General features: G+C 39.9%; 12 protein-coding genes across 28 annotated transcripts in view; 8 read left to right on the forward strand and 4 right to left on the reverse strand.

The window, feature by feature from the left end:
* The first annotated feature begins 2,318 nt into the window (after positions 1-2,318).
* On the forward strand, positions 2,319-24,453 carry usp7 (ubiquitin specific peptidase 7 (herpes virus-associated)). 3 transcript variants are annotated; one of them, XM_044050257.1, is made up of 31 exons: positions 2,319-2,694; positions 6,214-6,318; positions 6,542-6,740; positions 7,503-7,641; positions 7,908-7,996; positions 8,107-8,215; positions 8,565-8,695; positions 9,108-9,162; positions 9,257-9,337; positions 9,618-9,708; positions 9,804-9,886; positions 10,090-10,199; positions 10,823-11,000; positions 11,614-11,758; positions 11,935-12,065; positions 13,501-13,635; positions 13,898-13,999; positions 14,476-14,581; positions 14,967-15,059; positions 15,189-15,256; positions 15,512-15,612; positions 16,424-16,577; positions 16,674-16,741; positions 17,505-17,613; positions 17,956-18,033; positions 18,122-18,222; positions 18,974-19,073; positions 20,191-20,310; positions 20,406-20,477; positions 20,758-20,848; positions 22,449-24,453. In XM_044050257.1, exons 1-31 carry the CDS (start codon positions 2,604-2,606, stop codon positions 22,553-22,555), a joined length of 3,342 nt encoding a protein of 1,113 aa, XP_043906192.1. In that variant the 5' UTR covers positions 2,319-2,603; the 3' UTR covers positions 22,556-24,453. The 3 variants fall into 3 exon arrangements, with proteins under 3 accessions (XP_043906192.1, XP_043906188.1, XP_043906189.1); XM_044050253.1 differs by having other exon boundaries at positions 2,537-2,694; positions 17,511-17,613; XM_044050254.1 differs by lacking the exon at positions 2,319-2,694 and adding an exon at positions 3,739-3,836.
* A 1,193-nt stretch (positions 24,454-25,646) lies between these two features.
* On the reverse strand, positions 25,647-34,174 carry si:ch211-157c3.4 (Lipopolysaccharide-induced tumor necrosis factor-alpha factor homolog-like). Of its 2 annotated transcripts, none has more exons than XM_044050259.1 (5): positions 34,088-34,174; positions 30,018-30,061; positions 28,511-28,606; positions 28,199-28,373; positions 25,647-26,959 (listed from the first exon to the last, which is right to left on the reverse strand). In XM_044050259.1, exons 2-5 carry the CDS (start codon positions 30,055-30,057, stop codon positions 26,842-26,844), a joined length of 429 nt encoding a protein of 142 aa, XP_043906194.1. In that variant the 5' UTR covers positions 30,058-30,061; positions 34,088-34,174; the 3' UTR covers positions 25,647-26,841. The 2 variants fall into 2 exon arrangements, with proteins under 2 accessions (XP_043906194.1, XP_043906193.1); XM_044050258.1 differs by having other exon boundaries at positions 28,511-28,609.
* A 4,010-nt stretch (positions 34,175-38,184) lies between these two features.
* On the reverse strand, positions 38,185-46,541 carry slc2a6 (solute carrier family 2 member 6). 2 transcript variants are annotated; one of them, XM_044050071.1, is made up of 8 exons: positions 46,251-46,541; positions 45,703-45,928; positions 43,120-43,216; positions 42,921-43,020; positions 42,544-42,737; positions 41,690-41,865; positions 41,304-41,602; positions 38,185-39,978 (listed from the first exon to the last, which is right to left on the reverse strand). In XM_044050071.1, exons 2-8 carry the CDS (start codon positions 45,903-45,905, stop codon positions 39,644-39,646), a joined length of 1,404 nt encoding a protein of 467 aa, XP_043906006.1. In that variant the 5' UTR covers positions 45,906-45,928; positions 46,251-46,541; the 3' UTR covers positions 38,185-39,643. The 2 variants fall into 2 exon arrangements, with proteins under 2 accessions (XP_043906006.1, XP_043906005.1); XM_044050070.1 differs by having other exon boundaries at positions 45,703-45,974.
* Positions 46,542-47,637: 1,096 nt separating this feature from the next.
* On the forward strand, positions 47,638-51,487 carry LOC122785521 (pentraxin-4). The gene is made up of 4 exons (XM_044051353.1): positions 47,638-47,996; positions 48,511-48,689; positions 49,013-50,022; positions 50,304-51,487. Exons 1-4 carry the CDS (start codon positions 47,799-47,801, stop codon positions 50,987-50,989), a joined length of 2,073 nt encoding a protein of 690 aa, XP_043907288.1. The 5' UTR covers positions 47,638-47,798; the 3' UTR covers positions 50,990-51,487.
* A 734-nt stretch (positions 51,488-52,221) lies between these two features.
* Positions 52,222-67,518, forward strand: clcn7 (chloride channel 7). Of its 2 annotated transcripts, XM_044050585.1 has the most exons (25): positions 52,222-52,449; positions 53,862-53,939; positions 55,667-55,732; positions 56,086-56,151; positions 56,262-56,394; positions 56,607-56,716; positions 57,235-57,315; positions 57,423-57,485; positions 57,664-57,747; positions 57,837-57,930; positions 58,865-58,929; positions 59,118-59,234; positions 59,335-59,389; positions 59,514-59,574; positions 62,467-62,608; positions 62,800-62,893; positions 62,995-63,167; positions 63,554-63,605; positions 63,731-63,858; positions 64,006-64,091; positions 64,183-64,315; positions 64,958-65,017; positions 65,119-65,295; positions 65,443-65,523; positions 66,212-67,518. In XM_044050585.1, the coding sequence occupies exons 1-25, from the start codon at positions 52,336-52,338 to the stop codon at positions 66,296-66,298; spliced, it is 2,400 nt and encodes a 799-aa protein (XP_043906520.1). In that variant the 5' UTR covers positions 52,222-52,335; the 3' UTR covers positions 66,299-67,518. The 2 variants fall into 2 exon arrangements, with proteins under 2 accessions (XP_043906520.1, XP_043906521.1); XM_044050586.1 differs by lacking the exon at positions 53,862-53,939.
* Positions 67,519-73,289: 5,771 nt separating this feature from the next.
* On the forward strand, positions 73,290-99,081 carry arhgdig (Rho GDP dissociation inhibitor (GDI) gamma). Of its 2 annotated transcripts, none has more exons than XM_044050587.1 (6): positions 73,290-73,677; positions 84,923-85,096; positions 86,325-86,408; positions 93,386-93,462; positions 94,832-94,895; positions 95,947-99,081. In XM_044050587.1, exons 1-6 carry the CDS (start codon positions 73,605-73,607, stop codon positions 96,144-96,146), a joined length of 672 nt encoding a protein of 223 aa, XP_043906522.1. In that variant the 5' UTR covers positions 73,290-73,604; the 3' UTR covers positions 96,147-99,081. The 2 variants fall into 2 exon arrangements, with proteins under 2 accessions (XP_043906522.1, XP_043906523.1); XM_044050588.1 differs by lacking the exon at positions 73,290-73,677 and adding an exon at positions 84,126-84,216.
* A 4,434-nt stretch (positions 99,082-103,515) lies between these two features.
* rpusd1 (RNA pseudouridine synthase domain containing 1) lies at positions 103,516-106,732 on the forward strand. Of its 4 annotated transcripts, none has more exons than XM_044050083.1 (6): positions 103,516-103,578; positions 104,201-104,423; positions 104,504-104,627; positions 104,762-104,864; positions 105,225-105,326; positions 105,878-106,732. In XM_044050083.1, the coding sequence occupies exons 2-6, from the start codon at positions 104,236-104,238 to the stop codon at positions 106,279-106,281; spliced, it is 921 nt and encodes a 306-aa protein (XP_043906018.1). In that variant the 5' UTR covers positions 103,516-103,578; positions 104,201-104,235; the 3' UTR covers positions 106,282-106,732. The 4 variants fall into 4 exon arrangements, with proteins under 4 accessions (XP_043906018.1, XP_043906021.1, XP_043906019.1 ...); XM_044050086.1 differs by having other exon boundaries at positions 103,566-103,583; XM_044050084.1 differs by lacking the exon at positions 103,516-103,578 and adding an exon at positions 103,604-103,751.
* Positions 106,733-107,564: 832 nt separating this feature from the next.
* On the forward strand, positions 107,565-112,377 carry slc25a17 (solute carrier family 25 member 17). 2 transcript variants are annotated; one of them, XM_044050081.1, is made up of 9 exons: positions 107,565-107,774; positions 108,150-108,210; positions 108,541-108,607; positions 108,740-108,891; positions 109,094-109,210; positions 109,356-109,504; positions 110,406-110,501; positions 110,602-110,687; positions 111,458-112,377. In XM_044050081.1, the coding sequence occupies exons 1-9, from the start codon at positions 107,718-107,720 to the stop codon at positions 111,609-111,611; spliced, it is 939 nt and encodes a 312-aa protein (XP_043906016.1). In that variant the 5' UTR covers positions 107,565-107,717; the 3' UTR covers positions 111,612-112,377. The 2 variants fall into 2 exon arrangements, with proteins under 2 accessions (XP_043906016.1, XP_043906017.1); XM_044050082.1 differs by having other exon boundaries at positions 107,727-107,774; positions 108,140-108,210.
* A 282-nt stretch (positions 112,378-112,659) lies between these two features.
* znf598 (zinc finger protein 598) lies at positions 112,660-120,426 on the forward strand. Of its 2 annotated transcripts, none has more exons than XM_044050079.1 (12): positions 112,660-113,216; positions 114,151-114,263; positions 114,559-114,688; positions 114,878-115,089; positions 115,187-115,404; positions 115,549-115,648; positions 116,299-116,486; positions 116,575-116,650; positions 116,753-117,615; positions 118,237-118,405; positions 118,514-118,664; positions 118,901-120,426. In XM_044050079.1, the coding sequence occupies exons 1-12, from the start codon at positions 113,043-113,045 to the stop codon at positions 119,273-119,275; spliced, it is 2,769 nt and encodes a 922-aa protein (XP_043906014.1). In that variant the 5' UTR covers positions 112,660-113,042; the 3' UTR covers positions 119,276-120,426. The 2 variants fall into 2 exon arrangements, with proteins under 2 accessions (XP_043906014.1, XP_043906015.1); XM_044050080.1 differs by having other exon boundaries at positions 112,664-113,216; positions 118,517-118,664.
* A 3,810-nt stretch (positions 120,427-124,236) lies between these two features.
* On the reverse strand, positions 124,237-131,347 carry syngr3a (synaptogyrin 3a). The gene is made up of 4 exons (XM_044050087.1): positions 131,095-131,347; positions 127,027-127,261; positions 126,243-126,388; positions 124,237-125,416 (listed from the first exon to the last, which is right to left on the reverse strand). Exons 1-4 carry the CDS (start codon positions 131,194-131,196, stop codon positions 125,207-125,209), a joined length of 693 nt encoding a protein of 230 aa, XP_043906022.1. The 5' UTR covers positions 131,197-131,347; the 3' UTR covers positions 124,237-125,206.
* Positions 131,348-133,528: 2,181 nt separating this feature from the next.
* On the reverse strand, positions 133,529-136,332 carry gfer (growth factor, augmenter of liver regeneration (ERV1 homolog, S. cerevisiae)). The gene is made up of 3 exons (XM_044051388.1): positions 135,944-136,332; positions 134,758-134,951; positions 133,529-134,170 (listed from the first exon to the last, which is right to left on the reverse strand). The coding sequence occupies exons 1-3, from the start codon at positions 136,157-136,159 to the stop codon at positions 134,008-134,010; spliced, it is 573 nt and encodes a 190-aa protein (XP_043907323.1). The 5' UTR covers positions 136,160-136,332; the 3' UTR covers positions 133,529-134,007.
* Positions 136,328-139,839, forward strand: part of drg2 (developmentally regulated GTP binding protein 2) — a 5,315-nt gene continuing 1,803 nt past the window's right edge. The window contains exons 1-11 of one of the 6 annotated variants that reach the window (XM_044051387.1): positions 136,328-136,394; positions 136,648-136,736; positions 137,142-137,302; positions 137,457-137,546; positions 137,645-137,705; positions 138,202-138,292; positions 138,404-138,476; positions 138,630-138,720; positions 139,016-139,113; positions 139,246-139,322; positions 139,435-139,523. In XM_044051387.1, coding sequence (XP_043907322.1) covers positions 136,673-136,736; positions 137,142-137,302; positions 137,457-137,546; positions 137,645-137,705; positions 138,202-138,292; positions 138,404-138,476; positions 138,630-138,720; positions 139,016-139,113; positions 139,246-139,322; positions 139,435-139,523 — 895 coding nt within the window. In that variant the 5' untranslated portion in view covers positions 136,328-136,394; positions 136,648-136,672. Of the gene's footprint in view, positions 136,542-136,642; positions 136,737-137,141; positions 137,303-137,456; positions 137,547-137,644; positions 137,706-138,201; positions 138,293-138,403; positions 138,477-138,629; positions 138,721-139,015; positions 139,114-139,245; positions 139,323-139,434; positions 139,524-139,839 lie in introns of all 6 variants that reach the window. The other 5 variants (XM_044051386.1, XM_044051381.1, XM_044051382.1 and 2 more) reach the window with 5 other exon arrangements.

Consider the following 139,839-nt stretch of genomic DNA (forward strand, 5'->3'; position numbering starts at 1 on the left):
CTCAGACATTGAATGCCCAGTCCAACATGTTGGCAAGAAAATGTCACATGTTAATATATCAGCCTTTTAAGTCATATTGTACTCCTTTGTACAGCCCCAATGTGGTTCTACTTTAAGAAAGCCAGCATGAATTATGTTGTTATGCTGCTGTGTTTTTTTGGTTTCTTTTCTTTTCTTGGGTTTGCTGTTGTTGTTTTGGACCTTGGTCTGGCAAGAAAACTGAACTGTCCATTAGAAATAAATCACCATTTAGTCTCTAAAACGTCCCCCAATTCAGTTTTTCCCAATTAATGAATTCCAGATCTAATGGAATTTGGCAGATTTCTTTTGCTTTTTCAAAGACCAGGCATGCGGCCAGCGATCAACAGAAGGCCGTTTAACATATTTCCACCAGGGAGAGATCAATCGTCTTGCTTGTGTTCAACATTAATCCAATTCTTCTTCTTTTTTTGCTATTTAATAGTCTCCTGGGCACATATTAATACACAGTTCAGGGCATTTCGGGACTGGTTTCAAGTTGATTTGATAAATATTTTTTTATGACTCCATTCCTAAACTGTTGTATCCCAGGACAGATCCACAAGCAGTATCAACGTTGCATTTCACACAGATATCCTGACTGAGAATCCTCAATTTACATTGAATTCATTTGACATGTGTATTAATTGGTGCATTTTGAGCCATGAAGCAAAGTTTAAAATTTTAATATGATGGCATTAACCACTTGCGTTTAAATAAACAGGTGTAGGACATACAAATTCAACTGTGAAGGCATCCGGGTGTAGTTCTAATTGTATCCACTCGGCAGAGACATTAGCACACACAATTCTGAAGGTTTGTCTGAGTCTTGGTTCTGTCTGGATTCAGCAGCACTGCAGATAATGAACCAGCAAATTGGGCCGTCAGTCAAACGCAGGGCACTGGCTGGCTGGTTTAATGAATGAATGAATAAATAAATAAATAAATAAATAAATAAATATTGTCCTACCTAATAAAAATGCTACTTGGTAACATTGTTATTAAATGTCAGTGCAAGAAAAAAAAATCAAGGTTATGTTTGATTCTTGTTTTCTGCCAGCAGCACAGCTTTTTTATTAAAGTGACTTACATTTCTGAAAATAATATCAGTCAGATATGTTTGTTAATACATTGAATTAAAAGGGTTAATAACAGAAACCAGTGAAACTAAATCGAGCACATCAAAACTGACTAAACTTATTGTAATTCAATAATACAATTGGATTAGAAAATAAAGGTTTTAACTTTTCACTTGTGAAGAAAATCTGCACAGATTGAAAATAAGACCATGTACACCACCTGTTAATTGATACATGTATTATTATTTATATACGGTTGGTAGAACAGTAGTGTAAACAATGCCTCATTTTTTCCTCAAACACTTTTTTAATTTGTTGGCATCAGCTGTTGGATGAACTTATTTACTCATTGATGTAGCTCTCTCACTTTCAGACAATATTTCTCTGTTCATTCTAAACCGCTAACCGCAACACACAGTTACATGGCCCTATAATGTATTCCCAAGTTGTTTCCATTTATGTTGTAATAATTCCAAGAATCAAAGGCACACACCTGTGATCTCGATCGTTTCTCATAGATGTGAACCTGGCCGGGGATGGGCCAGTGTTTGGATCTCCATGCGGATGTGACATTTCAGAGAAGAGCGCGACCGCCATTTTGAGATTTACCTCAGACTCAACACATCACAAACCACGGGAAGAGCGGGCTGAGAGCTACGCGGCTCACGCTAACGTTGTATGACCGGGCACATTCCTCTCCACAAACAAGGGGTTATTCGCTGGAAATGCAGTGCGGTACCGCGTTTAGTAGTTTAATGTTTTAGCGGCATTCTAGGGGACACTGGTTCATGTCGGGCCGTGGCAACTCTGTCTCCGCTAACTTCAAAATTAACATTAGTGTTATTCCGCATTGGAAACTGGTTTGAATGGATAGCCTTTTCCTCCACTCTTCCCCAGACGAGGGACAATCGGAGGAGCACACGGACTGGGGATATCGCAGGGGAAGTTATTAAGTGTATGTGTATTGTAAATGAACCTTTGTTTTCATTGTTGTTGCACCTATATAACCAGTTGGCTGCCCCGTGTCAGGTAGCTTAACGCTAGCTATAAACAGGGTATTCGATCGTCAAGGTGCAGGTCGTGCCGAGTTGTCTTGCTGCCCCACATTTCCCGGGGTAAAGCCGGATAGGTTCAGATAATTTCACTGTGCCTCCCTCTTCGGAGAACTGGTCCATCTATCCAGCTCCCCGCCGTCAGCAAGCGTGACTCGCACCCACTTAAAGCGCCGAGATTGGGCGAATAGCGAGCAAATACGTCCGCGTTTCTCTACCCGCTCCCCCGCCGACTTCCCCTCCACACTCCCCGGCGCTGACAGCGGACAAGGCCGAGGTCGCGACAGAGCAGGCCCGGCCTCCGAGGCTCGACCTGTCCACCCAACCACCGCATCCTACCACACCTCACCAGCAGTCCAGAACTCGGTTCTCCACTGAGCCGACCCTGGACAAGGTCGAGGGTGAGAGAGATAGCAGGGAGCACCGCATCACATCCACAACAACAGTTGCCAACATGAACCACCACCATCACCACACGCAGCAGCAGCAGCAACAGAAAGCCGGCGAGCAGCAGCTCAGCGAACCCGAGGACATGGAGATGGAAGGCAAGTAATGGTCCCAAGAAAGTGGAACATTTAGTCCTTTTTGTCCTAGATTGCAGTTGCAGGAGAATAACACTGATGTTTATTTGTGCAGGCGAATCCCACTTCACAGTAAACATTAAGGCCCTAAGCTAGCTCGGATAGCCGGCTGCTTTTTTGCTGATGGTGCGTCCGTTGCAGCATACTTGTTTGTAGCTGACCTCATTTAGTGTTATGAACGAATTTAGCTTGTATTATACTTGCAGTGTTATATAAAATTAGATAAGCCACGATTCGATGTATATCTGCATTGTCAGATGTGCACAACTCGCATCATTCATTCAGGTCTGCATTTTTCCCCCTGTATACATACACACAAGTTGGGTTTGATAACGTTCGTCTGTTATATTAAATTATACATTTGTTTGCCAGATCATCACGGTTTAGTTTCCACATGTAGCAACATAATTCCAGGCCCATGGATTATTGGATGTAGGCTAAATGTTTGTAAACAATGTGTCTTACATGGATCAATCGCAGGGCAAATTATTCTTACTACGTTTGACTTTTCTGTGAGCTTTGGGTTGATTTTATGCAATTATCGACACTAGTATTCCCCACCAACGTTTGCTGTTCAATAACTAAAGAACTGGTGGTTTGGTTGGCCGTATCGGTTAAAACGTCCGCATACGTGTTTTTTTAATACTGTCCGACATGGAAACGTTACAGTCTCTTCAGATAATCCATGTTTGCATCGTGCCCGATGGCTTGTACATTTTAATGCGGCCCTACTAATTTACTGTATGAGCTGACCATGGGACTAAATCTGCCAGTTTGGCTGTGAACGGGTGAAATGAGCAAATACAACAGATTTATAATATTTAGTGGGGACCACAACGTATATATATTGTATTACCATGTGTAGAGTAAAACTTGATGAGTATTGCTAGCGGGGAGCTAATTGAAAGCTAGTCAATTAGCTTCTAGTCCCACTTAGATACTTTGAATGGCTGGGTAGCATGCTAGTTAGCTGGTCGGCTAACGCTCACGGAGGGGGTGTGTGGCGTTCCAAAATGGTGGCTTGTATTTTGCAACGCTCGAATCGTCTACTACTTCAGTTTTGGGCCTCGAATGTTTGCCTCACCTCATCTAGATATTTTCCTCTGGTATGCTGTAGCGATAGAATACTTAATCTCTGGATTATTGTTTACTCTAGCATTAATTCTGACTGGTGAGGTGGTGCCGGTGATTCAAGCTAATGTCGGCTAATGACGGCCTGCAGATGAATCTGTGGCTACATGGCTAATGCTAACGCAAACGCAGATGCGTCAATCCAGATTTGGCAGATTCAGTGCGCTATAACGACTCTAACAATTGAAGTGCAGACTTTGGCCTGATTATACACACTGGGCCCCATGTTTGCGCAGTTATGTGTCTCATATTCTGATGTTTGACGGTGTCCAATCTGAAACGTGTGGCAGTGCTGCCATGTAACGGTAGTCGCTGCTGCGGTAAGCCAGGCCCGTACTGAGGCAGCGCGGGGATTTGCTGCTTCATTGTATGTAAAACCAAACGGCATGGAGCTCGCCATTTTTAATGATCTGTGTTTTTGTTTGTCTGATTTGGAGTCGAGGGCCACTCCTGTTGGCGTTCGGCACTCAGAACACGTAGAACACCCTACCAAATTGCATTTTAGTGGCGTTATTACTGATGTCAACATTGGAGTGAGCAGAGGCTTGGGGGAGCCCTCAGCATCACTGCGTCATTTAGTCCTGGTGATTTTATTATCCATCACACACGCCTTGCTTGTAATTCTGTAACACATGATATAGCTTTGTATATTTACTAGAAATAATTAATTTGAAATATGTCCACATGTCATTTCAATCTTGCCATCATTCATTTTAATACATGTTTTAGAATGAACAGGTGCACACATCAGACTCCCTCACCTATGGCTTGCATGTTCATCCCTTTTGAGTTCTTTCTTACAGAATACTGCAGCCTCATGAGTCCAGTCATAACAAGTCAACACAATAAACTTAATTTCTCTGAATGCATTAGGAGTTTGTGTGTTGTATGTAACTGTCAAAGGTATCACCCTCAATGCCACCAAAAAATAGTAGGGTCGGCTGTGCTGTTACAGCTGTGTATTTTGTTTTAAGTTTCATTTCATTTTTGTTCAGTTAATAGACTGCACGGCAAAGGCAAACTGAAATTGTGCTTTTTATTAACAGTTGGTATTGTTGTGCATCCATAGCAGGCATTCAGATCAATTACGGTGCTGCTTATTTGAATCATTTATGTCACCTGATCTTTTAAAAAACTTGCGATTACCTACCTGCCCCAGAAACCAGCCTACTTTAAGTTACTATAAGTTCTACATTTTGTGGGCTCTACATTATGTATATTTCACTGACTGATGCTTTAGTAGGCCAGTGTAGTGGACGGGAAAACATGTTATCATTGAGTTGACTGACGGGTCCTATTAGCAGGGTGTAATCCACTTGGGGAAACCAGGTCAGTATCTCGGAGGACTCAGTCAGCAACACCTTGAGGCAGTACAGTGTCTGCAAGTATAGTGGAAGACGAGAGACACACATACAATGCATCAAAAGAGACGGGATGATATAGCAATGCACTTGTCTTAAGTGGTCATATCAGTCCCGTTGCGGCACGTTTGTCATCCCAGTGTCCCGGCAGATTACACTCACGTTCAGAACTCTGCTCAAAGCTCCCGTTTCTGTCATCAATGGGTTTTTGATAGGCAACATCGTACATTGAATCATCCCATTATTCTCGCATAATTGTTTCCCTCTGTGCTTTTGTGGATTTGTTTGGGCGATGAATTACTGTGTAATCCTCCATTGTGTCTATAATTACCCAAGCTATTGCAATGTTGCATCGTTTTTTTTTCTACGTACACATGCACAACTTCCCATGTCGTCTCAGTAAAAACACAGGGAGTTTAAGAAATATGGAAAATATAGGTCTTATCTTGATTGATGCATCTTTTTAAAGTATTGTTTTCCTGTTATTATTAATGTTATTTTTTTTCTTGTTGTAACTGTTAATATATCGTTATTTTCCACCGTTTTTTAGGTTGCAATCTTCTATGTTTTTGAGCTGTTTTCTTCAGGAATTGATAGTCTACTGGATGAGATCAGAGCAATACTTTTGTATGCATAAATAATGATCATTGATCAGGTGACAAAAGTGTTACCCACTTATGAGAGTACTTGTTGGTTCCATCAACTTATGGAAAATAAATACATTTAATGATGTATGCACAGCTTTGAGTATAAAAAGATAATTTGTCAATGAATACAAAGTTTATGCTTTTTTTTGTAGCCTTTGGTGCCATATTTTATTGATCTCAAGGAATGTTTTGACAGTTTGACCCCTTGTTTTGTTCCTGTTTAAGACATGCACTTATCAAGTCGGAGGCTTTAGTCACTTTGTTCATTAATCATATACATTCTCTATTCTCTTACCTGTGATAGAACTACACAGTCTTATTATGTTGTCTCTGTCTTCATATAGCTGGGGACACAGATGATCCTCCAAGAATCCCAGCCAACCCGGTGATCAATGGTAACATGGCCATGGCAGATGGACACAACAACACAGAGGAAGACATGGAGGATGGTATGTAAGACGTGTACAAATGTAACACACAAGAGCATCTTTGCTTTTTCAAGTTTCTGTTGTAGATTTGATGTATTTGTGTGAATGGCCCAATTAAAGTATGTGTGGAGTTATTAGCCACACATTAGGCTGCACATGTCATGTCAATTGACTGTGGAGGTTAACTGTTTTGTATTCATATTACTTTATCTGCCATCTTTTCCACCTCATTATCTTTTGACAGACACTAGTTGGCGATCAGAGGCAACTTTTCGGTTTGTGGTGGAGCGTTTCAGCCGCCTGAGTGAGTCGGTGCTCAGCCCATCCTGCTTTGTCAGGAACCTTCCATGGAAGATAATGGTGATGCCACGCTTCTATCCAGACCGACCACACCAGAAGAGTGTGGGCTTCTTCTTACAGTGTAACGCAGAGTCAGACTCCACGTAGGTGTCTTGATTTGTTGGGGGGGTTGTTGGCCATAATATAGCATAAGGCAAACATATGTCTTTGTATTGTCCTACACACTCAAGTCTTTACTACATTAATAGTTTTCAAAATAACAAGAGCACACATAATTGACAGTTTCGTAGAGAAGACAACTATTATGTCTTGTGAGTTTATGATTGCTTACTGATTGAACAGTATTAAATGTCACTCTATGTATACAGTCTGAATACAGTAAAATTTAGTTTAGGTTTAGATTAGGACATATACTTCAGGAGGACAAAGATGCTATGTCATCGTTTGTAATAGTGTTTGGATTATGTCAAACATTGTCTGTAGTATGATTACTAGAGAGCTACACAAATCTCATTAGACCATTAAATCAGTTTTCATTTTGTGTCTATCATGTCTTTTGGTTTAAAAGACTGATTTTTGAATTGATGTTTTGAGTCTTCACTTTGATTAAATCTTTTGACTTGATCTTTTGATCAAGGAAAACTGTTTTTGAAAATAATTTTAAGTTTTAATAAACAAAAATGTTGTACCAAGGAAGTAAAAATGAAAGCCCTGCCATGTGTCATCCTTCATATTCCTTTATGCTTTTTGATAATAAAACCATGAATCATGGCCACAGAAATGTATTAACATTGTGTTGTCGCAGGCATATTGTTCCAAGTATACCATTTTTAATTTTAGGTAGAGTGCTGTTACTCAAAGTTGTCACCACGATGGTAGCAAAAACCTTGTCCCTGGTGTTTCAGGTCATGGTCTTGCCACGCACAGGCCACATTGAAGATCATCAACTATAAGGACGATGAGAAGTCTTTCAGTCGCAGGATCAGTCACCTGTTCTTCCACAAAGAGAACGACTGGGGCTTCTCTAACTTCATGTCATGGACTGTAAGTACGAAATTGGACCTAATTGGTAGGCTGAATACACATTTCAGCGAGGCATATTTATTTGTAAGGATGACCAAAGTTGTGCAGTTTGGTGAAGAAGACAAAAACAAAGATATAAAATTTCAACTTAATCCTCTGATGCACTGCATAAAAGAGGTTGTGCTGACGTGGCTGTTTTATTTTGATGCATCATCATGTAAAGTACCTTGGTCCATAATGTTCAGGCTTTAGCTTATTTTAATGGTTTTGCTGGTGCTGTGTTTTAGGATGTGACCGATCCAGAGAGGGGCTTCGTTGATGATGACAAGGTCACTTTTGAAGTCAATGTCCAGGCAGATGCTCCACACGGAGTGGCGTGCGTAACGTTACATTTTCTCTGGGGTTTTCTTCACTGGTCACAGGATTCATGCTCTCTGTTTGGGTTTTATGAATTATTCTCAAAGCTGATTTTGTCTTTATAAACAGTTGGGACTCTAAGAAACACACAGGCTATGTTGGACTAAAGAACCAGGGAGCGACCTGCTACATGAATAGCCTGCTACAGACACTCTTCTTCACCAACCAGTTACGACGGGTAGGTTGTAATCTTTGTCTTTTGTGTCAGAGTTGAGATTTGGTTTGGTTTATATATTTATATGTATAGATAGATAGATCAAGGCTGTGACATAATGTGTAAAAATGTGAATTGATCTGAATACAATGTCTAATATATATGTACACATACATACTAACATACATACCGAAGTTTTTGCCCTGTTTCTCCTTGACTCGATGCTCTGCATCGCGTTTTAATACCACACTTCAAAAATGTGGATTTTCATTTGAAATGAAGTGAATGTCTTCACAGTGGAAATTGGAAACTTCAGTCCAAGTATAATTTCCTGTGTCTGCTATTTGACAAATGCTGGTGTGAATCCTTGCAGGCGGTGTACATGATGCCCACGGAGGGAGATGACTCTTCCAAGAGTGTACCCCTGGCGCTGCAGAGGGTTTTCTACGAGCTGCAACACAGCGACAAACCTGTTGGCACCAAGAAGCTCACCAAGTCCTTTGGGTAGGTCACACTAAAAATGATAGCTCTGAGCTGGGAGAGCTGCTGTTAAACCAATAATTACTAGTTTTCTGTTTGTATTTACTTGCAATAAACTTAAAATATAGGGGAGGAAGTGTGACCTGGTCAGTTTCAATACCTTCAGAAAGATGTTTTTACCCATTTGTACAATTTTGTGTCCTAAATTGCTAAAAAAAAAATGCACCGTGGGTGCTTCGACTCACTTTATTGAAACCTTTTACCATCACTGTTTTAGGATGGTAACTGATGTAGATAAGAAAGGGGATAGATAGTACATGTATACTACATTGGTTTGTTTGGTGCTTTTATGTAAGCTTGTGACTGGTGACTTATTGATAATATGGTGTGAGACGCATGTTTTACCTGATCCTGCTGTTTTTTATTTCATGTGAAGATGGGAAACACTAGATAGTTTCATGCAACACGATGTACAGGAGCTGTGCAGAGTGGTGAGTTCTTTCACAATTTCCTTGAGTCGAATGGTGTTCTTGTATGTGTGCTGAATAAGTGACATCATGCGAAATGTGTCCATATGTCTTTCAGCTCCTGGACAATGTGGAAAATAAAATGAAAGGCACTTGCGTTGAGGGAACCATACCTAAGCTCTTCAGAGGAAAGATGGTGGTACGTGTAACCTCTTCCCTTCATGTTTTCAGTCACATTTGTACATGTTTCTATAAAATACACAATTGAGTCACTGTTAAGAAGGACAGGTTTATTTGTTGAAGGCAAAGGTTTTGTACACTAATGAATTCAAGTCATCAAACTTGACACAGGATGCAGATTGGTACAAGGAGAGTTTGAGAATAAGTGGTGATTAAGTTGAGAAGTTGTCCTCCCAGAGATAACGTTTTGTCTCAGTCGACGAATCATTGTCTGACCTGTGTGTGTTGTTGCTCCACAGTCGTATATTCAGTGTAAACATGTGGACTACCGGTCAGAGCGGATAGAGGACTACTATGACATCCAGCTTAGCATAAAAGGAAAGAAGAACAGTGAGTAGCGACACTTGCACAGCATGACGGTACCTTGGCACTTCTCCGTCATTTGCACTGCTGTTTCCTCACTCATGTTCTCTGCTTATTTCCAGTTTTCGAGTCATTTAAAGATTATGTTGCAACTGAACAGTTAGATGGAGACAACAAATATGATGCAGGAGAGCATGGCCTGCAGGTGAGGCTTCACACCGACTGTAACCAAATGAATTATATTGTTTGTGGTATTTTATTTTGCTTGCTTTTAACATAGTTATGTGTCTTGGTGAACACCAGGGCCCCGTTTCGGTTTGTCCACAAATGGTTCCAAAATGATGGAAAGTGGTTATTCCAATTTAACTGAGCTGTCCTGACCAGATACTTGATATTTTTGCACTACAGGAAGCAGAAAAAGGAGTGAAGTTCCTTACTTTCCCACCAATTCTTCATCTGCAGCTGATGAGGTTCATGTACGACCCACAGACTGACCAAAACATCAAGATTAATGACAGGTAAGGCACCAGGCCTCACGCTCACATTGTCGTGACCTATTCATCCTCTGTTTTTATTTTGCACCTGTGCCAGCTGTGGATGAAGACGTTGGTCCACCACTTATGGACTTTGAGATTCTACCGTATATTATATACCGCATATTGACATACAGTAAATGACAACCTATTTTTGGAAACGGTTTTCGAGCTGTCTGATAACAGGGCTGATCTTCTGACACCAAGTTTCCTTCAGGCCATACTGTGTTATGTGGAAACTAATGGCGTTTTAACATCCATTATGATAATGACACTTTCAGAACACACACAGCCAAGTAGAATAGATTATCTTCTATGGAGATATCCCACACGACCTGGGTCAGCATTGTGATGCTTTATTTGCATACACACACACTCCTGAGACTGTGGAGATGAAGTGGCAGGTGAAAGTGATCAAGACTTAACCTTCAGTCACACTGTATCTCTTTCATATCTTAGTTGCACATTGTGATAACATTTGTGCGTTCTCTTTCTTCCACTTGTATCTTTGCTTTTCTCCAATCTCATTGATCTACCCCTCAATCACTCCCCACACGTCATTATTCTCATCATCCTCTCTGCTTCCCATTCTGCTTTCTTTTCAATAGGTTTGAGTTTCCAGATCAGTTACCTCTGGATGAGTTTCTTCAAAAGCCAGACTCCAAGGACCCAGCCAACTACATCCTGCACGCAGTGCTGGTCCACAGTGGGGACAACCATGGCGGTCACTATGTCGTCTATCTTAACCCAAAAGGTGACGGCAGAGTGAGTGTCAAGGAACCAATAGTGAGAAAACATTTTTTTACTATACATTTTTCACCAAACATTCTGGGTGGGTGACTTGTGGGTGTTGATGGGATTCATATTGAGGTTGGGGTTTGTGCACATCTAGCTGTCATTTTTTCTATTAATGTCAAGCAACAGCTGAGTGTATTTTTTGTAATATGCTTACATCACAATGCGTAAAAATGTTAGATGCTGAGAAATGATGTTAAAAACCAGCTTTGGTAAATGGAATATAACAGAGTTCTTCTGGTCTTTCTGAACACTAAATGTCATATCTCCAAATCTATAGTTGCACCCACACACCCACTTGCAGACACTCTCATCCACTCCTACACACCCACTAAACTACTGACTCTCTCACAAACATACTATTGCCTTGTAATGTTGTTATTAGTTATTAGAAGATCAACTGGTTGAGCATCCTTGTACTAAAATTTGAATGACTATTATTATGAAGGTTTATTTGGGAAATTTGTCTAATGTATTTGCCTATGGGGCATGTCAAGATGACTCCACATAAATGGTTGTCTTAAGTGCACTCTCGTTTTCTCTTTCTCCTCTTTTCACCTCACCTATCCCCTCCTCTTGTCTGTTGTTGTTCTTCTTTCTGCAGTGGTGTAAGTTTGATGATGATGTGGTGTCGCGGTGCACTAAAGAGGAGGCTATTGAACACAACTACGGTGGGCATGATGATGACCTCTCAGTACGCCACTGTACCAATGCTTACATGTTGGTCTACATCCGCGAGTCCAAGCTCAGTAAGTGACACATTCCCTCTTACTGCCTTCCTCTCCAATACTGACGATGTCAGACCCTCAACCACTCAAGCTAATGTATATTGCTATAAATGAGGCATGCACGAAGCTTGTTGGAAATGTTTAACTTCCGTTTTTCCACACTTGACTCTCACTGGCACTTCCCTGCTGTATCACAGGTGAAGTGCTCCAGCCGATGACTGACGTGGACATCCCCCAGCAGCTGGTGGAGCGTCTGCAGGAGGAGAAACGTGTAGAAGCGCAGAAGAGGAAGGAGCGCCAAGAGGCTCACCTCTACATGCAAGTCCAGGTAAGTTGTATTTTTTAAAACATTTGTGTCCTTGCTCAAAGTAGTCGGCATGAAAATGTACATGAGAAACCTATTTCCTACACTGTGCTTTCCAGTCTGTAAAGCTTCAATACAACCAAATAGACAAATAGGTTGAGGCTATACACACATTATTGCATTGTTGTGCTCTACAGTTAGGAAAGTAAATTAATACATTTTCAGGGTGGCAACTAGGGCTGTGTATTTGCAAGCATCTGGTGATGCGATATGTCCTTATACAAGGGTTATAGCATGATATATATTGAGATGGCACAAGCAAGGTGTTGGTTTTTTTTTTAAGAAAACCCCATAGTAAAAATAACACTGTTTTATATGTATAACCATTGTATAGGTAGAAGGTGTGGAAGGAGAAGAGTCACATGGCTCCATATAACAAAAGAAATCATTAAAACTGAATAATGTTGGTTTGTGGACAGAACAAGTAACATCATCATTTTTGAGGTTTTGGAAATGCTGATCAACATCTTCTGACATTTTATGGAACAATCAATGATTAAAGCCCAAGTCATCTCCTCACTTGACTTCATCTAAGGCTCCCCTGTGACTCTTCTTCTGCTGCGCAAAGCAGTCATATCCAGTTTTTGAATATCGCTGATAACAGGAAAATTAAACTAATCGTTTTTAATGTGTCTGTTAGACAAAAGCCTGTCTTTTAACACCAGCCAATCCTGACTACTGCAGCATCCCTAGTTTGCTCAGCAGCAGGTTTCAGTTCTGAACATAGTGCTCTGTTGTTGGTTAGGAAAAGTGTGTATTTAAGACGCGATCTTAACACTATCTAAGCAAGTGACAGCTATGTTCCTGTTTGAATAATTTGCGTAATGTTGCTAAAATCATCAAGTAACACTTGTATATTAAGATGAGAAGGGCAAACTAGGTAACTGTTATGCTGGGCATAATGTTGACTGTAAAAAGAAATAAAAAACATGTTGCCATCACTCGTCATGTTCTGGGTCTTTGAATGTTGTTAATTTGGCAATAATAAGTGAGATCCATACCTAAAATTGTTATCAAATGTTGATGAAATGGCATGCACTACTGACATTGAAAGGGCACTGCCATGCATTAGTTTTGAAAAATAACTTTCTACACTGGGACAAATAAGCTCATTAATTAGATATATTATTGGAAACATCAACTTTCATTTGTGTTTGTGCAGTAGTGTTAGAGTGGCAGGTTTTCTTTCCCAAACCTTTAGCAGTGGAGAGCAGAGGGCTCAGAAACCTGATGCCATCATTAAATGTGTCACTGTATATAAGCCTGCTCAGTTCGAGGCTGCCCAAGCCCACATGAAACACTGAACTCCATATTTACTCTTTGTACTTTGTTGTTTTGTAGGATTTGTTCACTTTTTACTGACATTTACTAACTCCCTGTGGTCCCCCCCTCATTACAGATGGTTACAGAAGACCAGTTCTGTGGTCATCAGGGCAACGACATGTACGACGAGGAGAAAGTAAAATACACCATCTTCAAGGTCCTGAAGAGCTCCACGCTGCAAGAGTTTGTCCAGAACCTCTCTCAGACAATGGTGAGGGACTCTTTATACCTTGAAAAGATGACGAGTCTTTGAAAAGGGAATTAGATGTGATGAAATGCATCTGTACTCAAACACTGCTAATTTCATACCCATTCATTTAGTCTGTGAGTCTCCTCTATATGTTGATTCTTCCTGTTGTTTTGCAAACCACCCTCCCTTCCATTTGTCAGTAGTTAATCAATCTATAAAAATATACATGTAAGCATAAGAAAGAAAAGAGTTGGGTAGAAACTTACACACTGATGTGCTGCAGGGCTTCCCTCAGGACCAGATGAGGCTGTGGCCCATGCAGGCCCGGAGCAACGGGACCAAGCGTCCCGCTATGCTCGACTACGAGGCCGACTGCAACAAGTCGGTAAGTATCACAAAGGCAGTTTTGGTTTTGTGCACTGTTGACCTTTGTCGATATAAAACCATTGTCATCATACATATAGGTTCTTAAAGGTTAAGGGATTTAAATTGCTTTTGAAATGATTTTTATGCACTGGCAATGGCGGTTGTCCGTCTGATGAAGTTTGAAATCTGTCAGTTTTGTATTTAATAGAGAGGAGTTAAAAAGCATTGCAAGTCTTAAGAAATCCCCTCATACAGTAATGATGCCACTTTTTTTTATTATTATTTGTGATAAAAGCAGAGTTTTGAATCTTTACACTTTCATACTCTTTTGAATTACCTCGGCTGTGAGGAAAATAGTCCATAGAACATTTCATTTTTAAAGCCATTCTTTACTCTGCGTCTAATCACAAGTTCCACATGAGGGGAACAATGTTTTTATCACCTACTCAAATTAGTCAGCATCATTATTAATGTTTTTGGGCGTCTGTGTTTCAGATGATCGACCTGAGTGACAATGAGAACCCCTGGACAATATTTCTGGAGACAGTAGATCCAGAGATGGCCGCCAGCGGAGCCACGTTACCCAAGTTCGACAAAGACCGTAAGTCTGACATCTCAGCCATCACTACCTCGGCTCATATTTCTAATATCTTGGGATTTTGAGAATCAGTGACTTGCTGTTATGACATAAAAGCCTCTCTTCCAGAAATGACCTCCAAATCATTCCTTCTCTGGTGTATTTTTCATGCCCCTTTGCATGTTGCACAGGCACATTGCAACTTGAAATACTAGAAATGTTGCTTCACAGGACATGATCCCGGTCTATGATAATCGTTCGTAATGTGTGTTTGAAATGTGAGTTGCCCTACAGAATGATTCACATTGCTTGCTCTGTCCTCCTGTGGAGAAAGAATGTCTATTTTAAATTTGAATATTCAGACCTGTTGTATCCTCCTAAGTGACATTTTCTGCTTTTTTTTGTCTAGACGATGTCATGTTGTTCTTGAAGATGTATGACCCCAAAACCAGAAGCTTAAATTATTGTGGACATATCTACACACCTATATCCTGCAAAATAAGTGAGTAGTGGCAACATCTAACCCTTTATAACAATAACACATTGTCGTCGTGCTGTCTGACTGCAAAACCAATGTTTTGTACACAAGGATTAAATCGTGTTTCTGTGGCTCCTCTCTCCATGCAACCAGGAGACCTACTGCCAGTCATGTGCGAGAGAGCAGGTTTTCAGCGGGAAACTAGCCTTATCCTCTATGAGGTAATTTATTTAAATATCACTCCTGACGCATTCTTGTCTTTTTCCTCACTTGTTTTATCTCTTCACTCGCTCCTGTACTCTTATTTTCTTTGTACTCTTAGGCTTTTTTTTTGTTTTTAAATCACACACATACACACATTTGTGTGTAAAGCAGCTCTCTTTTTCGTCGCACTTCTGTTTTATAGCTTGTATGTTTACATCACCAGCTGCAGCTGCACACTGACTTTGTTCCCCATGATTCCTTGTGCGTTACAGGAAGTTAAGCCCAATCTAACAGAGCGGATACAGGACTATGATGTCTCTCTGGACAAGGCCCTGGACGAGCTCATGGACGGGGACATCATTGTCTTCCAGAAGTAAGTGTGTGTGTGCTATTGTATGATCACAATTTTTTTTTTTATTTGCATTTTTGTGAGGTCCAATATTTTTGCTTTTTGAGTGAAGGGGATGCTTTTAAGTTTTTAATGGCTGGTTGGGACATTTTCAGTTAAACAGTTCTTCTGTGTGGTTTAACACTGCTTGCATCCATGATTTTGCATTAGTACCATCTTCTGGAATTAGAAAACTGCGACTCCAGTGTGTCATATTTTTTCTCCTCTCCTCAGTCTCATCCTCTCGTCTCAGCAGATTGCATCCACAAGTTTGCGTTACTGTCCTTTGCTTAATTAAACATGGCAGTTTGACTAACACAACATAGCAGGTTGTGTACTATTGTCAAATTCTTTTCTTTTTCTGTCTTACTTTGTATTAATATAAAGACTGAAAAGAAGGAGTTTCAATGTTTCTGGAATTTCCAGTATCTGTGATCAATTGAGACAAAAATTTTTGTTTTTTTTTTAAAAAAATCAGCTTGTAGCCTAGCAACCTGTTCAAGGCAAGAATGTTGCACCTTTATTCCCCCCGTTGAGGTACTGCTACAGAAGTATTCAAAATGTCTGCACATGGTAGAAATGGTGGTCACAGACCAAGAGTGACGTGCTCATTCTCTCTGACAACCTGCCTTATCTTTTGTCCTGTTCTTTCTGCCCTCCTTTCTTCCTCCATCTTTCCTGTTTCACAAATGATGACTGTGAAATGACTGCCTTCGCCAAATCTGTCTGCTCTATCTCCTGCTGTCAACAGTCCCATGTTCTGTACTTTAATTCCTACCTTCCTCTAATCATGCAGGGATGACCCAGAAAATGACAGCAGTGAGCTGCCTACTGCAAAGGATTACTTCCGGGACCTCTACCACCGAGTGGACGTCATTTTCTGTGACAAGACCATCCACAATGACCCGGGCTTCGTGGTCACACTGTCCAACCGCATGAACTACTTTCAGGTACGGTCCATTCAGAGTGTTTTGAGTGGCGGAGGAAATGTGAGAGCACTGTGCCAATTCCTTGTGTGTAATGTTTGGTGTTTTTGTGTTTTTCAGGTGGCCAAGACGGTAGCGCAGAGGTTGAACACAGATCCTATGCTGCTGCAGTTCTTCAAGTCACAGGGGTAGGAGCCTTGTTTCATCAACATGCACAGATATAGAAAATTATCCATGCATCATTATATTGAGTTTCTCAAAAGTCAAATTGCTGCATGTCAGATATTTGCCCAAATAGCTGAGAGCCCTTATTTTTTTTGACAATTTACTTTCTAGAATAGCTTTGTGCTACATTATGTAATAACAATAATTACTGTGATACTGATCCGTTTTTATGCAAAGTCAGGACAAATAAATATGTACAGTTGTAATTTCGCTAGAAACTGTTTTGCACAGATGATGGTTTTTGCTCCTATTTAAAGAGATGGAGATTGATTTACTATGTAAAATGGCTGACTTTATTTATTTTCTAATTCATTCCTGGTGTAATAAATGATGTTTCTTGACACAGCCTTCATTTCATGTTAAAGCGGTTATTTAAATCTCAGGTTCTCTTGAACATTGAAAGAAATGCACTGTAAACATTCAACAACATTGTCACTCATGCCTCTGACTTGATAACACATTTGTCAGTAGAAATGTTGCATAACCTGTCCCCCCCACCTGTCTTTGTTGTTTTCCTTTTATTCCTCCCACTCTGGCTCCTTCCCTGCTTCTCTTCTTCTCCTATATTCCATCCTCACCTCTGATTTTCAACCTCCCTCTTTACGCTTTTTGTCCACTTCATTTTTTGCTTCTCTTCTTTTTTTCCACCTTCTGTCTCTCTTTTTCTGTCATCTTTCTTCCCTCCCCTTCATCGTCCTCCCCCCTGCCTGGTGGTGTGGTGGCCAGGTACAGGGACGGTCCAGGGAATCCTCTCAGACACAACTATGAGGGAACGCTGCGGGATCTCCTGCAATTCTTCAAGCCTAGACAGCCCAAGAAACTCTACTATCAGCAGGTTTGTCGCTGTCTTTCTTGCAAGTATAGTTTGCCCTGAGCACTGTATTGAACCTTGGTTTAAAAATAGGGCATTACATCTTCAATATTATACTTCAGTGTAATACCATATAAAGCGGAAACTCAAAAAACTTATTTTTGAGATTCTGTATTCGGTATCATTTAAGCTGTGTTTTGCACAATGTGCTACAGTGTATTTCATGAATGACAGATCATTTCAGTTTGAATAATGTGAAAACACACTCATTACAACCAACTTCCCATATGATAAGAAATTCAGAATTAAAACTTGATGGCTTTGAAATCACCTCTTGACCATGTTTTCTCGCTCATTTGTCCTCAGTTAAAGATGAAGATAACAGACTTTGAGAACAGAAGGAGTTTTAAATCCATATGGCTCAACAGCCAGTTTAGAGAGGAGGTAAAAAACACAACTTTAATGGGCTTTTGTTTTTTATTCCCAATCTAAGATCAAGTATTGTATTGAAGTGTGCTTGTGTGTTTTGCAGGAGATCACCCTCTACCCTGACAAACATGGCTGTGTGCGGGACCTTTTGGAAGAATGTAAAAAGGCAGTGGAGCTGTCTGAAAAAGGCTCTGAGAAACTCAGGTATTCACTCTGTCTGTCTGTCTGTCTCTGTGTGTGTGTGTCTACACAAGTCACTGAGAAATATAATACTGTAACACAGCGTTTTGGACTATAATAGGTTTCACGATTTCAGCGACCCTTGAGCTTTGGTGGAGATGTTCTTACTTATGGAAACTCAGCATAGTGGTTGTGCTGGTTATAGCAGTGGAAAACAATAATGTTTATCCTCTACGACGCATCATCCAACACGAGTGATCCACCCTGAATGTGTCTGATCGTAGAAACCACATTCAGTGCTCGTATGTTAATTTATCTGCAGTCACAGCCTACAGTGGTGTGTGAATTGCTTTGCTTCACTGAAACTTGAAGTGAAGACAACGGACAGATCTGAACAGTCAGACTTAATTTCGATTTTGCGATGAGGAATGACCTCAGTGTGTATTTGAATAATGGCAAGGAAGCCATCTATACAACAGAATATACATTGTACTTTTAAATACTCGACGTGCAGGATCAGGATTTAAGATTTTACTGAGTGTTGTAATCATGTGCTTTAAACATTTAATATCTGTCTTTGTAGAGCGTCATCTTCTTTTTATAAAGCAGCTATCTTTAGCGACACTGGGATTTTCAGCTCTTCCTTCAGTAATTAGTTTTCTTCTCCAATATATATTTAATCCCATGTTTAATGTGATTCCATGCTCTGCAAATTAGTTTGTATTTAAGTTTAAACCTTCCTCTCTCTCTCTCTCTCTGTGCCCCCTCTCCCCAGGCTGTTAGAGATAGTAAGCTATAAAATCATTGGGGTTCACCAGGAAGATGAGCTGCTAGAATGTTTATCTCCTGCTGCCAGTCGCACCTTCAGAATAGAGGTAAGTGTGTATGTGAGCCGAGTCTATCTTACTCTTTGTTGTCATTTCCTTCACCACTTAACAAACCAGACACTCATGCATGTTTCTGACACTGATATAGTTTTTATTATTTAAAAATTAATTTGATTTGATTTTTTTTTACTCAAGGAATCACTTTGCAGCCGTTGCTTGCTCGAGTTGAGTGACTTTAAAAATATTCAGGTTTAATTATGAAGGATAAACTTAACATGAAGTTGAAGGACTGACTGCAATTCGCTTTTTAAACATAATTACATTTTTTAGCCAACTTGTGCATTGCTGTAGTACAGTAAATAAATGTCGACCACTGTAGACCAGCAAAAACATGGACTTTTGAGCTGAACATTTGCTGAATTTCCAATACCAACTACTGTGACCTGCTGTGAAGCTAGGTCTTGTTTAGAATACCAGAAAGAAAATTGGATTTCTTTTTTTTGCATTTCCAATTTTCACCCGGATTGTGTTCGAATCTATGGAGAGAAAGAGAACATAAAAAACACTAAAATAAAAGTTTCTCAAACCACATTTGAAGTTGGTTTGAAATGTGATGCGTCTCCATCTTAATGCTCTGGCTGATCAAGTTGGAGATGATGCCATGTTTTAAAACCAAGGCACAAATGCGGGTACTACTATGCTGTTACCAAAAGCAACCCATGCAGACACTGCAGGTTGTGTTGTACACGTACTCAATTTAACAAATCACAAGTTCATGCCTGAAAAGATCTAATTTGAGAGAGCATTTGATCCAGTTTGTCATGGGTAATGATATCTAGACTTGTATCAGTTCCTGACCAATATGTTTGGTTAAATCTGTTTTAAATAGCTGATCATCTTGACATAGCTTGATTCATTTGACAAGCACCAGCCTCTCAAAAGGTGAAGCCCCGTCTTCCTCTTCTTTGGGGAATAAGCACTGTTTCCGGTCCTAACTTCCTGCAAACAGACACAAGCACTCTTCTTAGTCATAGATCTTAGTCAAACACCACACTGCATCCTTAGGGGCTGTTTGTCAAAGTATTGAATGACCACACGTTTGATACCCGGCCTTGGTGATTTGACCCTCCGCTCTTTCTTGACTCATTTCACTTTCCCCTTTCAGGAGATTCCGTTGGACCAGGTGGACTTTGACAAGGACAGTGAAATGCTAATCCCAGTCGCTCACTTCCACAAAGAAGTCTTTGGGACCTTTGGGACCCCGTTCTTGCTCAAGATTAGACAGGTATGTGTGTGTGAGTTTGTTTGCATGTATGAATAATTTACTGCTCGGTCTACCTCTTTGATTCCTTACTTACTTCCTTCCTTCTCTCGCCACAGGGCGAGCCCTTTCGGGAGGTGATGAGGAGGATCCAGACCATGCTGGACATCCAGGAGAAAGAATTTGAGAAGGTACAATGAGCCCTTAACATGTTTTCTGTTGAACAACAGCATAATTATAATATATTGTTTGTTTTCTGGTCAATACAAATTTTTATTAACCGTCAGTGAACCATTCTTAGCGGCATTTATGTATTTGATTTCATATAGAACATTTATGCAAATAGCTAATTTGTTTATAAATCTGTAAAAAAAATATTCAGATTGATTTAACACTGTTGTGCATTGTGTAGGTAAACTGTTCACTGGCAGCTTTTGGGTGACACGCATTTGTCTTATTTGTACTTTTCAGTTCAAGTTTGCAATTGTGATGATGGGGCGGCATCAGTACATCACTGAGGACGAGTATGAGGTCAACCTGAAGGACTTTGAACCACAGCCAGGTATTTACTGCAACTGCTGCTCCCTGGAAGGACTGGCAACATAACATAACATAACCACTGCTCTTCTTATGGTTACAACACTTATTATAGTAACTTGTAACTGTGCAAAAGGCATAAACAATGTCTGTAAAGGCAAAGAAAGCATGCAAATGCATCAGTCGAGGCTGTTTTAGGGGATTCCAGTGACTTTAATTGGTTGCTTTTAAACCAATTAATTTAATTCATCCCTGAGTTACCAAGTTATTTTAAATTGTCTTCATAAATTCATGTGAATGTATCCAATGTGAAGGATGACTTTGTCAGCCATTGTAATTTTCAAGGCCTCTGCACTGGCACAACACAGTTCACTGCATCGTCATTGATCATTCAACAGTAGTATACAATCAAATTGATGCAGTTTCTGGTAGATGCTTTAAACATTTATATCGAAACAGATACTTATCACAGTCTTAATGTGGCCTGAAGAGGAAACGGTAACTCTACACTGCTTACAACAACAACATCGTCATAATATTGGGAAGTAAATAATTGATTGTTCATATACTACAAATGCATGCTAATTGGGGAAAACTTTCGTCTGTCGCCTTAATGATGGGTTGTTTTCACACTCAAGAGAAGTGATGTGATGAAAGTCCTAAAAGCAACACTCTGGACATTTCCAGACATGAATTTGGGCAAATGTCTGAAGAACTGCTGGTTTGAACTTTGTTCAGAGTTTGGACAAACACAGTAGGGGATTTACTTGGTCAGATGCATTTACAACAGCAGGAGAATGTCTGCAACATTCAGGCGATCAAGGAACACTTGCTCTTTCAAGTTTTGTTCTCACAAAACAGCTTATGGTACAAACACGCTACAATGATAGATTTTGAACTATTTTAAACTGACTTCAGTTCAGCTTTACTGATGAACTTTCTGGGCCTTGTCCTTTGGAACTATGTGGGCAAGGACAGAGATTCAGGTGCAAGTAAGGATAAAAAGCTTCATTCCCACTATTACTGTTAAGTCAGTGATTATTCAAAAGGACTTACCTGCACACTGCCCAGCCCCCCAAAAAATGTCCACTTGTAGCTTTGATTACAATCTGCATCTGCTGTGGCATGGTTTCAGTAAACCTCTTTTTCATTGTCACATTTATTCCGGTCCACAGTTGCATGCATTTTTCCGCCAAGATCTTAAATTCATGACAGCGTTGAACCACTGTGTGAAGTGTTATCCAGCACATCCCAAAGGTCTGGACTCTGGAGTGGACTGTAGACTAGTGTGAAAAATGATGACTCGTGTTCCCTCAACCACTCTCACAACCTGAGCATAGTCGGCTTAAAATGGGCCTGAAAAACCTGGTCATTTTGTATATTTAGGTCGTCAGCTGACCTGATTTTGGTGGCACGTTGCATTGCTGAATCAACCGAAGTAACCCCAGATCACAACACTGCTCTCATAGCCAAATATTTGAGTATGTGACCGTTTGGGCCCCTGTGTATTCAATTTCTGCCAATAAATGTTTCACACTGGACCTTTTTAATGCATGTTCACTTCTGCATTTCCTGATGTGTCAAAAACACATGGATGTCTTATGACACTTGTTTTTAAATCACAGGTAACATGTCCCACCCGCGCCCCTGGCTAGGGTTGGATCATTTCAACAAAGCTCCAAAGAGAGGTCGCTACACCTACCTGGAGAAAGCAATCAAGATCCACAACTAAAAGCAGCGCGCCCCTTCCTCTTTGTCCTCCTCATCCTCCTCCTCCTCCTGCTCCGCCTTCCTCCCTACCTTCTTTAACACACGATAACCACAGACTGTAACCAACCGTGTGTGAGAGACTTTAGGTGTGTGTATGTGTGCTCATATGTATGTATGCGTGAGTGTGCGCGCGCGCGTGTGTTCATCACTTTTAACACCCTGCCTGGACACCTCTACAGCTCTACACCGGCACTGTCTTCAGCGATATGGATTGCTGCAACTGATGGATTATACTTCAACCACAAAATAAACTGCACCAACCACTTCCTGACTGTTTATTTTGTTATTTTTATTTTCAATTTTTTTTTAAATTGTCCTATGTTTGGTTGGTTTTTCCTCTGGCTTCTCTACCTGTTGACTGCCTGGTTTCTGTTGCTCATCTGGAAGTAGGAGAAATGAAATTGGATTTTAAAAGACAAAAAAGGAAGTGGGGAGAGGAAGTGTGTGTTTGTGTGTGTGTGTATGTGTATATGTGTGTGTGTGTATATATATGTATACAGACATACATACATACATACATACGCCTCTGTAGTTCCTGACAGTGTGTTGTTTTTGTCCCCCACCTCACCCACTGGCTCCCCCCTTCAGATTTGTTCAGGGTTTTTTAATAGTTATTTGAAGAGGTGTCATGCTGCTGCTGTGTGTAGAGTTTGATGGAAGGATGTTTGCAAGGACTAACTGAAAGAAAATAAAAAAAAAAAAAAAACAGCAGGTAGAGTGACCATTGGTCATTCTGCAGAAGAATTTTTGCAAAAGTCAGCCACAGTCTGGACTCCCATCCTGAGGTTCATGAGTTGCGCTGATACGGTTTGTGTATTTTCTGCTCCCTTTCTAGTGCTATTAAAAACAAGTATTTCCTAGTTTACAGTTATTTGCTACTTAGTTTGGTTGGAGGAAGAAGAAAAAGAAAAAAAAACTTGTTTTGTTTTTTTTGTTTCTGCAGATCTTGTATGATAAGTTAAAACTACAGCATCTCTTCAAAAAAAATAAATGGGGAAAATAAGCAGGGACATTTGTCTGTATTTCATCTTGCACGTTGGCACCTAATGTCAGAGGTTTCTCAGGACTGGCAAACGTACATGGTGGTTGTGGATGGTTGTTTAGTGACTTGAATGAGAACACACGCACAGACATTGCTCACTTGGTTTTTCTCTCCTTTCTCTTTTTTGGGAGTTGATGTCTTTCTCAGTCATTCCTCTGCAAACGCAAACTTGCAAGCCTCGTCTCCCGCCCCGCCCCCTTCTTCTCTCTTGTTTGAAACTGTCGCCTCCGTGTGGTTGGGAGCAGTAACTGCGCTGTGCTTGATAGGGAGCTGCAGACACTAGAGCTCACAGGTTTGAGGATCGTTTAGAGACAAAACCAGCATTGTAAAACACTTTAAGCCCTATGAATTTATGTTTCTTGTTTTTTTCTCTTTTCTTTTAAAGCACAGATGGAATGCTCCCCTTATAGCTATAGCTGGCTCTGTAAAGACAACATATAAGAATTGTATATTTAAAAATATGAACATGTAAAATTAAAGAGAAACACGCCTTTGTTGTTGGGTACAGAAGGAGCCAGGTGTTCATATTTCTTGTGTGTAGGTTTTTTCTTTATTTTGTGTTCCTGATGTACCATTGATTATTTTGTTTCTGTTACATTTGGATTCTTTTTTTGTTTTGTTTTTCTTTTCAAAACTAACTGCATTGGTTTTGTCATGTTTAAAAAGTGCAGTACAAAGATGACCTGCAGAATCACACCTTAATTTGATATTTTCCAGTTAAAAATCCTCAGTGTAGCAGCAGTGTACGACAACTATTCCTGTATATTGCCTTTTTGCTGGAAAAATGTATGTTGAATAAAATTTTCTATAAAAACGAAGCCATTAACCTTTGCTGCTTGTCCATACCAGGGAGCTTTTACGTTTTAAGTTTTTTGTTTGTGTGTTTGTCTCTTTTTTGGGGGGGGGAACACGGGTGACGGGCTAAATATCACCATGTCTTGGTTACACTGTGAGCAACCTCTTGTTATTACATTATTGTTCTATTGTAGCATAAAGGCTGCACAAAGGTATATAGCTTGCCTAACTCTGATTAAAGCTGACCAATTAAAGGGTTTACACCTCTGAAACCCACTTCAAACCATACGTATGACAAAATGAATCAAACAAAATGTATTTTCATTTATAGATCACCTACTTTTATTGAAGAAATAGTGACATAAAATAGTTTATATTGGTAGATAATAATAGTCCAAGTATATAGGTGACAGTGTCCATGTGAGATTATTATGTAGGTTTCACATCCTTCACAATGTTTCTGCTGCGTTTCTCTATGTTCTTGCATTGTTACTGTACAATGAAGAAACAATGTATTCAGGAGGATCAACAACATTTTTTTAAAAAAGCAGCCTTAAAGACACTATATGGACGAAAGTGTACGGACACCTGACCAAAAGAGTTGGTCCCCCTTTTGCAGCTATAACAGACTTCATGGAAGACTTTCCTCAAGATTTTTAAGTGTTTCTATGGGAATTTGTGCCCATTCATTCTGTAGAGCATTGATGAGGCACTCGTGTTTCGCGCGAGAAGGCCTCGCTCACCATCTCTTCTTCAAACTCGTCAAACGATGTCTTTATAGTCCTTGCATTGTGCACTGGGCCACAGTCATGTACCACAAAGTTGGAAGTATGGCATTCTCCAAAAATGTACATAACAGGTGTGGCCAAATACTTTTGTCCATATAGTGTACGTAGGCCTGGTTGATTTTGATCATGACTGTATTGCTACAATCCATATTTTACATTCCCTTTAAAGATAGGTCATTTGATTAATTGTTACATTTCTCTGCTCCACAACCCAAAGCATTTGCCAATTTTGATCTAATGTTACCCTTGATGCTACTGTTTCACATGCAGGAAAGATGAGTTATCTGAGATCTAATTAAATTGCGATTCTAGCCTCAGGAAAAACTGTTACTGGAAACTGTAAATGCAGTTTATAACCACAGGTCACATTCAGGCAGTGAAAAACACGACTATCACAGTGGTCCTGTTTCACAATAAAAGTCGCTGTGTGTTTTGTCAAGCTTGTTCTTTTAATTTGAAGTAAAGAATGTAGGAAACGTTGTACATGCTTCATTTTGTCACCACAGCCGCCCAGGTCTTAATACTGCAAGTATATCAAATATTGCAAGAATGTCTCGTGGGCCCTACGCTCAATCACCAACTGATCAGTGACAGATTTAAGAGATTCATTTACAAAGATGTTGAAGATTGCCACGAAACACTCAAACTCAAAAGTGTCTCGATCAGTGGCTCCACCAACACTTGTGTTAACAAACATCACTTCATAGTGTAGTACTGCTTTAATTCTGCGTTGCCTTTGACATTGTAAAAAAGACATGCACAAATCTTGGCTTGGAGGTAAAGCCTCAAATGATCTAAACAAAAGTCAACATTATATATACAGCTAGCTGTTGTTGTTGTTGTTGTTAAAAAGCTTTTCTTTGAACTTCATGCTCGAACAGATTGCCCCTCATCCCTTTATATGTATGAATTAAAAGACTATTTTTAAGGACTGACAAAATATAAATATAACACAAATGAGTCACAATGGTCTCATTTTATTCCAACGCATTTAGTTTTTTTTGGATAAAAGCTTGCGGCAAAAAAAATGTTAACACGATTTGGCTGTGCAATAACTGCAGATTAGGAAATATGCTTCTTGTCGCTCTCTCCTCTTAGTCAACCGTATCGAGCGGACTTGTTTTTACGATGCTGTTGATTATTTGGAAGTTGTGACAATACCTTCAAATGGATGTCTGGACAGTTTTTCTTTTGGGTTTCAAATGCACAGTCCTTTGAATCGCAAAGTATTTGATAAAATCTATTTACAAGCCTTCATTTAAACATTTTTGTGAGTAAACGTTACGCGTAGGAGAATAGAGAAGTTTATTCTGCTGGAAATGGGACGAAAAATATAACTGCTACCAAAAAAAAGTGCATTGGGTGTGGTTGAATTGCACTCGCAAGAGTGTCACGACGTGTGATGTTTCTGCTCTGCTTGGTTGCTTAATAATATGATGTAATGTAAAAATTCATTCATGCTTGATTCTGCCTCGGCTGTTTGATGAGTTATCCCTAGAAATAAGATACATTTGTGACCTTTCTCTATCTTCCTTCTCTTTACCCCATCGCCCAAACACAGACAAAGGTAACAGGATGTTCTTCCTCATTTCCATGGGTCCGTCTCTGCCCTCATGCTCATCATCATTTACAGCACTTCTTCTTGTCCACATGCAGCACTCTGTTGCAGCGGGGGCATGTGTGGTACGCGTCCTTGAAGTTTTTCATGAAAAATGGAATCAGGCAGCAGCACAGGACTAATCTGAAACAAACAAAAAGGACATATTACATCCAGAAGTGACGTCACCTGCGAGAATCTGAGTGCTGTCAAGATTTGTGATTTGACCAGTGCCATGTTCACAGCCGTCACCTGCAACCAGACACTAGTGTCCACTCAGATGTGCAATAACTGTCGAAATGTCTGCGTAGAGTTTGGATGTGTGGTTTTTTTTTTACGGGGTCTCCAGTTTCCTCCAATAGGCAAATTGGACACTCTAAATTTACCAAAGATGTGAGTGTGAGAGTGGATGGTTGTTTGTCTCTCTATGTGGCCCTCAGGGTGTACTCTGCCTATCGCTCTATGTCCTCATGTGGAGGATAAAGCAGTGGAAGATGGATGGACCCAAAACTAGTGATTGAGACCATTAACTCCTTATGCTGGGGACACACCACACAACTTTCACAGCCGATTATGAAAACAGTTCCCACTAACCGACTGGTCTTAGCAGATATTAAACCAACTGAATACATCATACTCTCATTAGTGCGACCATGTCTACAAGAGAGACACTTTACAGGGTAAAAAAACATCGCCATTGTTGTTTAGATATTCCCGCTACTTCCTGTCATCTTCGTCTATGTCCTGCAAAAATTGTATTGGGTCCCCAGCTTTAGGAAAAAAGCTTTGTTGATGTAAATCAAGGGAGAAGTAGGATAATTTCCCCATAGACCTAAATTCAAATGGACTTCTTTTAGCAACCAGCAGAGTCACCCCCTGGTGGCTATTCAGTATATTGTTACTTCCAGGTTGGCCTCATCCAGCAAACTCGAAGACTTTATGTCCATTTCTTTAAAAAATATAAAATCTATGATTAAATCACCATTGATTATGAGGAGCCACATACATAAGTTCATCAATTGTTTTTTTCCAGAGCCAAACCAACCTCAATGACCCTTAATGTCTACTTCCATCCAGCCTAAATAGAATTTGAGAAGTTGCAACCAGTAACTTAGTGACTTTTGTTTCGCTTCAACAGTGTGACACCCTCTATACTTACATCCTCGCTTTATATTAGTAAGTTAACACTTAACTGTGATTATTGATTATTACTGTCTGTCCAAAACAGTGTTACTGTCACAATAAGACATGTTGTATTTTGTACACCATCTTATTTTATGGATGGAAACCGAGAATTGTTTGTTTTATCTGCATTCATAGGAGCTGATGATGAGACATCTAACACTGTATTTTAAACAGACAATGGTCCTGAGGCACACTTACCCACAGCAGATGAAGAGTAAGCACATGAGCCAGGCGTATGTCCCTGCCTTGTAGGTGACATTGGTCAAGACCTGCTGCTGGCAGGAAGTGCAGGTCGTCATGCCGGGGTTCCGTCCGAGGTCTGAGTCGTAGCTCACAAACTTTGATTTCCCATCATCAGTATTCTGGCCTGCTCCTACAGTGTACAGATTGTGGGGGTGGGAGAGTGAGAAAGGGAAAAGGAGGACACAGAAATGGTGATGGACAATGTGTGAGAATAGAGTGTAGTTCATTTGAGGTTTTTTCGTCATAAAAGTAGACGTATGAGTTTACCTGGTGCACCAAGAGAGACAGAGCCTTGATGTGTGGGGGGAGGCGTGAAAGGCGTGTGCAGATGGTAGACCTTCACTCCGTCAGATTGACTCTGTTCTACTGGACCAGAGGAAAAGTTAGTTTCTGGTATGAATAAATGAATGAATGTATTATTTATTAAAAGAATACAGATACAAAAACATGCAAGATGTAAAAGAACAGTTTAACCTGTTCATATTTTACATATTGTAATGTCATAGGGGCATATAAGAAATCATGAACATGATGTGTCACCAAATATAGAGGAAATGTGTTCAAATTAAATACTAGCTTCACTGATAACAATGATGCAGCCAATTCACAAAATAATATTTTCCTGCTGCAAACTCTGTTTATAGTTTGGTTGGGTGTTTTTTTGTGTTGAAAACACTAATGGCGACAAACAGTTCAAGTACAACTTGCTAGTTTGTTTACGTTGTTTTCCAGGATTAGGTTTTAGGGTTGGGGTCCTCAACGTGGGCGTGGTCGTCATAGCATGGCTGCACGAAATTGACGTGACGTCGTTTTATACGCGACACAAACACGCAAACGAGTGACGAGCAAAGTGTGCTGAACCATTACAATTAGTTCATTAAAAAAGATAAGTTCATTACTTCTTGCGTGAACAGAGTGCACTCCGTCCGACACAGTCACTGAGTTAAAATACGGCTGAGCAGGTTGTGATTCGACTCATGACCGCCTGATTTCTGCAGTACTGTCGCTAAATACACCAGACTCCTGCACTATAGCTAATTAAACAACAACAACTAGTAGATTCGAGCCGAGTCATGGTAGAACTAAATGAGGCCGAAAATGAAAGAAAAACGCGCTTCTGCGGTAAAATAGAGACGACTAAAAGCGAACAGACATACGATGTGGACACTTTTTTTCTGGACATGGAAGCCAAGTGGAACTTCAGCTAAGGTAAGCTAATGCTCTCACACACTCACTTTGGTGGATATTTAACACATATGAAGTGTTTATGGTTTGTAATTGTGTCAAAGCAGACACACACGTACAGTAAAACAGATTGTAGCACTGTTGTTTTTGTGCTTGTGCATGAATAGTGTGTAACACTGGGTAAAGGTAATAGGTGTTTTTTTTGGAGAAACTGTCAAACACGCCCTTGAAATTGCGATTTCAATCGGGGTTGCAGTAACCGTTTTGAACGCTGAATGTCGCTGTTGCACACATTTTGCAAACACCTTTAACAGACAGCTGCAGCAGAAACAGTTGTTCCCTGTGCATTACTCTTTTTTGCTAAATCACAAATACATTTTTTACATTTTAACTCCACTATTTTGTCATTTTCAGCATTTTTGTGGTTTTTAAGAGTCTAATACTTTCATGCAATGTATATTTTCTGGGTGGGGTTTTCATATAACATATATTGATATTCATATAATGTGTAAAATAAATATAAATGAAATGAAAATGGAGGAGGATGTTGATGATGAGGCTGATTATGTAGGTGTGGATTTGTGCTCACCTGGTATGATGTAGGGAGGGAGCTCCTGTTTTCCACTCATTGTGCTAAAAAAGAAACAGGAAGATATTGTTATGATGATTGTTGTTTATGAGTGGCATTTGCTCGTATTATGTGCATCCTTCTTGGTATCAGCATCTTACATTCACTGTAATATATGTTGCATTGTGAGGATGTTTCCTGTCATCCACGCCCTGGTGGGACATTCCTGTGTACAACTATGTGTGGGATGTGATATTGACTGACATGTTGAAGATGTCGTCACTCACCAAACTTTGGCTTTTTGCTTTTTTTTGTCACACAGAAAAATACTGTTATTCTGAAACAGTTATTTAAAAGATCTATTTATTTATTTATTTATGTAATATTTGTAACATTGGGTTGATGGCGTCTATAAAACGTCACTCAACTTCATGAACAATCCAGCCATTCTATTTTATAGTAAAAACATTTTTATGCTTGATAAGTAACCACAACACATACTTCTGTGTCAATTATAAGCCTGCTTTGATTTACTGTAAAAGATACTGTCAAAGACGATAACTGGTAACTAACATCAGGAGACTGAACAGTCAACAGTGAGGTTAATGTCGGTGAGATGAATCTAAGGTTTATTAGAATTAAGGTTTATTGATATTCGACGTCAACAGTAAAACTCCAGTAGATTCTCTGTCACTTTGTGGGTTCTTGTGGTGTAAATGTTGCTTTTCTTTACGTCTTTATAAGCCTTATACTCTATTGTTATATGTATATATATATATATACATACATATGTATATATAAATGTATGTATGTATATATGTGTGTATATATTTTTTTTTTTATAGAAATATTGTTTCACAAGTATGTACATTCAGTATTTGTGTTTTTGCTGACATACAGGAGATAAAACACATCTTATGACCACTCATTGAGCCGATTTAATGTGAGAAGCAAGTTAAATGTTTGATTTAATCTCCAGTGATGTTACTGGCATTGTGTCGGGGGAAAAAAAACCCCTGAGTGAGGCTGGATGATGTGACTGTCAAATGATCACTAATGCGTTGTATGTGCTCAGACATGTACAAACAGCAACTGTGTGGTTTTAGTGCCACTGGAAAAATGAAAATGATTTCACTATTGATCCAAAAACAACATGCAACTCTCTATTGTTGTCTCTTTTTGATTGCTCATACAAATTGGCGAACAAACTCAGACATACCTTATCATACACCAATCATTCACATACACACACAAACGTTATTTCTCTTAGGACACTGCATTGACTTCCATTCGTTTGGGCAGCTATGACAAATAATTATCCTAAACTTAATCATAACCAGTTCATGCCTAACCATAAACTTAATCATTGCCACCATTCAAATCTTATCTCTAGGTTTAACCAGATCCTCAGAAATTAGGTTCTGCCTCACCAGGACCAGGTTTTGGTGTCCATGAGGACAACTGGTCCTGACAATGCAAGTGTTTTATGCTTGGGAAAAAAAGAGTTAACCAAAACAAGCACACACACACACACACACACACATTCACCCATGGTTCGGTTCAGGAATGTAACTGGGCTGCATGTTTCTCTCGACGTCACAGACTGAGGGTGTGTCGACTAAACTGAGCGATGATGAACTCACACTAAGATTAATAAACTGCTTCCTTGCACAAACCTGAAAATCTGTCAGGTGAACATTTTTTTTTTTGCATTGTGTGTGTGTGTGTGATGACAAAACACGTTTGTCATCTGCAAATCCAGACTGCACTGACAAGTGCCAAACTATGACCCTTCGATCTCAGTGTGTGCGATGAATGGAGGGAAAAGTGAGTGTGTGTGTGCACGTAAGAAAAGAGAGATAACTTGAGAATGTGTATGTAGCGAGATACAGGATAGTCAAGCTCAGATTAGGGTTGGGTTGCATCAACTCTCCAGGAAATTAATGTCGGTTTATGTCATGTCATGTGTGCCTCTCTCTCTCTCTCCATGTGTACTTGTATTTAAATCTTTGTGAGGTCCAAAAGAAAATGTACTAACCTATCTTTGTGAGGACATTTTGTCTGGGCCCCACAACTTTAAAGGGTGTTTTCAGGGTTAAGAACTGGTTTTAGGGTTAGGGTTAGTTGGTTAAGGTTATGGTAAGGATTGCATTATGTCTATGAGGTGTGTGAAAGAGAGAGTCACTTGTAGACAGTGGTGGCTTGAGAAAATAATTCAGATCTTTGTCTCAGTTTTGGTAAATGAAGTCATGCTTCCGTGTTCTGTGTTGGATAAACACTCAGTCATGAATGGTTAGTCTTTTCCTTGCTGGCTCTGTTCCAGCTGGGCTGTAAACAGCTGGTGTCACTTGAATTGAGCACTTTGGATGTGTTGTTTCAGGTTTGATAGAAAGCTGTTGATTCTGTTGCTAAATTTCAGTAAGGCATGGAGATGCAGTGTAGCTGAAGCAGTCATGGCGCCCTGAGGAAGCCATGAAATCTGCCATTAAAACGAGATGGAAATAATTGAACAGGCAAGAAATGAAGTTAAAAACCCCCAACCTAATTTAGTAAATAACACTAAATGTTTAGATAGAAAGTGCAGTTATTTAACATGCTAATGTCAATCAAATCATTTGGGAGGACGCACGTCTGCAGATGAGGCAGGGACTGGGTGCGGCTTCCTAAACATCCCTCTGCCACATTGCACAGATACTTTAAAGGACAATGGGGAAAGTTTCAGGCTGCTGATCAAACAGAAACGTTTCTGTGAGAGGCGTCTGAGGCATGTGACTCCAGTTCAGCAGTGACAGCTCTCTCTGAAGTCAGGTCACTGAGGTCAGATTCATGGAGAAAAGAGTAACCTGCTCGGTCATTTTAAAGTCAAAAAAGGCTCCGTCATATCAACTGTGATCAAACAATAGATCACACCCCGGTAAAAAAGTAATCTGTTGAGTTGAGTGAAACTCGCTGTCACTAAGAAAACTGATTTGTCATTTTGACATCTACACCCTGAAACACTTATGGGTGTTAGGTGTGGCCTTCCTGTATGCAGCAGCATCTGCACTGGTCAAACCTGACTCTGAGTTTAGAGAGAGGAGGAGGAGGAGGAGGCGGAGGAGGAGGAATTTTCTGCCACCATGTCATCTTTTAATCATCACCTGACAATGACACGTTGTAAAATAAGAAATACCCCATTTTTTACTGTAGTCAGTGTGATGATCTGAGACCCAGCATGTAGAGTAGTGCTGCTTTTTATGATCACATGTTAATGTCACGTTATTAAAACTGTAAATTATATTCAACGACTTTCAAATTTTGAAATAATTGCACAACCTCTGTTTTACTTCTTGTGTAACTTTTTTTTTTACTTGGGAGATATTTGCTGATCTATTGCCTGTATGTTGGAAGAGTGACAACAATATTATTAGTAAGTAAAATGCTTGTTAAACTAAAATAAAATCAAACTAATCTGAGTAACTAAATACATAACTAAAATAAAGTAGAGATTAAAAAGATAATTACAAATAAATGAATGGACAATGTGCAGGAAAAATAAATAGATAAATGAATAAATATGTTAAAGTTGAAGTGTCATAATGTAAAATATTACAACCCATTAACATTCTGAGAAGGGGCCGCCATCAGTTTCTCAACTCTCACTTTTAAAAAACCCCAGGCCTAAGCAATAATAAAAAAAAAAAAAAAAGTTCTATAGGAACACCTTTAAATCTGCAGAAGAACATTAAATTCACTCTTTGATAAAACATGTGCTTTGAGCTTATTTGGAGTAGTTATTTCACCTTAAACCAGAGAAAGTCAGTCACTGAACAAGAACTGGAATTTGATCACAGCTAATGTCAATGATGAGATGCAGGAAACAACCAAAACTGTTGAAATGAAATGTTCATCCAGGTTTAACCGGAGCCTATAAAACAGCATTCAATCTGTCTGTCTCTGTGTCATCAAACTTGTCCCCCTTTTGTCAGTTCAGTTAAAGTGATAGCCGACATCTATTCGACACAAACTAAAAAAAACACCACAGAATCCTAAGAGAATCTCGACCGTTGCAGTGTTTGTGCTGACAGTGTTGTAGATTGTGAGGGTCTTACCTTGGCGAGGTGTTGCAGTCAGTGTGCTGTGATGTGTGCCGGCTGCTGCTGATGTAGTGTCCAAACAGGGTGTAGCTGAGACATCCACCTGTATCAGTACCTGTACCTGTATCTGTACAGACGAGGCCTCTCCCTGAACACACCCCTCGCTGCCCCGCCCTCACGACAAAGACACATATGTAATGAGTCACTCTGTGGTTTAGGTGGAACGTTCAAAGACTGAACTGGTCTTCTTTTTTAACTTGTTCTTTGTTTGTGAGATTACTGAGGGAGTGTGTGTCTTTGTGACCCACAGGTGAACAAAGTTTCTTCTTTTTTTTGTAGAACATATATTTAGGTCATCTATAACATAATTAGAATTACCAGAATAAATGTAAACACACCTTAAAATGTAACCCCACTCACCCTTATGTAAAGTATAGCAAGTATTTGGTGTTGTTCGAAACAATAGTTTTGCTATCCAAGTCATTTTAAAAATGGATCCTCATAGCAGCTCTGAAATCACTTCTTTTAACAGACCAGTACTTCATTATGTGCTTGCTGTTTGGTTAATTACTTGGTGACCGAGCTCCATAGTTCATGGAAGCACATTGTCTGTTATTTACTTGATTTTAGTTATAAGTTTATTATTTAATGTGCTTTTTTTGGGTCCTTGTTGCTGTTATTGATGTTGTTTCAATTATTTGTCCCATGCTTTGTAACTTTTTACAAAGTGTAACGTTTTTAAAGTGCTATTATTAATAATACTACTTAACCCTTTTGCCCTACATTTTTCTATCTAGATTATCTGGCACTACATAAAATACAAATGCAATCAAATCCCAACCTACTTTCATTTTTTACAAAATAAAATAATTAAAATAATTATGCTGACATTTAAAATCCTGAAAATGTTTGAAGCTGTTATATATTTTTATATATATGTATATATGTATATATATATATATATATATATATATATATATATATATATATATATATATATAAAGCTGCAAAAATTATTGATGTATGATGATTTAATAGCAGTTTTTTGTATGTGTACATTTTTGTCATGAAGGTGTTGAGAGGGTTGTACATTTGAGGAGGGCACAAGGGTTAAGCTGGGTCAAATTGTTTCTCCAATATAGGTTTTATGGCCTTTTTATTTATATATTGCACATATATTGAGTCCTTATAAATATCATTACTATTATCATCTACTGTATAAGTAAGTGCTCATAAATAATACAATACCTGTGTAGGGGTTATGCCAAAGAATTTTGATGAACTCTGAAGAAAGCCCAATAAAAGCTTCATAATTAAAGTTAACAATTGGTGGCCCGTGGGCCAAAAGTGGCCCACCAGCATCAGTATCTGGCCTGTCAGATGATTTAACAAATCTGATCCTTCCTTATCTTCACAAAAAAATCTAAATTTCATTTCAAGTTCAGAGCTTTAATTCTGAAAGAAGTATGAACTTATTCAAATAGATTCTGTCGCAAGAATTCACAGTTAATAAATGTTTGGTTTGAAGAATAAAAATTCTGCTGTTGTCATGGAGACGGCCAAGTTTGGGGAGTAAATGTCTGTGAAATAACTTGCATACTTGCATATGTTAGACTCAAAGAAGAAGCAGTGACTGTCTAAAGACAACATCAACATTATTTTTAGTTTAAGGCAGCAAACGTGGACAATCGTCTACATTTACTGTACCTGCCGCTCCCTGGACTACAGTATCCTTTAATATATTTCTTTTATTCATGTATACATCCTAAATAATTAAGGTCATGATAATAACTGCCGTTTGAGTTGCTCTATGAAAAGTACATTTCCTCTTGTTTCTCTCTTAGCACATTATTTGAAGTAAAAACGGCCACAATGCATCACTTCTAAGTTAAGTGACTTGAACAAATCGCTGTTCATGACCCAGAGGTTGTTTTTCAGTCCTTTGTAGATGACAGTAACTGATGTCTGGCTCCAGCTTCATAAGTCAGTGTATAAACAAGAGGGGGGTGTTGGTCTTAGTAGGTCAACTGTCCTGTCATGAGAAAGTGAATGGCTGTTATATGTATGTATATATATATATATATATATATATATATATATATATATATATATATATATATACTGTATATACATATGTATGTATAAATAATGTAATAATGTGTAAATAATTATTACAAACTCAGTAACATATGAGGCTGCGAGGATGGGTGATGTACGGTGTAGGTGACATAGTCGTTGATGCCATATTTGGCTCTTTTATGCCTCATAGTTGTATGTTGCACTCATACAAAGCACGTATTATCCTATGTGGTTTCCCTGTTGTCGTCGTTCGTGTCAGAGTTAAGTTGAAAAGCTGCCTCTAAGGTCTCTGTCACTCAGCTGGGAGCAAGCCAGTCCGACCACATTTTTCTGCCACTGGTCACTGGATCACAGAGCACGACTGCTCACCACCGCACATGGGAAAGATGGAATGTAATGCTGATTTCCATCAGTGACATTTTCAACCTGAAGTGCGGTAGCAGGCCTTTCTTGTCCGTCCTGCTGACTTTATCAGTGTAAATATTGAATTCTGTTCAGCTTTTCAAAGTTTCCAACTTTGAAACAAGTCAGACTGAGCTTGAAGGAAGTTAGAATGAAAGTCTGCATTAATGAAAATGACAAGTGAATAATGTAGAACACACACAGTGTAATAAGGGAGTGTTGTACACTTTAATAGACTAATCCAAGACAACGCCCCTTTATAATATACATCAAATGTTGCTTTCCTGTTGTGTTTGAGATGTTGGGGTGTTTCCTCCACACATGATGCCAGCTAGATGAGGTGGTGTGTGTGTGAGAGAGTGTGTCCATTCTGTCTGTCTGTCTGTCTGTTGGTGTGTGTCTGTGTGTGTGAGTGTGTGTTTCGGTGGGCCTGATGAGCAGCATTCCAGAGAATAGACAGATCTACATCCTGTAAAAAGCTGAGGTTACTAATGACTGTGTGTGTGTGTGTGTGTGTGTGTGTGTGTGTGTGAGAGAGAGAGAGAGAGAGAGTTTGAGTGAATGTGTATGAGTGAGTGTGCCACAGGCAGATGAACAGTTTATAATTTTGGTTTATTAGTTTGAGGTTGGGATGAGTTATGGGGTTTATCCTTCAGCTCAAAGCTAGGGTGTACATTATGTGTGTGTGTGTTCTTGTATTTGTATCTCTGTGAGGACCAAAAATTGTATAATACGAAATACTCTGTATGGAGTTGGCAAAGTGAGGACCTCACTTCTTTCTCGGGGTTAAGACCTGGTTTTAGGGTTAGAGTTAGAATTTACTATAGGTTAGGTTTAGGTATTTAGTTGTGATGGTTAGGGTAAGGGTAAGGGAATGCAATATGTCTATGAGTGTCCTCACTATGAATGAAGCGCAAACATGCAGTATGTGTGTGTGTGAATGCATGCATGGTCTTTATCTATTATGGTGTCATCATTCCACACTATGATAATCTTAAGTTTGTAGTGTTTATAATGTCACAATAAGGGTAGGGTTAGCCTACCCTTACAATAACTATCAAGTAAAGACATGTTTTAAGCATTTAGCATTGGTTAGCAACCATGTTTATCATTTTATGTTCATCTGGAGTTGTTGTTTTTGCCTTTTGGATATTTATTCAAATGTTGTCTGGGTGTTGAAGATTTGATATTTGTCCTACATAATTAAGGCATTTTAAATCACTGCAAATTATTCTGGCTTATACCTAATTTTCTTATTGAAAGATAAAAAGAGGATTTCCCCCAAAATAACAGGCTGTGATCATAAAAAATAACAAGTAAATTATACATAATTGACCAATATTTCAATGTGAAACAAAATATACGTTGCATGTAAGCACGTGCACTCTCTGACCGTTCATCTTTCCAGATGCATAGCTGCCATAAGAGCATGTTTCAATTTCAATTATGTGTCTGTGGTTTATTGTCACTTTTCAATAACCTTGTAACTAAATATGTAAGGAACGTGTAACGTCTAACTGATGAATTCCAGATGTGAAGCACACCTTCAGCAGTGTTGAATTCTTGTCAAAACACTACATTAAGACATGTATGATTTCTACTACTGGTATTTAAAATGATCACAGAAAACCTGACGCATCTTTCGTTTTAATGTCATCGAACATATTGTGTCACTATTTCTTTCTGTCTGGCATCAATTAATATCCATTAAGGTGTGACACACACGCACATACAAACACATGTATCGAAACCCAGAGTGTATCTCTCCTTTCTTCATTGTCAGTCAGTCAGAGAACATGCTACAGAGACACGCCCAAGACAAGTAGGCACATTTGGTATGTCAGTGTATACAAAGCACAAAACGCATCATAGGCTCAGCCGAGTCAGACTCAAATTTACGGACAGTACAGTGCAGCATGTAACCTGATACTAACATCCCTTCCTCATTCGATGATGGTGTTATTTCACTTTTCAGGCATATTGAATCTCTGCATGTTTTTATTTGCGTTATTTACTTGATGCATTGCTCTCTGTTGCCAAAGAAACCACATCTCTGTTTTTTAAATTTCGAATCTAATTCTTTCACACAATCATGTTTTTCTATGCCTCATAAGAGACAACTGCAGCAGAACACATTAATGATGCAGCCTGTAACAAGCTCAGCACCACCTATACGGAAACTCCATGTCATGAATTGTTAACTGCTCATTACCGTGCACCACACCTGTAGAGATCATCCATCAGTCAACAGAGTGGCACTTAAGTCATCTTCCTTTTAATATTTTCGGTAACTGTTAGTTTATCCAGGTTTACTGGATCCTGCTTCGTTATTTGCACAATTATGTCCAACGTTTGCACATGCAAGCAATCACAGTAGGAATAGAAAATGTTGCAGACATTTTTTTGTAAATTATGTTTTTTTTTTTACATTGTTAAATGTGAAACCCAATGCATTTTCATACTGAATACATTTTACATAGAGTATAACACAGTGTTTCTGATGCATTACAGTAAAAAGAATCATCATGGTGCATTTACTCTATTGTTCAGCAGACATATTGAAGTGACTTTTCACTTTATAAGGGAGACAGTGATAACACACTTATGTTAGTAAGTTAGGTTTGCAGAGAATGGTTTCTGAAATATCCAGTGAGCTGCAGTTCTCTGGGAGAAAATCCCTTGTTCATGCCAGAGATGAGACTGGTTCAAAATGATAGAAAGTGGGTACTACCACAAAAGTGTGCAGGAGACCCGCTCTCAATGCACAACACATCGAACTTTAAAGCAGATGAGCTACAGACCACACTGAGTGCTACCCCTGACACTTTATTATGTGTCCTGTTTGCCTTAGAAAGTGGCCAGTGGGTGTATTTATTACATAAAACATTATTTCAACAATTGTTATTAGATATAAAGCAGTGGCATTATTCTACACCTACACGTAACTTTTTTAATCTTCTGAACACTGTGCTTTGACTTCTGTGCTCAGTCATTATGATACTAGTCCTATTCTCACACTCACTCACATAGAGATCCTGACTAATGATCGTTGATGTTGAAATATCCCATTACAGTAGTTTTGCTTTAGAGCTACTGTACTGGGGGCTGTGCAGTGGAATGACTGCGCCTGATGGTGAACGTACGTCCCGTTCTGAAGTAGTTCTCTATTTCCTCCAGCGAGCGACTGCGAGTCTCTGGGATGCATACTGCGTTGAACAGCAGGCAGATGACACACACCACAGTGAAGCACAGGTAAGGCACATACAGGCCATACCTGTCCACCAGGTGTGTGAATGAGTGTGTGAGCACGAAGGCCGTCAACCAGCTGACAGTCACACACAGGCCCGAGGCCACGCCCCTGGCAACCAGCGGCAACACCTCTGACATCAGCAGCCATGTTATTGGGCCCCAGCCCATGGCGTATCCTAGAGGACATCCAATAATGTGGTGACAAAGCAGACGGGTCACATCATTAGTATGATGATGATGTCATGACACAATAAAAACAACATGAACGACATAAGTGCTGCATCAGTGTAGGCTTAAACTAACTAAAATAAAACAAATGTCATTAGTGGAAAATGTAGCAACCACCACATAACACTGTGCTCTCTTAATTGAGAAGGATGTGGTCCAATTTAACCAGTTATGAGAGTTATGGCCTGAGGAAGTAACAGGTCTTAAATTACTGGAACAAGACAGCAAGGGAATGACAGCAAAAAAAAGTCACATACTTTGTTGAAGACGGGGACACATTATTAACAGGCCTTCAAATCTCCACCCAGTGAACAAGCTGTTACTCTGCATTTGTTTATTTATTGCGTATTGTGTAATTTTTTCTGTTTGGGGTGAACTTGGATAAATAAACAAATTGTTTTTTGAATACCAGAATAAATGAATTAATGATAAAGCTGCTCAGTTTCCCCAAAGTGTCAATACACATTACATAGACTGTTACCCTTGTGAGATAGGTTGAATGTGTCATTTCAATTCACGTATTATTTATATTTCTAGCAATTTTTACTTTTTACTCCACTACATTTCCTCTTACTATCTCATAGTTACTCATTACTAACAAATAAAATCATCAGGAGAAGAGTTGGTAATGGTCTGTATTTACATTTAGCTTATCTAGTCTTGATGAGCTGTTTTATACTACAGTTTTCACCCATTCACATGGGCACATATAGCCATGAATTTAACCCTTACTCCTCACTTTTTTTTCAATTCAATTCAATTCAATTCAATTCAATTCAATGTTTTTAATACTTTTACTTCTGAAACGCAAGCACATTTTATATCAGAAAATTACTTTTGATACTTAAGTACAGTAAATGTCATATACTTTTAGACTTTTACTTAAGTAGTATTATAAAAAAGTGACTTCACCGTCTGCCAAAGTCATTTTCTGGTACTTTATATATAGATCATCACCAAAATTGAATAATTTCTTCCTGTGGGATGTGACCTACTTCCCCAGCAAATTTCATGAAACAGAGTTCTGCTGCTCACAAACAGACCAACACTGGCAAAAACATGACTTCCTAAGCAGAGGTAAAAAAATGAAAAACCTGAAATAAGCCTGATCAAGCTTATTTCTACCATTATTTCTACCCTAAGACCACCCTATTTTAGTGCATCATACTGTATATAGAGCTGGCCATCAAACTTCAATACATTTGTGGTATGGAATATCAAAAAATGTCATCAGATTTCAGTTTTTATCTCAGTTTTGGTTTTCATTACTCACCAAAAATAAACACCATGGTGCTGATGAGAGGAATGATGCTTGCTGAACCATGCTGGCTTGCCTCTAAAGCATTTCCGATGCTGTCATTGAGGCTGTGGTCCGAACCCATAGTGAGGTTTAGAGGATTGGGGCCTGGAGGGCATGGAGTTGTGTGGGAGATCATGGTCAGAGTCAGAGTGGATAGAAACATCAACATGCTTGATGTGTACAGCAGGGCTTTGCGTCCTGCCTTGTCCATCAAACTGGCTGCTACTATAACAGATAAGAGGCGGATTGCACCAACAATGGCTGCATCATACCTGATGGATAGAAAGTGAGCATGAATTAATTATTAGATAGATTAAAATAGGCTAAATACAGATAAGAAAAAGTATATATTTTCTTACTGGGCTGGCAGAGAGACTTTACTTTCAGCAAAGATGGACTCCAGGTACATCAAAATGGGTGTGATGCCTGTCATCTGCTGCAGGAAACGCATCACTACAGCGATCAAGATCGGCCGATAGAAGACAGGTGTGCCGAGCTGGGACAGTGTGACTGTAGTCTGTGTGTCGATGCTGTGCTGAGTTTGCAGAAACATAACACACAAGCATAGATTTTGATACATTTGTTTGACAACCTTTCCAGAAAAGACTGTACCACTGAAGTTTAATGCATGAGAACAGGATGGTGTGATTATTAAGAAACCTCTAAAGGTCCATTGTATTGTTAAAGTCCAAGGTCCAGGGTGTATTATTTAGGAGGGTTTATCAGTAGAAACCAAATACCCTACTCAACATTAGTTTAATCCTAGTTTTTGTAAGGTTCCCCATCACCTGGGTTTCACTCAATTAAACTAAGTGGGCTGAAGGTGTGGTAAGAACACAGGGTGAGGAGGACAGCGCAGTACTTTAATGTCCAACTCCAAAGTGTAGAAAGTGTATAGACCGTGCTTTATGAAGGTTGCTAGAGTGCACTGTCATTTTTCTACTCTGCAAACAAAGAAGAATGTCTCCACCTATATAATCCTGGAGCATAAATCAATCAATAAAACAAAAGAAATGACAGAAAGAGTGGAAGATTGTAATAGTGGAGAACTATGACAGAATGTTAACCTCCTTTCTGGTATAGACTGAATTCCCTGACATCAAAGACAGGTGGCGAACATTGTTTGTAATCTATAGTCCCACTATTAGATGTCACTAATTCTTCCACACAGGACCTTTTCAAAGCACAAACACCACACACCCCAGTCCCTTACTTGTATGGCTCTGAGCTCAATGCTGGTGTCGTAGTTACTTCCCCTGAGCCAGCGGAGAGCTATTTTAGCCTTCTCCTCTCGGCCCAAGGAAAGCAGCCTCCTGGGAGACGAGGGCATGAACACAAGCAACACGACCATCAGCACAGGAGGAACCCCCCCAATTACTGCCAGGTATCGCCACGGCACCACCAGACCTGCACATCATACATAATGTTGAGGTTATTGTACCATAAGCAGGAGAGCAGAAAATGATGATTGTTGCCACTAAAGATCATCAATGTATAACCAGTAAACCTCTGTGCAGGACTCTGAGTATATAAATGTGTAAAGAGTGAATGTATCTTTCAGTAAATGCAGCAGTGTTGGGATATTCTTACTCAGAGCATAGAGCGCAAGGGACCCAGACACGGAAGTGATCTGAGGACAGGAGCCAAGCGCCCCTCTAACTCCTTTATGGGAAACCTCTGAGATGTAAACCTGTCATATGAACACACGTACAATAAGAATTCTGGCTGGAACAATACATGCATATACAGTACAGTACAGTACATTGCTTCTACATCTATGGTCACTTACAGGAATGGATGCTGCGGTCATCCCACCAGCTACACCAGTGAGAAAACGTCCCACCTGGAGCATCCACAGGTTCATTGCTCCTCCCATCAGCATATACCTACAATAACATATATACAGTTATGCTTTAAAAAACACGCACGCACACACACACACACACACACACGTTTGTGCTCCATTCACAGTAAGAACTCTCATAGACATAATGCATTCTTTAGCCCCTTACCCTAACCTTAACCCTTCATGGGTTAAGGCATGGATCTGTGCCACAGGCGCACCCTTGGTAAATTGCCGTGGGAATAATGCACAACTCCTTATATGGACATCCTGGGGTGTGTGTTTATAGGTCATATCTTCAGGATTCACAACATTTTCTGTCTTCTTATGATTCATTTCACATCACATATTTTTTAAGAACAAAACGTGAGTAGTGTTTATTGTGCAGAAGTCACAAAATTGACCACCAATCAAACTTTGAACTGTGACATATTTCCAAATTTCACACACACAATCTGATTTTAAAAATGTTGAGGACTTTCTTTTGTTTAGGTGTGTTTATATACATATATAAAAATGAAAGATTGCCTGTCAGTTTTGCTGAAAAAAAGGATACAAGACACTCAATATTGAACATACATTTTAACATAGTAATGGGGAAAAAGCAGCCTAAATGCTCTGTGTTCAAAGGGTTAACCATCACAACTAAATGCTTAACTCTTACCTTTACCCTAAAACCATGTCTTAACCCCCAATAAGCCTTTTAAATATGTGAGGACCAGCCAAAATGTCCTCACAAATACAAGAACACGCACATATATTTATGATTGAATGAATCAAAGCAACTATATCACCAAAGCTATTCTTGGTTGTCCTTGAATATATGTTTTTTAAAATACAAATTAACAATGATTATAAAATGCTATTTAATATAATAGAATGGGGAAAAAAAGATGAGGGGTACGACCAGATCTGTGAATCTTGCCATGCACCCAAGCGAAATTAAACAAAAAGTTTTTTTCTTTTATTGTGTCTGTGTATTTAAAACGTCTGTCTCTTTCTTTATGTCTCTATTCTGTTGGTCTTTCCCTTTTGTTGTGGCACAGTGTGACATGTGTATCAGTAAAAGAGTGCCGATTACATCGTCTAACCAGTAATGTGACTTTTTTTCCACAGCTCAGTGACTCACTTGGCACAGTAGTGAAGCATTTAAGTCTTTTTTGTTCTTCTAAGAGACATTCTGACCCTACTCTGCCAAAGGTCAATCATCTTTAGATTGTGTTCCTGGTGCCTGATGAAATACAGTTAGCAATAAAATGACAAGTCAATTGAATTGAAAATTATTGTGTACATTTTAGTGAATCAATAACACTCAGTAACGTCTGTTTGTTTACAATAGATTCCATATGATAGAAGAGTAGAGGCCATGTGCTTTACCGTCTACTATCTGCTGCCACCCACAGGAATGATGCAGTTACAGTAAGTTTGCTGGTTTACCCCATATAACAAGCCCCTATGTGTCTTTATTTTTCAGTGGATAATATACCAACAATCCACTTCACACATTTAAACACACAATAATATGTGTACATTTATCATTAAGAATAATAAAAATGTTTAGTCTAAACAATAAATAACTATGTACAGTACTGTGCAGATGAGTGCTACCCCCTGCCCCTGCACCCAGTTGGTATGTGTAAATTATACATTTTAAAATTCAAAATAGTTTTCATGTCTGTCAAATTCTGTGATCATTGGCATTGGGATTGGAATGATGTGACTGAAAGTTGGTGTAATATATTAAGAAGCTCATACAACATGTGTTCGTAAAGCTCAAGCACGCCTTGATCATTGTTACGGTCTATTACTCCGGGTTTATTCAAGCATGTCTTGAATAATCTCTTAAACTGAGGGTTTAAAGAGAGCTAGGGTTCTACTATACATGACACTTTAACCTGTAGAAAAATGTTTCCCGTAGTGTCAGGATGTGTACAATTACTCTGTATGGTCATTATAGCATTAAAACAACAAATCTAATGGTGGTGCACGACTTTTGCGCTGTACACTGTATGTATGTATGTAATGCTTGTGGTGTAATCTCAGCATATTGTGAGTGTGTGTAATTAGACCTCGTTTTAAGACTGAACAAATGTCACTTGACTGACATCTCCCTTACCCTGCTGTTGATTTGTTGTACCTGTTTGGGCAGGTTCACTTCACTTCTCTTTGGTGACAGGTCACTCCCTCAACAGTTTTCACTTGACTATGGGTCTCTATGGTTATCAATAAACACCTTTGTGGGATTCCTGGAAACAGTACCAATATCACATGTTTGAACTAGAGAGGGCAATTTCTGAAGAAACTGAAGTCAATCTGGCATGCGGCGTTGAATTTCTAACAATGAGAAGTTGAAATCATGAGTTAAAGCTTCTATAGTGAGTGTCTTCCGGTAAATTCCCTTTATTGCTTTTAAGCATGCTAACCAGTCTAACCGACACCACTAGCCCCAAACATGGATGACACATCCCACAATGCAAAGTGGTTGCCAAGCCCACAGCCTGGCAGCTGAATGCTGTTCCTGACACTCACCCAATAGCTGACGGTACTGCTGACATCATGATGCTCAGTTTCCGTCCAATCAAGTCGTTGAGCAGCATGGCCCCCAGTCCACCAGCGGCTGCACCCAGTGCGTAGATGGAGCCAAACCAGGCGGCCTGCTCAGTGTTCATCCTGAGCCCTGGATCTGCACTGGGGCTCTTGAGTTTTGGGAGGACGGGCGATGAGAAAACCATAGAGTAACCAAAGCTGAAGTTCCCTATTACAGCCGAGAAAACCGCCAGGAATAGTTTTGAGTTATTGATCTAGGAAAAAAAATGATACAATGGAGGTTTTACATAGATAAAACATTTTTGTACCATATGCAGTATAGGACATATAGATTCTTAATTCTAAGTTCTATGTCAGCCTGATTCACTTTTTAAGCCTCTAACATGCAATTCAGTAATCTGAAACTTACACTGCAGACCAGACTCCTCGCAACGCCATAACATTTAAACACTTAAATTTTGTTTTTCATACTGCATTGATTCAAACAATCACAGACTGTGACAAAATATAGCAAGTGAATTGTTTCCAACCTGGGATTCAGAGGATGTCAGTCTTCTCTTCAGTAGAGGAGTCTCTTCTTTCATATCTGTTGACATGATGATGGCAGTTGTCCGTAACAAAGCACCGTGATTAATGCCAGGTAAAAAAAAGTAACCTAATCCTGTTACAATCAAGCTTGAAGTGTCCAGTAAGCGCAGTCTGCAGTCCAGCGTCCACCGTCCAAATTTGGATAAGATAAAGCAAAATGTTTGAATTTTGCAGAAGTCATATCCACACTGGGTATGTGCTCAACTTCATCTTCCTGTGAGCTGTTCAGTGTTTTCCAGCCTGACAAAAAAAACTGAGAAATGCTGGCTGTGCAACAAGTGTTCATAGTGAAAATGAAACTATAAACTGTGTTTAAACTGGACAAATCAAGTTGAATTAGAATTAAATGTGTAATGTAACTACTGAACAATTTAAATAATTGCTCTTGCAATGGTTTTTCTTTTATCACTAAACTGATTGGTTGTGCTCGGTACAACTGTTGGTAAAGTGGCATTTCTCAAGAAAATAATTTTTACCTATTTATATTCTGCGTTTGCCATCTTTTAAAAGTCGTCACAATGTTTTATTGTATGATTTATTCACTTCATTTGCCGTTGTGACGCAGCTTGAAGCACCATGTGCGCTCAGTGAACTTTCAATGTGTAGACGTAGCCACAGTGTTGCAACGCAGGCATGAGCAGAAAACTGAAGAGATAATTCCTGGATTGGGCCACTGAATGGGAAAGCAGAAGAAGAAGTCACAGAAGAGGAACAGTGCCAGAACCCCTGCCAAGTTCAGTCTGGGGAGGTTAAGAGAAAAGTACAGGCTGCCCCTCCCTCAGCCCACACATCATGGGATTATACTGCTACATTACAACACTCACAATCTGGTTGATATGAAACATATATCTGACAGAGACAGAACAGACAGAAAAAAGACGGAACCCATAGATAAGTTTAGAGCAACAGACAAAACATTGACACCACAAGAACACAACTTTCAGATACTTTTTCACTTCTGCACTTCTGCAGACAGAAACTGCTCTCATCCTTCTACATTTTAATAATTGTTGATGGAGCATGTAAGATTTGGACCAGGTGTTACCTCTTTAGGACATTTTTCTGGGATAAACACTGCCCTTATCAAGACCAGTAGTTCTCATGGAGACCAAAACCTGGTCCAAATGAGGCAGGACCTCATTTTCGAGGAACTTATTTAGTTTAGAGCTAAGATTTGAATTGTAGTTAGGTAAAGGTTAGGGTTAGACATTAACTAGTCATGGTTATAACTAGGGATAAGGCTTTGGTTAGGCTGACCAAATGAATGGAAGTCAATGTAGAGTCCTTAAAGGGATAGCTGTGCAAACCTGTGTTTGTGTGTGTGTTTGTTTAAAAAAGAGAGTAATAGGGAGAGAGAAGTTGAATACCTGTTATAACCATTTGCATTTCCTCTCATCTCCCCAGTGATGTTGTGGATAATGGAAAGTGTATTCTCATCCCAGTCCGTGGGTGTTCAAACTTTATGATGTGCATGTGTTTCTCTCTCCAATATGTGCTTCACCCCCACACATCCAGACGGGGACCCAGGCTCCCAGCAGCATTTATCCCAGCTCTGCTGCACCATGAGCAGCCTCAAGCCCAGCGACTGGCCCCTGATCCTGGTTCACATGCTTCTGCTCCATCTTCATCCTGTAGATGCGCAGGGAATTGACTCTGTGTCGCAGAAACTACGACGGCTCAATGAACAGGTTGGCTTAAATCAGACCAAGTATCTTTACTTTAACTGTAGTCAACTTTTATACAAGTTAAGGCATTGTTTTACATTATATGTATTGATGTGATTTTATAATTATATATGGTGCATTTTTCATAGTGCTATATCAACCAGAACGAGTGTACGTTTACAACTGGTTATCTGAAGACTCCTGCACAAATATGTCACTGCAGTTGATGGATTTACTTTTGTATGAATCTATATACCTTAAATATCTTTTTTTAATGTGCAAGAAGAAAACAAAGGCAAAGAGAAACAACAGTGACCTTTAAAATGCTGAAAATAACAGGCATGAAATTAAGGTTTTAGTAATGTTTCTGTCACACATCCAAACTGAAATGATGGCAAAAATGTGCGACAGTGATGATGTTGATAGACAGAGAATGTTATTATGATGATTTTTCACATCTCTCTGACTTTCAAAACCATTTACCAAACAGCTGTTGAGATGCTTTTGTGAAAACCTATTTCCTGCCTATGTCTCTTAGTTCCAGCAGTTCCAGGCACTGACCCAGGCCCGTTTGGACATGTTGGCAATGAACCAGAACAGGAACTCCTCATGGGAGCTGGAGAGCCGTGTTCACACTTTACAAGAGCATTTCCACCACATGTCACAAGACCTGGAGCAAATAAAGCAGAGCACAACACAGGAGATAGAGGGTCTCAGGTTAGAGCTGGCTTTATTTTGATGTTAAGTATTTTAGCCACATAAACAGTGAGGGTGATATTTTTGTTACAAACGAAAATTTCAACAACTCCTGATTTGTGTTAAAATAAAAGTTTGAACAGGTATTCATGTTCCTCAGAGGATAACTCCCACTGACTTTGATATCCTGGTGGTTTGTGACAGAGAAAGTCTTCCACATGTTCATGTGACTTGAAAGCTGTATGTTCTAAATGTGTATACACATAAATAAAGATTTGACAACACATGGTATATGGACAATGTAAAGGTTGCTGACAAAGATTCCCATGTTGTTTATCATCCAGGGAGTGGAGTAGGAAGCTTGAGAAGAAGAGTAAGCGCATAGAAGGTCGTATGTCTTTGATGGAGAGGAACCTTAGGGAGAGCCACCGCCATGTCCAGGAAGAAAAGCCTGATCTTGGTCAGGATTTCTCCAACCTTAGCCAGGAGCTTCAGAACCAAGAGGAAAGGCTCGCTGCTCTCCAAGCCCAACGAGATGAACTGTTGGTGGGGCTAAATGGGTTGCAGGACTCCCTGAAAAAACAGGTGCTACGTGTGAATCGAGTGGAAGGACAGCTTGGCGAGGTCCTGCATTTAAATGGAGGTGGAAACATCAGGAGTTCAGCAAGGGAGGGAGGAGCTCTACAGCCCAACGTCACCTCACAAGAATACTACGAACCACACAGAAGAGGGAAAACCCACAGAGGAGGAAGGCCTGGAAAGATTCTGGGTGGATATCACCAACCCTCCACAGAAGAAATCAGTGCAACGAGTCAACCAGAGGCTAAACCATATCAACACCATGCATCAAACCAACCACAACATTTAAAAGCACAAAAACCAGGACCTCAGCCATACTCTCTTCCACAGACACAAGAACAGTATACAAACCCTAAGCCCCAGTCCGTAGACTACCTGCCCCTGCCTGACCCTCACCACCCACAGTCACAGATTCAGCTGCAGGCCCAGACACGACCTTATCCAGTGAAGCAGGAGCAGCTGCCATTTCATCACTCTGTACCTTATCATCATGTCCAGACTCAGATCAAGCAACCTCTGCAGCCTCAGAGACACCCTCATTTGCATAACCCAAATCATTCCTCCAAACCTCAGCCCATGTCCCGCGTTCAAACCCAACCTGGCAAAAATGGGCAAAGCAGGACTAGACTGGAGCCTCAGTCTGAGCCATATCAGCCCAGGAGCAGCAGGTGGAAAGATGAAAAGGAGGAAGAAAGTTCAGTGATCCATGACATCCTCCAACTTCCTCTGAGGCACAAGATCCCGCAACGACCAATTCCTAAAAAGGATGCAAGCAGTAAGTAAAGTCTGGACAGACATCTGGACAGACTGCTCTGAACAAACTCTGGTCAAAGGTGTTAAAATTGAAATGTAAACAGGAAAGGATGTTATTGAACATTTATTTTTGGGAACTATTAATTGCGGGCAGACTGCAGCACATAAACCCACATAAAATATAGTGATAGTCTTTCAATGCACAGATCAGTACTATGAATCAGTGCACCATTGTTTGCAGGGTTTGATTGTGTTCCCTGTAATTTATAATATAATTTCTCTCTCTGTCTCCTGTGTCATTAGTCTGCAACGTGGACTCCATGCTGGTTTTCCCGTCTGCTTCAGCAGAGAACTACGTCACCTTCTCCTCGACTCTGCCTGTCCTTCCTGAGCTTTCTTTGTGTCTGTGGCTGCGTGTGGAGAACTCACACATTGGCACACTGTTTTCCTATGCCACAAATGAAAATGACAACCAGTTAGTACTGTATGGACGCAACTCTTCTTCCTCATCTACCTACTCTTCTCCATTCTCACCTTCTTTCCACTACTCTTCTTCACCCTCCCTGGACTTTGTCATTGGAGACCCTGCCTATCGCCGTCTTTCCATATCATCGTTCCTTGATGCTCGCTGGCACCACCTTTGCATTGTCTGGTCCTCCATCCAGGGTCGTTTCTGGCACTACAGCGATCGCCGTCTCACCTCTTCGGGCTCCAAATTCAGGAAGGGCTGGGAGATTCCTGGAGGTGGATCAGTGGTATTGGGGCAGGAACAGGACACTGTAGGTGGGGGGTTTGACCCTGCAGAGGGATATGCAGGTCAGATTGCTGGGTTCAGGGTATGGAATCGGGTGCTGAGCCCATTTGAGGTGGAAGGGGTGGCAGAAGGGAGAGGAGTGCCCAGAGGTGTGGTGCTCGACATGGAAGATATAAAGGAGGTCCATGGGGAGGTACAGCAGGTGGCATGTGAATGTTTAGAACACTGTGTCTGATACAGATATGGGGGAGGTTTCAAATGAAGAGTCATTGAGCAAAGTTTTCTTTGTGTCACACTCATTTGTCCCGGTTGTTGGAGGCCAAATGTTCTAATATTTGAGTAATCCAAATGCTTGGATGTGCACATACCAGTCAATTTATGTCAGACTTGGAGAGAGAAGAGAAATATCTTTACTCACACAGACAAAAGCACCAATATACAGTCAATTTGTATTCATACAACCACACTAATTAACAGAGCAGTGTCTCGCTCAGTGAGACTTAAGCGAGGTGGAACTGGGATTACATCAGCAAGACAAATACACATTAACTATGTGATAATAACCTGAGTTTAATTCACAAAGGATACTTGTATGATGGTTGAGTTTATTTCTGCATGCTGTGTGACAGCATGCAAACAGCATACAAATACAACGCTTGTAGGTTCGTCTTTGGGATTTGTGGTAAATATATGTAATATTAGGTTTTTCATACAAATAAACTCATCATGCCTTTGTATTGTGTTTTAGTGCATATAGGCACAACAATCCTGTATCAGTATCATGAGGAGTTTAGAGATAGGCAACTAGACTTGCTTGGGGTTTCTTGAATATGTTTCACCAACAAAAAGCACGTAAGGTCATAATAAGTGTTAGTTTTTCCTATATGGCTCTGGTGGCTCTGGCTCTCAATTCTAGAGATAATTAAAATAAAGACACAATATGGTCTACAATGGAGAAAAACTGTACAGCCAAAAATAGCACCAAAAACAAATTAGATATTGCCAAATTAGTTCACACAATTTTCATTATTTTTAATGTTAAGACAGACAATAGCAGACAACACAGACGGTCAAAAGGCAATAGCGTCATTAGTCAAGTAAACTTAGAAGAAAATTATAAAAATGCTCCCTCAGTCAGTTTTGATAGTTTTCTTTGACAAAGCTTGTTTTCATATGATATCTCAACCTTTGTGTTTTGTCACAGGCAGAATAATAACATCATAAACAACAAAAAAATAATCAAACGTTACACACTGCAGCTTTAAAGTGTGTATATACAGTACATACTTTAATGTGTTTAAAGTATGTGGTCCTATATTCAACAATGTTTATAGTTTAAGATGGGAGTTTATGAAGATTAGTGCATTTGTTTTTGGTCCATAAACAATAGAACCACAACTCCCAGAATCCAGTGGGCCAAATACTTATTTTTGTCCCTGCACGCGATCCTTACAAAGCGTCACGCGATACGGGGATGACTATGGGTAGCTGCTCGAGAATAACAACAGTTAGCCAGCGACAACTGCCATTAATGAAATAATTCAGCTAAAGTTGTTGCGGGGACAGCAACCGGTGGCCACCATGGCCAACATCACCAAGAAGGTGTCGTGGTCCAGTCGTGCCGACGAGACCGGGATATTAGGCGAGGGGACACCGCTGCTCAACGGCTCCGAGCAGCTCACACACTCCAGACAGGTACAGCTAGCATGTTGGTTAACAATTGAGCTAACTTATGACCTAAAATGTTATGCATTGTATTCTATTAATGATGTAAGGCTGTTTAAGACGTGTTTTTTTTTATTCTGCATGGCTCAGGATTTGCTTGTGATAAATTATGATGCATTTATAAATGACAGTGTTTGTAGTCGGGAAGTAGATGCAAGAGCAAAGCTTTGTTTTTGGGGTATGTGAGTGAAAGTAATAAAACAAAAGTGCGAACAGAATAGAATTACGTGATACATGTAATTTTATTCTGTTTTCTTGAAAGTTTGAGAATCTGGAACCTAGTCCTTCTCATATCTGTCACTGGATGAATGTATGTCAGTGTGTATAGGACGCAGCACAATTTAAATAGCACATTTTAATGTGAAAAAAAGAAAAAACTATGGAAAATCCAAGTTCCTTTCTTGCTGTGATGCAGCCCTCGTGATTATTATCATGACTCCTGCACCATCGACCAAAGGTGGAAGTAAATTAAACCTCACTTGTATTTATAAGTTCAGTAGTTACTATACACCATACTATATTATAGTGTAGTAATACTATACTCTTTTTTCGGCCTACTTACATCACTGATTTTTTTTAACATTGGTGCTAAATGGTGTTAATTCGATATTTTAAAAAGTTTGAGAACCACTGCTTTAAGTGATTTTTGTCATATTTAAAATTACAGTACAGATCTCAGATGTTTGTGCTCATAAGAAGAATCTGAATAAGGAGCTGATTGTTTCATAAGCAAAGATGAGAAGATTATATGAATGCACAATGTGATTTAAAAAAATGAAACTCTCACAATGAGTTGATTGTGGTGAATTTTAGTTAAATTCAAATTGAGTTTAGTTATTAGTGAAATATGTGAATGGGTAAAATTGTTATTTTGAGTGCCCCAAGTGGAGCCTGCATCTTTGTCAAGGACCTCACGTTCTTAATGTTCTAGGTTTTTTTCCCCCACTTTTATGCATCCTTAGTAACATGTTTTTGTAACATTTCAACATTTCGTCATTTTTTTTGCTTTTGTTAGTAATGTTGTAACGTTAGTATCATTACCTCATTTGTTTCCTCCATATTGAAATGTCCGTATTTGTTTCAACATTTAAAATTGAAACAAACTAAGGTATGGAAAGAAGGCTTACCAATCATCAAGTTTAAGAAAAAAAAAGGTAGTTCAAAGCATAGTTTTACATTAATGATAATAGTGATATTGTGACACAATTATTTTGGTCAGGATAATGGTGAAATTAAGTTTTCATATCCTTTTTGTCCCATGCTAAAATGCTGCAGTTGCTTTGACTCCATTGTTTTTATATGTATTTATGTGTGTGGTGGGGCTCCACAAGACTTAGATTATACATGTACCGACACATTCTGTTGGTGTCTTTGATATCTAGCCGTCTGAAGGACGCAGTGTATTTCAGATAGGCAGACTCAGCACAGTGGATTTGGAAGAGGAGATAACGTCAGATGAGGTAAAGTCCAAGCTTGAAATGTCATCCCACTCGCGTGTCTCCCTTTCTATCACTCCTGTTGGTCCTCCGTCCATCTAGACCTTTAGCAGCATTTCGCTTTGACTTCTCAAATGTAGTTGTTTCATCTACTGTGATCGTAAAACCTTACCTTTACCTCGACAACCAATTTGCTTATGTCTTAAAACTATAAAGGAGTGCAATCGTAAATGGTTATTCATTTAGTCTCATGCTCATATTTTTCACTGCACATTTGGTGCAGGAAACCTAGTCCGACTTTGTCGGCTCATGGAGCTTTAAGTCTGATTTAGGAGGCACAAAATAATGTACACGCTTAGAATTTAAACCATTGTGTGTCTAGATTGAGGGAAGTATTTAATTTAATCCCAGTTGCTTCCTTATGAAGACAGCTAAAGCCTAATTTTGGAAAGATGATGCAGGCCAAACTGACACAGTGACAGCTGACTCATCTGTCTGTTGTTTTCTACTTTGCTGCTGATTTGATGCAGACCCACAATTCAGTTTATAGAAACAGATCCTTAACATTGATGAGTTATTGTTCAGAGCGATACATCATCAGAATCCTCAGAACTGTGCTGTATATGTAAAGACAATGATGTCTATATACTGTATGCTGTTTACATTAGCTTATATGCTACGTAGTGTTTCAGAAGTGCTTTTTCACAAAAATAAACAGATAGAAAATCAGTGTTTCAGGCTACAAAATCACTGACCTGCAATTACAGGACCATATGACTAATGGCTGAGGCGATTTGGTTGTCACTTTGTCTAGAACGACTTTGCATTCATTTCTCACCATGGCGTTAACCATCAGATTCAGTTTTTGCAGTCTGATGAGGAATGCCATGACATGCATGTGATCTGCTGCTTGATTGTTGTTTGTTGCTGTTGCTGTAAACACAAGTGTATTATGCTCTTATGTGTGTGTCACTAACAGATGTTAAGTTGCTGCCAATTTAGTGACTATATATGCCTGCTTAACACTTTATGAAGATGAAGCTGCCTTGTCAGCATGTCTGTATGGTTGTATTTGCATAAGGGATGCACAGTATTATTGTCACGATATTGGTATCAGCAGATATTAGCATTAAGATGTATTATCAGATATCAGCAAACACACAGGTCTGCCGATATGACTAATGACTGCAACAGTAGGCTAAATAAGCTGCTACCTCCTTGACTTCAATGCTGGCGCCCCTACAACAATTTTTTTTGTTTCGTTTATTTATTTAATAAAATGTATATCTACATCTGCTGCAACATGAGTAGGCGAAATATTATGTTATTACACTAAGAAGAGACTTAACAACCTCTGCAGTTTGGTGCAGTGAAAACCGTGTATACATATCGGCATCAGTTATCGGCCCAAGCACTCCCAATATATCAGCATATCAGATATCAGCAAAAAGTCCAATGTCGTGCATCCCTAATGTGTACCAGTATCTCTTTTTACACCAAATACTAACCTGCAACATTTCATCCTGGAGAAACCACAGCTACAAGTTCAAATCTGTCAAATCTGCCCTCTCTTTTTCTATTGACTTTAATAGAAGTTACTTAATTAGTTGACAGTGCTTTTGATTTGCTGCTGTGTTCTCTCAATCCTCCCACTCACTTCTCTGCTCCTTGGCATTCCTCTCAGTTGAGCAAGTCAGACTCAATTGTTTATGTAGAGACATCTGTGTTTTTGTGTGTTATCCCCCCCGTAGGACTCACAAAGAGGACGGCCCAATGAGATCCCTCACAATGAGAAGCTGCTGTCTCTTAAATTTGAGGTAATGGGCCCACTCGCATAAACAAAGATTTAATGATTAATTAATTGTGCAGGATTCAGTCCTTCTTTGATGACGAACTCCATCAACATACCAGGCGTCAATTAATCTAATCTGTTTTGTATTATCATATTCTTCATTTGCAATTAAGTTGGTTACGTTCAGTGCAAGATAGGTTAAGTTGACAAATTCACATGCACAAGCAGTTATTTTAGTTTGTCACATGTTCAAGATCTAGGTTGATTGTGAAGCATTCACTCACTCATCTACCGCTTTTTGATAAACATTAATGAACACATTTTTCATTTTCTTTATTTTACTGATTTACTGTATTTATTTTATGTGTGTTCTTCCAGAGTCTTGACTATGATAACATTGAAAACCAGCTCTTTCTGGAGGAGGAGCGGAGGATGAGTCACATGGTGAAAATATGTTCTACTATGTTGATTTTACAGGTTTCATCATTTTTCATCTGCTGAAGTCTTATCAATTTTGCTCCTGGTGTTTGTTCCACTTGCTCTTGTGTCTTCAGAATTTCCGGTGTCTGGAGATTAGTCGCTGGGTGGTCTGCGGTCTGATTGGCTTCCTGACCGGCCTCATTGCCTGTTTCATAGATATTGCAGTGGAGGAGCTGGCTGGGATCAAATACCAAGTTGTCAAAAAGAGTATCCTGAAAACTCTACTGTGCTGTACAGGTCACCCTATGCTATATTTTGTTAGAATAAAGAACCGTCTGTTCTTGTGGATGATGCTTATTCATCCTCACATATCATTTAATTAGTTTTATATTTGGCAGTGAGACAGTTTGACCATTTTTTGCTAATGTCAGCCAAATGCTGTCAGGAACTAGACCTTCCCTTGACCTTTGATCACACAGACATAGAGAACTTTACGGAGGTGGGTGGCCTGTCCATCTCCCTCCTCCTTTGGGCTGTCCTCAACTCTGCCATTGTCATGGTGGGGGGCATTATAGTTGCATTTTTTGAGGTAAGACCGAAAGGAGAAATGATCTGACTTTTTGGTGTTATGGTGACACTTTTTTATTCCCCTTTTGTGTGATGTACCATATTCCTTGAGTGTGAGAGTGGATTTAACAGAAGTAGCTCATTAAAAAAGAAAAAGAAAAATGTTCAACCAGTTACATGTCTCAGTTTCTAACCATTAAAACTGTGGAAGTGAAAACTATGTGGACAATAACACATGCAGTAAGTAAAAATGAAACCTTGTAAAAAAAAAAATGCAACTCAACTAAACCAGTGCACATTAGCTTGTGATCAGCTTGTGTCCGGCTTTTATCAGGTAGCAGTTTCTGCAAAAAAGATTGATGTAAGAAGAGGTTCAGACTAAGTTATATTTTCAGTTTTATTGTCTGCTTTAAATAAGAGGTGGGCATTGCAAGCACAATTAGCCCAGAATACACATCTTTTCTTGTGTATTCTACTAACTAGTAACTTTACTCTTTTACTCTCATCACACCTCATCCTCTTCTTCTTTCTCTGTGGCAGCCCATAGCTGCAGGAAGTGGTATTCCTCAGATAAAATGTTACTTGAATGGTGTCAAGATTCCCAGGGTGGTACGACTAAAGGTACGCACACACTATAAAGAAATGATGTTTGAAGGCCACTGTTTTTTTGTTTTTTTTAACAAGCGCAACCTTCATATTCTCATATTTATTTTGTTTGTCCGCTGCAGACACTGGTGGTGAAAGTGGCTGGCGTTATCTGTTCAGTAGTTGGCGGTCTTGCTGTCGGAAAGGTAAAAAACTTGATGAGAGAAAAATGTGCATAACTTAGATGTTAGATTTGTATTCTTCAAATGAAAGATTAAATAATGCAATGCGCACTGTGTTTTGGACTTAAAGAATTTGTTGTTTTAAATCCTGCCAAAAATGTCTTATACCACTTGTTCTTTTGTTTACCCACAATCCCTTTAGGAAGGGCCCATGATTCACTCTGGTGCTGTGGTAGCTGCAGGCGTCTCTCAGGGAAGGAGCACTTCTTTAAAGAGAGACTTCAAGGTCAGTGAGTTTCGAGATTTTTTCGTGTTGATAGCTTACGGTCACTCATTTTTCATTTCTTTTATTTGATTTTGTTTGTTTGTTTGCAGATCTTTGAATACTTCCGGAGAGACACAGAGAAAAGGGACTTTGTCTCTGCTGGTGCTGCTGCTGGAGTTTCCGCTGCTTTTGGAGCACCAGTCGGTAAAAACCCAACTGCAACATGTTTATTGTTATTAATCTTCTTAAGTTGTCTGAGAATGTTAGCTTTGTTATAAAGCCAAGCGTGAATGCCAAGAGAGAAACCTGTTTAGAAACTCCCTCCACAGTGTTTGTTCGTCATATTAAAACAAATCGTCTTTGGAAAGTCACAGAGTCTCTCTGTAATTTATATTCATTCTACTCTTAGTATAATGATATAATAAGTGTGTATGTCTGATTGTAGCATCATTCAAAATTATTGTTACTGCTCGCAAGTAAAAAGTTGGTCAGTTTAACAGAAAAGCTGTTTTCTGTTAAACTGTTAAACCTCTGCATTTTACACCAAGTGAAGAAATGCTTGTCAAATCATGTCACAGATTGTCATCTGTTACCATCATGTGAAAAGACGGGATGTTTACTCGGGTCAATCCAATTTGCGGCTCATTCTTCACAAGGATGTCATGTGACAGCACAAGTTAACTTAACCTTTTGCCAACTTGTCATTGTGTCAAAATCAGCATATCTGAGAATGGATACGGCTTAAGTGGATCTGATGGATTATTTTGGCCATGTGCATGGGATATAGTGGCATCTAATGGTGAAGAGTGCCCTTCTCTTCTAAGCAAGGGAAGGACACTTCAATGGAATCCACAGTTGTCTTCAGGCCAAATCAGACTGTGAAAGTAGCCAGTGTTTGGTTTGTCCACTCTGGGCTAATGTTGATGGATAGAAGAGAATCATCTGATATGAGGGATTAATTATAAGAAAACAAAAACACAACTTTCATTAGTTTCAGGCCATTATACATTATATTTTGAATATAATATGGAATTTCTGCCAATAGAGCCACCCAAGTCCAACACAAGTACTGTTCTATAATACTTAAAAGGTATCTGCATTTTTGTTATAATGGTGATTTTGTTTCTTGGGTCAACAGGTGGTGTTCTGTTCGCTCTCGAAGAGGGAGCATCCTTCTGGAACCAGATGCTAACATGGAGGATAGTAAGTCACTTTTGTCTGTGTGCACCTGCATTACAAAACCATGATTAATTATAGCTTAGTTAATCAGCGCAAGCTGTGATTTGATTTGAAATTTTAAGTAGAGCATTTGCATTCCCTTCGTTTGTATTTAATTGTTGTTCCTTTCTTTTTTTGTTTCCCTTCATCCCGTCACCCTTTTCCCTCTGCAGTTCTTTGCTTCCATGATCTCCACCTTCACTCTGAACATCTTCCTCAGTGTCTATAACAAAAACCCTGGAGACCTTTCCAACCCAGGTCTCATCAACTTTGGCCGCTTTCCGGTTGATGTAAGAAACTAAAATTAAACATTGCTTGTTTTTTCAAGCTTTGATTTTTTTAGTGACTGTTAAAGATGACATTGTATTGTATGTATTTGTTCCTTTTCAGGGTGTGGCCTATAATTTCTATGAGATCCCGTTGTTTATCGCTATGGGAGCTATAGGTAAAGGCCTCTTTTGGTTTCTGCACCTATGTTAATTCTGTTTCCAACTATTTTTTTTTCATGTTGGAAAATCTTGGGATCTTGTGTGTTTGTTCTGCTTTTTTTATATCTCTTTCATGTGCAGGTGGATTGCTGGGAGCTCTGTTCAACATTCTCAACTACTGGCTGACCATCTTTAGGATCAGGTAAGATTTAGAAAACACCTGAATTGGCATGACACCAAAAACAACTGGCAGGGTGAGGTGAAACACAAGGAAGTTTTAAAGTTGGCACTTGTCCATTGCTCAGGGTATCAACATCTTGTGATTTAAAACGTTTAAAAATAGTCCCGATGTAAGAACAGGTTCGTGCGAGATGATAATGACTCATCTGGGAAGAAATTTGTGCTTTGATAGTTCCTGCTTCCTTATCTTGAGAAAAGTATGATTATGGGAAATGTCAGTAAAATTGATGCCAGTGGATATATTTGTTCTTCAAATGTGAGTTCATATTCATGAGTTCAAGTTCATACGTTTATTCCTCTGTTCATGTTGTGTCACTGCTGTGACAATCATATTAACAATTACTACCAGAGGAATTTGAAGCACATTCCTGACCACAATGAATTAGTCACCCAAATTGTCAGTCAGTCAGTCATCATCTACCGCTTTATCCTCAACCAGAGGGTCGCGGGGGGTGCCATGCCAATCTCAGCTACATCGGGCGATAGGCGGGGTACACCCTGGACAGTTCGCCAGTCCATCGCAGGGCCACACAGATAGAGACAAACAACCATTCACTCTCACACTCACTCCTATGGTCAATTTAGAGTGTCCAATTTACCTATCCCCACATTGCATGTTTTTGGACTGTGGGAGGAAGCCGGAGAACCCGGAGAGAACCCACGCACACACGGGGAGAACATGCAAACTCCATGCAGAAAGGCCCTTGTTCCAACCGGGGCTCGAACCCGGGTCTTCTCGCTGCAAGGCGAGAGTGCTAACCACTACACCACCGTGTGGCCCGTCACCCAAATTGTTTCGTTGAAATTCTACATTGTAGGCAATCATTATCAGAATAGATACTAACATGTTTATGTGTGTTATGAATGAGTTTCAGACAGATATCGTGGTAAAGAATCTGGGACACACCAATGCACAAATAAAGATCATTGTACATCAAAACAATTTTAGAAAAGAGATAAAGACCAGCGGATGAACATAAACACATTTGCCGGACACACTGGGCTTTTTGACTCTTGGACTCCCCTCCCCGCCTGGACTCCCCTCAGCAAGCTGTCGTGCGTAAACAGCACGAAGACTGGCTCGCGTTTAAAGTGATAATACAGGCTTCGCCACAAGATCGCAATATTCCTCTGGCCAGAATTTAACCAGGTGAGAATGTTGTCACACTCAGACAGGAATGGCGTACGTGCTCATGACTGCACTCCTCTGCAAGCCATGGCTGCAGGTGCATCAGATGTGGAGAGTTGAGACCCAGAGCTCTCCGGAGTCTAACCCACTCTTCCTCCTAGGCCTATTTGGAGTGCTGAGATGATACGATGTTAACAGAGGACTTATTTTGTTGTTTGTTTTTCCAAGTGGCCTATGTAAATGTATAAATTACTCATTCTTGACAAAAGGCAAAAGAGCCGTGTGTGTGCTGTCAATCAAAATGTACTTGTTGGGCTCGAGCCTAACTTTTAAGGCCCGATTACAGCTCTAATCTATAGTGTTTAAAGTTTGGTTGGAGAGATTACCTGGATTCTGCTATGCATATAACGAAAAACAAGTATGATCTTGATGTATTACCTTTATTGCCTGTATGGGCTTTCCTACAACTCAACTAGTATGCCACTTGACATTGATGGCTCTTTCCCAATATACAGTTCTAGCATGACAGCTCAGCTCAGCACGACTCTACTCAGTTTGGTATCAGACACGTCGTTTTCCATTACTGTGGTACCTCCTCAGCGTGGGCAGGGTTATCTTAGCACAGCTGCACAAAACGGCCATGATGTCATTTTAAATGTGACACAGAAATAAATCAACAAAAAATGGATCAACTGAAGCACAAGGGAGGTGCACAGAAAAAAAAACAGAAGCAATTACTTTTGTGGTGAACACCCAAAAGTGCTCCAAAATAACAGACATGTTTACTGCAGGTGCCAGCAGCACCTGATGTTGTGCAGTAACATCAGGAGGAAGGAGGAGACGTTGCTGGCGATAGAAAGGAGCAAGAAAAAGACAGACAGGAAACCGAAGCAGAGAGACAGGGAGAACATGACAGGGACAAGAGGGACAGAGTGAGAATAAGATGGAGGAGAGTGGAGGTGACGACAGACATGGTGGTAAGGAGTTATGGTAGCAAATTAACAGGGACACTCAGGGATGGAGGTAAGCTGTGTGTGTGTGCCTGGTATTCTTTATGTTGTGGACATGTTTACATAGTCACATTAAGGGGACTTGTCTGCCTTATGGGGACAAAAATCAAGTCCCTGTGTTGAGAAAGGCTTTATCATTTGGCTATTTATTGTGTGTATTGAAATTTTTTGAAATGATCAGATCCCAGTGTGCATACACATCACTTGGCAGACAAAGTCAAATTCCCAAGCTGCAAGTACATATTAATATCTAAATATTAATGTCTCACCAATGACAGTGGGCTGCCTTGGCAAAAGAAAACGCCAGGGCTGATTTTTCGTGCCAATCTTGCCCTGAGCAAAGCAGTTCTCGTTTATTAAAGGTTCAGTACTCCCTACGTGACTGGAGCACAGACTCCATCTGACTAAAATACCGTAGAACGGGTTGTGATTTGGCTCACGATTGCCGGCTTTTTGCAGTGCTGTTGCTAAATACACCAGACTCCTCTTTTTAAATATTGAGATTTTAGAAATTTCCTTGCTAAATGTTGATGATTAATGTGTGGCCAGCAGTCTGTGGACCTCGCATGTTGGTATCGGTGTGGGAAAAACACCGTTATTGACACCTTGTCAAATTGCCCAAAATAAAATATTTGGCAGAGAAACAGTTTTCATAGCACAAAGTTGTTTCTGATATTACATCACCATTATTTGAATTTTTTTGTTTGTGTATTAGGTACGTCCATCGCCCATGTTTGCAAGTAATGGAGGCCATGTTGGTGGCTGCCGTGACTGCAACTGTGTCATTCACCATGATCTACTTCTCCAATGACTGTCAGCCTTTGGGGCCAGAAGACAAAAAGGAATACCCACTGCAGGTAAACACACACACACACACACATAATCAAGTTCACATTGGAGAAGTATTAACTACATGGTGTCAAAATTATTTGCAAGTTGCATGTGGAAACCACAGTTGATTTATTTATTTATTTTTAACCAGACAGTGCTTTTGCAATTCATCTAGCCTCATTGGCAGTTAATGTTGAGTCACTGTTGCTTTTCTTAGTTGTTCTGTGCAGATGGAGAGTACAACTCCATGGCAACGACCTTTTTCAACACTCCTGAGAGAAGTGTCCACAGTCTCTTCCACAACCAGCCAGGTAAAGCAAATGTTCAAGGAATCTTTAGTGGATTGTTTAAAGTCTGAAACAACATACAATCACCAGTTCATGTCTTATGCCACCCTTTTATTTTAATAAAGGAACCTACAATCCCTTGACCCTGGGCTTGTTCACTCTGACGTATTTCTTCTTGGCGTGTTGGACGTATGGCCTAGCGGTGTCTGCCGGAGTTTTCATCCCCTCTCTTTTAATTGGTGCAGCCTGGGGGAGATTGTGTGGATTCCTGCTGGCAGCCATCACCACTCCTGCCCCAGTTAGTATACTATATATTTTACTTTGTTGGATGAGGATGAGTTTGATTTTGTCTTCTGTGGTTTCAATGTTTTTATCTTTGCTACCTGTTTGTAACATCAGTTTAGAAAACTTCAGTAAAACCTCTCTTCTGTAAGGATGTGTTATGTCTCTACCATTTTGTAATGATCCTATGCGTACATTTAAGATCAACTCCTGAATTACTTAAAAATAACTAATTAAACTCAATTAAACTAATATTTAATTAAATAAGGAATTTAGTGTTTTACAAAGTACACAAACTGTATTACAATTTCTCAGTATTCATAATGCAAACATTACTGGAAAACCATAGTTTAATACTTTTGGATAAGAATTGGTTTTTTGTATTGCTGTGTTTTTTATTAGCTCTGGGCTGACCCTGGTAAATATGCTTTGATTGGAGCTGCAGCTCAGTTAGGTGAGTAACTGTATCCCGTATCTTGTTAATGTGTTTTTTTTTCATTACATGCATATGAACAATTTTGAAAAAAAAAACAAGGATAAAGTAAAACGTTATCAGTACTAATGCTCTGGTTTCTTCAGGCGGCATCGTCAGAATGACTCTCAGTTTGACCGTCATCATGGTGGAGGCTACGGGAAACGTCACATACGGCCTTCCCATCATGCTCGTCCTCATGACTTCCAAGATAGTAGGAGACTACTTTGTAGAGGTGAGTGACACACATACTTATCCCTGCCTCCATCTCATTTATCAAGTGCTGAATTTGTTCTGGTTCCAGCTTCTAAAAATATAAGTGACATCTAAAACTATGTGCAGTATGAGTCGGTGTCTGTAATGGTGTCTCTTCCTGCCTCAGGGTCTGTATGACATCCACATTAAGTTGCAGAGCATTCCCTTCCTTCACTGGGAGGCTCCTGCTACCTCACACTGGCTGACTGCCAGGTAAGATCCTGTCTGGATTGTAGATGTTCATGTGAGACTCTGATTGGATCGTTTGTGTCTTCATCTTCTGCCCCCATCTCCCGCTCTCCAGAGAGGTGATGAGTTCTCCAGTCACCTGTTTGAACAGGATAGAGAAGGTGGGAACCATTGTGGACACCCTGAGCAACACATCCACCAATCACAATGGCTTTCCTGTGGTTGTGCAAGTTTCTGGCAGTGATGAGGTACTTTTTTTAATTGTGTTGTATTTATTAGCAATAACAAGAAACAAATGTTTAATGATTAATCTGACGATTATTTTCTTGATAAATGTTTGGTCCAGACTTCATCCTCATATAATTGCCGTGTATTTTGATTTAGGTATTGAATTATGTCATGTTCTAGTTTAGATGATTTTGTGACGATTATGCAGGTTTTGAGAAATCCCTTTAAAAACTCCTCCATCTTTCATCTGCCCGCCAACTCAAGAATACTCTCCAGTGAAAGGAAACATATCGATGGCAACATATTTTCTACTCCGTGTTAAAAATGCTTGACATAAAGTGCATCTATCAGTCCTTTTTTATTTTTGATATAGTGGTGACGGTGATACCTGCAGCAGAAAATGACAGATCAATGTCACTGCAATGAAGACGTGTTTGAGGAAGTTATACTGTCTGCTACTAGTCACTTCCCCCCTAATACTGGGAACAATGACACTTTATATTCTGTGCTAAAATATTATATTTAAATCAACATAACATGCAACACATAATCACATCACCTCAAAGACTACTTATACGGTGCCACCAAGCTTTAGTTCAGTGAAAACCGAGACTGCTGTTCTTTTATGAATCACATCGTCTTCCTTCTGTTCTCCTCCTCAGCCGGAGAAGCTCTGCGGCCTCATCCTCCGCTCTCAGCTCATTGTTCTTCTCAAGCACAAGGTAACATCATCAACATTGTCGTGGTATTTATTTATTTTATTAGTTTGATATTTAAAGGTAGGTCCACACACACTGTGTGCTCTGCTGCTCTGTCCTTGCAGGTGTTTGTGGAGTTGGCTCGGTCACGGCTCACACACAGGAAGCTCCAGTTGAAGGACTTCAGAGACGCCTACCCTCGCTTCCCTCCCATCCAGAGCATCCACGTCTCCCAGGATGAGAGAGAGTGTATGATGGACCTGACTGAATTCATGAACGCAACGCCTTACACCGTACCACAGGTTACACACACACACACAAAAATATTAGAATTGTACCTCCTTGTTTCTTGTTCTCTGTTTCCCCTCTTTAAACAAATCTGAGGTTTGTTTGTAGTGAAGGTTTGTGTCAGTGGAGGAAGTTGAACTTAAACGTCTGTCTCTTTGCAGGAAACATCTCTTCCTCGTGTGTTTAAGCTGTTCAGAGCACTGGGACTCAGGCACCTGGTGGTAGTGGATGATGAAAACAGGGTAAGAGAGTGTTGGTGCTTTTCCACGACACAGTCCCGGCACAGCACAGCTTAAGTCTATGTGGTTTGGTTTATTGTGGTTTGGTACAATATAGTATATCCTCAACTTGGGAAACTGCCGTGAGTTTGTTTGAATCAGTAGTGAATCATTACCATCAGTTAATAAAGATTTGTTCACAGAATCATTCAGTACTTTCCTGCATAACCGGAGCACAGACTCCATCTGACACAAGTCACTGAATTGAAATATAGTAGACGGAGTTGTGATGTGGCTCGACTCCTCTGTTCAATGTTAGGATTTTCGACATTTCCTGAATACATGTGCAAGGTTAACGCATTTCTTCCGGATTTCTAAGTCTTTGTAACTGATATAGAGTTCGGCATTTTTCAGTTTGATTCTCGTCTCGGACACAGCTCTGACCAATCAGTGGCCGGCAGTCTGTTGACGTCACATATAGCATCGGCTCAGCTCGCTTGGAACCTTGTTAGAGCAGGTACAAAAGAAGTACTATCGCTAATGGAAAAGCAAAAAAAAATAGCGCAGAGTCGAGGCTTGCGGGTACTGGATAGTGGAAAAGCGCCATGTGTTTAATGTTCTTCACCTCTTTATGTTAAATGGTCACATTGTTGTTTCTGAATTCTGTGGAGACGAGAGCAGCAGTTGTTCTGATGTTGTTATACTCCTGCAGGTGGTTGGACTGGTGACCAGGAAAGACTTGGCCAGATATCACATTGGAAAACACGGACTAGAGGAACTTCAGCTGGCCCAGACATAGTACACACACACACACACACACACAAAATCCCATGAACTTTGACCACCTGATGCCTCACCAGCTATGCAGCCCCAACAGACACCATTAAGAGCAAAGACTTCCATTCCATTATGATAGTGGTTCCCATGACAACATAAACCATACCCATTTACAGACCTGAATTATTGACAAAAAGTTTACACTGAAATATATTAACTGCCCACGGAGTAAATAATGAATAGATATGTAAAAGATAATTAATCATAATATTTTATAGTTGAATCTCTATTCATTATGTGTTCTTACTCCTCAAAATCCCAAACAACTGTACTATTGTGATAATGCAGTGGTATGTTAGTAATCAGAAATGCTTCTGAATAATTATATATTTTTAAATAATCCAGATGAGCTGGAATCCTCAAAGAATAAGCTGTGTAGCAAAAAATAAAAATGGGTTTGCCGTAAAAACCTGGTTTTGAGTGAGTATCCAGTTTAACAATTTAGAAATTCAATATTCATCAAGTTTTTTTTTGTTTTTTTTTAAATTGTTTGTAAATGTAGTATTTTCCAATGTTTGTGTAGTTTTGCACTGAAAGAATGTTATTTATTGTTGATGTTGTTTGGAAGAAAGTTTGGGTTTCACGTCACATTTATCGAGATGAAGCCGAGTTGTTAACTGATTGACTTTTGAATGATTTCGCCACAAGGTGCAGGTTTCACAACAGACGGATCCCAGTTTTCCTGCGTCGTCCTCCGTCTGTCAGCTTTACTGAGCTGTGTGCACTCGTCTTATAATATTTATACTTTTGTCAGTCAGTCTTGATTGGATATTGGGTTGGTATTCAATGGTACAAACACATTTTGCTTTGTCAGCACCAAATGTTTGCACTACCTCCTGCGGTAAAAAATATAATATATATATATACTAGCAAATGTCTCTCTTGTAGCTCTCTTGTCTCTAAATGAATGTAAAACTATAGTTTACCACACAGCTGTTTAAATAATAATTAGATTCTTTTTACCCAGTATGGTGCTCAAAGCAGTATTCAGATTTATAATTTATTTTCCATCGATCACCAGTGTTTTGTTTTTCTGCTTCCGCACTGATTCTGGCTCCTTCGTGGTCTTTTTGTTGCACAACGTGAGATGTTAAAAATACTGACTGATGTTTTATTTTAGAACCACTGGCTACACCTTTTGTGCATTAAAAATAAAACTGGGATGGATCTGTTGTTATATGATTTCACGGCGATTGAATTGAAAGACATTTGTGAGTGATTTTAACATAATTCATGTTGTGACTTAGCTTTTGCAGAGCACTGATCCTGGATCAGAACACATTTAACCACATGTTATTTTACAGCAGGGCTGATTCTGGAAGTGGAGTCAAGAAGATACAGTGAGATCTTGAAAGTACCTGCAGCCAACAGCAAATCAATTGTATCCGTTATATGGAGAAATTCCTAACTGGCTAGAAAACGTATAATTGCCGGAGTTGGGTGATTAAGCAGCGGAAGCAGTTGTTAATTACTGTAAATGATTCCCCCGTGAACAAATGAATGTTCTTGTGCATGTATGAGCATGACCACACAATCATTTAGAGTAAAATCAATAATTAGTCCCTATAGCTCTTCTCTCTGTCTCCATTAGATGTCAGTAAATGTCAGTGTTGCTGGGAGAGTCACAGTATAAATACCATATTACTCCACTGCCCTCTTTGCTTTAACAGTAGAATGTGGACCATTGTGTTGAATGTTGCAAAGTCACGAATCACGCGTTAAAGTTTAGCAAATGATGATTTTACCTTTTTTTTTTTAAAGTGGTATTTTAATTAGTAGAAAGCAGTTAAATAATGAATTGCTCATTTTCCACCCATTAGTGAAACTGTTCACTTATTTGAGCAAGCACTTACTTACTTACTGCAAGCCTCCTTAATTCAGGCGATTTCTGTGGCAGCAATTATTAAAAATAAGTGACCCCCTGGGATTTTCACACATCACAAAGTTGTAAAGAACAAATAGTATCCAGTCGTTGATGAGCGAGGTCACAGGAGAAGACAGAAACTGACAGTATGTCTTCAGTTTTTCCAGAAAAACATGTTTTTTTTTACTACAACGGTGGAAGCAGAAAAGCATCATAGAATAAACAAGGTGTTGAACCAAGTGTCACTGATGAGATGCAGTAGCAGAAAACCCCGTCAGTTTCCTCCTGTCAGCCAAGACCTGAAAGACTGGAGAAATATTTAGTCTGGTGAGTTGTTGGGACTTAAGTTTAACTTACTGTTTTTAAAGCGTTTACTTCAATTTATCAAAGGTATGCTGGCATTCCCTGATGTTAAACTGATGCATGACATGTACTGGAGCTTTGTTAACAAAAGAGAATGTAGAATAAAAAAAAAATAAAAATCCTTTCTTTATTTTCCAGGGGGGAAGTCGAGTGTGATGTGACGACTGAACTGAAAGGTAAATCTGAAGTTGGAAATGGTTTTTAAAATGTTTGTAGGAGTAAACAAATCATTTGATAAACCTTTTGTATGTAGAGTACGTAAGCTACCGTGCTTGTACAGCTGCACAGACAAGCCAGACTGTGTGTGTTTTGTGTTCTGAAGCAGAAGCTTACGACACAAACAAAGAAAAAAAGACATCCTTCTGGTTTGTGAAGGCCACTGTAGTTCCCTGATGCATTTCGGGAAAGAGAGGGGTGAGTGGAGGAGTGTAGTTACCACTAGATGTCACTAATTCATACACACTGGACCTTAAAATTAGACAATTGTCTGCTTTTTCTGATTCACATTGAATACATTTTTTAACTGAATGTTATAACGTGCAATTGATGAAAGGAGATGAATAAATGGTTCTAGATGAACCTAGAAGTAAATGAAAAGAAAAGATAATGTAGTTACATAAGAATGAAACACAGCTTCATCTATGTGATGAATCACTGTGTAGAGTTACATGATCCTTCATTATGATACAGTATATTGTGTCTTTCCTCCCTTTGATAAATTGAAGTAAATGCTTTTGCATTAAGCTCAATCATCACCTGACAAATGGAGTGTTCCTTCACACCACTCCTGATTTTTTTATTCATTTATCACTCGACAAACATCTTTGTATTCATTTGCGCATCATTGCCCTCATTGGATTATGATTCCCCTGCTCGGAGAGTTGGCGTCCGGCTTTATTCGGAGACTCTCCGTCTGTTTAAATCAGGTGGTTATGGATGAATGGCCTCCACACCAGGCAGGTTATTCTTTCCACACTTGGCAGCAATAAATGCTCCCCACACAGCGAGCTGTCGGAAAACCATTAGACACCGCTTATACACACATCCCAAGTGTATAGTTTACATACTGTATCTGCGTGTGTGAGTGTGTGTGTATGTGCGTAAGAAGGCAATTACCACAGCTCATGTCCCCACAGCTTAATAGAATAACTTTCCACACCAGTGCAGATTACATTTGCAAGTCCATGTGATATCAGTCCATGAAGTTAATTTGAGGCGTGGTGCTGTAAGACAATTGTTTTCCATTGAGAAACAATGTAACAACCCATGAATGCTGCGTCCTTCATCTGAAAACACACCCTGTCAAACAATACTATCAGCCCCGAGTGAGGAAGCACTTGTGTGTATAGAGTGTCAGCGCAGGGGTAGATAATACATTACAGTAAAATAGTACATATAGTTCATATATGTATGTATGTATGTATACATACATATATATATATACATATATATGTATGTATATATGTATATATACATACATATATTTGTATGTATATATGTATATGTATACATATATGTGCGTATATATATATATACACACATATATGTATATATATATATAAATATACATACACATATATATGTACATATATGTAGTACTGTGTGTGTGGGTTTATCCTCTCCATCTGCTAAATGACAAGGTTTTTTTGAGCAGTAGAATTCACTTTTCTCTGCATCTTCAGTCACACTCCAACCTGTTTGCAGCCATCTCGCTTTATTCGATGCCGTAGCCTCCGTTTGTCTTGGTGTAAAATCAATCACTTCCTGTGTGCAGCGTGGGAATGACGCTGGGCGACACAAGATCTATACGGAGGAACGCCGAGAGAGTCGTGTGGAGCAGCGCTGTGCGAAGTAAACAATGGTTCGAATGTAAACGGCTACATTTTTAAATGGGCCAGAGCATTTGAGACATTATTTGTCATTGTCAACCTACCTTCAATTCAATTCAGTTGTAATTGCCAAATCACAACATACATTATCTCAAGACACTGTACATAGGAAGGCAAAAACCTTACCTACAATATTATAAAGAGAAGAGAAACCCAACAGTTCACACAATGAGCAAACACGAGGCAAAAAACAGGAAGAAATCTCTTACAGAACCACATAATAAGTGGCCACAAAGTAATTGAATTAAATTAATAACACGACTGCTCAGTGAACATTTTGACAAAAAGTAGTCTTTGCTTTATTGCCTAGATTTCGATCAGGGCTCTTCAATCCTCAATGTTAGGCATTTCCCTGCTCCAACACACCTGATTCAGATAAACGGGTCGTTACCATGGATCAGCTTTTGCAGAGCTTGTTAACGAGCTGACATTGGAGTCAGGTGTGATGGAGCAGAGAAACATCTAAAACATGCAGAGCTGGGGGTTTTCTCCAGGCTCTCCTGTTTCCTCCCACAGTCTAAAAACATGCAAATTGGGTATTAGGTTAGTAAAACTCACCCTTTAAATTGACCGGAAGTGTGAGAGTGATGGTTGTTTGTCTCTGTATGTGGCCTTGTGATGGACTAGCGTCCTGTCGAGGGTGTACGCTGCCTTTTGCCCTATATCAGCTGAGATTCGTAAGAGATTCGTAAGAGTCGTACCACCCTCAGTAAATATGCAAAGGCTTTGTTTCTGAGGGAACACAAACCAACTTGTTTGTGTGCTAGTATCAATTTTATTATTCTACTTCTCAGTCAGAATGTATACATAATGGTGGCCATTTAAACTATGTTACACTTTTTTTTGTGAAAGTAGCACAGTACAGTCCACAGCTTCTGTCCCTGTTGTGCATTTGATCAGGGGAGGGGGGGGCGAAGATGTGGTTATGCATGGCTAAACCCTGGGGGCTCCTTTACAGTGACACACGTTTTATGACACCATTCATGGCTGCCTTGTTCAAGCACACATTTTATAGATGGCACCCGTCCCACTGGGGACCACCTCTGCTGATGATTTATACTTCCATAAAGCAGTATGAATATAATGGGTTTATGGCTCTGCTTTAGGACAGACGTGAGGCAGACTCACTGCTGACAGAGGTCACTGGTTTAGGGAAAGGGAATCGTATAAAATCTTTTAAAAAAAAATAGTTGATAACATTTTCGATTTACACCAAAAAGCTTAAGACTTTTGTGAGTTTGAGGTTTTTTTTGTAATGAATGAAACCACCTCAACATCATGTGATCTTCAGAGAATAAAAAACACCAACCGTATAAGCAAATTATACTTTTTTGGCATATTTGTGCACAGTGCAACGTAATGGCAGGTCCTCACTATGCAAATTAAACCCATGTAAAGGTGCAATCTGTAAGAATTAGTGATTCCAATGGTGAGAGTCCAGATTGTAACAAAGAGATGACTCCTACCCAAGTATGACTGGTAACTACTGGGGCCTTTACATCGCAGAGAGGTTGTTGTTCTGTATCAAAACACATGCTCTGACTGGTTTGTCCATTTTGTCTGCTGTAAAAAACATGGGCAATACTACAAAAAAATACATGGGTAGTACAATCAATATCTGCCAGTAAACCCTCCCTAATGTTACACGCTGGACATTTAAATGTTCTTTTTTCCATCTGTCTTGAGTTCAAACATGAACAAAACCATTGTGGGTCAGCCTACTCCCACCAAACCACAGTCTGATTCGTCTTTCTGTGAAGATGAAAGTGAGTCTATATATAATACACAGTATGTAGGCGTAGAATAGTATCAGTACAAACGTTTGCTGGAGTCTAAGGAGAGTGAGACAGGTGATGGAGAGACATGTTGTCTCCTATACCATGCGACATGACAGCTCAACAACCTCTGACGGACAGATTCACACGTGTGCCGGTGTGTGTGTACGTGTGTGCAGACGTGTTTTGTATTCTACGCTTCGACAGCCTTCCTTGTTTTCTTGTTGTATCAGTGATATCAGACGAGAAGCATCAGAAGAAAGAGATTGAGAATAGTTGGTGGAAAAGACAAAAAAGACTGAAAGGAAAAATGATGAGAGAGAGAGAGTCACATTTGAAGCACTGTGCCGACAGGGTGTGGTCACTATAAGACAGAGAAATAAAGAAGAAGATGAAGAGGTGGGAGGAGGCAAATAAGATAAACAGAGAGAGAAAGAGAGATGGTGTGACACAGTGATGAATTGGTGCTGGGAGAGAGTGGACGCTGCACGGGAATTCATGAAAGTGATGAAAAATGAAGAGGGGAAATGTATAGAAAGCATGAAAGAGTTGGAGGCAGAATGCGTGAGGAAGGAATGAGGTGTGGAGCGTGAGAGGTGGGGAGGCAAGAAAGAGTGAATGAGGGAGAGCGAGGGAGGGAGGGAGGGGGCTAAAGGATGAGCTCATTGCAGTCTCTGGGCTGATGACATGAGGAGGAGGAGGAGGGAGGGATGCAGGGTGGAGGGAGGGAGGGGAGGGGGCTGCTCGTCTAGGTCGATACCCAGCATCAGTACCCCACACACACACACACACACACACACTCACACACACACTGATGCAGCTCTGCCGGCTCCACCTGCCTCTGTCTGCCACCGTCAGCTGTAAAATCCCTGCAGAATCCACAAACAAACTGTTCACATTTAAGCATTTACTGTCTTATTTCTCTTTTTTATCACTGAGCTGTACTTAACAGAAAGAGAAAGAAGTCCAGGAAGCCGGCTGCCTCTACTGTCTGCTGCTTCCTCCTCAGCCTCCCTCCCTTTTCTCTCTCCTCCCTCCCTCTCCCTCTCTCTCCTTCTCTCTCAGACTAGCTCTCACACATTACACACATCACCTCCACACCCACACCCAAGGATACCCTCCCTGTCTCTCCACCTCTGTCCCTCAACCCTTCCAGCCACATTTTTTTCCTGCCTCTGGGGTGGAGATGCTTGCCTGACCCCGTTTCTTTCACACTCCCAAGACTTTTGTGGATGCTCCTCTCTTTCAATTACCCCAGCTCTGCTACTTTGTTGCTGCCGCTGCTGCTGCTGCTGCTGCTACCTGTGGAGGTTCCCTGGTTCTGTGGTCCACAGACTGCCTGCTGTCGCACAGAGTGCTGCCCCACAGAGAGGCACCATGCTGGGACTGGATGTGTGTGAGTTTGGGGGTCAGGTACTGGAGCTGCTGTGGCTAACTATGTGCTACAGAGGTGAGGTCATATGACATTTTTATGTGTGTGTGTGTGCGCGTGTGTTCTTGTACATCCATCTTTGTGGGGACCATTAGGCCTTATAAAGTGAGGGTGTTGTGGTGAAAGTGCATCAAGGTTAGAGTTTTACAGTGAGATTAGGGTGTGGGTTACAGGATACATTATATCAATGTGTGTCCTCACTAACACTGAAGTACAGGATTTGTGTGTGTGTGTGCATGCGTGCCAAATATGTCTCCATCCTGGTGGGTGTGGACATTTTTATGCCTGACATGAAGCACTGGCAAGGCACATCAAAGGTGGCAGATCAATAGCTATTGATTACATGCTAAGCTGTAGTGTGTGTGTGTGTGTGTTAAAGTGCATCTTTGTGTGTTTGAATTTTAGCTTTTGAAATTGGGTTTCTACTCATATAAATACACACAGACACGAGTGTGTGTGTGTATTTGTATGTCTTTATTAGGCTGCGAGGACAAATTTTCAAACCCTTCGTTGTGAGGAGATTTTATCAGGTCTTCACAACTTTAAAGGGCTTTTTGAAGATTAAGATTTGGGGTTTGGGTTAGATTACAAGCATATGAGGTGGTTGAGGTGAAAGTAAGGGATTGCCTTATGTCTTCACAGGTCGAGAGAGACAAGTGTGTGTGTTACGGAATCTGTTGCCTCTTTAGGACATTTTTCTGATATGAACACTGATCTTGTCAGGACCAATTAAGACTAAAACCTGGTCCCAATGAGGCAGAGCCTCATTTGCGAGGCAATGGTTCAGTTTTGTGCTTAGATTTAAGGTTAGGTTTAGGCATGAACTGGTCATGGTTAAGGTTCGGGGTAAGGCTTTGTTTAAGTTTTCCAAAAGAATGGAGGTCAGTGCTGTGTCCCACAAAGAAAAGCTGTGCAAACGTGTGTGTTTCTGAGTGTGCACATGCATGTGTGTGTGTGTGCGTGTGCGATGACACGGCGTATGTGGGAGTTCAAAGATGTCACCGATGCCTACTGTTACTACAAACTGCTTTTTTTGTCTCTTGCTATGTAATGTGATTCAAGACCAGTCATCTCCCTCCTGCCTCCTGCACTTGTCTGTGTGTGCGTGTGTGTGCGCACTACACTGCAGTATAATTGCTGAATAGTTACAGATGGTGGAACAGTCCTGGGGTTTCCCCTCACGTGTGTGTGTGTGTGTGTGTGTGTACAGGAGTGTGTGTTCTGTGAGATGTTGGGGGGAGAAAACGCTAACGAGAGAGTGAAGCAAAAAGAGAAAATCTGCAAAGTCGCACCACACTGACGGTAACAACGAGAGATCCACTACGAGTGTCTGTGTCCTGAAAGTGGAAGTGAAATGTGAGATCCAAGAAATGCATGAATATTCTATTGCATTAACTCAATGAGTTTCAAGCTGCAGGTTGAATTAATCGCTCCGCTCCGCTCCTCTCAGGATCAAAGCAGGTCATGAAACCCAGATCTCTGTGTTGGTGCTCCTGCTGCACATTTATTACTTCAGTGTTTCAGTCCCAGATCCCCAAAGTTCAACATGCCTTTGTTTCCAACGAACGCTCCTCTGCATTTATACTCTTGCATTATTTTCTTGTATGAATCTGTGGTGGTCGGGCCACACAGGTTCACGACCCGGTCGGAACAAGGGCCTTTCTGCATGGAGTTTGCAGTTTTCTCCGGGTTCTCCAGTTTCCTTCCACAGTCCAAAAACATACAATATGGGGATTAGGTAAATTGACCATAGGTGTGAGAGTGGTGGTTTGTACCCCACTTTTCACCCTATGTCAGCTGGGATTGGCACCAGCGACCCTCATGTGGAGGATAGAGAGGTGGAAGATGGATGGAATCTGTGCAGGTCGTATCTGTGAATATGACTCCTCAAATCTGGTCAAAAACGCTCAACTGGGACTGAATATTAAATAAAAAGAGGGCAGAGATTTGATAGGATCATGGGAGGCGACGAGAAAAGAAAAAAAATGCAACAACAGTGAGCAAAGGAGAGAAAGAGGGAGGAGAGGAGGCTTGGAGAAAGCGGAGGTTGAGGAGGTGAACTCGAAGATGTACAGAGAGGAGGAGGAAGAACGGAAATGGATGGTGAAAGGAGTTGGAGAGAGAGAAAGAGAGGTTGAGATCGGCATGTTGTGTTCCTGAATGTGTGTGTGTGAGGCAGAGAGCGGGTGAGTGGGTGAGGCCCGTGTGGCAGAACACTCTTCATGAGCTGTCAATCAGCGAGCACCAGCACAGGCGGCGAGCAGCAAGCGTTCAAACAGGCTCATGTTGCTCTCTTCTCTCCTCTTTTTACTCTGTATTTTCTCCCCCCTCTTTACCTTCTCTCTCCATCTCCCATGAATTTGCCTGCCTCCTCCTTATCTAGTTCCCCTGCCTCCCTGTGACCCCTCTCCCACTGTCAGATTGAATAGCATGACTGCCATTTGTCAAGTTTGTCAAATGAAAGTGTTTAAGAACACGACTGTATCTGCCTCTCACACCTCCACCACCTCCTCCTCCTCCATCTCCTCCTCCTCCGTTCTTTCTGTTCCACTGATGATAAGTGACGCTGAGCAGACAAATACAACCCATCAAGTCAGTCAATTAGACAAGCTGCTGTCTCTACCAGGCTGATGGAGCACCTGAGGACATATGGCAGTGTGTGTGTGTGTGTGTATGTGTGAAATTTCTCTGCAATCATTTTTTTCATTTGTTTTCATTTATCTCGTACATCTGCAGCAGATTTATTGGTTGCAAACTGAAAATCAATTTATAACACAATGATTTTCTCACTTGCTGTTTATGACTGAGGCAGATCTTACTCACTAAACTGTAATGTACCCTGGGAAGCAGTGTCACCTTCAACTGTTGCTGAAACACTGGCCTTTTACTGTTTCAGATATCAGACGGTTATAGGATCTTTTTGTGTATAATGAAGGCCATTAATCAATGTAAGGTTCAGGCATTGTGCAAAGAGTAGTACAGTAATACAGATATAAGTATGTTGAATTGTTTAACCTTAGTGTCATTTAAATTCACAATTGTATATATACAGTGTGTAATATGTTGTGCACTGAAATATTGAAACGACCAAAAACATCATATTCTATTCAAGGATAGTCTTTTAATGACTTATCTGTTTTTACATGTCTGTTAGGACATTTCTGCGGCAAACCGTCTATGAAACATCAGCGTGAGGAAGCAAATATTCAGTACGACTTGTTAGCCAGTGTGTTTTCACTTTACTGTGTGTATGGATCATGACTACTCCTTGTTGTTGGCCATCAAAGTTCTCCCTGTAAAGAGCAAACACACAGGGGAACCAAACGACACAACATTTCCCATGATTCCCATGATCCCATGTTGCTTCTTGATGTCATCAGACTAGGTCTTTTGTTATTGATTTTATTAACTGATGTTATTAACCCAAACTTTTAACTGATTTCTTCAACTTTTGAGGTGTTTCCACTAGCTCTACTCGACACGGCACGACGCGGTTATGCGTTTCCACTAGCGATAGTACCTGGTGCTATTTTTAGTACCTGCCCTGGCAAGGTTTCTATGTGTGACGGAAGAAGCGTGAGCAAATGTCCGACACAAGAATCAAGCCGAACAATACCAAACTATAGATCAGTTTAAAAGGACTTAACAATCCTAAAAATGTGGGTCAATCTGCACGGGTAGTTTCATGCAGCCGTGCAGTGATGACTCCGCCCATGTTGAGGAGGTACTATTTTGTCATTGAAAACCAACCTAAACTGCGTGGAGTTGAGCTGGGACCATAGGTGGAAAAGGGTCATTTATCATGATTCTTTTTCTTTGAGTAATTTTATTCTGCATATTAGTATTTATTTTATATGTGCACAGTGGCTGGATACCCAACAACATATCTGCATTTATTGAAGGGGCCGATCGATCTTCTGGTTCAGCGACACACACTCAGTCACTGATCGCAGCCCCTATCTGACGTCTAGCATGATCATTATCACTGTCAACTGATTCAAAACAGATTTTTCACACATATCACGCAGCAGCCCCACAGAGCATTTTGAATGCTGTCCGTGTGCAGAGGCTGCAGTGTCGTCCTGAGCCTTTCCTCTGTGAGGAATCAGAAATAATAAGGTTATAACAACTTGTTGGGTGGGAAAGTGTACAGAGAGTCTCCAGTAATGATGGGATTTCTGCAGGTGACACAGTGATTGTGGTCACATTGTGCCACAAGAGGTGACACGTTGGCAGCAAACATGGAAGAATGAGGTGTAAGCGGTCGTTACGGCCCTTCATTTGCTGCCTTTACCTTTGTATAAAAGCTTTGGCTTCACAGAACTTCACAAATATGCACATGCATGTGTGTTTCACTGTCCCACAGGTCTTGTTATAGGATTAAAGCACACGGCAGTGACAGCAGGACGATAAAAATGTGCAAATCAACGCTTAAATCTCACTATCTCTCTTTCCCACACATGTAAACATGTAGTGACACAGAAGTGGGTTTCTGGGTTAGCAAATGAGGAGGTAGACATGAAGTGGTGATGAGGAAGCAAAAAGCTGTTTTTGATTAAGTTAGTGAAATTAATAGAACAATTCCATGAAATGAAGGTTATTTGTTTTGTCCAAATTCACCGTTTGCAGGTAGCCTCACTGTAACGTTAAATCCTCTGGGTAGAGAACAACTCCCCGACATACGACAGCGTAGAGGCCAAACAACAATTAAAAGTATCGAGTCTTTCGAGAATAAAGTCGTAATATTACATGATTTTGTATCATTATTTCATTTCATTTTAAAATTGACGAGCTATTTCCTCCTCCAGTCCACTAAAGAGATGTTTTCCTCCAGGTTTGTGTGATTTTTTCTTTCTCCGAAACAAACTGCGGATGTGACAAAAGATTACGTTTTTCCTTATTTGTGAAGCCTTAACTAAAATATAACTTCACAAAATGCTCCGCATTTCTCATCTTGTCGTAGGTTGCAGCTGGTCTTTGCTTGATTGATAATGACTTTTTTGTCGTAATATTACTACTTTTTTCCTCATAATATTACGACTTTATTCTTGTAATATTATGACTTAATTCTCATATTACAACTTAATTCTCGTAATTTACGACTTCTCATAATATTACGACTTAATTCTCATATTACTTTATTCTCGGAATTTATGACTTCTTGTAACGTGACGACTTTTTTAATATTGGGAGTTTATTCTCGAAAGATTAAATATTTTTTTCTTTTCAGTTTGGCCCTAATACGTACTAACAATCCCAATTTACAGATCAGCAAAAGAAATATCCACAGTTATGATGATGTGATGATGTTTTTTTTTAGTACACATACAATTATAATTGCTGTACTGGAAGTATGGTTTGTCATCGTGGTATTGGTAAATTAGTTTCCCACAAAGTAACATGCCAGTGTGTCCTCGGCAAAACATTCTACACCAAATTGCTCTTCGCGGCTCTTCCAGCGGCGTTTCACTGGCTATGGTGGTGCCCGGAAATGCTCTGGATGAAAGTGTGAATGAACGGGTGTGAGTGTGTGAGTGTAAAGCAGCAGTGAGCGGTCACCAAGACCACAAAAGTGCTATATAAATACAGACCATTTACCATTTCATCAACATCAATGAATAATTGAATCATGACATGATAATATTGTGTACAAAAATTGAAATATGCCATAAAAGGAATAGTACAACAATGATTTGGGGAAAATTGCTTATTTCCTTTTTTGTGTAGGATAAGATCAGATCTTAAACCAAAATATGCTGTAGCCAGTAAATGCTTTGCTTATCTCAGCATAAAGACTGAAAACAGACTCTGTCATAGGGGACAACAAAATCCACTAACCGGCCGCACGCCATATCTCATTTGTTTGTGTGAAAATGTAATTTCATGGGGATATTTCTTGGCCCTGAGCAGTTGCCAGGTAACAGCAGAGACTGTGGCAAGTTGAGTTTTAGCTAAGCAAACTGACTGCTAGCTGGAGCCTCATGTTTGCTGCATGATGTGAGAGTGGGATCAATTTTGTCTCATCTAACTCAGAAAGAACGCTCACCATCAATTTAGTGTTTTTCTATGTAGGTACAGACGTGTGTGTGTGTGAAGACAGGTGTCGACAAAGAACCGTGTGTTTGTGCTTGTGTGTGTGTGTGTGTGTGTGTATCATATCCCTCTTATACTTCCTGCACTGAAGCCACAGTTCTTCTGCCAAACAGACTGTTGTGTTGATTTTCACTGAACCTGTTGGTTTAGCTGTAAATCTAAGCAGATGAACACTGTGGTTGCACACACAGTTCAGGTGCATGCATACTGACTGCAGATCCACACACTGTTTGGTTTGCTAATGGGGTACAAATCTCAGCAGATGATAGGTGAACGTCTGATGCTCTCTAAAATAGTAATTAATCATTTAAGAGAAATCATTTTGCATCAAGATAAGTGAATCAAAATGTTGTACAGCTGTATTGCAGTATTACGGCCACATGTATACAATTATTTTTAAGAAAGAGGGGAAAAAAAGGGTGATGGCATGATTTCTCAGAATTCTGAGGGAAAAAAATTGGAATTCGGAGGAAGATTTCAAATTCTATTCTCAGAATTCCGACTTTATGACAATAATCTCAGAATGTATTATGTTTTTTACATGTGACCATAATATTCTTCCATAGTGAGGCCTCTAAACCCACATAAATAATAAATATTATTAAATAATACTTTTTTTAAATACTTGTTACGCGTTTTGTGTGAGGCCACACGGTTGGTGTAGTGGTTAGCACTCGAGGCTTTACAGCAAGAAGACTGGGGTTTGTGACCCAGTTGGACCAAAGGCCTTTCTGCATGGAGTTTGCATGTTCTCCCTGTGTGTGTGTGTGTGTGCGTGCGTGTGTGTGTGGGTTTTATCCAGGTTCTCCGGTTTCCTTTAGCCACATGCCCTGTGTGTAGGAATTATTGACATGGCAGGACTCGTGCACTCACCCCCTACTCTCCCATTCACATCAGGGAATGATGTAGCCTTCACATACTATAGAGGATTTAGTATGGGTTCTTTCAGCGTTGTTTAAACCAAAGGCAACGTTTCATTCTGGTTGGTTTGTCAGTGGTTGCTGTAGAAACATGGCAGCACAAGATGGTAGCCTCTGTAAAGCAAGGCTCGTGCCTAAAGTGAATTTAAAGGTGTTATTCTAAGGCTACAAAACCTAATGATTTTAATTTCAAAGCAATTATACACATATACAAACATTATTATGGGTGGTATATTAAATTTGTGCCAATAAACCCTCCCACAGTAAATGTCACCAGCTGGACCTTTACAGCGTTTTGGATTCATGCACCATAACACACGTTCTATAGGTCTATACTTTAATGCACATCCTGGCACGGACATAATAATTGCATTTTTGAAATATGTTGCAAAAAGGACCATTAAAGTTGTTAATGCCTCAGTGCAGATTTACACTTTTAAAGCACAGTTTAAAGCAGGCGTGTGTCTAATGACAGAGAAGATCTGCTGTGGTAATGAGGCAGTTTTATGGTCATCAAAGAAAATCCACCACCAGTTAATATCACATCACAGATGGAGGCAGAAACACACACACACACACGCACATGAACAGACACACTCATGCACTTGCACTTACTGGCAGAAAATATGCGTGTTAAGATGTAATTAGGGCCCGAGCGCTCACACAGTGATAAGAGGACCTGGCCACAATCACATTTTTAAGATACTAAAAGTTGGTGGAAACGAACAAACATTGGCACACTATACAGAACTGGTGCAAAATTATTCTTATAAAATAAGGGAAATGAGTGGAAACAGTGGTATTACAATTTGGCTCAGTAGTGCCCCCTAAGGCGAAACCTGGTAGACTCAACTGAAACTAAGTTGTACCAAATTTCATGAAACTTGGTGGAAACACATTACAGCCCAAGACGAAGAATAAACTCAATTGGGACCATGACCTCAACCAGTGTTGTAATGTAAAGAAGTACAAATACTTCATTACTGTACTTGAGTACAAAATTGCAACCATCGGGATTTTTTTGAAACCAGAAGTGTCCTGTAACTTTGCCACACATTGACCGATCGGCTCGAAACTTCATACGTGTCACATGCGATGGACCCTGAACAAGAACGTGACCCAACAGGAAGTCTGCCATTTTCAATTTGACTAGAGACTCGGCCAGAAAACATCAGCGCATGAAAACATGAAGGGCGTAGTGCCACCTGCTGGCAGGCCGGCAGCTGCAAGTACCCGCACAGTGACACAATCTTAAACTAACAAATATTACAAAGAGAGAACAATGTTTACTGCTTTTTCTGAGCAGTAAGAAAATAATTAGTCACCAACCAGAGCAGTTTCAATGTTAGTGGATCACTGTTACACTTCATCTGTTGGACAAGATACTGACTCTGCCTTTTAAGATAACTGTTAATTGATGATGTTACAGTGACGGGTCAGCAGTCTGGTGATCAAAGACAAGAGGAATCCAGATTTAATAGCTGCTTAGTAATGTGTGAAAGCTGCTCGATGCATACGCTTGTGCCGGGGTGAAGTGCAGAGTTTGATATGTAAATATGGTATGGTGAATAATTTATGAAGTCATGTGCCATCCATATTTGACATTCTACAAAGTTAAATGTTTCTGTGTTAAGAGAGAGAGCGATTGGAAACAGACCTTCATGTTGATGTGACAAATCTGACATTTGCTGCTGTTCTCTGCTTGAAAACTGTTTTGAAGATCCATGCACTTTAAGTATCAACCTGAAATATATAAGATCCTCAACTTCCTCTACATGACTGAACATATTTTACATTCTCTCCGTGAACGAGCTTAAACCAGCATGAACGGCATAAATATTACTAAACTAAACTGCTATAATGCATGGATTTAAATAGGTTTGGACAGTTAAAGTCAAGTTTGAAGCACATCTGCTGAGGCAAGTTCATACATCATCCATACATAAGCATGAATGAGTGAGTTTAAATCCGGTCTGGACAGGACTAGACTTTTTGTTTTTTGTTTTTTTAATTGCGATGATGTGACAGCTGATTCAGAAATGTGAGCCTCTTAAGACACCAATGTTTTGGTCTTTTATGTTTATTGATCTGGAGTCTGTACAGGTTGAGTAATAGAGATCCAAGAATTGAACCTTGGGGTATTCGATATGTAACGACGATCCATTCAGATTCATGACCTGCCAGACACTGGCATCAATATCACACGTCTGCACTGGTCTCCACATTTTTATTTTATCACCATTAAAGGTCCAGTGTGTTATTTTCATTTAACAGAAATTAAACATAGGGCCACACCGTTGATGTGTAGTGGTTAGGACCGAAGACCCGGGGTTTGTCACTCAGTCAGAACAAAGGCAGTAACACAAACACATGATATACATAAGGTGCAGTGGGTTAAAAAAAAATGCTTTCTTTATGTTTTTTATGATTTTGTGATGTGACGTAAAGCCTGACGTGAATCTCGGTTTCATGAATCTTGGGAGGATTTTGAGGTGGATCACAGTAATCAGTGATATGTGTGATGTCTCCTGTATCCCGGCTCTCTCTTATTGCAAGTGAAAATTAAATGCCCCACTGTGTATATCCATTCATATTAAACAGATCCAGAACAGAGGTGATGTCACTGTAAGGGGAGTTGAAAGGGTTGCCATGGTGACAGGCAAAGGCAGTCGTGTGTTAGCCCTGACTGGGTGGGGTGCTGCTTTTAGCACAGAAGAAGAATGCGTGTGTGTGTGTGTGTGTGTGTGTGTGTGTGTGTGTAGAGAGAGACTTGTATTAGGCCATCATTTGATTTACACTTATGTTCACAGACACTAATGCACCGTGACTGTGTACACTGTTATACACTTGTTGTTTATGTTTGTTACTAAATTTGAGAGTGTTTGTGTTCTGTGTGTGTGTGTGTGTGTGTGTGAACCAGAGGCTTTTAGAAAAGGATGTTACGGCACAGTAAATACACAGCTGTAGTATGGGGGGTGTGTGTGTGTGTGTGCCTGTATTTGTTACCTCTTAAGGACCTTTTCTGGCATAAACCCAAACCTTGTCAGGACCAGTTTTTGTCATGGTGACCAAAAACAGGTCTTAATAAGGCAGAACCTCATTTGTGAGGAAATAGTAAAGCATAGGGCTAACATTTGAATTGTGGTTAGATTAGGGTTAGGATAAGTCATGCTTTGTTTATGCTGTCAAAAGTATTCAACGTTACATTGCTGCTATGTGACATGAGGTCATATGAGGTCATAGTGCATTATCCTCACCAATACAACTTTATTGAAAATGAATCATAGATTATTAGTATGTAATATGTCACCAAAATCCTCTCTCATTTACTTGAGCTCTATTGTGCATATTAATTATTCAGGATGGTCGCTGACATGCTGTTTCACCCTGTAAATCCAGTCAGGGTTACCGGGCTGCCTGGAAAACCAGGAAGTGATTATTTTGAACAGGCTTCATCTTAAACATTTTTTAAACACGCCCCTTTGAAACTTGATGAAACCACAAACAGGTTAAATGGCATCTGAAGCAGCAGAAACTCTAAAATGTAAGTTACTTTAAATGATTAAATGTGTTACTATGGACTGTGGTTGTTTCCGTTGTTGTGGTATTTAAGCTATACTCCGTCTTCCCCGCTTGTTTTTATCAGTTGACTGATGTTAAATGAGTTGTTTGGCTCAGTTGTGAGATGTTGATGAACTCGCTTGCTTGTTTTTTGCCTGAGAGTGATTTAAGGAGTCGTAGTTTCTAGAGTCTGTGAGGCATTACTGAGAGATCTGGGGAATAAGTGATGAGCGCTGGGGTCAAAAACAATTACCCCATTTACACCTGACATTAAAATGAGTGTTTAGGTGATTGTTAGTGCTTTTCCTGCATTAAAGTACAGGTGTAAACATGTTGCCAGACGTTGAGAACCTGTCTTTCAGGTCCTGTCTCTGAATTTAAGCCCAACTCTAAACGAGTTAGCGTGTTTTTAAATGGTAGACTAGTGTTAGTAGTTGTCGTACATTTATTTCAGCTGCATACACAATGCACAGAGGAGTAAAGAAGTGTCACTGACACCAAGTTATTAAATATTGTATTAATACATTGTCAGTGTCGATTAAATGGTTGAAAATCCTGTTTTTTGCATCCCCAGGTGTTGATGTAATATGAGTGTTGTGAGTGAAACGAGGGGATTGAGATCATCTGTCATGACGTGTAAACCTTTAACCACATATTAAATGATATTCTTTCTTCTTTTTTTTTGGAAGGTCTGATGGCCGACAAGAAGGAGTCGCCCATTGAGGAGGAAGAGGACGAGAGAAACCTCAACTACAATCCTCCAGCCCAGAAGTCTTTACTGGAAATTCAGGAGCTGGACAAAGATGATGAGAGTCTGGTCAAGTACAAACAGACCCTGCTGGGGAGGGGACCAGTCACAGCAGGTATGTGTGTGTGTGTGTGTGTGTGTGTTGGGGGGGAGGAGGTGGTGGTTATTGATCACCTGACGGAAGAACTGGTGGATTCACACAAGTACCCAGTGTTACTGCAGCTCTAATAACACCACCCACTCAATAGAGTCACTTGGTGCACGCTTCTTTTAGAGTCATCAACTTGTGACACACACACACACACACATGCAGGAGCTCACCTGCTTGCCTCAGCATCTTCAGTCCCGCAGCCAGGCCATGACAGCCTCATAGCAGTAGAAAAGCTCCTGCTCCCGCTGCTGTAGCTCAGCATCACCTCACTTACAGCTTCAACATGGAACGAAATGAGAAAAGCCGTTAGAAAAGCAAAGAGGAGGTGCTTTAAATTAATCAGTCGAAGCCATTAATCTTTTATTTTGTACATCTGGACTCCTGATACCAGAGACTGTGCCAGTAGTTTAGATCCAGACTGCCATAACTCATCAATCTCTTACACCTACTGTATCAGGATGAGCTCATGATGATTCAGATATTTCATCCAGTGCATCCACCTGATACTTTGATTTATGACCAAATACCTGTGAAATGAGCACCATTCACACCTACCTCAGCTGCAATTTGTATGTTAAGCATTTTTAAAGGTTCAATATGTTAGATCGAGGAGGCTTTATGAGCAGAAATTAAATAAACGAACTATCATTATCTAAGTGTCATTTTAAGATAAAGGTTTTTTTTTTTATTTTAGCTGCCTTATGGCCCTATTCCACGATACAGTTCTCTTTTAGCACCTTCTCTGCTGAGGATCAAAGAAAGAAAGAAAAGAAAACGAGCAAATGAACTGATTCTAATGATTCAGTACACCAAAAAGAACTGCTTTGACGACTCCGCCCACGTTGAGGAGTTTCTTTAGTAATGGAAAACAACGTGACTGATACTCGGTAGAGTCGAGCTGAGGCAAGTTGTGCTGGAACGAATCAACTGCAACAACTAATCAATTATTGATTGATTACTAAATTAATCTGCAATGGATTTTAGGTGAAAACATTTCTTGTTTCTTTGCTCCTCTATTACCGTGTGGACCAAACAACAATGTTGAAGCACGTTATTGTTTTGAAGTTTGGGGGTCAATAATTGGCATTTTATACCATTTTCTTCTTTTATGGATGAAACAACTCATTTAAAAAAATAAGAAGATAGAAAAACAATACATTTGTGAAATCTGAGTGTTTTTTTCCCTCTCCAGACTTGTCTGGACCCAACGTCAGTGTGACCAGGATGAGCCTGTTATGTGACCAGGCTCCTGGACCAGTCACCATGGACCTGACAGGTACGACACACTTCCGTCACTTTATGAGTGATTGGGTTGGTGGTTATTTGTCTGCCTGTATGTGTTTGTAACATTACATTAAGTAAAACAATTTGGAAATGGAGGTTTTTGTGTGTAATGTTTGAAAGATGCTTTTGGAACATTAATAATATTACTTTATCATCGAGACCCTCATGTGGAGGATGAAGCGGTAGAAGATGGATGGATGTTATATGCACAGATATTGACCAATGTTAGTATTTGTGCTCATTTACATTTAAGAATCTAATATTTAAGCATAGGATTTACAATAATGATGATATCGTGAATTGCAATTGTGTCAATCATTGCAGGAAATTTTCACATGGTCTCACTCATGGGTTTCAATCAGGAATCAGCTGGTGTGATCGCACCATGATGACATGGTCTCTAGTTTATTCTTTGTTCAGCTTCATCTTTACAGAGTGGGTGTGGGTGTGGATGTGGTTTGACTGACATGCTCCGGAGCAAGGCATCGTCCTCCTCCACCATCCACCACACATGCACGCACGCTGCATCTGGTGTGCAGAAAGACTGCAGTGGGTGTGTCCACACTTGAGAAAGGAGAGACAGCTAAATGTTTGCTTACTGGGCAGTATTGACATTTTCCCCTGGGTGCAGGCGAACACACCAGGCAGTGAAGGTGTGTGTGTGTGTGTGTGTGTGTGTCTGCAGTGCATAATAATCAGGTTTTCTACCTTATAATCAGGTTGAATCCCCACAAAGGACAGAGTTGAGGAACAGATGAAACTCTGTCTTGATACATTCACACAAGACTAAATAAATAAAAGGCTTTGATGGTCACATTTCATTGTGTAAAGGGTGATTACGTGAATTAGGGAGGCGGTACGTCTTCAGAAGTGGTGTCTGCTCTAAAAGATGGAGGAAATGAAAGGCTGATGATGGAAATGTTTTTAACATATTCCAACCGTGAGTCATAGAATCATTAAAAAAAATCCCCCTGATGATGTTATAGTGTTGTCATCAGGGTTATGTCGGGGTTAAGAATGTACAGAGATTTAAGATGAAATGTTTTTGTTCATTCTCTCTGAAGCAAGCCTTCATTTAAATGCCAGTTTTTTAAGAATAAATTCAATGAGAGCTTCAGTGTTACAGTGTCATTCAAGTGATTTAGTAAACAAGCTAAACTGACCCTCCAAGTAAAACATACAAGAAGGAGGATATTTTCTAATAAAAATGCACTCTTTTACATCAGTAGGCAGAAAAAACTTCATATAAATTACTTATGTTGAACATTTAATTTGTTCATGATAATTCTATAAATATATTGTAACACTGTAATTATACTTTACCAGATTCTACCAGAACAAGTAGTGCAGTTATTCTAATTCTGTCGTGATATATAAATACATAAATGTATAATCTTATAATCTAAGACTACTGAATAATAGCAGCAAATTGAGTTTAAGATTTAAACATACACAATGTCAGCGTGTGCATTTAAATCTATGTATTTTGCTACTTTTGATAAGTCTATTGCTACTAAATGTTTTGGGAGCTTTACCTTTGCATTTGATTATTATATTGTTAAGACTTCATTCTGCACATTAAAGTAAATGCTCTTCAGCAATGGAGGGTGATGAGAATAACAGTGTTATTGTCTAACACATTCTCCAGTGTATTAGGGGAAAAAAACTCCAAAAAGTGTCAAATAATTATGGAATATTTTCGTACTTTATGCTGCAGAATGCACAAGAATCATTTTATGCTGTGTGAGAGAAAATAAAAAAGACAATTCCCCTCCATAAATCTATACAATAAGGAGCAGGGCACTAATCGGTCCTCCTGCTGGATCTTGTTACAGTCAGGTTGCCCAGCCGGCACCAGACTGGACGCGAAATGGACTTTCCATCACTGGCTGAAAACATTATAGAGCTCTTTATACACTATGTGCTGTTACCACGGCAGCATGGTGCCCTAAATGATGAGGCATTTTCTGCTCTAAATGTGTGTGTGTGTGTGTGAGAAGATGAGGCAAACACACAGTGTGAGATGTACCCCATAGTTAACCCGATTGTTCTGCACTCAGTGTAAGTGAACAATGAAAAAAGATGCAAACTCTACTGCACGCTTCACCAAGAGAGCTTTCACTGCTGAGACTTTCTCACTGCATATTATTGCCTGGGCCTGTTCTGGGATGTAAAACTGCAGAGAGTGTCTGGTTACAGCTTATACTGTAAACTGCATTATTTTTCTGCTGAGGCATTCATTTATTTCTTTTTTACTTATAAGCATTTACACATTACGATAATCACATTCAAGATCTCTTGTGGATCTTTGTCGACATAAGCTGGTGAGAGTCTTAAATCCATGAGCTTTAAGTACGATTTTTGGTTTATTCCAGGCAGTTTGGAGCATCATCATCAGGCAATGGACAACTGTTATGTCCCCTGTTATTCTCTTCATTGTTTAGGATACAGAATAATGTATTTTCTGTGTCGTACATCAAGTCGTCAAGAAATACGATAACAGCATGGCTCACAGGGGATCAATATAAATAGGGAAGCTGTTGTTTTTCTATTGCCATTACACTCACGCTTAAAAGTTGAACGTCTGAACAGGGAATATGCAAGTCTTGAAAAGTCTTGAAAAGCTTTGAAATGAAGTCCTTAAAAAAAGAGCATAAGGCCTGACAAAAACATCTCATATGAAACCGTTTCATGGATTGGCCTGGGTATCAAACGTCACTATGTTTGTGGCAATGGATATCAAAAAATGTGGTCATCGTTTAACAGAGATGGAAGTAAGTGACACACATGCAAGTCTCAAGTCTTAACCTTCAAGTCTCAAGCAAGTCCAAAGTCATTCTTGCAGGAATCAAGCAAGTCGAGTCGGTTCCCTGCTTTAAATCAAGCAACTTGCAAATGCATTTCAAATATTAGGCTAAAAAAAACTTTTCATAGCCAACTTTTGACATTTGGCGAGACGTTAGCTACTGTTTAGCTTAGAATGACGCAATACCGCAGAAGCAGACAAAAAATTGTAACGACAACTCATCAATATTTGAGAGAATGTACATATTCCATAAGTCATGAGTCATTTTACTCAATCAAAGTCTAAGTTGAGTCTGAAGTCATTAGTGTCGAGTCTAAGTCAAGATGAGTCTGTTACCAACGCTAGTCAAGTAAGTCTCCAGTCCTCAGGTCACATGACTCGAGTCCCCCACTTCTGTCATTTAATATCAGCAAGCAGAACGTTCATCTGGCCATAATCCCAGCCATATTAACTGTATGTATCTAACAGACCTGTAGCAAACACTCTCACCACTGCTTGTACATTACATTCACCATAACAACATAAACCACAAAACTGAAGCCAGTCTGCACTTTCTGCTGCATTTCTCTCTTGTTCTGTTTTGCCTCTTGCATTCTCATCTTATTTATTTGTTCTGTAAAAAATACTCCATGTACTAATCATGCTGTTTCCTGTTTTCATTTTACATCTTTGCCTGTAGCACACAGACACTCAGACAATGCTCCCTCTGTGCAGATGATTCATCATAAATTGTCCACTGATCAAAGAGAATATTGACATCAAATATCTTGATGAAATTCAATCAGTTTAGTCATTTTGTAGGACACTCAATTTCTACTTTAGATGTCGTTCAGCACGTCCCAGTCTTCTTACCGCCACCGTCTGTGTGTGTGTGTCATTAAATGAAAGCTCCAGACCTGGTGGACTTTCATCTTGTTTTCGCTGTGTATTAATCCTCGACAAGAACTGACAGTCATTTCAGCTCCCACTGTTGCTTCTTGTTTAGATCAATAACCTGAATGTTTATGCACTGGAACATGAAAAATGATTTTCATCGGACTGAGCCGGCAGCAGAAAAACAACAACTAATGGATTCTTGTCTCCTGGTGGATACAGCAATAAGACTAGCCGAGATAGAAACTCACTGCCCAATGTGGCCACCCATGCAAGAACTGTGACCTAGTTAGGGTTAAAGGGTATGTTACACATCAAATTTCAAGAGGATTGTAACATTTTACTGCAAAACATGTGCTGTCAAGCTTTATTTCTTTGCGGGGCAGTTTCACTTCAATAGTACTTTTACGACTGGAGTCCAGCACCACTGGAAACCTCCTCTGTCCTATTTCACTTCTGAAATTGCCACAATATCCAGACTTGATCTCGTTCTCCACATATTATTTTCTAAATCAATGCCTGGGTTAAATAATAACACCCTAGACAACCTTATTTGGAAGTTACAACATGTTACAGAGTGTGCTGAGTCCTTAACGATGACTTTTCTCTGCTCCAGTGCCAGAAATGTTGTGTTCCCGGGCTTTTTATTTTTGCTGAGAATGCTACACATTTACTCACTGACACGCATTAACACACCAAACAACCCTCACTATGTCAGTCACTAATCTCTATCAATCTCTATCTCAATCCCATGCTGTGCGTCTAGATTTATGTCGGCAACGCGGGGCCTCTTAAAGGATCTCTTTGTTAATAAATAGAGAGTTAATGGATGTTTGTCGGAATTTGCTCTGCCGTCTCTTTTTATTCGAGCGGCACAGGATGAAACTATCCATGTGCAAAACACGGAGGAGATAGAAATGATGAAGGTTTGCATCGCTGGATAACATCTGTTCTTGCTCTCATGGCTGAGTTTAAAGATATGATATGAGAAAAAAATGTGGAGGATAAAGCGATAGAAGATTGGATGGATGGATGATGTACAAAATGGTTTCCAATCCACAGATAGCTGTACTTCTTTCTTAAATCGGTTCTATTATACCTTTTAATGACGTCATCCGCTTTAACCATCTCTGCTATAAGTGAGAAAGGAAATATTGTGTACTCGTCGGTGTGTTCATTTCTTGTGTATTTGTCACTAAACAATCCAAACTACTCAGCAACTATATATGTATATATATATACATATATATATACATATATGTGTATATATATATACATATATATATACATATATGTGTATATATATATACATATATGTTCATATATATATATATATATATATATATATATATATATATATATATATATATATATATATATATATATATATATATATATATATACATATATTCTAAATATTATTATATTTTAGCATTAAAAATATCATTCTGCAGCCTCTACGTACTGGTGTATGAACCATTACAAAAACATAAAAGATGATTTTGATAATTACCAATGCTGTTAATTTAGGGCAGCTGTGGCATAAACCTTACATTGGGTGGTGGTCTAGTGCATTTGTGAAGCACTGTGTGTGTGTGTGTGTGTGTGTGTGTGTGTGTGTGTGTGTATAACAGGTAGAAGGTTCACCACACTGACCTATTTTCTCAGTCAGACGCTCCCCGGAGAGGCGAGCAGCCTTTCCATCTCCTCAAAGAAAATGGAGGGAGGGGTGGTGAGGGTTTGTAGAAGAGAGGTGGATCAGATGAAACAAGACACAGACGGAGCAATGAATAATTCCCATAAGGTATAATATGTAATAATGAAAGTGGATTAGGATTAGTACACCGACAGGAATGAATTAACTGACGGCAAACTGTGCATTTGTGTCACTTGTTATTATCTATACTATTTTAATCCATTGTTCACTTACTTTTTTTCCCTCGTCATCTCCCTCGCTTTCATCCTCCTCTCCTCACTGTTTTTATTCACTCCATCCCCTCTATCTCTTCCTCATCGTTTCCTTCATCTGTTTCTCTGTGTCCATTAGAAAGCACTCAGGACTTTAAATTGAGATATAAAGTGATTAGGTGGTGGATATGGTTCTGATTGCCATGTGCTTTTAAAAAAGAACCTGTTTCTTGTTCTCCTCCATATGAACCCGTTCATTCCCACAGGACAGCAGCAGCAGCAGCAGCAGCACTCTCATAGTACAAAGAAACCATTCTAGGCTTTTATCAGTGACACAAATTCACCACCTCATGTACTTGTATGTCAGAGTTGTACTGGAGGCACCAGACCTTCAAGTTTGACATCAATGTGTTTATTTAGCTGAAAACATGAGAGGAAAATCTTCCAAATTTAAATATGTGTAAGAGAGAAAGAGAGAGAGCGAGAGAGAGGGAGACATTAACCATATAGTGCATCATTAATTAAACATGTAGCGTAGCTGTTACTGCATTAAACCTGACTGACATGTTCTACATTTACCAATAAGGCTGCAACTAATGGTTATTTTCATAACTGATGATTCCGGACGATTATTTTGGTCTGTAAAATGTCAGGAACTGTTGGAAAATGTTGATTAGTGTTTGTCAAACCTGGAAATTATGATGAAAATGATTCACTTTTAATGTTTTTTTGTTAAATGGAGCAAAGAAACCAGAAAATATTCACATTTCAGAAGCTGACAAATCAGAAAACTTGTTTTAATTAAAAAAAAAACACTCATTGATTATCAAAATTAAGTAATTGAATAATTATCACTTAATAATCTTTACAGCCCAATTTACAAATGCTGCCTTTTAATTTCCCATGTGGTGTCAAAGTGTATTTTAATGTATATTTTTCTGCCATTTCAGTTTATAAATTGGACGTGAGGTTGCTTGTTATAACCTGTGTATTTGAAGAGGCAATAAATAAAAATACTAAATCAATGTTTTGGAGAAGAAAAACTGCTAAGTCCTTGAAATGTCAAGTCAAATATTTGAAGATGAATATGACCAATTTCTCCAGAAGCACTTGTTTTTTTTTTTTTATTGGTAATCATATTGCAATCTGCTTTTTTTTTTAAAAAAACAACAAAAAACAACAAATTGAACTTTATTACAGCAGCTGCTGAAAGCCATGTTTCTCTGTGTGACTAAGTCAGCAGCAGTGTGATCGTATAATGACTCATGTTCCACGTTGTCATCGTCCTGTTCTGTGCACATGTGCATGACATCATCTGTAAAAGATGATGTCACGTTGACCATGAGTGATGTTATATTGTTTTTGTTTTTGTGTGTACACAGGCGACCTGAACGCTCTGAAGGAGAAGAGTGTCTCCTTACAGGAGGGAGCGCAGTACAGAATAAAATTGTACTTCAAGGTAAGACAGATGGATGCAGTCACAGAACTTTATTAATAACATCAAGAATCATTGTGCGTGGTTACATGAAGGGACTGTTGTGTGCGTTTGTTCTGATGTGAATCAACAAAGAGGGGATCAGCTTTTTATTGTAAGTAAGGAGACATAAGAGGAGACATGAACATGCTGAGCCAGCGACAGAGTTGACGATATAATCAAACCACAACATCATCGAGACCATTATCATATTTAATGAGACTATTCTGTTTCATTAAGAGCAGCAGTGAGGATCAATGCAGGAGGAACGGCCTGTCAGTAAATGTCAGGAAGTTACTTCAGTGTAAACAACTAAACTTTTTAATTTTTTTAATACTAAAATTAGAAAATCATTACTTTTATATTGAATTGATTCTCCCACTGCCCAAAAACATGTAATATGTGGATTAGGTAACTTTGTTTGTCTCTATATGTCCCTGTGATGGACTGGTGACCTGTACATGATTGGCTCCCCAAGTGCTTAGGCACTTAGGTTAGGTTAAAGGTTAGGCTTAGGCACTTAGTATTCTTGTATTCTTGTAGTTTTGTATAAGTACCTAAAAGGGATACTTGAGTAAAAGTACAAATATCTTCACAGAAAATGACTTTGGTAGACGTTGAAGTCACTTTTTATAATATTGCTTGAGTAAAAGCCATGGTGGTTCAGTGGTAGGGTGAGTTGTCTTTCAACTGGAATGTTGTGGGTTAAATTCCTGGCTCTGCTAGTCTGTGTGTGTCCTTGAGCAAGACACTTAATCCCATCTATCTATAAATACAGACCATTACCAATTATTCTTCTTCTGATTTTATTTGGTATTAATGAGTAACAAAGATAGTTAGAGGAAATGTAGTGGAGTAAAAGTAAAAGTTGCTGGAATTATAAATAACAAAGTAAAGTGCAGATGTGTGAATTTTGTACTTAAGTACTGTAACAAAGTATTTGTACTTTGTTACATAACAACAATGCTTAGTTGTGACGTTATGGTTATGGTAAGGGGCTAGGGAACGCAAAAGTCTATGAAGCGAAAGTGTGTGTTTGTGTGTGTGTGTGTGCGCATCCAAGGACCCCTACTGGACAAACATCTTCACTGTTGTCTTGTTTTCGTACATCATCAATATTGAAAGTCTCCTTTGTTTTCTTTATATTATATGTTTTTAATGTAAATAGACTTGGTTTATTTGTTTTATTGGGTTTGTATAAAATGTACATAAATCCTTAAGACATAAAGAAATAACATTACAACATATTACTGTGCACAGTGAAGTTCAACACATTGTTGGGAACAAAGTGATTTAACACTAAAACATCACAGAAACACAATCTGACTTGTCTGAGGCTTGTGTGTGTCTGCAGGTGAACAGAGACATCGTTGCTGGCTTGAAGTATCATCATGTGGTTTTCAGAAAAGGAATAAAAGGTAAGTTCACTACAGTCAACGTTCGCCAGAAGGCAATTTATCTGAAGGAGGGAAATACAGAGAGACAAGAGCAGGAGTTTGGGCACATAACTAAGGTATGTGCAGGAAACAGAAGAAAGAGGCAGTAAGTCAACCTTATAGTACATGCCAACAGTAAAGAAGAGATACAAGACCACACCTACGCTGATTCTATCTATCTATCTATCTATCTATCTATCTATCTATCTATCTATCTATCTATCTATCTATCTATCTATCTATCTATCTATCATAAAATAAGTCTGTATCTTATGACAGATTGCTTAATATAAGTCAACATGACTAATGATTTTTTAAAAAACATTAACATTTGTAATATGATGTCCCATACGGCATGTTCCCACTCCTTTTTTTCTGTGCACTGATCTCATTACACATAATATACAAGCGCTCTTTCTCTCTCTCAGGTGCTCCCAAAGATGAGTAGTGCATTTTAGTAGGAGGAGAGATGTTTAAATTTTACTTTTAGCACTATAATAAATTCATACCATATTCATGAGATATCGTGGAGCCAAAAGTAGTTCCTAACGGACTGAGCCTGGGAGGAATTAATAATAAATAAGACATAAAGACGGTAGAACTAGCTGCTGTAATTGAAGGAGGCCGTTCCAGTCGATGTGTGATTCGTCCATCTGTGCTTCTATAAATACTGTTGCAAGGATCCACGTGTGATCTTGTACTTCTGACACAGTCATGATTGTGATCTTTGGTGACAGAGTTATCAATAGCTACTCGTATACAAATAAAACATGTTTCTGAATTGAAAAAATGTATAGCAACATCACTGGAGAAGATGGTTAGTGGTTAATTATATAATCACCAGACAAGTAAAGATGATTCACTGGATTAACCACTAATCTTAGTTATTTGTAGAATATTTCACAGACTGATGGGAGATTTGCTCTGTCTCTGTGAAACTGTAAAAATAAATATTATAATATCAAAGTACAGATGGGTGAACATGGTAAGGCTGACGAGTGTCCATCATTGTCTGTCTTGTGTCCTCCTGCAGTGGACAAGGTGTCGTTCATGGTGGGAAGTTATGGCCCGAGGGCAGAGGAGCACGACTTTTTGAGCCCGAGCATTGATGCACCGAAGGGCATCATGTTACGCGGCAACTATCAGATCAAGTCCAGCCTCACTGATGACGACAAGAATGTCTATTTGGCCTGGGAGTGGAGCCTGGACATCAAGAAGGACTGGAACGAATAAAGGAAAGAGAGAAAGAGATGTGATGCTACTCTCTTTCCTTCTTTTACTCCCAGTCTTCGCCTTTCTGTCTTCTTCCCCCTGTTTAACCCTCCTCTACATTGTCCTGTGAGAGCAGCCGTCACAAAGGCCAAAAGAGGAGGCTCTGCTTCTCCTGTTTTTCCCTCATTCTCCTCGTCCATATGGTTTAATCCTTGTCTGCTCATGAGGCGCTCCTGAAACCTGTCACCTGCTGGGACTTTTAGAGGACAGAATCCTCACTTTCTCTCCCCTTTATCCTGCATTGTATCTTCATCTATAAGTTCTCCACATGATGGAATCTGCCTTTTTATTTACTATCAGTCTCTTCCTCCTCATCCTGTCATTCGGCCATACATTAACACAACAGCAGGGGACCTAAAGCTGTAGTGCGTAACTTTTAAATAGGAACATTCATTCAAACCTTTGTCACATGAGCTCAAACAATGCTGGGTAGGGTTATCAGCTCCATGTGACTCTCTCTGTGCTTCTCAATATAGCTGTTTAGATCTGCTTTGTTTATTTCGGGACATTTCCATGCTGCACACAGGAAGTGAGCTGTTCTATGCTGACAGACAGAGGTAACAGCAACTTGACTGAAAACACAAAGAAGTTTCAGTAATGTGCTGTTACTGTTTAAGAAAACTGACCACAGGCAGAAGAATAATGTCAACAACAACAACAACAACAACAAAAGAAATCACTGGAAGTTACGCACTGCAGCCTTAATGGGAAGTCAGCTCAGGCACAAAGGGAAGTGTACTATACATACGTGCTTACATACAATGACACATTTTCCACCTGCTCAAGTGTGACGCACGGGTCTTTGTTAGTATCATACACAGTGATTTTCCCATTCAGTCTGCACATTGCTTGCATTCCAAAAGCACTTGCACCCATATGAGCACCCATGGGTGTGTGTTGGTCTTAAAATGAGCAGGTGTGTTTAAGAAAAGCGGTTGGTGGCACTGTCGCACTGTGATGTTACAACCAAAACACACCCATTATCATTATTCTTCTTATTATTTTTATTATTATTATTATTATTATTATTATTATTAATGATAATGTTGAGACTCAAAAGAGACTTTTGACTCATGCAAATGACTCAGTGACCTTTTGTTCTGCGTTTAAAATAATACTTAGATTTCGATGTGTGCACGAAGCATCAGGAGTTTGACAATATGGTTCGCTTTAGTACAATGTACTGCCGCGTGTCGCACACTTGTGTCAAACAGTCTTTACTTGACAAAAGAGCTGATTGAGTTCACTGTGATGCTCAGCAGGGTTTCTGGAAAAGGAGACGTTGACTCGTACAGAGTTGAACGGGGGTCAGAGGGAGACACATCTGAAAACTAACAATGATAGATGATTTTTCTGACTCATTGCCGTTTGGATGTATCAGAGGCTGCAACATGGAGGCTTTTCAGGGTTGTTGGAGTCAGGTGGTGGTAAAACTCAGTCAAATATAGACTCAGGCGTGATAGAAATTACTTTCTAGTTTCTTCAGTAGTTAGCTGTGGGCGACTGGACTTGCTTGAGTTGAGTTGAACACGTTTCACCTCTCGTCCAAGAGGCTTCTTCAGTTCTGACTAACTAGTGGAAAGGACCAGGTACCGCAGCTCACTCCTAAAGAAAGAATGAAACTTCTGCTTCCCAGTATAAATGTCAGTGTGTCTATTTCAAAACAATGGGGTAAAAGCTCAGAGAATGATAATCTCCAAACTAAATTCAGCATCTTAATTCAATTAAAATGCATTTTTATTCAAATGCTGGAGTTGGAGCTTGTGGTGTCACAAACTGTTACTATACAAATTATAAGGAGGAAAATAATATAAAAGATGTGTACATGAACATAAGATCACATATTTTAACTCTTTGTGTTCCTATATATGTTTTGTTTTCCATGCTATTTAAAGATTGATTAGAGGATGAGGTTAAGTTTATTATATGTCATATTTTTCTTATTTTCATATCATGATATTAACATATTAAAAAAAAAATCACTTTTTACATTAGTTACATCATCAGTGTACAGTTTTGATGCAACAAAAAGAATAATGTTTTAGAGCATTTCAACAAAATGCCACAATAGACAATAAAATTCTGTCTTTGAACACCTTTAATATACAGTACTATTAGGAAAGAAAATAAAGACTTTCGGTTGACCTCTTCTCCCTCTGTACATTACATGCATTTAATCATGAACTTCCATTTTTATTCACTTTGCTTTCAAGCACCAGTTTTCTCCAAGTCTTTGTGGAGGTTTCTCAAAGAGCAGCCCAGAGAAAGACTGTAACTGAACTGTGTATATTGTAGAAAGAGATGCATGTACATGTCCTGTAGGATTTTATACTGTTCTCATAGTCAGCGGAAACTAAATTAGCCCTTTCTAAGCATCTCTCCTGTACCAAGGACATAAAAATGGGATTTCAAATTATGCTTTGAATCTTTTAATTAAACATTTACGATGGTAGATGGAGAACAGTGACGTGTATAGGGAGGAATCTATTTCCCCCTCAAAAGTAAGAAAACTATATCATTATTGTGTCAAGTCTTTGGATATGATATTATCATTGTTGAACATAATGAACATTGAACTACCATTTGAAATTGTTGTGATCTAACTGTAAATGTTTGTTGGGTGTTGCATGGTTTAACGAGACTCTCTTCCCCTTTTTTTACAACTTTATTGTTACAAATTTAATGTGATAAAAAAAAAGAATGCAATATACAGATGTCAATTGTTGCCAGATATTGCAGATGCTGCAGTATTTCCAGGGATGTTTTTAACGGCACTGGTAGCAGCGGTGTCACATGCCCCCCAGTCTGTAACAATCAAGTGCCGCACTTTCAAGTATTGGTGTCTAATCTACAGTAGCATCCTGTATCTCTGAATAAAGGCAAATTCAAACAATCAGTCATTTGTCTCCTTTGGTTCACTTGTGCAGCAAGAAGACCAGGGTTTGTGACCCGGTTAGAACAAGGGCCTTTCTGCATGGAGTTTGCATGTTCTCCCGTGTGTGTGTGGGGGTTTTCTCTGAGCTCTCCTTTTTTTCCGTTTTTCCTCCCAAAATCCAAAAACATGCAGATTTGGGGATTAGGTGAATTGGACACTCTAATAGGTGTGAGAGTGAATGGTTGTTTGTCTCTATGTGTCCCTGTGATGGATTGGCAATCTGTCTAGGGTGTACCCCGCCTATCGCTCGATGTCATCTGAGATTGTCACAGCGCCCCCTGTGACAGAAGATGGATGGATGATTCATTTGTTCTTGATTTAATGAGGGACTTTTAATTGTTTACATTATGAACACGTGTGTAAAACACCAACAGCTACGTATTCAACTGCACTGTGTGCTGTGAACGTGCTTAATGTGCCTTATACCATTCTGTCCGTCTGGCAATGAATGTTGATCATGTACATGGAAAAGATCAATTTGCAGCATATGTTTGTAGCCAAGCATCCCATAATTTGTGAGTCGTTATTGAATGAAACATGTCGTGCTTTGGTTCTTCAGTATGTGATACATAGATTCACTGTGATTCCTCCCTGGGGCCTCTTATAAGCACCTCTGCGTCACAATTGATGAAAGCCTTTCTTTTAAACCCCAGGTTGAAATTGAAACGTTCAGAAACAAACCTGCTGTTTTTCTTTTAATGCTAGGAAACGACTTGCCGCTGCCACCTTCTTGCCTCTTCTTGTTATGGAGATATTGTTTACATGAATGCCTCTGCTCAATCTCTTCTCCTGTTGGATGCCGTCTGTCATGGCTGTAGGCTCCACACACCATCGCACTTTGTACTCTCTGGTCATCATCATCCATGGGCAGACTCTTGCATTGGTACAATTTCATTTACAAATCCATTCTAGGCTTTCTCCTCCTACATGTTTCATACTTACTTTCCCACGAGAGTTTACTGTCCCCGCTGTCCACACAGAGCTTGGCAGAAAGACATTTTCCTACGCTTCAGCAGAGTCAAATTCTTTTAGTGTCACTGGAGAAGGCATCTTTGTGAATGTGCTCCTGCTCCTAGTATTTTAATTTGTTCATTCACTTGGCACTTTGCACAGTTCCTTTATTGTTGTGTGGTCTGTATCACAATGAATGCAATGAAGTGCATTATACACCGATATTATTTTACTCCAACATAAACAGATAAAACCCTGGACAAACCAAGTCCTGATAGTGTTGTAACTGACAGAGTGTTGTTCAAAACTTTTGACTGAGGCTGGAATCATTCATCTGTTTTATACCAATTTAGCAAATTGTCGCCTATTTACATGACGGAGGTTGGACAATGTTATGAATTTCAGCAATATTTTTTTTCGTATCAGGGCCATGTTTATGTATCATCACCTCATCACATTACCTTTAAGGCTTAAAAAAAGCAATCTTTTGGAAAATACACAGCATTCTTGCTGGTGTGATATATATTTGTGTGTTTTTCATTAAATATGCAGTCTAACATATTGTTATTTATCTGTGATGATGTTCACAATGATTATTAAGTATTTTTTTGTGTGTTTTTGTTGTAATCAGCAACAGCAACTTAACTGTAAAACTTTGGATACGAAATATCTGTTTGACTTTTCCCATATTTCCCATTAAGAGCAGTTGAATATTGACAGTCAGGGAAGCATTTGTTTTTGCTGGTGCAGTTTAAAATAATACAGCCCATTCAATCATTCATTCATGGGTTACAACAGCCTGCTTTAGGATACAGGATGACAATTGAACCAACCAAATAAACAAACAACAACCACATCATCATCAACAACAACAACAACAATAACAAAACATAATTTACGCCATGACAGTCTGCCACTGTCGCATATCTGCTTTTGTCTCCATCATTTTTACAATATCAGTTTAAAAATGAAAGGGTTGCAGAACAACATTTTGTTCAACAACAAGGTGTGATGCATACTTGTGTGTCAAACCTTTACATTCAATGGATATATTAATATATGCATATTTGTACGTGTTATTCACTGTTATTTGTGGTATTATGTTCACTTAAAGAGTTATCAAGGGACTTTCAGTGTACTCATACATATATATATACATATATATACATATATATATATATATATATATACATATATATGTATATATATATATATTATCTACTCTCCATAGTTCTCAGAGCAGTAGAGTATGAACTGTCAGGGGTGGATTTAGTTTTGTTGCAGTTTTAAATAGCGCTCACACATGCATTAGTTACAACAGCACAGTGAGCCAAACCATCTGCTCCAGGATCCAGGTGAAGTAAATAAAAAACTAATCTTTAGAGAAAGTAAATCCACATTATCTCGTCAAGGTCAGCCTGTCACTGTCACATGTCTGTCTGTCTGTCTGTCCAGTGCTGTGGGTCAGTCCTCCTCGGCGGCTGTGGGCAGTGCTGTGGTGGTGTTGTTGCTGCGGAGCGCCTGCTCCAGCAGAGCTCGCTGTGCTGTAGCCGGCAGATAGAGGAAGGTGTAGAGCAGAGCCAGCAGCAGCAGAGCCAGCAGCAGAGGGACACCCCAGTTTGATGTCATTATGGGCTCTTCACAACGAGCCTGCAGAAAAGACTTGTTCTGCATCGTAAGTAGAAAGTTAACAGCACCGATGTTGTGCTGCACTGCAGGTAGAAAGCAGCAAATTACATTTACAAAACATTTTTGGTTTCATTCAAATTAAAAGACGGTGTCTTTGTTAGAATACTTATCCTTATAGAGTCCATGTCCTTCATATTTTGTATGTGGCTTGATTTTCCTCATCATTTACTGTGCTGTGAATGATCTCATCTGGATCCAGACGTAGTGTTTTAATTCCTGAAAAAATCCATAGAACATAAAGGTACAAGTCCAAACTGAAAACATCACAGTAGAGTCATTTAAATTCAAAGTAAGATAGCATCCCAGTCATTCTTTTAAAACTCATCCAGTCCAAAAACTTTCTTCACATGCAAATAATGCAACCCCGGTAATATTTTCTTTTGTGGTTGATTTTATACGTAATAAAAAAAAAAATCATGAGCATAATAGAACATCATGACGATCTGTGATATCCATCAGCTGTATCTTGTTCCTCTTCAGCTTCTGCTTTCTGACTGAAACGTTTGGGATGAGACTGCTTATTGCCACGTGTGTGTGTGTGTGTGTGTGTGTTTGTGTGTGACACACACACAAATACAGAGAGAGGGAAAGAGAGAGAGAGAGAAGATTGGAAATTCTTGATCTGCTTATCTGATTCATACCTGACTGTGTTTGTGGATTTACAGGAAGAGCCTGCTCTGCAGAGTTGGAATAATACAGTCACCACCAATGGTTAAGATATTCTATTGTGAATAATTGTGATACTTATCTGACATTTGTAAAGAGCCATAGCAACATGCTTTGCTTTAAATGTTCTTGTTCATGTTTGTTTTATTTGCTGTGGTGTTTGGTTTTGCTGTAGAAATGGAAAACAACATCAGTACAGTGAACATCAGACTCCAGTGGCTGTAACAGGCTGCAGGGCGAAACCACAGCCTTTTTCTTGTTATTTTTCATGTTCCTCCATTCAATATGTCACCAGCCTGAAAGGTTAAAAAATATATACAAAGGAAATACAACCTAGATTTAAAGCGTCTATGCTGTCTCTCAAAATTGTCGGGAAGCCTGGTATGTTATAACTTTAATTTTCTATATGGGTTCATACAGCACCACTACTTCTAAACTGCACTATCAGTATAAGGAGTAAATGGTTTGGCCCCGAGGAGCAAAGCAGCACAACAGTTGTCACATGTTCACAATACTGGATGAGGTGAGGGATTTATAGACGTCACACTGAGCTGGAACAATAACAACTGACACAATCACTTGTGTCAAGACAAAGAAGTAGAAGGGGACACAAATTAAATCTGAACATTAGATAATAAATATCTAAAAGCCTCTAATTTATCTTTCTCTTTTTAAAGGTTTATCTATTTTTTTTCTTTTTAACCACTTTGCAGACACATAAGACAACAGAAAAAACTAACAAAACAAGGGATGCAATTTAAAGATTCAAGATGTCTATGTGCACAAACACAATCCAGGCACATATGTGTGCAGAGTTCTCAGAGTCCAATAGAAATGTCTTATTAATGCCTTGCCTTACTATGCAGCTTTTATATTAAACATAAACAAATGTACATGATGGTTCTCGCAAATAATTCACTTTTATTTTTTATTATCTGTTTTTATTTAGTTAATTTATCTTGAGAAAAGTGTTATTTTCTTGGTTAAACCACAGCGAAATGTATTCATGTAACTCACAAAAAGCTATGTTGTTGCACATGCGATAGTGGGCGCTGTTCACCTCTCACATCAGTTTGTCATCATCAGCCGGGACAACGAAGAAGACGAAGCAGCTGCGCAGTCACAGTCGAGCTCAGGGAACCACTCACTGTGGTAAGGTTTGTTTATGTTTGTGTTAGCATGTATTTGACGTAAATGTGAACTTTCTGCACGTGAAAAATATACCGTACATTAGTCATGTCTGCTGTTAGCGTACAGCAGCTGGCAAAGACGTGATGATGCTAACAGGCTAGCGTTAGCCTGGTTGGCTCAGACCTACAGGGCAAGTACGAATTGTTATTATGATAATGTGTTTAAACTCTGCTTACAACGTCTTTGAGTACTGAGGTTTTTCTACAGCTCTGCTTATCCCTGATAGATTTAGATATAAACATTTCTTGTTCCTCCTACCGGTTACGATTTCAATTCCTTTTTTTCCTCTTGGCCATGGGCTGCCTGAATGTAAAGAAGAAGAAATATATAGACAGACACACACTCGAAAGTATTCAGCATTCCCGAATGCATTTTCTCTGGAAATATTTTAATTATTAGGTCTGATTCTTTAGTTCAAAATCTAATTAAAATTTTGCTTGTGGTATTTACACTTTCATGCAGGAATCAAATATTTCCCCATCACTGTCTGGTTCAGTCAGGTTACGTTTTATGAGGGAAACTTTGTGTTTAGTCTGTCAATGGATTATATATGAATACATATGTCTCCTCATTCTCTCTACAGCGCTGCAGGGGTTGTGTAGTCCAACACAGCACACAATGACCACAGAGCCTGCTGACGTGGAGAGCCTGCATGTGCTGTACCAGAGCGATGACTACATTGTGGTGGACAAGCACTGGGACATCCGCATTGACAGCAAAATGTTCTACGAGAAACAGACCGTGCAGGCTCAACTTCGACACCGCTTCCCTCAGTTGGCAGACCCTAGCACTTACTATGGATTTAGGTCAGAATTATTTCTACTCACAAACTACATCAGCTTACAGACTGATGCTCATAGAGAGTAAACACTTCTCTTTCCTCCAGGTTCTGTCATCAGTTGGATTTCTCCACCAGTGGGGCTCTTTGTGTGGCTCTCAATAAGGCAGCTGCCGGCCGGGCCTACCGTTGTTTCAAGGACCGCACTGTCACCAAACTTTACCTCGCCCTGGTATGAAACACGGACACTGTGACACACACAAACCTTACATACAAATGCTACCATGTATCGGTTCATATATCACCCTTGTGTGGTAATATATAAGATCTGCAGATAAAATTAGTTTCACATTTTTGCTTCTTTAGATCCGTGGCTGGGTGGAAAACCAGACACAAACTCTGGACTTCTCGATCGGCAAGAACTCCTCAGAAGGAAAAACACATATGATGTGTGTTAAAGGAACAGAAGGTACACAAAACAGCAGATCTTAGTACATTTGACATAAGTCAGACTCCCATTATGCCATTCTTTGAAAATTTTGATGATTTGTTTTACATTTAATTGTGACTACTGAACTCAGTATTTTGTTCACCACATTTTAGTTTATTCTGTTACCCCACAGTTAACTAAATGTAGTTTGAAATGAATCATTGAAATGTGGATAATTGGAAGGAGTCTTGGAATGTTTGACTGCACTGTCTGCCTATTTATCTCACACAACCAGGCTGTCACAGACTCCCCTAATCTACATCTGTGTGTGTCAGTGAAATGGAAATTTGCATTTAATTTTTCTTGCTTATTCGCATCCATTGTTTTTCCTCTCGCCAGGCTGTGAAAACCCTAAGTCTTGTCAAACTGAGCTGACGGTGTTGGAGTATGGGCTTTATGATGGAGATCTTGTCACCAAGGTGCTACTGCAGCCACACACAGGTAATTCTTTTCCTGTCACATCATGGACATTCAGGATTTCTCAGCTGTGTGGCCTGTTGATTCATTTAGAAGCAAACCGTGCTCAATATAGTGCTGGATAATAAATCACACATAACTGTCACATAAATGTTTCATTGTTTCCACAAATAAGTTCAAAATCACATTTAACTGTTTTATTAAACTTATGTTACTTTATTTATTATTTTATTGAGATTATTGTCATCTAATGTGAATTAGTTTTTTATCGTGATTTGACCATATTGTTCAGCCTCACTTACACAGTTTTAAGTTATTTCAGTTTGATAATTTAAAACCAATGGAATATTAAAACTTGAATGACAAGTGAAATGTAAATATTTTCTGTACCGGGCTCCTTTTATTGTGTTTTGGGTCCCACCAGTGAACCTTCTCTCTCCTTACACTACTAGATATATTGTATACTGGAGATTAAGTACTCATATTTTCCCATGTGTGTGTCAAGACAGTGGTCCATCACATTTTTGAAAACTGTTCCTCCCTCCTTGACTCTGCACCTGTACTTTTTCCCTCAGGTCGAACTCATCAGTTAAGGGTCCACTGCAGTGCAATCGGCCATACCATTGTTGGAGACTTCACTTACAGCTCAGGAACGGACGACTCCCCGTACCGCATGATGCTGCATGCCCACCTCCTCCACATTCCCTTGGATCCTCAGCCCTTGCTTGTCTCAGCTGGAGACCCCTTTCTCCCCACAGTGGATCCCAAGTGGATCCCGCAGCGCTCATTACGAACTGTGACAGCCACTGTGGAGGCCCTGCTGGAGCGCAGGGTGGAGGAAGACAGGAAGATTAAAGAGGAGGCAAAAGAGAGAAGCAGAAGAGTGGAGGAGGAAAGGATGAAACTAAGGACTGAGGAGGAAAGCGACGAGCACATGAGGCTGTGTCAAGAGTGGCTGAATGAACGGGCTGGAGACTGATGGAATCATTTTATATCTTAATTTATTTTAGCTGTTTACTTATGGGCCACACGGCAGCTAGCATTGTTGCCTCACAGCAAGAAGGTCACCGGTTTGAATCCCAGTTTGACTGAGGGCCTTTCTGTCTTTCTTTGCGTGTTCTGCAGACTGCAAATATGTTTGCATGCAGACAGTACAATGCTGACACTTAGTGAATTGTAGACTACAATGCAAGTCATTAGGTGTGATGCAATTTGGCAACGCTGTTATTCCGTGCCGTGTCACACGATAATCATTCGGTTTGTGTGTAGAGAAAAATCCAAAGAAGAGGAATCAGATCCCACACATTCATTATACCTCCACATGCTGGCATTGTGTTTATGTTTTGACTACATTGTATTTGACTGTCGAACTAATGTATGTCTTTTCAAAACGGTGGTCAGATAATTTTACATTAAAAGATCTAAGTTCATGCCTTTTCTAAAGTCTACGTACATACCGTTTATATTTGAAAATCTTCAGTATCCAGACAGGAGAAGCTGTCTAACTGTGGGGAAAAGCAGCAGACGTGTTAAGATATTATAGACTTTTGCAGCTGTAGATTTCATTAGTTGGGCCTTTTGTTAAGAGGCTAGCACCAATGTTTAACTTCTGCCCCGTCTGGCAGCCATGTTATCAGTGACAGTGTCCCGGTCTGGTCCGTGAAAATGGCAGTACACATTTCCGTGTTGTTATTCTGTGTTGATAATGTGTCAGTGCCTCATGCCTCCACGCTTCAAAAACATTGAACTAACTGATATCTTTCTCTGTAATACAGAGTGACGCATTGAGCATTGTTACCTCCTGTACTGCTCAACACAGTTTTTCCTGTTTTAAGCCTCACCCATAGACCAATCATCACTATGTACAGTATCAAAAAACTCCTCCAACCATAATCGGCACACACTCGACACCCCTACAAATGCTCTCAATAATCTTTGGGTTGTCTGTCTTTGAGATTCGAAGTATTTAGGACAATGTTAGTCAGTCGCAGCAAGTTTATTCCCATACAAAGTCAGCTTGGATTGACTGCTTCATGTGTAGTGTTAGTAGTGTAGTAAAGTGTTGTTTCCAACAATGAAAATTTCGTTCACATTAATGATATATGATCATTTAGAAACACAACATGAGGCTTCTCAGTTAGAGTTAATTGCATTTACTTTTGGGTGAATTTTTGAGATTATAATTTTGTATTATTTATTGGTCATTTTTTTAAATGTCTGTTACCTCACTGTTGTTCACCATTTTTGAGTGAGTGAGTGAAAATAACTACATTACCCACAATCCCTTCCTCGGCTAACCTACTCTGCTGTGCTGCGACAGTGGTTTAGCGAAGTGAAGGCTAAACCACAGAAACCGGTAACGGAGTTGAGCTACATGCAGTTGGACTGGTGAACGTAGAGCAAAATCTGGTGAAAATGGGCTCCGAGGTGTTCTCGTATGAGAGTTTGGTTCATGCTGTGTCTGGAGCTGTGGTAAGCTAACGTTCACTTTCACTTCTCGTTAGACTTAGGTGTTGCACTTAGAACTCAATTCAAAATGTGTCGTTTGCTAATGATTAACACCTTGTAGAGCGAGTTACCTCTCAGATTAGCGCAACAGCTGTGAAACTTCGATTCGGCAATAGCAGGGATTATATAAGAGCTGCTCGATATTATGAAAACAATGTTGTTAAACACTTCTGGCTATATGACCAAAGATAAATCAGCAGATCACTGTTAGTATGTATAACGTATTTTGTGCTACATGTACTTGAATCACTTTAAATCATTACATTTTGTCATGACATTTGACCATAATGGAAGAAAGAACATGTACACATTTCTACTACTGACTGCAGTTTGTTTTAGGGGAGTGTGACTGCAATGACAGTGTTCTTCCCCCTTGATTCTGCCAGACTACGGCTTCAAGGTAAGCAGTTGCAGAAATGTGGTCATATTTTCAAAAATGATGGTTATCAACATCCTTCCTTCCATCCTCTACCACGTTATCCTCCACATGAGGGCCCCAGGGGCTGTGCTCTGCCAATCTCAGCTGACATAGGGTGAAAGGTGGGGTATAGACTGGACCAATCACCAGTCCATCACAGGGTCACATATAGAGACAAACAACCATCCACTCTCACACTCACACCTACAATTTAGAGTGACCAATTTACCATATCCCCATAATACATGTTTTTGGACTGTGTGAGGAAATCGGCATTATCAACATATTTGCCTGTCTTCTGTTTTGGTTTAGTGGATGAAAATCGGAAGGCCAGGTCAACTCCAGCCATTCTGGCAGAAATTATCGAGGAAGAAGGACTGTGAGTGAAAGTAATAGTTGTACACTTCCAACATTTACACCTGAACTGAGAAAGAGACAAATAAATGATGTTCAGGATGCACAACGTAAAGTTGTATTCTTTTGTTTCCTGCCCACCTTTCTCCCTCCGTAGTCTAGCTCCTTACAGAGGTTGGTTCCCCGTCATCTGTAGCCTGTGCTGCTCCAACTTTGTCTACTTCTACTGCTTCCACAGCCTAAAGGCGAGTTGGCTGAAGGGAAAACAGTCAGTACCCAGTACTGACTTAATCATAGGCATCGCTGCAGGTGAGCTGGTCATTGCAGGTACAAGAAAAACAACAATCAAAACAGGAATCAGATCAAATTGCAGTCAAAGCCACTCCTGCACATTTCAATGTCAAGACAAAAGACTATTGTTCGATAACATTGCCAGGCTCCAAGAGATGATATTACAGGTTTTATGAATGTAAACTAACCACAGATATTTTTTGGGTTTGTCGCTCTCTAGGTATTGTGAATGTTCTAGTTACCACACCGTTGTGGGTGGTGAACACCAGACTGAAGCTTCAGGGTTCCAAGTTTCGCAATGCAGCGATCGAGAGAACCAACTACTCTGGCATTCGGGGTAAATGGCCATTGTTTGATTATGCTCATACCTGTTTAATAGTCCTTTCTTCTAAATACTGTACAGGGGATTCAGTACTGTATTTGGATTTTCTCAACTTGTGTCTTCTCCTGTGTCCTCCTAATATACTCCTGCGGACATGCAGATGCTTTTGTGCAGATACTACGTGATGAGGGTGTGGGAGCTCTGTGGAATGGGACCGTCCCGTCCCTGCTGCTGGTGCTGAACCCTGCCATCCAGTTCATGATTTATGAGGGTCTGAAGAGGCAGCTGAGAAGAGGAGTTCCCAGGGAGGTGAGTGCGAAACAGGGGAGGCAGGGGGATACAGATTGTAAAAGGAAAAAAACAGTATATTAATATTATAATTATGAATGATATTTAATTAATATTAAAGTCCTGTTTCATTACTGAAAAATATCCTGATTCATTACTGAAAAATATCCTGATTCATTACTAAACCCTTTACTGTACGACTAGTATTTAAACCCCTCATGATTTTGACAATAAGTAGAATCTTAAACATTGTAAAGTTGACTTGTATAATTGTGATTGTTAATGCAGTTTATGTTCTAAATAATGGCCATGTCTGTGGAAAACAAAAGGAGAGAACTTATCTCAGGTTATCCTATTATATGGATGAGTAAACACTCGATATGCATTGATGTGGTAATTCTGTTCACATGATTGTCTGTTTGGCTTAAACGGAAAGGAACTGACATCTTGCACTCGGAACCAAAACAGTGCCATTTTAGTGGCACGCCACACTGTTCAAAACCATTTGACATTTAAACTGTAGCATAAATACCAGGCAATATGTCAGGTAACGCAATCCTTTGTTGGCTATATTCATAAAAAGTAAAGATTGTGGAAGATTGCCCAAACAGTCAGGGACAAGCAAAGGAAACTGGATCACCAAAGATCAGTATGATCACCATGCCATAAAACTCTTTTGTAGCGAGCATAGTAGATGGGAATCAGCAGGCAACAGATTCTGCTTATGTAGTGATTGCTTGATATCAGGTACAGAATCCACCACTAACTAACTTATGGGTAAATGTATTAGCTCAGGACAGTCTGGCCATTGTCTGACCATGTACTCCTCAGACATTGAAGGTAACACTGGTCATCTTTCTGCATTAGCTTTAGATTTGTGACAAACAAAAATGCATAAATTAATATTTCTTTTCCTCCCAAGCTGTCATCTGCTGAAGTCTTCATCATTGGTGCTGTGGCTAAAGCGGTGGCAACCACTGTAACATATCCATTGCAGACCATACAGTCAATTCTCAGGGTATGTTTTATGTGAATTACTGTATATGCCTGTGTACAAATGTATGCTGTATATACTGTAGTATGATATAATATATATTTTTCTTTTTTAATTACCGAAGTTTGGACAGTCCAACATACCAAGAGACGAGTCAAAATTTCTGTCGAGTCTAAAGACTATCAGGTGTCTACTTGCCAGTAAACTGAGGTGGGTACACACACACAGGCACACACACACATTCTCACACAAATTTTTATTAAACAAGTTCAGGAGATCATATGAAACGTCAGATTTACAAAGAGTGGAATCATATAAATCACGGAAATGTAAAATGTAGAAAATAGTGGGAATTGTACCTGAAGCTAATAGAAGAGAGGCAGATGATCACAATAACAGTAAAAAATCAATGAGTATTAATATTAATATCAATATTGGATGGCATGAACACAAACCTGCCGTGGTTCCCAGTTACACATCCATCCCTGGGAAATGGAAACACAATGGTGCTGGTATTGCCAAATTGTGGACTCATTTGAAGAATTTTGCAACCAAAGACTACTTTAGTAGAGTTGCAGAACATTATATAATCATAAGTCGATTGAAGATGGGAGGGGCCCTCTGTCTGAACAGAGCTTATATGATCTGTATGTAGTCTATAATGCAGTGCTGAAGCACACAGTTGACTTGGACCACATGTTACAGTTGAAAAAGAAGATATTTGTTACCAGCAGCCCAATTCTGATTTTCACTTATCCACAGGGGAATTGTTTTGCTTATCTGTAACCTTGGCAAGAAAAATACAACCCTTCATTTATAGACATTTATCCATAGCTGTAAAACTGATGGGTTGCTAAGATCAGGTTTCTCTTAATGTCAATTACACATATTCTTATCTACATCATTGCTATCTCCGTCATGTGGAATACATCTTGTTGTTACAGTGAGCCTGTCTTTTGATGCCTGATATTCTTTTGCAGGATGTATGGCGTACTGGGTCTGTTTAAAGGGCTAGAGGCCAAGCTGCTGCAGACGATACTGACTGCAGCCCTCATGTTTCTTCTTTACGAGAAGATTGTCAGCTGTACCTTCAGTGTCATGGGACTGGGCAACAACTACAACAAGAAACGCTAGCAAGGAACTTTACAGCCATGGACACTATGGACTGTATTTAAGCACTGACGAACTGCATAAGTCATTGCTTATACACTGTACGTCATGAAACGTACATCCTGGAAATGAACACTGGTCATTGTTATCGTAATAGGATATACTAAACACACTGTTCCGGTTCAGTGTTCCAGTATTCACATTTGTCTTCCTGGGACCTGGGTCTTTTTTCACATTCAGCTATGTTTAGGTGTGTTTTTATTCACGTCACATTGTGGGTATGAATGCGGTCTTTCTGGTCACCATTCCTTTTGTCCACTCTAAATTATAATCTAATCAGACATAGTAGTGCAGACAATTAAAGTTAATGATTTTATGATAGTGGTGAGTGGATCACATCAGAAGCTGTGACCTAACCTGTTACTCAGAGAAAGCACTAATAATACTTGTATTACTGTAGAAATGCTGTATACATCAAACCATCTTCAGAATTACTAAACTTTAGGTGTAATCCAAATTTATGGCTGCAGCATTTAATAAAAAAATGCTGGCTTTTGATCAATATTTAGTAAATATTAGTAATATTGAACAATGTGGCTGGTTATATAAACTATGTAAATATATTACCAGCCACATTGTGTAAATCCAATTGTGTCTTGAATCGGAACATGTCTGTTCTCATGTGTCACAGGTGTACAAAACCTTTTTCCACTTGTTAATGGGCTGGGAGATAAGTACGGAAAAATGTACCTTTTATTGATTGAATAAATTCAGGGATGGAGCTATCATAGAGAATCTATGAGTGAGATTTATCTCTAGGACAAAAAATAATGAAAAAAACATTTATATTTATTTAATTTTTTTAAATCACAATGTTGTAATGCAGTAACTCAAGGCTACTTTGCTTAGTAATATTAGTACTGGTTTATAAATTGTAATCACTTCCACTAGTCTTGCACTAAGCTACTGCCACTGAATGAGACATGGCAATAAAGTTTCTCAAGATAAAGTATTAATATAATAAAAGCAAAATTCTAGTCAAACAGACAACTTGGCACATTAAACTACTACTACAACTACAATGAAGGTTTAGAAGAAAATGTGGCCAGTTTACCTCAAACTTGATATTATGTTGTAAAAACGCACCACATTTTCCCACGAACCTTGCAGCAAATACGCACACACGTATGTATTCCTGAACAGTTTCTCATTTCCTCCACGTTACATAGTACCAGCGCGCACACGTGGAGCAACGACATCCTGTGGCCCTGCACAAACAAACACAAGTGTGTCAGTCAGGTTCTCGGCCCATCCCTATGCTTTACGGATCGTGGAGCTACTTTACGTGACGCGCCGGCGCTTCTGACTTTGATTATACGTAAGCGTCCGAACGGTGGTGTCTCTTCCCCGTAATAATACACGGTCAGAGGTCCATTTGTGCTTTTATTCGCCAACATGAATTCTACACACACTAAGGAGACCGAGAAGCACTGCGTCCTGTGCTGCCAAGACGTCGACATCTTCGCCTTTGGGAAATGCGACCACCCGGTTTGTTACCGCTGCTCCACGAAGATGCGGGTGCTGTGCGAGCAGAAGTACTGCGCCGTCTGCCGGGTGGAGCTCGACAAGGTACGGGCGGCTAAGCTACTGGAACTTGGGGATAGCTCCCAGTTTTGCTAACTAGGCCCTACCACTTATGTCGCTCGATCATAGAGGAACAATCTGCGAGACTGAAATCATACTGTCTAACCTGGTGTCTAAATAAATTATATTATTGATGAAAAGCAGCAATCAGTGTCTGTCGGTTGTTCAACACCACTGTTCCCTCGCTGTCATTAGCTTAGCTAATACAGCTAACGCGAACATAGTAAGTCAGGTGTGTGGTAGGTTAGCTTGTTAGCCATATCTGAGAGCAGGTCGCCCTCTTACAATGTGGCCTCTGTGACCAGTTGTCAGTCTGGTAGTTAGACCACTCACCACTCTGTTGATTGTGTTTTTAATTAACGAGTCAAGTTGTTCAGTAATTAATATATATAACAGCTATTTTGTGTGTGGTTCAGTGTTCTGTGGCCACAAATGCTGCTTCTTTTTAAAACAAGATGAGGCTTAAAAGTCAATGTGTAATAAAGGCGTGCTGTCATTTTCCTTTAGCTAAATTGACTTTTAGTCAATTTGTCAAATCTCTTGGATAGCGTCACAGCCGGCTAGTCGAGCGGTACCACTCCCTTTTGAAAGTGAATGAAGCTGTTTTCGGTTTGTGAAAATAGAAACTGAGCTTCGTTGTTTTACATGTTAAAGTGCTTTATTAAGCAGAGTGTACTCGAAAGTGTTGATAACAGTTCTCCCAGGCTAGGTGTTATGTAGTGACCGCTTTCCCATAATTCCACTGGGGTATCTACCACATTATGTAATGCTGTTGAGACAGCTCACCAGTCCAACCCTAACCCTATGACATACGTTGGCTCGGAAGTCACTGTGTCATCAGTGCACTGCAGTCATTTATTTACTGTTCCTTCAAGATGTTTCGTGCTTATGTTTTCACTGACTGTTCTGTTGTTCTCAGGTGGTGTTTGTGAAAAAAGTGGAGGCCTTCTCATCTCTGCCCTACCAACACTTTGCATGTGAGAAGAAGCACAACATTTATTTCGGTGATGAGAGGATTTACGCTCAGTACAGGTACATCCATTGATCCAGTGAATATGTTGCCCATAGATTGGAAATAAGTACGATTCTCAGACTAATTTCTCACTCAGCTGAAGTTATCAGTTAAAGGCCAGTGGCATGTGACTGTTAGTTCTTAATATGGCTGTATCACTATTAAAAAAAATTAATCTAATTTCATTTTCATCATATTTCAGGTCTGATACTTTCCTGCTTCGTTAAGATAAAAATGTTGTTAGTCTCACAATGTCAATGATTGACACTTTATTTGGTTTGATTTATCTGCTGATCACATGTTGTGTTTCAACAGGCATCTGCTGTTGGCAGAGTGTGTCCGCTGCCCAGAACCAAAGGTCTTCTCCAGGTTCGAGGAGCTGGAGCAGCACATGAGGAAGCAGCATGAGCTCTTCTGTTGCAAGCTCTGCTCAAAGCATCTCAAAGTAAATAACATTCCACGTTCTCCATAAATTTGAATACACATGGTGGGAACTACTAATTAACAAAGAAAAACAAATTATGTCTCTAAAGCTTTGAAACATTTCTATCTTCAACTACTCTGAATTGCAGTGTTTTGAGGATTGATTAAAAATGTATTTTTTTCTTGTTTTAAAATGTTCTTCTCCTGCCAGATCTTCACCCATGAAAGAAAGTGGTACAATCGTAAGGAATTGGCACGTCACAGAGCACATGGAGACCCGGACGACACAAGTCACAGAGGACACCCGCTCTGCAAGTTCTGCGATGACCGATACCTTGATAATGATGAGCTGCTGAAACACTTGCGCAGGGACCACTACTTCTGCCACTTCTGTGACGCAGATGGTTCTCAGGAATATTACAGGTGTGTGTCATAACCCAATTTGGTCATGAGCCATTCAATGAAAGGAGGAATAATGAAGCTGGTTGTTAATCTGGTATTTCGACCCTGCTGTCAACAGTGACTATCAGTACTTAAGTGAGCACTTCAGAGAGAGTCACTACCTATGTGAGGAAGGCCGCTGTGCCACAGAACAGTTCACCCATGCATTCCGCACTGAGATCGACTACAAGGCCCACAAAGCTGGAGCGCACAGCAAGAACCGGGCAGAGGCTCGGCAGAACCGCCACATTGACCTGCAGTTCACCTATGCCCCAAGGCAACAGAGGAGAAATGAAGGTCAGTGAGGATGTTGTTTGATTTTATGAGACTTGGCTATTCACAATACTTTACATACTTGGTGTTCCCTTAGGTTTACTGTGAATACAACTGTAGTATGGAAGCAGTGAATGTGAATACAACCAAGATGCACATGTCCTTTAGGTATGGTAACTGGTGAGGATTATGAAGAGACACGTCACAATCGAGGAGGAAGAGGACGGCCTCATGGTGGAGGGGGGCAGAAAAGCTGGAGATATTCACGGTGAGTCCAAAATCTGGTGTCATGTTTGACATTGGCCCCCTTTACACCCAGCTTTAAAATGCATTTTCTGTGATAGGATAGCACCTGATCACTTGTAAGTACAGGTGTAAATACACCCGATTGTTATTTGATCCAAACCACTTTGAGAGGAGGTCGGAGAACAGACGTGTAAATGCAATAAGTCTTTGATTTGTTTTCGATCCACCCACAACAACTACGTGAGCAGAAATAAGTTTGTGTCTCTGAGGACAGCTAACATGAAAGCAGTGTCAGTGACAAAACTGCACAGTGTCCTCTGTTTTCGTCAGTTTTCCGTTCATCAAAGACAACGTCTTCCCCTGCTTCGCAAAGCAAAGAGAAAGGTGTGGATGACCGTGATCTGATGGCAATTGGATCTTGATTTGGACACCGGAGATGCATGTTAATACCAGCTGCAAATGCATGTGGTGAAGCGCGATCCAATCCCAATCTGATTACAGGAAACACATTCTAATGTTACTTAGGGGTGTGTGTCACTTTCATGAATGAGCAGATACTGCTTTGGAGAGTGATTTGTCATTTCATCCTTAAACATACCAGAAGCTGCTGCAATCTATTATCATCCATGGTGTAGTTTATGACTTAATATGAGTGTGTGCTTGTCAATGCAGAGAGGAAGAAGACAGACAAATGGAAGCTGCTATGAGGGCGTCAATGGCAGTGCGCAGACAGGAGGAGAGAGGAGCGGTGCAGGAGAGGAACACTCCCAAACACTGCAATGAGGAGAGGATGGAGAGAACAGAACTAGAGGAGTCCAGACACAGGACCGCACATATCAAACCAACAAACAAACCGCCAGGTATAATATGTTTTAAATGCACAATGGGTGTAAACATCCATGGTAGTGTTTCTGACGTCTCTCACAGACACCCATTGTCTTTTGACAGTTCGAACAATGAAAAGTGCTAATCCAGGAGAAGAAGATGAATTCCCAGTTTTGGGAGCCACAGCTGCAACATCAGGGTAATGTTTTTTTCACAAAATAGAAAGTGTAAATTTCATTGAAAATTTCACTGTGTTGATGAAATGTTAAATTTCTCCTGTTCGTCTTTTGTCTCCCTCTAGTGTAAAGTTAGCTCCTGCAGTAGCTCCAGTAACCCGTGCAGCTTTGAAGGAGGATGACTTCCCCAGCCTGTCAACTGTCGCTGTTTCATCCCCCATGACCCCAGCTTACTCTGCCCAACCAAAAAAGACTTCCTCTTTCCAAGAGGAGGATTTCCCTGCTCTTGTGTCTAAAGTCCGTCCCCCAAAACATGCAGCTGGCACCAAATCTGCTTGGTCAAACAATACTGCTAAACCCATCAATCATCCTCCTCCTTCCTCCAGACCTCCTCCTCCCCTTTCATCTTTGTCATCTGGCCCGCAGCTCCTCTCTTCCTCTTCCTCTTCCGTCTCACGTAAGAAAAAGAAAGTAGGGGAGAATGGGAAGGCAGCGGCTACCAGGTCTCCTCCTTCCTCAGATGACGACAGCAGAGGGATAACGCGTCCGGTGCCCACCATGTTGGATATCTCGTCTCTGCTCACAGTGAAAGGAGGCAACAGCAAACCCTCCGTCATGACCTCAAGCTCATCAAACCCAACTCCCAACACAGATGTCTCTACCTCCAAAGCCAGCAAGAAGAAAAAACAGCAAAAGAACACGTTGCCTCCATCTGCGTCTGTGTCTTCAACCATGACGACACCTGTAAATACAGTCTCAGTGGTGAAAACTGCACAGAAGGAGAACGTCCCCGAGAAAAACTGCAACAAACCTCTCTCCAGTACTGCGGCGGCGGCGGCACTGACAATGGGATTAGCTAATGGACACCCTGAGAAATCACCAACCATCGGCAAGAAGGCAGCTGCAGTCACTTCTCGTCCTAACACAGCCCCGCACCTGGAACAAGAGGAAGAGTTTCCTGCTCTCACAACCAAGAAACCACCACCAGGTAATTCAAGATTCAAGAAGTTTTTATTGTCATTATGAGGTAATATCCTGTTTGATGCAAGTGTGCTGTTCGTCTTAGAATTAAAGGTACGGTGTGTACAATTTAGCAACATTTATTGGTGAAGTTGCGTGTTGCACCTCACCCTTCCCTTTCCTTCCAAGTGTGTTGGAGAACCTTTGAAGCCTTCAGTTAATAAAAAAATCAATATTTAAAAAAATAAATAAATAAAAAAAGTGCTTTACAAAAAACTTGCTCAAATGTCTTGTTTGCTGTAAATGTAGCTCTTTGTCCAGGCATGATCTTGGCATGACTTTGTTTATTTGTGTACCATCTCTTCTTTTTGATGGACCTCATCAGTATTCCGTTTTTATGCATTATGTATCTTATGTATTTATTTTTCTTAGTGGAGTTCAGCACATTAGAATATGTCAGATTTTACAATTTCGTGGTATGACATTGAATGTCTGGTGTTAATCACAAAACTGTCAGTTCCGGTTGAAATACCTGACATTTTATTTGCCAAAGTCTGGCACTTATTTAGTTGTGTCTTGGTGTGCAACAATTGATTTTTACCACTAGGAGGTGATGGAAGCTGAAGCTCACACTGTGTTTATCTGTCAGGCTTCAAGACCTCCTTCCCATTGAAGGCTTCAGCTCCTGCCTCATCCTCCTCAGCACCCCCTCCTCCACCTGGTCTTGGACTCTCAGCCCCTAAGCCTCCCCCTGGCTTCACTGGGATCCCCCTCAACAGCAACAGCAAAGTGGTTGAGCCTGCTCCTTCAGTCAACCCGTAAATGGCTGCCTTGTTTGCCAAGTTTTTGTTAAAAGCCCCCTGTTGGCCCTCATTGGTATGAGTTATTTTTTTAATCAAAGTTTTGTTTTTTTTTCTTCTCCCCAGTAGGCCTCCCAAAATATCAAGTGGTGGTTACTTGGTACCAGAGAACTTCCACCAGAGAAACCTGGACCTGATCCAGTCCATTAAAAATTATCTCCACAATGATGAGTCAAAGTTCAACCAGTTCAAAAACTATTCTGCTCAGTTCAGACAAGTAAGTTATGATACTTTTTTTACTCACTGTGCTTTTAATTGCTCATTTTCCTCTTGGAACTGTGTACTGTCTTAGTCGTGCATTAAAAAAACATGATTTCTTGGGAATTTTAGAGATGGACTGATGGTTATCCACTGCAGTTGACTTGTATCAATAAAACTATCAGTTATTAAATGTTTTATTCAAAGTGAATAACTAGATGAATGGCTTTATTAAACTCCTGCTTTTGTTCCCAGGGCGTAATATCAGCAGCTCAGTATCACCGCAGCTGTAAGGACCTGCTCGGCGAGGACTTTAACCGCATCTTCAACGAACTGCTCGTGCTGTTGCCGGACACTGGTAAGCAGCAGGAGCTGCTGACGGCCCACGGAGACTGCAAGGCCCTGGAGAAACAGTCGGGCGCCGGAGGAGGGAAGAAAAACAAGAACAAGAAGAGTGCGTGGCAGACGCCCACCACTGTCGCCAACGCCGCCGCAGAGCTGGAATGTCAGGTTTGCCCCACTTGCAGACAGGTGCTGGCTCCCAAAGACTTCAACTCCCACAAGACCCTGCACATTGGGGAGAGGGAGGAGTTCCCTTCCTTGCAGTCAATTAGCCGAATCATTAGCTAGCCCCTCCTCTGCTCTCTACAGCTGCTATTTTGGGGGCATAGTTTCAGTTTCTCCTGCAGCTCTGTCAAAGCCCTGCAAAAACCCAGTATGGAACACAACCTGTTTACTGTGTGACCATGTTTCGGAGAAGTTTAGAACCTATATCTCATATTGAAGGTGAAATTAAAATGGTTCATGGTTTTTTTTTTTTTTGTAGTTTTAGGTAAGGACATCGATAGTTCTGTGTGAATGGTTTCACAGGTTAGAATTACAGGGTTGCGCCAGCTCCAGTTTTCTGTCAAATCACGCGGATTGTGGACGTATCCAGCTGGCACTGGCACTGTCTAATCTAGAACTATTGATTTATTTAATGAAAGCAGAGGGACAAGTTGAAACTTTACTTGAAGAACGTCTTGCTCTGTAATTCAGAATTACAATGACTTACATTTTGTACTAAGCTTTGTGCTTTCACAACAAGAAGAATACTGATGTTCTGTCGACATCAGACTTGATAAGTAATGTATAATTCCCTAGACGGGCTGCTTAAATAACAAAATAAACACAAGTTCAGTTCAACATTTTAGCTCCTTATTTATTTTAAGTGCAGCTGTTTTAAACTTTTTTCAAATGTCTGTTGCTTCATAATGAATGACAAACTTCGATCAATTAGGACAACGTTAAAGTTCTTTCTGCCTACTCTTCATTTGTTCACTCACCAGTAGATCTGGTTGATCGTTTGACTGAACTGTTGAATTAAGGAAGTGGTCTTGCACAAGTTTTGAAATGGAAACTACAGTCCTCAACAAACTTGCCTACTTTCCCTCATATTTTTCATATACTGTGGTGTACCTACCTTAAAGCAGTGATTGATAGAATGGGATGGTGACCATTGTAGTGAGATATAGCAGACTTCAAGGCTCCCACTTTGCTGGATTTCCTTTCCTTTTTTCCCCCCAAACAATTTTTTGGTTCATGGCAAGTTATGGATGTGACATAAACAAAGTCTTCAAAACCGGTTTTGAATTAGGGCTGTCAAATTATTATTTTCTTGTGATTTAATTGCCGAAGTTCAATGGTTAATTGCATACTTGTCACATTTTAAGACTGTATTCATTTGCTACTCACACGGTTTTAAGTTCATGTAACAATTAAAAGCAATCTGTGCATCTCGACTGTGAATCCAATGAATGTGAAGAAAGTTCCTTTATGAATTTGACTCTCAGATTTTATTTTTAGATTATTCAAATCAAAATATGTGCATGATTGCGGTAACACAATGTCTACTTTCAGAGATGTTGACAGCATTTGCAGTGTGCAGAATGTCCTGTTTAATTGCCTTCTCTAATTCACACAGGCTGAGTATGAATCGGATGGATGAATCGACCGAGCCGCAGTGTTTTTTGAAAGTGGTGCAACAGAAACGGGCAGTCCCAAGCATGTTTTGATTTTTATTTTGAGTGACGTTTCAGACTGCAGTCCAGAGACATTCAGGTAATAGACAGTGACACACATCTCTGTACACAGCATTTTTACACTGAAGAGATCAAACACCTTCAGAACAAGAAGAAACAACTCAGAAGAAACATGTTCCAGGGATAGCACACTCCAAAGTCAGTGTATACGTGTTACCTTGTTGATGGGCGGTTAAGTTTTCATCATCAGTTATATTTGTGGGGTAAGATATTCTAACATTCATGACAAGTGTTATACTAGAAAGCATTACTATATATCGTAACCCTTTCTCAGTCTTAACAGAAATCAAATGTTAATTTTGGTGCTGAGGCCCCTTCAAGAGTGTTCAAAGTATTTCCAACAGAGATTGCATTCTAGATTACTAAATTAATTTTATTATTATCATACTTTTTTTTTTCATTAATACAGGGCAAAGCAGACCCTGGACATCATCACACACAGGTTCCATTTACTTCAGTAACACTGTATTTTACAATCAACCAATACCACAGTAGTGTACATGGTCCAGAGCACAAAACACAGAATGTTTGTAGTATTTTATTTTTTATTTTTTTAAATCTAACACACTGACTGAAGCACTGAGAACAATAATACACCCTGACCTGACAGTACCCCAAACTACCCAACTTAGAAGCCCAACATTTAAAGGACTCTTTCAGTATGTTGTACATACATAATACTTTAAATGGATTCCTTTCTATGTGAAACTCACAATGACTCCGTAACTATTTAATTACAAATCATTAAATAGAGGAAATGTGGGAGTGATAATATATTAAATAGATAGATTATATAGATTTTATAAAAATCTTCACCACAACCTAATTTAATTGTATGGTAAATCTTACGTTTTGCATTTTTGAGTGTGTTCAGATTTTAAAGCCAAACCTATTTGTCAATTTGGGCAATTCAACTCAACTCACAAATGTGAAATTCAAGGAACAGCTTTTGAGCAGTGAATGATGAATCAATGCCAGACAAATAAAGAGAATAAATCTAAAAACATATGATAAGAAAAAAACATGAAAATAAAGCACAAGTGCAGACGTTTGTACAGATTTAACACTAACCCGTCCATACACTTGAAAAGCACCTGAAAGTATTAGGAAAACAACCCGACTGCTACTAGTCCAGGACCCAACATTGTACTCTTCCAGAAATTAACACCTCAGTTAAAACTAGCCACTCTGGTCCGATGAAGAAACTCCTCTTGCCCTAATGTGAATCCTGTGCCAGAATTCCCTGGTGATAAATTATATTAACAGAGTCTTGTGTTTTGTGTGACTAATAGCTTTCATTAGAGGTAAAGTAAAGACACCAACGTGCTGAGGTTTTACACATTCAAGACTCGACCACAGCTGATTTTCCTCCCATTAATGCACCTGCAGCTCCAGGCCCTGGATTCTGCCGTCTCATTTTGATGGAGTTTGGCTCCTGTCAGGTTCTTTAAGGGCAATTTTTTATGTATTTATTTATTTATTTTTTTTTTTTTAAGAAAAATGTACACACTCCCGCAATCAATATTATGACAATGAGGTCAAGATGACGTCACTCAGGAAACAAAGTAGTTTTGGGCACATGAAGTGTGATTAATATAACACGTGAAGGAATCCTGTCAGCTGGCCAATCTCGCTCTGTGACACATTTTGGACTCAACTTAAGCGTTACATAGTATTCGATATATATATATATATATATATAATGATTTCGATACAAACAATTCCATGCATTATTTTCATAATTACTTTTGAAAACGGAGAGCTTTGGCTGTCTCAGTCTTGTAGAACCATCTCTGGTCAGCAGAGCACGCTGTTTACTTGGATTTAGATAAAACGGGCAAAGCGTTTTACAATTAAATCACTCCAACATAAAAGTATTTGGCTCTGTTCATCAAAGATTAAAAAGAAAAAAAAGTTTCTTAATTAAATGTTGATAGTGACACTAATATATATATTTTGCAGAAAGAGTTGATAGATGGTGGAAATTATTCAACATTAAAACAGACGCACGTACGATTTCCTCCTCTGCACTAAAACTCTAACAAACGCACGTTCAAGAAAATAACTTTTATGCTCCACTGAACTGAATTGACGGCACACAGTCACACGTGTTCACGCACAAACAAACACGCAGGTGAACACGTCGCTCGTGCATGCTGAAACACGCGCACACACACACTCATTGACACACACATCCCACACACCAAAACTACATATTCACTGATGGTGAGTGTATGTGAACCACGACACAGAGACACTGCTACACACTGACATAGTTGGCATGGTTACTATCTACATCATGAGTGCCCCGCATCCACCCAACTCCTATCCCTGTCACCATGGCAACAAATTCTGACCCATCTCTTCAATGGCAGATTTACAGGATGATCCCACACTTCGTTTGTTTTTTTCTTGTTTGTTTTTTTGCCTGAGACTGAACCGAATCATCCATCCACTCCCCTTCCTGTGATCACATAAAACCCCATTGACATTAACTAACATAGTAGTAACGTGGTATTTTGAAAGACAGCAATAAGAACAAAGGGCAGTTTGGCAGCTTCTAAAACGTAAACGTAAACAGACCTGGCTTCACCCAGAAACTCATTCCATTTTTAAAACACGACTGTCAACATACGGCACTGTCTCAAAGAACACACTACATACATTGGCACCATGCATGGATTATGAGACAGTGAGCCCATGGGCGCAGAGGAGTAAAAGCCGACCCCTCCAACCCCCTCCTGCGCAGGAGTAAGACCCCACACTGTAAGTCATGTTCACTTAAAGTCTCTTTGTCGTCATTGCCTCCCCCCATGAGGGTTATGTTTTTGGCTGCGTCCGTCCGTCTGTGTCTGTTTGTGTAGCCCTTTGACTGCACAGATTTAACATACACTTGAAAAAACCTGAAAGAATTGGGAAATCAGCCCAACATTGCACCCTTTCCCAAACCCAAAATCCTGAAAGAAAGTTAACACCTCAGTTTTTAAACAAAGTACCCACTCAACCACCAGCTCAGGTCAGATATTTAGGAGAGAATGAAATGCACAAACTGCTAAATCCTGAATCCTGAACTTAATACATACAAACTGTGTGTCTGTGAGCAGTAAAGTAAAGGCAGTAAAGTTCTCATAAAGTAAAGGACAGATTTCTTGGGATGTAGGTTATGGAGGAAAAAGATAATGATATTTAATTCTGGTGTTTAGATTGATTCGAATGCAGGATTTTGAGAAACCAAGACTTGTCAGAGGTTTGCACTCTCTCGGCGGTCCGTCTAGTCTCGTTTTGGTCATTGCACATTTACTTGTCTTTAGATCTTTCTTGAATTCATATTTTAAGTTTTTTCTAAAATTGGCACGTGCAGAAGTAATGCTACCGGTCCCTAAGAGTCGAAGCACCAGCAGCACAACATGAAGTGATTGTGTCAAAGCGCTTAAAATAATTTTTTTGCATTGTGACTGTTTTTTGGGTTTTTTTTTTTTTTGGAGAACATGACACAGGAGATTTCAAAAATATTAAGGAAGACTAAAATGTATTGAAAGGATGATACAACAGCATTTATACCAATAAATATAGATATATAAATTGGGGAGCTTTATAGATGAACACCTCTCCTCGTTACACACCACATCACGGCCACGTCTTGCAACCCCCTCCTGGGGAAGCTCAACAATTTAGATGGACATTTCCAGTGCGTCACATTTGCCAGACGTTAGTGAGTACTATTCAAAGACGAGTAAGTAATTTGAGACAGCGCTTTATAAGACTGATCTAGGTAACTTCCTACTGTATCCTACAGCACATAACCTACCTACATAAGAATGTGAGATATTGCACTTAGTCACAAAACATTGTCATCATTTTTTTCTCCTTTTTTTTTTTTACAGCATGTGAGAATCTACTAAATTAAGTCACAGTCACTGTCTGAGACACACACAGTACAGTATGGCACTTTGTTGATCCTGTGTGCGGAAACATGCAGATTCCATACACGTCATGAAAGACGGAGGAACAACCCCGAATCTACTGTAGCAAACAAAACGCTCCCTGAATGACGTTTGAATGAATGACGAGAGCGAGATGAATGCGTGCCGCATGTGATTACCCTCTGCAGTGTGTTTGTGGTGGACTCACTCAAATGTTAATTCTAGGTTTCTGGCAAAATAGTTTTTGAATGCTGCAAAGTCGCCTGGGCTTCTGTGTCTCCTCCTCTCGTGTTCTGTTTCTTTTTCTGATCAGAGGACACTGCTTTTTGCTTTTAGGTAAGAAAATTAAGTCAAACATTGTTACAGGTCTAGAAAAGTACTGACAAAAGCTGGAATGTTCAGGAGGGAACGGAAACAAGAGGAGGAAACAAAGAAGGAGGGGCCATTTTTTTAACAGTTGCTCAGATCAACATATTAACAACTGCACACGTTACATCACGGAAAGCAATTTTTCTTATAACTTTCCGGATCTTCCTCTTCTACCATCAGGTCTATCTTTAGTAAATGGGAACCTGGTACGTGGGTGCTGCGTTGTTCTCAGTGAATGGCGGACTCTGGTAGGTCTCTGTGGTCTCAGTGTTGCCGCCTCCTGGTGAATTGGAGGGGTATGGCTGGGTGGGTGCGCCGCCGTCCATGTGCTCCGTGGTGAAGAGGGTCATGTCTGTGCCAAGCAGATACTTCTGGACCGCACGCACTGTTAGACCAGCCTACAGAGGCAGCAGAGTGTAGGGGAATAGATGGAAAAAGAAAATCAAACAACCATTCTCCATAAAGCACCAGAAAAGTGACATTTTCTATACCCAGATCTTTTCAAACAATAGAACTTTTAAACAGACAATTGTCCTTTTTATCCAAACCACTGTCACATGATCGGCTGCACATTCATCTCTGCATTTCTCAGTGGAGCAGTGTTTAGTTCTTGTGTTGCCCTGGGACAGTCCCATGCTGCACAAAGGACGTGCTTCGTTTTAAGTCAAGTGCAACATTGCGCTAGTAAAGCGACGCAGCTGCAAACAGTATGACTGAAAGCACACACAAAAAAGCATCCATGGAAAGATTCAAGAGCAAATATTAGTGCTCATAATTTGAGTTCCTACAGTTACAGAATAAACACAAATGCTCCTTTATTCAATCTGATAATTTTGCAGAGCCTGTTTTCAGATGAAGGACGCAGCATAAATAATGTTACATTGTCGTTTATAAACTGTATACATACTTTTCCAGAAATAAAGTTAAAAAATGAGAAGCTCAATTCCACGTTTGTACTTATAATATGAAGTATACAACAAGAAGCCAGTTGCTTTAGCTTTGAATTAAACGCTAATCCTGTTAATTGTATCTTAAAAGGCCATTTAACACCATGTATATACTGTATGTATTGGGGATCATTTAATGCCACCTTTTTGTCTCTGACACTGATGCCAATATCAGAATTTCGAGGATAGAATAGTGTATCAGCTCATCCCTGATATGTGTATTATATCGCAATATTGCGTGTGCCTTCAGTAACTATATGCCTCTGTACTTTCTTACCCAGGTGAGAATGGAGAAGAAGGAGAAGGCGATGGCTGCCCGAGCTGCATCTGCGCCCTGGTTGAGTGGCAGCTCCTCGGCCGAGGTCCGAGACCACTGATTGGCCAGGAAACAGAAACTTACAAAGTACAGGAAGGCCCATACACCTGAAAACACAAGCAGAAAAGGTGAGGTGTTGTTTTTCTTTTTTTTTTAGTACCTGTGAAATAACCTACGGTGGTTCTTTGTTCCCTTCAGAAACTAAAAGCACTTTTTTCACATTTTCTCAAACACCTCTTATGTAATTTTACAGGTTTCATTTCTCTTGTCTTAAGTGCAGTCACCTGAAACAAAGAAGTGGTATTTTAAGGGGAATATTTTTTAAATAGCATTTCAACCTGACCAAGCACGAGCCAGCACACTATTTGTGGCTCATGTGACTCTTCAGTTAACCAGAGGTGGAAAGAGTACTGAAATATAGTACTCAAGTAAAAGTACCACTATTTTGGTACTCTTGGAATAAAATGTACTCAAGTTAAAGTGAAAAAAGTAGCTTGTTTAAAATGTATTCAGAGTAAAAGTTACTTTTTTAACAAGGTTGGGGTTCTTGCTTGTGTCTTGCTAAAAGGACAAGGGGTCACAAATCTTATGTTAATTGTTTTTAATTAAAGGCAAACCTTCACAAATTGAAGTGATAATAAAAGAAAATGTAGCGAAGCACAGTACTTACATTACTTGAATGAGTTAATGTCAAAAAAGTAAACAACACTATCTCAACCTGTGTCTGTAAATACTGCCTCCTCACCAGAGAATCCGATCTCCAGCATCACGGCCTTCTTCCTGTCTTTGACAGAGCTGATGGACGAGAACTTGTAGTCGACGAGGAAGAAGAAGGAGCAGGCGAGCAGGCCCACGAGGCCGACAAACACGCCGTAGTTACACGCGTCCCCGTTCTTGTTGAAGACACAGTGGAGACGCTCGCTGCCCATGTTGACGTAGCCCTCGTTCACGATGGAGGCGAAGACCACCAGGGAAAATATCTGTGGACAGGGATGGAAGGAGACAGGAAAAAAGGTAAAAGACGGAGGGGTTTATTTTATTTTTTTTAATCTTTTGCCTTTTTGCTAATTTAACTTATTAATTATTTATTAACGACTTTTCATTTTTCACACTTTTTTTTACATCTCTGACACAAACATAGTTTCAGGCTCACTGGAAACAGGAATGTGGCAGCAGCAAGCGAGCGTCTCTTTGATCGCGCTCGGATCAAAAGCATTAACCTAATTCCCTCTCGTTCTCTGTGACTGGCTGAAGAAGACGTGGATGCTTCACTTCCCTTTAAGGATCCCACAGTCCTGAGGCAGACTATGAACCAAAAGAGGAAATGTGATGAAGGCTGCCATAGCTGGTACGGTAACACCTTTTTTTTTTTTTTTAAACCAGTAGTAAATCCTATTTTTATCAACAAAACTATTCTTTGTATTTGATCACTCCCTAGTTAAGTCTCTGCCTTTCTCTCTTCCTCCCTGTGTTCTGGACTCACACAGACACTGGTCAGCTGACTGAAACACTCCACGGCAGAATAGAGCCATGTGACCCACACGCACACACACACATGCATAGAAAAGCACACACACTTCAGGGTTTGGGTCATATGATGATAGAGGTGCACACAATGGGATAATGTCAGGTCCACATTTTTAACTAATCACATGTGGGGGGTATAAACAGGGCAAATACAAACAGCCGCTTTTAATGAAACTGCCTCGATGATGCGACAAATGTAAGGTTTTATAGAAAGAATTATAACGTTGAGCTCAGTTTTTGTTATTAACTGTTTTCACGTTGTCATACTTGCTCCGTCTCGTCTGTAATCTACTTCTTCTGGGGTTCACTGTGTGTCTACTGCCCTCATTTGCTTAATAGTTTGATTTTCTTCATACATGACATACAGTAAACAAAGTGGTAGTGAATTGGATGTGTATCTTTGACTCCTGGTTGTTCTCTGAGCTTGCTGGACCGTATAAATGTGTATTTATTGGTATAACAAAGCTCTAACTTGCTGTAACCAGCTGCAACAGTTATTGCATAGATCTTATATGCTCTGATACATCAGTATTAATCATATGACAAGCGTGGCATCATAAAGCGGTCTGTGCAGTCGATCATGGTGCAATCACTCAGGAGCCTCGTGATCACATTTTCTTTATGTGTTGTTTCATTTTAATATCTATCTAATATCAAACTGTATAACTGTTCCATTTAACTGCATTTACTACACATAGAAATATTTTAAAGACTGTTTAACTGCTACCCATGTTCTTATTTGTTATATTGATCACGTTTTTATCTGTTTTCATTTTGCCTACTTTTTATTTATTAACTGTTATTATATATATATATATATATGTGTGTGCGTGTGTACATATATATATATATATATATATATATATATATATATATATATATATATATATATATATATATATATATGTGTATATATATATATATATATATGTGTATATATATATATATATGTATATATATATATGTGTGTATATATATATATAAACACACATATATACATATAATTACTGATTCTGATTCTGATTCTCACAGTTTTTTTGGGGGGGATTAGTAATCAATAATTCCATGATAACCTTTCAGCAAAAAAATCACGTGATCTGAGAAAGAACAACACTGTGCACCTCATCTAGGCTGTGTTTACAGCTTCACAACTACATCTGAGGCGTCACAGCAGTATTTGACCAATCACAGGGCAGTTCAGAGAGAGATAGAGAGAGCCTCCTATTGTTCGGCTGTTCCACTAGACCTATACTGTTCTCCGCATAACTGTGGAATTATTAGAGATGCCACTTTTTCTGCGTGTGAAACTGATACTGATATGACAACCTTCAATTTCTGCTGATTCATATATCAGTCCATTACAGTCTCTGTTAAACAACTCCGCTGTTAATAAATGCCTCAGACGATGACAATGCATTTGCCACCCGGCTATAACCACCCATTTAAAATGTCATGCTCAAACTGCAAGGAAAACTTTTGCACAAATTGACCACGTTATTTGTTCTATGCAGGGACGACTAAAGCTTTCTATTCTATTTGCAGTCCTCACGCACACCCTGGTCACATGACACAGCTCTCTGCCTGTGCATATTGAGGCACTTACTTTACATTTGTTTATGGATTGTATTCGATATTCATTTTTTCCAGTATCGGCTCCAGTGGTTTTAGCCAGTATTGGACGGATAATGAAACTGGGTTAATGTATATCGCAATATAATTGTACTCAATAGCAATGTCATAAAGATTCAGTGTACTGTGTATTGATATGATGTTGAAGTATTTAATATTTTTTTCAGATTTTTGAAAAGTTCCTCAATTTAACCATCATCCATGAAGATTAAAAAAAACAATAACCTCCAATCAGGGGCACAAATCTGTCCTTTAATCTATTATCTTTAATAGAAATATTACGTACACTACTCATTACTTTCAGTTATTTTCACAGGGAAATTTGCAGCGTCAAAGTCAGTCACTTTAACACCAGATTATCCTATATAGGATTAGGATTAGGACCACAATTGACTAGTGTTGAATTTAACACTTTTAGTATTCACGTAACACTGAAAGTGTTAAATACACTTTGTAATAGTTTTGTACTATAGCTAGCGTGTGTGTGTGTGTGTGTGTGTGTGTGTGTGTGTGTGTGTGTGTAGTTCAGGTATTAATATTCTAATGTTGTGGGAACGCAAATCTATTTAAACAGCCGGATTTTTTACACAGAAAGCATGTCCCACAAGGTAAAAACATGTTTTACGGTCAGGATGAGGTCAGGGTTAGGGCAAGGGTTAGAAATGATGGCTAAGGTCGGAGTAAGTCTCCAGGAAATTAATTTAAGTCAATGTAATGTCCTCTGAAGTCATGAAAACCAGACTCTCTGTGTGTACTCTGACAGCTATCAGCAGTTTTTTTCCTTTAAGTGGTTGTACTAGGGCCACCAAAACACCAGGACCGGCCCTGCTGCTGAGGACCCGGTCATAAACCAGTGTCTCACCTTCACCTGCACCACACAAACTCACCGGGATTGTATGGATTCACACTGATTTCTCGCGCGCGCGTGCGTGTGTACACAGTATGTTAGACGTTTCTGCGCCGCTACACAGGACCTTCTCCGTGTCACACAGAGGTGACGCGCTACATCAAACGTCATGGCACGACGCGTCTCCGTGGCCCCGCGTGCGTAACGATGTCCACGGACCAATCTCTGAGGCTGAGATGACGGACGACGACCGTTTGGCGAAAAGCAAAAGCAAAATTACTAAATGACAACACAATCGAGTGTGTGTGTATATTCAAAAACACAATTACACACGGACACATACGTGCGTGTATATTTATATATATAAAAAAATACAATAAACAGTCACGAGCAGCGGGAACGAGCAGGCTGACGAATGCATTTTTCTCGTTTTCCACAGATCCATGCACACCTAACACTGTGTGTATTAACGACTGACAGACGGATTTTAATACACTGCGGACAGTTTGAGTGTTTTAAAACATCTGTTTTGACGCTCGTGGACACAGAGAAGCAGCAGCAGGCCTGGCTGGGTTTCGGGTTACACCCTGCACTGCGTTTATCTGTGGACATACGTCCTTAAATACTCATTTACGGAGCCTTTCTATTTACACACATGCTCATTAATTCATCTGTGATGATTTCTGGTCTCTACTATATTTGCAGCGAGAGCACGTCACGAGTCTCGCGCCGCAACAACAGAGAGAACCCCCCCACTTCTCACGCACACTCACTCGCTCACTCAGCAGCCGCGTAAAAAGCAGCGCTCACCCAGGATAGAACTCTGAGGATGGTCTGTGGCTGTTTGGCGAAGGTGATAGGGTCAATGGTGGACCCAGTCCGGCCCGCTCCGAACGATCCCACTCCGTCCATCTTCTCTTTCTCTCTCTCTCTCTCTCTCTCCGTGTCTCCGTGTGTGTGTGTGTGTGCGCTCCTCGCGGCTCCACGCTCCCGGCTCCAGGCAGGATGGATGCGCTGCTGCTCCGCTGCTGTAGGGACGGGTCCTGCGCGCACCCAGAGTCGCGCGGCCACAGCGGCGAGTGAAGGTAGGGAGCGAGCGTGCCGGGGCGAGCGTGCCCGCGCGCTACAGGATTGATATGGAAATTTAAAATGACAGGAGGCACCATATAAGATGCTGGGCCACTGCTGAATGTCCCAGTAAACAAGGATGTTGTGGTTGTCTTTATGTGTTTGTTTATTACGTCCACTAAGAAGGTTTTGATAGTGTGTGTTTGGATGGCACAAGGAAGAACTTATCAGATTTTGCTGCTGACGTGGATGTGAGTGTACTGACGCTGTGGCCTGTGGGAAATTGATCAACCTTGTAGAGGTTTGTGCTCTCTGAGTGCTTTCACCGCTTTATTTATTCATTTATTTCCACCAATTAGAGAAAGTACTCTGCACAAACCTGTGCCAAAGCCTCTCCGGATCATCACCAAACTCTGTTATGTTATTCATTAAGCCTTAACCTATGTCCCTAGAAAATGTGATCGATATCCGGTGTTTACTTTTTGAGTTATGCTGCTCACAGACAGACAGGCTAAAACCTAACCTCTTTGGCTGAGGTGAAAAAGAAAGTTAAAACCAAAGCAGACGCCTCAGTATCCACCATTTTTAATCCCAGCTGTGCATCAAAAATACTGGATCCTCCTACATTTCCCACAGTGCAATGTGGTGGGATTGTTACGCTGCAATGGTGCAATGTCATGCAACTCTGTCAGGACAAGGTCCTTTCTGCACGTAGTTTGCATGTTCTCCCCGTGTGTGCATGGGTTTTTTCCGGGTTCTCTAGTTTCCTCCCACAGTCCAAAAGACACAGATTTGGGGATTAGGTAAATTGGACACTCTAAATTGGCCGTGAGTGTGAGAGTGGATGGTTGTTTGTCTCTATGTGGCCCTGCGATGGACTGGCGACCCGTCCAGGGTGTACCCCACCTATTGCCCTATGTCAGCACAACCCTCATGGGAAGGATAAAACAGTAGAAGATGAATAGTTCTATAGTGCTAGCATATATACATATCAAAACTTTGTCGGAACTGTAGGTGTTTTTTAATCACATGAAAATCTGAAGTCAGTTGTGAGTTCATTGTGATGTAACCACCAGTGTTGGTGCATTTGTAGCCACTCTGCTTGATGACTTGATGGTAACTGTTTCCACTGAGAGGAAAATACTGATGATGTCAGAATTCCCCACATCTCTGATGTCAGAGATTGAGGTTGATGGGGGTTTTTCCCCAGAGCTGTTTGTCATGTCATTTTGAATAAACTTATCACAAACACAGTTTTACTTTTCCATATCCACAGCAGAGGGGAGGTGGTTATTTTACACCCTGATATTGTTCCTCCTTGTGTGGTGAACATACACAGACCCTTTCAAGGCTATTTTGCAGTTTACGGCTCTATGATTCATTACCTCAACCTGCTTCTACTTGGCAGTCACATGGTTTCTGCATCTACCTCTGTTTACACTGCTCATGCCTCACTTGACTTCACTAGCTGTCTTCTAGTGGAGCCTTGGCTCAAAATAGTGCACACGTTTTGTGTCCAGTTTTAAAGATATCATCAAACATAGTGCACATGTTCTACCATAACAGGTTTAAACGCTTGGATAATGGGGGAGATGTTAGTGAATCATTACTGCTTGGATACGCTCAAATGTTTGGGATTTCATATTGTTTGTTTTACTGGAAACATCGGAGATGAGGCTTTATTTCCACCAACTTTGGAATTTTGTTTTATTTCTGCCTCTCAAAAAAGTGTCAATAAATCTTTGCTATTACGATAAAAAAAAGTCCAATCAAAATACAATGAGTCAGATAAGTGTGAGCATGGAGCAGGTCTTTTTTCGAAACGGTAGAATTAACTTCCCTTATATTTCAAACAAAGAAACCACACTGTGACTGAGACTTCTTATTTCTAAATGTCATATACACATGTACAACCCTGGGTTAGGATTTTACAAAGGTTCGGTAATATTTGAACAAAATCCTGCCTGAATCAAACATCAGCCTCACACATTGTTAACTAATAAAACACGACATGGAAAGCAAACTCATGATGGCGATTCTGTGCCAACAACAACAAACGTCTAGTCATAAGTTCCTCATCATGGGATATTTGTAAGTATCACTACATATGACTGAGGCGATCACTTTAAATGTCTATAAAACAGTCTGTATTCATCATTATAGAACACACACAAAGTATTTTATTATTTTTTATTTATTTAAGTGATAAATCTAATCAATCAAAATTGTATCATATTTTTCCACACAGTTAGACAACAGTTAGTCACAGTAAAATGAAAGTTAAAAATAAAAGGCCAGAAAATAGAGTTTTAATTGAGTCCAGGATTCAAAGGAAAAAATGTGCGCACCAAAGTCTCCATGTAGAATTTACACTCAGAACCTTAACATCTCCTCTGTGACTTGAAAAAAACATCAGGTCCCCTGAAACGTATCTTTGCCCTTACTGGACAGATAAAGAGGAATGCTTTTTTTGTTTTTGTTTTTTTAGCCATCTGTTTTATTGGTCAATCAATTATAATTGACCGTATGACATTTATCGCTCGTCTTCCATCAGGCTTCACCTCCACTTTGTGGTGTTCCTCCTCCTCAAAGGTCGGCACCGACAGGAACAAGAACATATTGACTCAGTCCTCAGCACTCTCTCAACACAATCCGTCAATCACAAGAACCATCTTTCCATCCATCTTTCCACCTCTCGTCCACACGAGAGCAGTCGAACTCAGGCTTCCCCAGCCGGATGTTGACGTCATTGTGGAGATGACAGAGCCACTTAGAGAAAGCAAAGCGATTGCTGGTGTCTGGCTGATTGGTTTTTAATCTGTGGAGAGGAAAAATATGTCACTCAACAATTCCCTCATGTTGTCTACTATGGAAACGTAACTGAACATTTGTTGTGCTAAAACGTACAGGAAGACAAAGGATTTGTGGTTCTAAACTGTTCTTCAAAGCATGGATATTATTTCAGCGGTCATTCTCAGAGCAAGGTCACAACCAACGTATGTTTTTTACTTAAAAGCTGCAGTGAGCATTATGTAAAATAATATCAGCTGTAACAGAAATCGTAGAAAAATAATCTGAAATGTTATTATGCACAGATTTGTTTTTGTCTTTTAAAAAGTGGATCTACTTGGTACAATCAGGCACTTCAAAGCTTTAGTGCTGGATACTTCTGAGTAATAACAAATACCCTGCAGTCTTTCTGTGTAGTTACCAAAACAGAACCTACCTGTCTCCCCTTCTTTATAAAGTATTTCTGTAACTTATGTGTTGATTATCTGTCTTTTTCTAAAGCGTTGTTTGTTCTAACTATGTCCAGTCTGGATAATTTATAGACACATGCAGATAAGCACAGACGGGCTACAGATGTGACTGTATACTAAATGCAAAGAATCAGTGTGGGCTGACTTTTCTCTGAGATCCTCTGCACATTCATCGCAGGGGTAGAACTTGGAGAAAAGGTTGATGAACTGTCCCATCTCTTGCTGTTGCGTGGAGGACGGTTGGTCGGGGTAATATGCTGCCATGGTGTGCAGTAAAGACCAGGTGTTGCGTCCCAATTCTTCTCTGTCCAGCGGACACTGTGGGTCTTCTGGTGGCTCCTGGGTGGTGAAAACAGACATGGAGACGAACGCAGCAGTCAGCTATTCTAATAGACAGGCAGTGTAGTCAAGTCATGTTGATTTATGGTTGTTGCTGCAGGGGCGATATACCAAGTCAGATCCAGTCAATCAGACAATCAGTCAATAGAGTGTTGGACATCACTATTAAATCAGTGTAATAAATAAATACTAGATGCAGTAGGTTGGATTAGAACACATGTGAAGAAAATCGCCTCCAGAGGACTTCTGAGGAGTTACCAAAACACTGCAGCATCATTGCGTACAGCGACCCACACAAAACACTGCCTTACTGAAACACACAGAGACAATGGTTCCAACATAGCGGGCATTTGTTTATATTTAAATGTTATGCACTCAAGGTTGAAATATGCTCAAATGAATGAGGGAAGTTTACAGTGGGATAATGGTGGAGAAAATGAGGTTAAGAGATGCCCCATCCATGTTCAATACATAGACTTTATGCATGTAGTTGTCTATGTTGTGAATAAACTAAGAAGTCCTGCCCTTTTAACTTTTCACAGATTGTTAAATATTGTTGTATGACGACGCCTTTACTCCAGGGTTTTTATTGTGAAACTCACTTGTTGTGATTTGTCACTTCCCCCGGAAATGTGTTGTTCTCCTATGTTGACGCGATTGCGAGATCTGGCTAGTGGATGTTCACTCCACCTGAATGTTACACAAGATAAATAAATATGCCAGTTGGTTAAAGATAACTCTTATCTATTCCTACACGCAAGATGAAGATTGCGTACCCTGCTTAACACAGATGTTTTGTTTTCTTCAATTAGACGGATATCATGATGTATTGCTTTATGATTGTCTTACAATATGTTGATTATCACAGAATCTTTGTATCATGATATTGTTGGTATCGTATCGTCAGGGACCCTGTGATTCCCACACATATTCATCAAGCTGTAGAATTCGGTCTTACTAAAACCCTCTGAACCACCTTGACCTCGTGTCACCTGTGCAACAGCAGCGGTCGTCTGTTTATTCTGAAGCTTCATCCACGATTTAAAGTCCGTACATGCTCTGCACGGCTTCTTCTTCACCTCGCCGGTCTTTGCCTGCTCTTTACCGGATCTGTCCTCCGCTGCTCCGCCACTCACTGCGAACGGGAAACCTTCAAACGCGGGCGGGTTGACAGCTTGTGATCCTCTCGATCCTGTGGACTCAGCCATGTTTGATCTTCAGTCTCTACTTTAGATAATTAACGGCTAAGCGGCGATACTGACACAGATGACAATCTACACCACGTCTACAAAAACATGTTTATACGTATTAACACTTAATATTACACCTAACTCTCAGTTACACAACGACCGATGACAGAGCTATGACTAAAGGGACCGAAGTTTGGTCGCTTCCTTGTTTCACCCGGAGTTCACAGGGATGGAATGAGTTCCGGTTGGTAATGTGAGTTACCTGTGCATGCCGCAGAGAGTAGCCTCATTCAGAGTGTATGTTTCTGCCATTTTACAACATCGAAACCTCTTGACATCAGTTATTTTATAGAGGACACGCTTGTAAATGTCTGCGTGCTGAGTTACTGCTCCAGTTTCGGTGTGTCAATTGTTTAGTCGCACTATTAGCTGTGAGGCTAACAAAGCTAACAACTGTGGAGAGTGACACGTTTGTGTTTTCCATGTTTCTCTCCTTGACAGAGCAGCTGTAGCATCACTTGAGCCGCCACTATGGGGATCTTGGAAAAGATCGCAGAAATAGAGAGAGAAATCTCTCGGACACAGAAAAACAAAGGTGAGAGAGAGAGAAAGAAAGAAAGAAAGCAAGCAGCTACAAAGCTAACCGATTAACATGGGTGAAAATTAACTCGGTGAATGTGTCTGTTATTAAAAGGGCTGAGCAATAAAGGTTTTCAAATCACATCGCGATATCTTAATCGAAACATCTGTATTTGTGTTCGTTTCCTTATTGCTCTATGTCATGTGCCAATTAAAACTTATCATTCCTGTTGTAAACAATTCATATTTTTAAGTAATTTTAGTTACAATGGTGGTCAATCCATCACTTGCTTGCTAGATCTTACTCAAGCAAATCCAGTTGCCTACAGCTAACATTAAGGTCAATGTGTGAAATTGTCATTTTAAGTCGTCAAGTTTCGCAGAGAAGGGTTTTAAGAGATATGTCCTTTTCTTCCCCCAGCTACTGAGTACCATCTGGGTTTACTCAAAGCCAAACTAGCCAAGTACAGATCTCAACTTTTGGAGCCCTCCAAGTCAGCGGGGGGCAAAGGAGAGGGCTTCGATGTTATGAAATCAGGAGATGCTCGTGTTGCTCTAATCGGTTTCCCCTCTGTGGGTAAGGTAAGTTGTCAAGATGGGTGATTAGTTTTGGTTCTGTGCCTGTATGATTTAGATTATATTATTCTGTCTTTGTGGGTCATTTTTTTCCTGATCCTACTGTCAAAAAAGTGGATGTGTGAAGAACTCACATGTATTGGTCTGTTGTGTCCTGCAGTCCACCTTCCTTAGTTTGATGACGTCAACAGCCAGTGAAGCTGCGTCCTATGAGTTTACTACCCTCACTTGCATACCTGGCGTCATAGAGGTAAACACATACTCTAATATTCTCTCGTAGAGATAATTAACATCATAATTAACATCATGTTGTCACATTTACACTCTTTCTTACTTGTTGCTCCTCAGTACAAAGGGGCCAACATCCAGCTGCTTGATCTGCCTGGAATTATTGAGGGTGCTGCCCAAGGTACAGTTGTTGTATTTCACCTGAAAACCTGAGTGAAGAAACTGCAGAGTTGAAATGTTATATTTTAGTGTTTTAAGTTTTAATCTGATCTAGGGCTTTTTTTCATAATCGATTAATATGTCAATTATTTTCTTGATTAATCGAGTACTTGTTTGATCCGTGAAATGTCGATGATATGATTCAGTTTTAATTATTTGTTACATGGATCAATGAAACCAGAAAAGATTCACATTTAAGAAGCTGAAAAAGATATAAAACCATTATTGAAAAAGAAACAACTCCAACCGATTAATAGATTATCAAAATTGTTGACGATTAATATAGTAATTGATTTATCAAATAATCGTTGCAGCCCTAATCTGATAATGATTATTAATGAAAAGGTTATCTACATGTCAGAAATACTCAGTTAGGCAGCTGGGGTCCCTTTTAACTTAATAGAAAGACCAAGCTCCCCAGACGAATATGGTATACTGACCTTTTGACATTTTGTTAGGTAAGGGTAGAGGTCGGCAGGTCATTGCTGTTGCCAGGACAGCAGATGTTGTCATCATGATGCTGGATGCCACCAAAGGAGATGTTCAGAGGTGTGTGAGGCTCAGTTTCTTTGTGTACAATCAAGTTAATTGAAAGAGTTTTAAGGTAATTGTTAGTATTATTTTTTTTAACAATTCTTGCCTTTTGTTAAATTTTTCCAGAGAACTTCTAGAGAAAGAGTTGGAGTCAGTGGGCATCAGACTCAACAGAAGGAAACCAAATATTTATTTCAAGGTACAGTTTTCGTTTTCTTTTTTTGGTGTCGTCTCATACTTTTGAAAGTGGAAGAAAACAACCATCGTCATCATAGTTTTTTATTTTGTGTAACAGAATTATTGATTGTCATATTAAATTTTTAACAAATGTGCTTTACTCACCCCTCTGCAGCCTAAAAAAGGTGGTGGCCTCTCCTTCAACTCCACAGTTCCTCTCACCCAGTGTTCAGAGAAGCTGGTTCAGCTCATCCTTCATGAATACAGTATCCTTCAGCCAACAACAGTCTCAGCAGACACATGAATTTGTATATCATATATTCAGGGAAAAAAATTCTCGGGACAAGTGTAAGCACATGGAATTCACAACTTTCTCTAAATGTTAATTTTCAAATGTAAAATAACATGTTTTAAATCATGGCAGGCAACTGACTTCAGCCTGGAAATCCATTAAATAAATCTGTCGGATTTGACCTCAGGACCACTTTTTTTTTCATTTTTTTCCTGTGTGGACTTGAGTCGTATGCTGCATCCGCTTGATATCTTTAACCTTGTCCTCAGAAATCTTTAATGCAGAGGTGCTCTTCAGGGAAGACTGCACGGCAGACGAGTTCATTGATGTCATAAATGGGAACAGAGTTTACATGCCTTGCCTTTATGTACGTAATTTAAAGCCCATCATTTTTGTTTAGGGTGCTCACTCTCTGAGTTCTTTGAAAGCGATTTAATCAGTCTCGAGATTCCTTAATCCTAATTCTCTCTTTTTGTAATTTTGTTTGTGTGATTTCCAGGTGTACAATAAGGTGGATCAGATCTCCATTGAGGAAGTGGATCGCCTGGCTCACAGACCTAACAGTGTTGTCATCAGGTGTGCAAATCATTTTTGCTTTGAACCAAAGTTGTCTTCTTACTGCATTAGCAGTACATGTGTAAATGCGTTAAACCCCTTTTCTGCCTTTCTTTGCTTTCATGTGCTTTAGCTGTGGAATGAAATTGAACCTGGACTACCTTTTGGAGACGCTGTGGGAATACCTGTCTCTGATTTGCATTTATACCAAGAAAAGAGGAGGTACATTTGCTCATTTGGACAGTTTCACAGTGGATGCATGTGCTGCACGTTACTGCTGCACTGCGTTACTCCTTTCATTTAGTCACACGTGTTAACTCATGAGACCGTTCACGCTGGCTCTTTTTGGGAATTAAACTCTCATCTATTTTTATCATGAGCAGTGTGCTACACACTAAAAAGATACATTTGAAAATGATCTTTCACCACAGTTCCCAGCATCTGAATCTGTTGCATCTGTCACACACTGTTTGAAAGTAAATGCATTTCACTTTTATTGTGAAATATCTGCAGCACCATAGGATGTGCTGCCTCATAC

The sequence above is a fragment of the Solea senegalensis genome, linkage group LG19 (genome assembly GCF_019176455.1).
Source record: "Solea senegalensis isolate Sse05_10M linkage group LG19, IFAPA_SoseM_1, whole genome shotgun sequence".
NCBI lineage: Eukaryota > Metazoa > Chordata > Actinopteri > Pleuronectiformes > Soleidae > Solea > Solea senegalensis.

What these genes read in the sequence shown, in the direction of transcription:
- usp7 (XM_044050257.1), top strand. Translation starts at nt 2,604, where the DNA reads ATGAACCACCACCATCACCACACGCAGCAGCAGCAGCAACAGAAAGCC. An exon ending in TCTTCAGAGGAAAGATGGTG is followed by an intron (nt 9,338 to 9,617) that starts GTACGTGTAACC and finishes GTTGCTCCACAG; the next exon opens with TCGTATATTCAGTGTAAACA. An exon ending in AAAGGCTCTGAGAAACTCAG is followed by an intron (nt 18,223 to 18,973) that starts GTATTCACTCTG and finishes CCCTCTCCCCAG; the next exon opens with GCTGTTAGAGATAGTAAGCT.
- si:ch211-157c3.4 (XM_044050258.1), bottom strand. Translation starts at nt 30,057, where the DNA reads ATGAGTGGAAAACAGGAGCTCCCTCCCTACATCATACCAG. An exon ending in CCCTCCCTACATCATACCAG is followed by an intron (nt 28,610 to 30,017) that starts GTGAGCACAAAT and finishes CCTCTGGTCCAG; the next exon opens with TAGAACAGAGTCAATCTGAC. An exon ending in TGTCTCTCTTGGTGCACCAG is followed by an intron (nt 28,374 to 28,510) that starts GTAAACTCATAC and finishes TGTACACTGTAG; the next exon opens with GAGCAGGCCAGAATACTGAT.
- slc2a6 (XM_044050070.1), bottom strand. Translation starts at nt 46,316, where the DNA reads ATGTCAACAGATATGAAAGAAGAGACTCCTCTACTGAAGAGAAGACTG. An exon ending in GCAGTACCGTCAGCTATTGG is followed by an intron (nt 43,217 to 45,702) that starts GTGAGTGTCAGG and finishes ATGTTATTGTAG; the next exon opens with GTATATGCTGATGGGAGGAG. An exon ending in TTGAGCTCAGAGCCATACAA is followed by an intron (nt 41,866 to 42,543) that starts GTAAGGGACTGG and finishes CTGCAAACTCAG; the next exon opens with CACAGCATCGACACACAGAC.
- LOC122785521 (XM_044051353.1), top strand. Translation starts at nt 47,799, where the DNA reads ATGTGCTTCACCCCCACACATCCAGACGGGGACCCAGGCTCCCAGCAG. An exon ending in CAGGAGATAGAGGGTCTCAG is followed by an intron (nt 48,690 to 49,012) that starts GTTAGAGCTGGC and finishes TTTATCATCCAG; the next exon opens with GGAGTGGAGTAGGAAGCTTG. An exon ending in TCCTAAAAAGGATGCAAGCA is followed by an intron (nt 50,023 to 50,303) that starts GTAAGTAAAGTC and finishes CTGTGTCATTAG; the next exon opens with TCTGCAACGTGGACTCCATG.
- clcn7 (XM_044050585.1), top strand. Translation starts at nt 52,336, where the DNA reads ATGGCCAACATCACCAAGAAGGTGTCGTGGTCCAGTCGTGCCGACGAG. An exon ending in TTATAGTTGCATTTTTTGAG is followed by an intron (nt 56,717 to 57,234) that starts GTAAGACCGAAA and finishes TCTCTGTGGCAG; the next exon opens with CCCATAGCTGCAGGAAGTGG. An exon ending in TGCTTTTGGAGCACCAGTCG is followed by an intron (nt 57,931 to 58,864) that starts GTAAAAACCCAA and finishes TTGGGTCAACAG; the next exon opens with GTGGTGTTCTGTTCGCTCTC.
- arhgdig (XM_044050587.1), top strand. Translation starts at nt 73,605, where the DNA reads ATGCTGGGACTGGATGTGTGTGAGTTTGGGGGTCAGGTACTGGAGCTG. An exon ending in AGTCACCATGGACCTGACAG is followed by an intron (nt 86,409 to 93,385) that starts GTACGACACACT and finishes GTGTGTACACAG; the next exon opens with GCGACCTGAACGCTCTGAAG. An exon ending in GAATAAAATTGTACTTCAAG is followed by an intron (nt 93,463 to 94,831) that starts GTAAGACAGATG and finishes GTGTGTCTGCAG; the next exon opens with GTGAACAGAGACATCGTTGC.
- rpusd1 (XM_044050083.1), top strand. Translation starts at nt 104,236, where the DNA reads ATGACCACAGAGCCTGCTGACGTGGAGAGCCTGCATGTGCTGTACCAG. An exon ending in AGCACTTACTATGGATTTAG is followed by an intron (nt 104,424 to 104,503) that starts GTCAGAATTATT and finishes TCTTTCCTCCAG; the next exon opens with GTTCTGTCATCAGTTGGATT. An exon ending in GCTACTGCAGCCACACACAG is followed by an intron (nt 105,327 to 105,877) that starts GTAATTCTTTTC and finishes TTTTTCCCTCAG; the next exon opens with GTCGAACTCATCAGTTAAGG.
- slc25a17 (XM_044050081.1), top strand. Translation starts at nt 107,718, where the DNA reads ATGGGCTCCGAGGTGTTCTCGTATGAGAGTTTGGTTCATGCTGTGTCT. An exon ending in ATTATCGAGGAAGAAGGACT is followed by an intron (nt 108,608 to 108,739) that starts GTGAGTGAAAGT and finishes CTCCCTCCGTAG; the next exon opens with TCTAGCTCCTTACAGAGGTT. An exon ending in AATCATAGGCATCGCTGCAG is followed by an intron (nt 108,892 to 109,093) that starts GTGAGCTGGTCA and finishes GTCGCTCTCTAG; the next exon opens with GTATTGTGAATGTTCTAGTT.
- znf598 (XM_044050079.1), top strand. Translation starts at nt 113,043, where the DNA reads ATGAATTCTACACACACTAAGGAGACCGAGAAGCACTGCGTCCTGTGC. An exon ending in AGGATTTACGCTCAGTACAG is followed by an intron (nt 114,264 to 114,558) that starts GTACATCCATTG and finishes GTGTTTCAACAG; the next exon opens with GCATCTGCTGTTGGCAGAGT. An exon ending in GGTTCTCAGGAATATTACAG is followed by an intron (nt 115,090 to 115,186) that starts GTGTGTGTCATA and finishes TGCTGTCAACAG; the next exon opens with TGACTATCAGTACTTAAGTG.
- syngr3a (XM_044050087.1), bottom strand. Translation starts at nt 131,196, where the DNA reads ATGGACGGAGTGGGATCGTTCGGAGCGGGCCGGACTGGGTCCACCATT. An exon ending in TCCTCAGAGTTCTATCCTGG is followed by an intron (nt 127,262 to 131,094) that starts GTGAGCGCTGCT and finishes CCCTGTCCACAG; the next exon opens with ATATTTTCCCTGGTGGTCTT. An exon ending in GCTGGAGATCGGATTCTCTG is followed by an intron (nt 126,389 to 127,026) that starts GTGAGGAGGCAG and finishes TTGTGTTTTCAG; the next exon opens with GTGTATGGGCCTTCCTGTAC.
- gfer (XM_044051388.1), bottom strand. Translation starts at nt 136,159, where the DNA reads ATGGCTGAGTCCACAGGATCGAGAGGATCACAAGCTGTCAACCCGCCC. An exon ending in CGACCGCTGCTGTTGCACAG is followed by an intron (nt 134,952 to 135,943) that starts GTGACACGAGGT and finishes TTCACCACCCAG; the next exon opens with GAGCCACCAGAAGACCCACA. An exon ending in GCAGAGGATCTCAGAGAAAA is followed by an intron (nt 134,171 to 134,757) that starts GTCAGCCCACAC and finishes TCCTCTCCACAG; the next exon opens with ATTAAAAACCAATCAGCCAG.